General features: G+C 67.4%; 15 protein-coding genes across 24 annotated transcripts in view; 6 read left to right on the plus strand and 9 right to left on the minus strand.

The window, feature by feature from the left end:
* Window positions 1-496, minus strand: part of KIF5A (kinesin family member 5A) — a 24,980-nt gene extending 24,484 nt beyond the window's left edge. The window contains 1 exon segment of the mRNA XM_058861085.1: window positions 362-496. Coding sequence (XP_058717068.1) covers window positions 362-490 — 129 coding nt within the window. The 5' untranslated portion in view covers window positions 491-496.
* Window positions 497-1,986: 1,490 nt separating this feature from the next.
* Window positions 1,987-9,852, plus strand: DCTN2 (dynactin subunit 2). Of its 3 annotated transcripts, XM_058861247.1 has the most exons (15): window positions 1,987-2,004; window positions 2,061-2,104; window positions 3,343-3,411; window positions 6,320-6,416; window positions 6,524-6,585; window positions 7,714-7,812; window positions 7,955-8,115; window positions 8,229-8,376; window positions 8,479-8,556; window positions 8,638-8,676; window positions 8,755-8,832; window positions 8,930-9,001; window positions 9,135-9,237; window positions 9,314-9,405; window positions 9,494-9,852. In XM_058861247.1, the coding sequence occupies exons 2-15, from the start codon at window positions 2,069-2,071 to the stop codon at window positions 9,578-9,580; spliced, it is 1,221 nt and encodes a 406-aa protein (XP_058717230.1). In that variant the 5' UTR covers window positions 1,987-2,004; window positions 2,061-2,068; the 3' UTR covers window positions 9,581-9,852. The 3 variants fall into 3 exon arrangements, with proteins under 3 accessions (XP_058717230.1, XP_058717229.1, XP_058717231.1); XM_058861246.1 differs by lacking the exon at window positions 1,987-2,004 and having other exon boundaries at window positions 2,021-2,104; XM_058861248.1 differs by lacking the exon at window positions 1,987-2,004 and having other exon boundaries at window positions 2,021-2,104; window positions 8,479-8,544.
* Window positions 9,853-10,577: 725 nt separating this feature from the next.
* On the plus strand, window positions 10,578-11,720 carry LOC131590785 (DNA damage-inducible transcript 3 protein-like). The gene is made up of 4 exons (XM_058861087.1): window positions 10,578-10,761; window positions 10,958-11,005; window positions 11,126-11,277; window positions 11,368-11,720. The coding sequence occupies exons 1-4, from the start codon at window positions 10,578-10,580 to the stop codon at window positions 11,713-11,715; spliced, it is 732 nt and encodes a 243-aa protein (XP_058717070.1). The 3' UTR covers window positions 11,716-11,720.
* A 264-nt stretch (window positions 11,721-11,984) lies between these two features.
* On the minus strand, window positions 11,985-20,974 carry LOC131590879 (methionine--tRNA ligase, cytoplasmic-like). The gene is made up of 21 exons (XM_058861252.1): window positions 20,783-20,974; window positions 20,628-20,677; window positions 19,884-19,962; window positions 19,357-19,491; window positions 18,958-19,033; window positions 18,730-18,884; window positions 18,547-18,659; window positions 18,360-18,476; window positions 16,910-17,113; window positions 15,478-15,679; window positions 15,229-15,303; window positions 14,976-15,146; window positions 14,792-14,887; window positions 14,591-14,708; window positions 14,045-14,258; window positions 13,519-13,650; window positions 13,323-13,427; window positions 12,717-12,900; window positions 12,533-12,604; window positions 12,252-12,359; window positions 11,985-12,153 (listed from the first exon to the last, which is right to left on the minus strand). Exons 1-21 carry the CDS (start codon window positions 20,942-20,944, stop codon window positions 12,007-12,009), a joined length of 2,715 nt encoding a protein of 904 aa, XP_058717235.1. The 5' UTR covers window positions 20,945-20,974; the 3' UTR covers window positions 11,985-12,006.
* A 4,773-nt stretch (window positions 20,975-25,747) lies between these two features.
* Window positions 25,748-33,940, minus strand: LOC131590921 (cysteine/serine-rich nuclear protein 2-like). Of its 2 annotated transcripts, XM_058861326.1 has the most exons (5): window positions 33,902-33,940; window positions 29,738-29,973; window positions 28,098-28,360; window positions 27,050-27,346; window positions 25,748-26,453 (listed from the first exon to the last, which is right to left on the minus strand). In XM_058861326.1, exons 2-5 carry the CDS (start codon window positions 29,922-29,924, stop codon window positions 25,752-25,754), a joined length of 1,449 nt encoding a protein of 482 aa, XP_058717309.1. In that variant the 5' UTR covers window positions 29,925-29,973; window positions 33,902-33,940; the 3' UTR covers window positions 25,748-25,751. The 2 variants fall into 2 exon arrangements, with proteins under 2 accessions (XP_058717309.1, XP_058717308.1); XM_058861325.1 differs by lacking the exon at window positions 33,902-33,940 and having other exon boundaries at window positions 28,098-28,268; window positions 29,738-30,024.
* Window positions 33,941-37,925: 3,985 nt separating this feature from the next.
* On the minus strand, window positions 37,926-50,525 carry B4GALNT1 (beta-1,4-N-acetyl-galactosaminyltransferase 1). 2 transcript variants are annotated; one of them, XM_058861103.1, is made up of 12 exons: window positions 50,214-50,525; window positions 47,981-48,052; window positions 46,146-46,353; window positions 45,420-45,602; window positions 45,132-45,238; window positions 44,773-44,810; window positions 44,144-44,324; window positions 43,753-43,881; window positions 41,650-41,837; window positions 41,030-41,170; window positions 39,537-39,774; window positions 37,926-38,364 (listed from the first exon to the last, which is right to left on the minus strand). In XM_058861103.1, exons 3-12 carry the CDS (start codon window positions 46,346-46,348, stop codon window positions 38,150-38,152), a joined length of 1,623 nt encoding a protein of 540 aa, XP_058717086.1. In that variant the 5' UTR covers window positions 46,349-46,353; window positions 47,981-48,052; window positions 50,214-50,525; the 3' UTR covers window positions 37,926-38,149. The 2 variants fall into 2 exon arrangements, with proteins under 2 accessions (XP_058717086.1, XP_058717087.1); XM_058861104.1 differs by lacking the exon at window positions 50,214-50,525 and adding an exon at window positions 48,561-48,610.
* On the plus strand, window positions 49,486-57,233 carry OS9 (OS9 endoplasmic reticulum lectin). The gene is given in 15 exon segments (XM_058861117.1): window positions 49,486-49,763; window positions 51,802-51,978; window positions 52,345-52,408; window positions 52,497-52,573; window positions 52,661-52,739; window positions 52,742-52,758; window positions 53,386-53,587; window positions 54,492-54,608; window positions 54,732-54,816; window positions 54,887-54,956; window positions 55,042-55,157; window positions 55,230-55,509; window positions 55,985-56,417; window positions 56,496-56,611; window positions 57,062-57,233. Coding segments are annotated over 11 exon segments (1,110 nt in total). The 5' UTR covers window positions 49,486-49,598; the 3' UTR covers window positions 55,099-55,157; window positions 55,230-55,509; window positions 55,985-56,417; window positions 56,496-56,611; window positions 57,062-57,233.
* A 507-nt stretch (window positions 57,234-57,740) lies between these two features.
* On the plus strand, window positions 57,741-60,652 carry LOC131590786 (glycoprotein-N-acetylgalactosamine 3-beta-galactosyltransferase 1-B-like). Its single transcript, XM_058861088.1, has 5 exons — window positions 57,741-58,185; window positions 58,510-58,571; window positions 58,603-58,722; window positions 58,922-59,586; window positions 60,395-60,652. Exons 1-5 carry the CDS (start codon window positions 57,797-57,799, stop codon window positions 60,650-60,652), a joined length of 1,494 nt encoding a protein of 497 aa, XP_058717071.1. The 5' UTR covers window positions 57,741-57,796.
* A 3,179-nt stretch (window positions 60,653-63,831) lies between these two features.
* AGAP2 (ArfGAP with GTPase domain, ankyrin repeat and PH domain 2) lies at window positions 63,832-81,056 on the minus strand. Of its 2 annotated transcripts, XM_058861099.1 has the most exons (18): window positions 80,842-81,056; window positions 73,688-73,746; window positions 72,554-72,641; window positions 71,713-71,798; window positions 71,497-71,638; window positions 71,284-71,418; window positions 70,367-70,488; window positions 70,150-70,302; window positions 69,640-69,726; window positions 69,458-69,562; window positions 69,242-69,386; window positions 69,053-69,163; window positions 68,235-68,381; window positions 67,527-67,678; window positions 67,364-67,454; window positions 66,065-66,287; window positions 65,222-65,477; window positions 63,832-64,541 (listed from the first exon to the last, which is right to left on the minus strand). In XM_058861099.1, exons 1-18 carry the CDS (start codon window positions 81,005-81,007, stop codon window positions 64,284-64,286), a joined length of 2,526 nt encoding a protein of 841 aa, XP_058717082.1. In that variant the 5' UTR covers window positions 81,008-81,056; the 3' UTR covers window positions 63,832-64,283. The 2 variants fall into 2 exon arrangements, with proteins under 2 accessions (XP_058717082.1, XP_058717083.1); XM_058861100.1 differs by lacking the exons at window positions 73,688-73,746; window positions 80,842-81,056 and having other exon boundaries at window positions 71,497-71,600; window positions 72,554-72,645.
* A 2,668-nt stretch (window positions 81,057-83,724) lies between these two features.
* LOC131590787 (uridylate-specific endoribonuclease C-like) lies at window positions 83,725-89,647 on the minus strand. Its single transcript, XM_058861089.1, has 5 exons — window positions 89,313-89,647; window positions 86,643-86,842; window positions 85,371-85,487; window positions 83,954-84,097; window positions 83,725-83,822 (listed from the first exon to the last, which is right to left on the minus strand). The coding sequence occupies exons 1-5, from the start codon at window positions 89,645-89,647 to the stop codon at window positions 83,725-83,727; spliced, it is 894 nt and encodes a 297-aa protein (XP_058717072.1).
* A 1,286-nt stretch (window positions 89,648-90,933) lies between these two features.
* TSPAN31 (tetraspanin 31) lies at window positions 90,934-94,917 on the plus strand. Its single transcript, XM_058861090.1, has 6 exons — window positions 90,934-91,074; window positions 91,551-91,718; window positions 92,571-92,655; window positions 93,423-93,601; window positions 93,931-94,053; window positions 94,142-94,917. Exons 1-6 carry the CDS (start codon window positions 91,012-91,014, stop codon window positions 94,214-94,216), a joined length of 693 nt encoding a protein of 230 aa, XP_058717073.1. The 5' UTR covers window positions 90,934-91,011; the 3' UTR covers window positions 94,217-94,917.
* Window positions 94,918-95,064: 147 nt separating this feature from the next.
* Window positions 95,065-100,955, minus strand: CDK4 (cyclin dependent kinase 4). Of its 5 annotated transcripts, none has more exons than XM_058861114.1 (8): window positions 100,869-100,955; window positions 99,413-99,625; window positions 98,016-98,151; window positions 97,776-97,943; window positions 97,425-97,534; window positions 96,610-96,669; window positions 95,537-95,672; window positions 95,065-95,247 (listed from the first exon to the last, which is right to left on the minus strand). In XM_058861114.1, the coding sequence occupies exons 2-8, from the start codon at window positions 99,622-99,624 to the stop codon at window positions 95,161-95,163; spliced, it is 909 nt and encodes a 302-aa protein (XP_058717097.1). In that variant the 5' UTR covers window position 99,625; window positions 100,869-100,955; the 3' UTR covers window positions 95,065-95,160. The 5 variants fall into 5 exon arrangements, with proteins under 5 accessions (XP_058717097.1, XP_058717095.1, XP_058717099.1 ...); XM_058861112.1 differs by lacking the exon at window positions 100,869-100,955 and adding an exon at window positions 100,661-100,710; XM_058861116.1 differs by lacking the exon at window positions 100,869-100,955 and adding an exon at window positions 100,362-100,406 and having other exon boundaries at window positions 98,016-98,130.
* Window positions 100,956-102,111: 1,156 nt separating this feature from the next.
* On the minus strand, window positions 102,112-107,496 carry LOC131590801 (25-hydroxyvitamin D-1 alpha hydroxylase, mitochondrial). Its single transcript, XM_058861109.1, has 9 exons — window positions 107,339-107,496; window positions 106,078-106,268; window positions 104,820-105,016; window positions 104,380-104,577; window positions 103,774-103,931; window positions 103,493-103,701; window positions 102,727-102,808; window positions 102,365-102,628; window positions 102,112-102,292 (listed from the first exon to the last, which is right to left on the minus strand). The coding sequence occupies exons 1-9, from the start codon at window positions 107,414-107,416 to the stop codon at window positions 102,179-102,181; spliced, it is 1,491 nt and encodes a 496-aa protein (XP_058717092.1). The 5' UTR covers window positions 107,417-107,496; the 3' UTR covers window positions 102,112-102,178.
* A 1,610-nt stretch (window positions 107,497-109,106) lies between these two features.
* METTL1 (methyltransferase 1, tRNA methylguanosine) lies at window positions 109,107-114,826 on the minus strand. Its single transcript, XM_058861118.1, has 6 exons — window positions 114,673-114,826; window positions 114,197-114,327; window positions 112,925-113,109; window positions 110,740-110,853; window positions 109,705-109,806; window positions 109,107-109,286 (listed from the first exon to the last, which is right to left on the minus strand). The coding sequence occupies exons 1-6, from the start codon at window positions 114,771-114,773 to the stop codon at window positions 109,158-109,160; spliced, it is 762 nt and encodes a 253-aa protein (XP_058717101.1). The 5' UTR covers window positions 114,774-114,826; the 3' UTR covers window positions 109,107-109,157.
* A 4,105-nt stretch (window positions 114,827-118,931) lies between these two features.
* Window positions 118,932-121,167, plus strand: EEF1AKMT3 (EEF1A lysine methyltransferase 3). Its single transcript, XM_058861091.1, has 3 exons — window positions 118,932-119,366; window positions 120,029-120,140; window positions 120,692-121,167. Exons 1-3 carry the CDS (start codon window positions 119,088-119,090, stop codon window positions 121,165-121,167), a joined length of 867 nt encoding a protein of 288 aa, XP_058717074.1. The 5' UTR covers window positions 118,932-119,087.
* Window positions 121,168-123,447: the final 2,280 nt, after the last annotated feature.

Raw genomic sequence — 123,447 nt, forward strand, 5'->3', positions numbered from 1 at the left:
GAGCCCCCTAACAAAGGGCAGGGCCGCAGCGCGAGGGGGAGGGGGGGGATCTGCGGCAACCCCCCCCCGATCGTGCCCCCCCGGGGGTCAGGGCGTTTCCGCTCACTGTAAACACCCCCCCCACCCCGGCACTGGGCAAACTGGGAGTGCCGGGAGCCTCGGAAATGGGGGGGGCGGAGGGGGAGGGGGGCATGGGCAGAGTCCCGGGGGGCAGTGGCCACACCCAGGACCGCTTCCCCCCCGAAACAGGTTCTGTCCCCAAGCGACAGTGACCCCACTCCGGACAGTCACCCCCCAAACTGGGGATACCGGACACCCCCCCCCCCCATCCCCCTCCCCCGCGCCCCCCGCGCTGACTCACCCCCACCACCACGCTGTCGTCCCCCTGGAACACGGGCAGGAACTTGTCCCCCCGCAGGATCTCGGCCTGGTTGAGGGGCCGGAACCGGCACAGAACCTTGATGCTGCACTCGGAGCTGGGCTCGGCCATGGCGGGGGTCGGGGGGCGTCGAGAAGGGGGGCCAAGGGGGCGGCTGGTGCTCGGGGGCGGGGGTGTCACCCGGGGTGCTGCTCACAGCCGGAGGGTCAGGTGGCACCGGGGTGCAGGACGGTACCCGGGGATGCCGAGCGGTGGCCGAGGATGCTGCTCAGAGATGCAGGATGATGCCCAAGGATGCAGGATGCTGCCCGGGTGGTACCCAGAGATGCGGGGTGTTGCTCAGAGATGCCGGGCGGTACCCAAGGGCTCAGGATGCTGCCGGGGATGCGGGATGCTGCTCAGCACTGCAGGGTGGTACCCAGGGATGCGGGGTGGTACCCAGGGATGCAGGATGCTGCCCGCGCTGCGGGATGCAGGATGCTGCTCAGGGATGCAGGTTGCGGGCTGCAGGATGCGGGAGGCGGCGCCGGGCGGGGCTGACGCTCCGCAGCTGCCGCTGTCGCCGCTCCTGTGACCGCTGCTGTCGCCACTGCAGCCCCGGGACCGGGGGGTGGGGGGCCGCCCCCCCGCGCCCCCTCCCCCGCCTTAAGGTGGAGCCGCCCGCGGCTCTTAAGGTGGACGGAATTGGAGGGGGGGGAATCAGCCCTGGGAATGGACCCCCCCAAAGTGCTGATTCACGGCGGGGGGAGCAGGACGGGGCGGGGGTGGGCAGGGGGTCGGCTCAGGGCCAGCCTCCCCCGGGCTCCCTGCTCAGTTTCTCCCCCCGCGGGAACGCAGTGGCCCTGACTCATCGCCCCCCGCACACTGGGGACTCTGCCCGGCCTGGTGACCCCCACCCCTCCATGTGACCCCCCAAACACACCGGGGGGGACCGTCCGGAGCTGAGCCCTGGGGTCTCCCGCTGGTAAAAAGCGCCGTCCCCCCATGGGTGCCCCTCAGTGCCACCCGGCCTGTGCGTGCTCCCTGTGCCCCCACCCGTGACTCTGCCCTGAGTGTCCCCCCGTGTCCCCACCGTGCCCCCCCATCCTTGTGCCCTCCTGTGTCCTCCCGTGTCCCCCGGGAGTACCCCCACTGTGTGCCCCCGTGCCCCCGTGTGTCTCCGTGTGTCTCGCCGTGTCCCCTCGAGTGTCCCCATATCTGAACCCCGTGCACCCCGTGCGTGTCCCCGTGTGCCCCAAGCCGTGTGTTCCCCTCTGTGTCACCCCTGTGTCGCCCCCCGTTCCCCCCCGCGTGTATCCCCGTGGTCACCCCCGGTGTGTCCCCCTTGTACCCCCCGTGACCCTCGCCGTGTCCGTGTGTCCCCTGTCCCACCCCATTGTCCCCTCAGTGCCGCCCCCGCTCCGTCTGCCCGCCAAGGCCCCGCCCCCAGACCCGCCCTGGCCCCGCCCCGGCCACGCCCTGTGAGGCCACGCCCACCCATGCCCCCGCCCCCCGGGTCCGCCCCTGCGCTCTCGCCTCTCGCACCGCCCCGCGTCGTTCTCGCGAGATCGGCCCCGCCCCGGCCCTGCGCTGCCGTTCCGGGACCCCCCGGCACCGACCCCCCGTTACCGACCCCCCGTTACCGACCCCCCATTACCGACCCCCCGTTACCAACCCCCCGTTACCGACCCCCCTGTACCGCCCCCCGCCATGGCCGACCCCAAGTACGCCGACCTGCCCGGCATCGTGAGTGAGGGCCCGGGCCGGGGAGGAGGCCGGGGTGTGAGGGGGTGTAGGAGGCCTCAGGGGGTCTGAGGAGATGAGGGCCCCGGGGGTACTGAGGGGTCTGAGAGGATCGGGAGGGCCGGGGGGATCAGGGAGGATCGGGGGTCTGAGGGGGTGCTGCGGGGATCTGAGGGGCTGAGGGGGCCAGGGGGTCTCGGAACAGTGAGGGGACCTGAGGGGATCTGGGGGGGCTGAGGGGGCCAGGGGGTCTCGGAACAGTGAGGGGACCTGCGGGGTATGGAGGGGCTGGGGAGGTCGGAGAAGGGCGGCTCTGAGAGGCTCCGAGGAGTCAGAGAGGGTCAAAGGGATCTGAGGGTGCTGCAGGGGTGTCTCAGGATGGTGAGAGGATCCGGGGGGAATCCGCAGGAACTGGCGGGGGCTGCGGGGGTCCGAGGGGATCGGGGGGTCCGAGGGGATCGGGGGAGTCCGAGGGGATCGGGGGGGTCCGAGGGGATCGGGGGGTCCGAGGGGATCGGGGGGATCAGGGCTCCTGAGGTGGTCTGAGGGGTCCGAGGGGATCGGGGGGTCCGAGGGGATCGGGGGGATCAGGGCTCCTGAGGTGGTCTGAGGGGTCCGAGGGGATCGGGGGGTCCGAGGGGATCGGGGGGATCAGGGGTCCTGAGGGGTCTGAGGGGGTCAGGCCGGCTGAGGGGCTGGGGGGATCAAGTCAATATGGGGGGTCTGAGATTGGGGTGACTGACAGAGTCTGGCACCAGGGGGATTTGGGGGATCTGAGGGGTTGTAAGTCTGAAAAGATCTGGGGGTGAGTGGAGAGGTCAAGGGGTTGTGGGGGTTGGCAACATTTGGGGTGTCTGTAGGAATGGGAGGGAGCTGGGGCTGGGGAGGGGGCTTGGGGTGCCGGGGAGCTCTGGGTGAGGGAGGTCTGTCTGTGGGTCTGTTGTGGGGGGAACACAGATCCCTGGGGCGCTGGGAGCACCCCGGGATGTTTGGGGTGACTGTGGGAATTGGGACACAGAACTGGGGGAGGTCAGGGGATGGGCAGAGTCGGGGATGTTGGGGGGACATTGGGGTGTTTGAAGGGGGAATGGGGGAGTCAGCGAGGGGTGTGGGGACATTGCGATGTCCAGAGAGAGAAGTGGGACATCGGAGACACCCATGGGGATGAGGTGTGGGGGGCAGGGAGCTGCTGGGGGGGTCAGGGCCGGGTGGGGGTCCCAGCACAGCCCATGGTGCCACAGGCCCGGAACGAGCCCGATGTGTACGAGACCAGTGACCTGCCCGAGGATGACCAGGCCGAGTTCGAGGCGGTAAGGCCTGGCCAGTGGGGGGAGCAACAGCTGGACCGGACCCCTGGGACCCCCTGGGACCTGCCCAGGACCGGCAGCATGGCAGGGAACCGGCTCCCACCCCTCACGCACCAGCAGCACAACATCCCACACAGTGACACATCACCCCCACGGTGACAATGTCCCCCCACAGGGACAGTGTTCCCCCACAGTCCCAAAGAGCCCCACGGTGACATGTACTGCCCACGGTGACAATGTCCCCTACAGTGGCACGTAGCCCCCCCATCCCCCTCCCTGGCTGTGCTTTGGGGGGCAGGAAGGGAAGAGCAGGACACAGCCTCCCCCACACAGGCTGGGTGTCCCTGTCCTTGCTGTCCTTGCCCCCTAGAGGAAGGGGGCTGCCAGTTCCCCAACCCCACCCCAAGAGGATCAAGGGGAACCCCCTAAACCTGCTCTGAATACTGGGGGGTCCCTGACCTGGGCTAAGGCCATTCTTGGGAGCGGCTGTGCAGGGACTTCAGTGGGGAGTGACAGAGGGCTCCATCCTCAGGGGACCCCCGGAGTGTGGAGTGACACAGAGCTCCATCATCGAGGGGCCTGAAGGACCCCCAGGGCCCAGGGGGTGACACTGGATTCTGTCCTCAAGGGGTACAAAGGACCCACAGGGATGGGGGCACACAGGGGTCTGTCCTTGGCGCCACGTGGCAGAGAGGACCCCCAGGGCCATGGGGTGACCCCCAGATGTGCTGGGGAGGACAATGGGGGTTCAGGGGTCACAGCCCAAGGGGTGACTCAGTGCTCCCCAAGACAGTGAGGGGGTGCCAGGCCTTGGGGGTGCAACCACCCTGTACCATTGGTCCCATTGGTGCTTTTGGGGTCTGGGAGATTGGCACAGGTCCCTGGCACAGAGCAGGGGCCCACCAGGTACCCCCAAATCCTGAGGGGCTCAAAGAGACCCACCCCTGTGAGAGCCAAAGCAACAAGATGGGCTGAAACAGGCAAAAAAAAAAAAAAGTGGAGACAAAATCGTGAGGTGACGTGTGGCCCCTGCTGTGGCAGGGGGAGAGGGCTGGAGGGTCCTGAGCCCCCCCTGCCTTGGGGAACCTTTCACCAGCTCTGGGGTTTTGAGGGGTCCTTCCTCCCACTCAGGGAGCCCCCCAAACTGACCAGGGCTCCCCCCGCTTCCCCCCCGCTCCCGCCTGGCCTGGACTCAGTTTGCACAAGTAAGCGTGGCCCTGCTTTGGGGTGCATGGGGGGCACTGCTGCATGTGCATGGGGGTCCCAGCGCTGTTCCCTCAGGGCTCCCCCTGCTGCACTGGGGGTTTTGGGGTGCCCTGTGCTGCCCCTCCCCAGCTCTGCCTTGCCCTCTGCATCCTCTGTCTGCTGCCTGCACTGCCCTCCTGGCCTTGGGACCCCCGGGACCCCCAAGGACCCCCGGGCTGGGTCTCACTGCCCTGGGGACGCTGCCTGGGCATTGGGGGGCCCGTGCTGAGCCCCCTCGCTGCTGCCAGCATTGCATGGGGCGGCTGCTGGGCTGGGGCAGCTCATGGCCCTTCAGAGGCTCCCTGGGGGCCCTGGGGTCCCACTGAGTCACAGTTGGGGTCCTGGGGGGGAGCCCCTGGCTCCACTCACGTTCCCCCCCCCGGGGAAGAGCCAGAGCTCCTGGGGGGAGTTATGGGGCGCTCCCCAAAACTCTGGCCACATCCTGCTGCCCTCCAGGGCTGCTGCCCCCGTCCCCAGCTGCCCCGGGTCTGTCCCACTGCCCCTCACCCTGCAGGGGTGCCCAGCCCCCGGGGGTCCCCATCCCATGGGGTTCCCTGTCCCGCGGGGGTGCCCATCCCGCAGGGGTCCCCAGCCCTCGGGGGGCGGCGGGCCCGGGCCGGACCTTCTAACGCGGATTTTGTCTCTCTCTCCCCTCTCTAACCTTGCTCTGACTTTCTCACCTCTGGGAAACGCCAGGAGCTGGTAAGCGCCCGTCTCCCGGCCGCTGTCACTGTCCCTCAGCCACTGTCACCCGCTGCCACCCACCGCAGCCCCCTAACGCTGCCAGCGCTGCTCCCGCCGCTCTCACTCCCCACAGCAAACCGGGGCTCCCTGAAACCAGCCGGGCCAGAGCCGGGAGGGGCTGGAGAGGGGCCACATGGGGGTCCTTTGGGTCCCCCCCAGAGCCCTGCTGAGCTGGGGACCCCCTTGATGGCAGCAGGGAGTGAGGGGAGCCCAGACACAAGAGCTGTGCCCACCCTGCCTGGCACAGGGCACGGCACCTTGGTGTGGGGGTCTGGGGCCCTACAACCCCCCGGCTCCCTGGGGGAGATCAGCCTGAAAGGAGGGCAGTGACAGCCCCAGGGGGCCGGGGGACTCCCTGGGAGGAGGTTGTCCTGCCAAAACACACCTGGGGGACAGTGACAGTCCCACGGGGACAGGGGTCACCCTGGAGAGACCAGCGGTGGGTCCTGGTTCTTCCCAGGGGCTGCTGGAATGTTCCACAGTTTGGGGTAGGTTGAACTTCGGGAGTCCCTGAGCTGGGCTGGGCCAGGCCAGGGGTCCAGAGTCCCGACATGGCCCCTGGGGGTCCCCTGCCTGCTGGGCCGGGCTGGACCACGGTTCAGTGTCACCATGCTGGGCCAAGCTGGGGTCTGATGTCCCCACTCTGGACTCTTGAGGGTACCTCCCCATGGGACCAGGCCAGTGTGGGGATGTGATGTCCCCACCCTGGACCCTTGGGGACGTGCCACATCACTGCCAGCAGAGCTCTCGCTGGGTGCTGTACTGGGGGCCAGCGCCCCCCCATCCCTGCCCACGCCGTGTGCTGGGGGTGGTGGCAGCCCTGGGGCCCCTCATCCCCATCCCTGTGTGTGCTGGGGGTGGTGGTGGCAGTCTGGGGAGCGCCGTGTGCCTGTCCCTGTCCCTGACGTGGCTCCGTGTGCAGGAGGAGCTGAGCAGCACCAGCGTGGAGCACCTGATCATCAACCCCAACGCTGCCTACGAGAAGTTCCGGGACAAGCGCCTGGGCACCGAGGGTGTGGGTGAGCTGGGGGGCTCAGAGGGGGTGGGCAGGCTGAGGATGGGCCAGGGGACCCACAAAGGGCTGAGCCCCCCGTGATTTGCTGGGTCTTGGCTCTCCCTCATGCAGATTTCTCTGACCGCATCGGCCGGACACGGACGACAGGTTACGAGGCTGGAGAGTATGAGATGGTGAGTGGGCAAGGGACACCCCCTCCTCCCTGGGACTGCCTGGGACACCCCTGTGTGCCTCAGGTCCCATGAGATCCCCGGGGTCACCTGCTGCAGCCCCTGGCCATGCCTCACAGGAGCCATGTGCCAGCTCCACCAGCACCATGGCAGCACCGTGCTGGTCTCTGCCCAGTCCATCCCAGTCTGCCGTGCTGGGAGTCCCTGTCCCAACCACGGGTCTCTGAGGATGCTCAAGGCAGCGCTGGTCACCAAGTCCTGGATGGAGCTGAGGTCCCAGGATGGATCTGGGGGTGGGCCTGGGGTTTCCAGGATGGTTCTGGCTGGCTCAAGTTCAGCTGGATGTCCCCCAGGATCCCCAGGACTTTCCTGGGTACCCCCCACATGTCCTGGTGCTGGCGTCTGTTGTCACCCAGCAGGGTCCTGCCTGTCCCCTCACTGAGCCTGTGAAGTTCAGTCACCACAATTCCCCAGGCTGTCCTGGTTCTTCTGGTTCCTCAGGACCCTCACAGGGGGCTCAGGGTGGGCTGCAGTCCCTGTCACCCAGGGTCAAAGGGGAGAAGGTGACTGAGGGTCACCTGGCTCCTTCTAGGACTGCTTGGAGGGGGGTGACACCTGTGTCCCCAGGTCTGCTCACTGTGGCTCATCAGGCCAGGCCCAAGAGCTCCATGGGGGTGAAGATGAGCTTCATGAGGATGGAGATGGGGAGCTCCATTAGGATGAAGATGAGCTCCAGTGCAGCCCCTCTCCCTGTGGGTTCAGGACTCTCCTGGGTTGCTCCTGCCCTGCCCCATTGACCCCATCAGGTTCTCTTTAGGTGTCACCTGAGGTTCTGTCACCTGAGGCTGCTCTGACCTGTCCCTGCAGGGCTCACCTGCTCCTTCTGCTTGGTGCCAGGTGCTGCCAGCACCTGTGAACCCCCTGAGCCCCCATGAGACCCCTGAGCCATCTCAGACCCCTGAACTCTGTGAGATCCCTGACCCCCTGTGAGATCTCTGAGCACCCCATGAGACACCTGATCCCCTTTGAGACCCCTGAAGCACCATGACCCCTTCAACATCCCATGAGCTGCCCTGACCCAGTGTGAGCCCCCTGGCCCCCCGTGAGCCACCTGACACATCCCTCCCACAGCTGGGTGAGGGTCTTGGTGCCAAGGAGACGCCACAGCAGCGATTCCAGCGGTTGCAGCACGAGGTGCAGGAGCTGCTCCGGGACGTGGAGCAGATCCAGGTGAGCTCCCACTTGTCCTGGGGCAGGGCTTGGGGTTGACAGAGCACCTGGGTGTGCAGGTGAGCAGCCACCTGCTCCAGGTGAGCTCCCACCTGTCCCAGAGTGTGTCCTGGGGTGACACGGGCCCTGTGTGTCCCCCCAGAGCTCGGTGAAGGAGTCGGGGGCTGAGGAGGAGCTCACGCCCATGGCCCTGGCCAGGCAGGTGGAGGTGCTGAAGCAGCAGCTGCTCAGCTCCCACCTGGAGAAGGTGCTGGGCCCTGGTGCTGCCGTCGACTTCGCTGACCCCGAGGGTGCCCTGGCCAAGTGAGTGGGGGACAGGACCCTAAGGGGGCGTGGCAGTGTCCCTGTGGGGCTGGGACAGGGACCCTGCCCACCTTGTCCCCGTGCCCACCTTGTCCCCGCCTGCCTGTCCCCAGGCGGCTGCTGCAGCAGCTGGAGGTGGCCAAATGCAGCAAAACCACTCCGGGGAAGGGCCCTGCGCGGGGCCCCGTCCCTGCCGGCGATGCCGTCACCTTCGAGCTCTACTGGAGGCCGGAGCAGGACCAGTTTGCCCAGTCTGCCAAGGTGAGTGGGGGGCTGCTGCCCCCCGGGGCATCCTGTGAGGGAGCACCACACCTGGGACCAGCCCCACACTGCAGTCCCAGCACCTCACCCCAAACCCCACAGGTGTCAGAGCTGGAGAAACGTCTGGCACAGCTGGAGGCGGCCATGAGGTGTGAGCCTGACAGCCAGGTGAGCGCCCAGGTGAGGGGGCTGCCCTGCCTCCCTCCTGCCCCATCCTTTATCTGCCTTCCCCTGCCCCACTGACACTGTTTCCCCCCACAGAACCCACTGCTGGTGGGGCTGAAGGGCTCCAGCCTCATGGTGAGTTGGGCAAGGGGGGTTTGGGAGCACCCCTGCCCTGCCCCCAGCACTGTTCCTCACCTGTCCCCCCCTCCCCAGGACACAGTGCAGGTGCTGCAGGCCAAGGTGAACGTTCTGGATGTGGCTGTGCTGGACCAGGTGGAGGCTCGGCTGCAGGTGAGGGGCACTGGGAGGGCACTGCTGAAATTGGGGGACACTCCTGGATTTGGGGGCCCACTGCTGGATTTGGGGTCTCTTTCTTCCCCCACACCAGAGCGTCCTGGGGAAGGTGAACGAGATCGCCAAGCACAAGGCCACAGTGCAGGACGCTGACACCCAGAGCAAGGTATGGGCTGTGGGGCCCAGAGGCTGCGGGGGGATCCAAATGAATCCCCCCAGGCTGCACTGACCCCCCAGGCTGCGCTGACCCCCCAGGCTGCACTGACCCCCCCATCTGCTGCCCCCCTGCTGCCCCCCAGATCCACCAGCTGTACGAGACGCTGCAGAGCTGGGACGCTGTGGCCAGTGCCCTGCCCGACGTGGTGCAGCGCCTGGTGACCCTGCGGGACCTGCACGAGCAAGGTGAGGGCGGGGGGAGCTCAGGGACACCCGCTGGGAGTCACTGCCCTCCCCAGCACTCAGGTGTGTGCCCCTCCAGCCACCCAGTTCGGGCAGGTGCTGGTGCACCTGGACACGACACAGCAGGAGATCACGGGGGCTCTCAAGGACAACGCGGTGCTGTTGGCTGAGGTGGGTCCCCCCAGCCCCCCACTCACCCCTGGCCCCAGGGTCCTCACCTGCCCCCCGTCACCCCAACCCCACTGGCTCCCTCCCCCAGGTGCAGAAGACGATGAAGGACAACCTGGCCATCGTCGAGGACAACTTTGCCGACATCGATGCCCGCATCAAGCGGCTGCAGAAGTGACGAGACCCCAGGACACCCCCTGGGGGTCCCCTGAGGACTTCCTCGGGCCCCCCCCGCGACCCCCTGGGCCCTGTGACCCCCCCCCCCACAGGTCCCAGCTGCTGCTTGTAAATACCCTGGCTTGACCCCCCCAGCACATCCTCTGTCCCTGTCCCCACTGGGGTCTCTGCACCCCTCAGTCCCCACGGGGGGTCATCCCTGCCCCCCTGCTCCGTGTCCATGTGTGGGTCTTGGGGTCTCTGGTCCCCCCATACCCCAATAAACAGCTCAGCTCCAAATGTGTGTCAGCATCTCTGATGGGGGGGCAGGAGCAGGGCCCCCCCGAACCGGGGTGGGGTGCTGGGATTGGCGTGGACATGGGGCGAACCTGTTGGGGCCAGGACCCCCACAGGGATGAGGGGCTGGGGGCCAGCTGGACCCCAAAGATGGGGGGGGGGGGGGGGTCTCAGGTGTGTCTCCAGCCCTGCTCCCCCAGGCCCCTCACACCGGTTCTGCAGCCCCCCACTCATACAGCCACAGCACCCCCATGTCACCAGCTCCCCCCACAAGTGTCACCAGCTCCTCCCAGTTCCCCCAGTCCCACCATCCCTCCCAGCTCCAGTGCCCCCAGTTGTCCCAGCACCCCCAGTTCCACCCCCTCACCCCAGCGCCCCCCACTTGCCATGGGAGGGGCCCTTGAGGTGGGGGTGAGGGGATGGGGGGGCTGAGCGTGCCCGGGGAGGCTGAGACCCCCCTCCCGCCCCTCCTCCCGTTAATCCCGGCTAATTTCCGTAGGGAAACGAGATCCTGGAGCATGGAAGCCCCGCCCACCCCCACATCCCCGCCCATCCCCACAATTCCCGCCCATTCCCTGGACAGCCCCGCCCCCTCCCCGTGCCCCTGGGGGGCGTGGCCCATTTCCCGCCATTGCATCATCCCCGCGTGACCCCCCCCGCGCGCCCCTCCCGCGCGCTGGGCGGTGCCGCTCGTCCCGCCCCCGGAGCACTCCCATTGGTTGATGCTTCCCTGCCAATCACGGGTCTCGCGCTCCCATTGGCTGCTGCCAGCGCGAGCGTTGCGTCAGGCTGCTCTTAAAGCGGCGCGGCGGGGGGGGCAGGGCGCAGCGCGGGACGATGCGGACGAGGATGAACCGGGGACAGCGAGGGGAGCGGGGCCGGGGGGAGCCGGGACCACCCAGAAAGGTGCGGGGAGGGCGTGCGGCAACCCGAGGACCGGCCCCGGGCGGCCCTGGCTGAGGGGTTTCCGCTCGGTTCCGGGAGGGGAACCGGAGCGCCCGCAGCCGCCTTCCGGGGGGGGCCGAACCCCGGCGAACCCCCCCACTCGGGGGTGACCGATCCGAACAGCACCCCCTCCCTCCCTCCCTCCCTCCCTCCCCAGGCATCCAGGAGAAAGTGTGGCCTCGCCGACCACCACACCTGAGAGCAGGTAAGGGGACATCCCCCCCTCATACACGCGCGCCTTTGGGTTCCGGGGCCGGCCCGAGCACCGGGGGTCCCGGCCCGGGTCACCCCTCACTCCCTTCCCGTTCTCCGCTCCCTCCCGCAGCCTGTGCTGGGCCCGACGTGACAATGGCGGCCGAGGGGCTGTGGGGGCCGGGCGGCCCCCCCGGCTGGGAGCTGGAGGGGTGGTACCAGGACCTGCAGGAGGTGCTGGCGGCGGAGCCCCCCGGAACCGCCCCCACCTGGGGGCCCGAGCAGGTGAGCGCGGGGCCGGCAGCGCCCCCGGGGCGGGGGGCGCGGGGAGGGGTCCCCCCTCCATCACCGTTCCTGGTCCCGCTCTCTCCGCAGGTGGAACCGGGCCCGGGGGGCTGCGGGCTGGACCTGGCTCTGGCCGAGGAGCTGCTGGCGCTGCTGGGGCCGGAGGGAGCGGCTCCAGCGGAACCCCCGGGCGCGGCCCCCGGCGGGAGCGGCCCGGCCCGGCCGGGCCCCGCCGAGGAGGAGGAGGAAGAGCGGGGGGCGCGGAGGAAGCGGCGCGGCGGCCCCGGGGCTCCGCGGGAGCGGGACGGGGAGCGGCGGGTGCGGGAGCTGACGGCGCACAACGAGCGGCTCCGTGCGGAGATCCAGCGGCTCAGCGCCGAGGTGCAGCGCACCCGGGCCGCGCTCATCGACCGCATCGTCAACCTGCGCCAGGTGTAGCGGCTGCCCCGGGCCGGGATGGAGCGAGCACATCGTCAGGCTGTGCCGGGTGTAGCGGCTGCCCCGGGCCGGGATGGAGCGAGCACATCGTCAGGCTGTGCCGGGGAAAGGTGTCCCCGCAGCTGGGGACAAGGACTCTGCTGCCCCACGGACTGGGGTGGGGCAGCCCTGTGGCTGACGGACACTGCGGACAGACGAGCGGATGCAGCTTCTCCGTGCCATTGTACAGCTCTTGTTCATTTATTGCACGCATCTAACCACAACCACTATGGCCCAGTTTGGTTACTGGGGCTACTTCTTCCGCTTGCCCTTGGGGACCTCAGGGCTCCGGCCTTCAGCCAGTGCTAGCTGCTGCTTCAGCTCCAGCAGTTTGGCCACCTGGGCGTCCACCTGGGCCTTCTCTGCCTGGGCAGCCTTCAGCTGCCTCACCAGGTTGCCCTGAACAGGTGGGAAGAAGGATTTGAGGATGTGATGAGGATTTGGGAGGGGGTTTAGAGGCATGACAGCCATGCCCCACGCCCCGTCTCCCCCCTCACCTGCTTGGCCACTTGCTCAGTCAGCTCCTGGATCAGTTTGGGGTCACCTGGAGCTGCAGAAGTGTTGGGGGCTGGAGTGGGGACTGAGGCTGGGGGGGGCTCTTTGGCCTGTAAGAGGAAGAGATGGGGGATGAGCTCCTCTCACTCCTGTTCTGGGCAGGTGCAGCTCACCTGGGGCTCTACAGCAACAGCTCTGGGCTGGGAATGGGAGGGACAGAGAGGGTGGAGCTGCAGGTGCCCAAGGTGGGGGAGCTGTGGGGGGTACCTGAGCCCCCTCTCACCTGCGTTCCCCCGAAGCGCTGGCGCAGGGCTTCCACCTGCTCGGGCTCCAGTTTCTGGAACAGGGGGCTCACCTGGTGCCAGCAGGGACAGAGGGGTCACACCTGGGGGGGGGGGGACACACCCCACTGCCCCCCACACAAGGCTGGAGGGGCCTGCCCTCCCCCTGGGCCCCCCCAGCCGTACCGTGCCGACGCGGTGCCCGGCGGGCAGGGTGCAGGTGAGGCCGGGCCCGAGGCCGCAGCGCTCCGGGGGGATGCGGAGCTGGCCCTGGATGGCGGCGCTGACCCCGGGCACGAAGGGCTGGAGCAGCGCGGCCAGAGCGGCCGCCACGTTCACCGCGACACCGGTCACTGTCCCTGCGCGCTGCCTGGGGGGGACACGCTCAGTGACACCTCTGTGACCCCCCAGGGACCCCGTGTCCCTCTGCCACCTTCACTGCCAGGCTGAGGACCCGTGTGCTGCCTGGGGAATAACACCGCTGTGCCCCTTGTGACCCCCCCCTGCCCCACCACCATCAGGGCCTGGGGACAGGGACCTCCCAGTGTCCCCCCTCCCCCCCAGCTCCTGGCTTTGCTCCATCCCTGCCCTGTGCCCCCCCAGCAGTGCCAGCCCCCACCCCTGACAAGACCCAGGAGTGGGGACCCCTCCATGGCACCCCCTGCGCTCCCCAGGCCACCCAATCGCCCTCTACCCCCTCAAATCATGGCTGTACCCCCTCTGGTGTCCCAATCCCCACCCATGACCCCTCCCCATCCCCCCAAACCCCCTCTGTGCCCCATCCATCCCTACCTGTCCCTCTCATCGCCCTTGATGCGCTTCCAGGGCTCGTTCACCTGGATGTACTGGTTGCCGTGGCGGGAGATGCTGAGCACGCACCTGAGCGCGTCGCGGATGCTGAGGGGGCAGGGGGGGCACAGGTGGGGCTGAGCACCTGCAGGGGAGGCTCTGTGGCCCCTCCCTGCGATTTCAGACCCTCAGGACCCACCGGACTTTCTCCATCAGCTGGTGGTACTGGCGGATCTCCAAGGTGAGCCGGGCCAGGAGCCGCTGGTCCTCAGCTGTGAGCACCATGTCAGGCACGGTACCCGCGAAGAACTTGCACACGAACATGCCAGCCCTGGGGACAAGGTGGGGACAGGTGTGAGCACAGCCTGGGGACAGGCTGGGGACAGGTGTGAGCACAGCCCTGGGGACAGCCTGGGGACAGGTGTGAGCACAGCCCTGGGGACAGGGTGGGGACAAGTGTGAGCACAGCCCTGGGGACAGCCTGGGGACAGGTGTGAGCACAGCCTGGGGACAGGTGTGAGCACAGCCCTGGGGACAGGGTGGGGACAGGTGTGAGCACAGCCCTGGGGACAGGTTGGGGACAGGTGTGAGCACAGCTCAGGGACAGGTTAGGGACAGGTGTGAGCACAGCCTGGGGACAGGTTAGGGACAGGTGTGAGCACAGCCCTGGGGACAGGGGTGAGCACAGCCATGGACCAGTCCCCTCCCCGCAGGTGTCCCCACACCTGTTGATGAAGTTGCCCAGGTTGTTGAGCAGCTCTGAGTTGTTCTTGAGCAGGAGGTCGGCCCAGGAGAAGGCGCTGTCCTGGCCCTCGGGCCGCAGGTACAGCAGGTAGAAGCGCCAGACATCAGCAGGGATCCCGGTGTCCTTGGCCATGTCCCCGAACACGCCCACGCCCCGGCTCTTGGAGAATTTCCCATCCTCGTAGTTCAGGTACTCTGGGGACAGGTGAGCACCTGCCATGGGGAGCTGGCTCCTCCCAGGCACAGAGCAGGGGGAGCAGGGACCCCCTGCACACCAGGAGACCCCCGCACCTGGGGACCCGCCCCCACACCTGGGGATCCCCCCTCCACACCTGGGGATCCCCCCTCCACACCTGGGGATCCCCCTCCACACCTGGGGATCCCCCCTCCACACCTGGGGATCCCCCTCCACACCTGGGGACCTCCCGCACACCTGGGGACCCCCACACCTGGGGACCCTTTGCAGCTGGGGACCCCCACACCTGGGGACTCCTCACACCTGTGGCCCCCCACACCTGTGGCCATACCTGTGGCGATGAGGTGCTTCACCAGGGTGTAGTTGTCATCGGCGCCCAGCAGCGAGCAGGGGAACACGACGCTGTGGAAGGGGACGTTGTCCTTGGCCATGAAGTTGTAGAGCTCCACCTGGCAGGTAAAGGGGACAGGTGGAGATGTCAGAGGAGGGTCTTGCCCTGTCCCCACCTGCACCATCACTCGCCTCCTCCTACCTGCTGGGGGTTCTTCCACCACCGCTCCCACTGCTCGGTGTAGTTGGCTGTGATGGACAGGTACCCGATGGGAGCGTCGAACCACACGTAGAACACCTGGGTGAGGCAACACCTGAGCAGGTGAGTCCAGCAGAGAGGGCCCAGCAGGGGCCCAGCAGCGCACCTGGGGCCGGGGGGGACCCACCTTGTCACGGAAGCCGTCGAGGGGCACCGGGGTGCCCCAGGTGAGGTCGCGGGTGATGCAGCGCGGTTTGAGCCCGTCCCGCAGCCAGGTGCGCGTGATGTGCCGCGCGTTGGCCGTCCAGTCACCTGAGGCCCAGGTGCGCTCCAGCCAGGCCTCCAGCTGCCCCTCGAGCTGTGGGGGACACGGGTGGGACACCTGGGGTACCTGGGGGGCCCCGTCCCCACTTCACTGCTCCCCCAGGGGTGCAGCTCACCTTGGGCAGGTCCAGGAACAGGTGCTGGGTGGGCGTCACCACCGGGGTACCACGGCAGAGCTTGCACTGGGGGTTCTGAGGGAAAATGGGGTCCCAACGTTGGGGGGGAGATCCCCAAAAGTGGAGTGGGGGGTCCCCAAAGGTGGGACAAGGGGTGTAACTGAATGTGGGAGGGGAAGGCTCAGGGTGAGTTATGGAGGCCCCCAAAGGGAAGGGGAAGTGGGGGGTCCGCAGGGGCCGCTGCCCCACCTTGAGCTCCACGGCGTTGATGAGCTTCCCACACTTGTCACACTGGTCCCCACGAGCCTCGGCGTAGCCACAGAAGGGGCAGGTGCCCTCCACGAAGCGATCGGCCAGGTACCGCCCACAGCTCTCACACCTGAGCTGCTCCAGCGTGTCCTGCAGCAGGAACCCCCGCGCCAGCAGCCGCTGGAAAATGTCCTGGGCAATCCTGGCCAGGGAAAGGCAGGCCACGCTAGCCACAGGTACCCCTGGCGCAGGTGGGGCTCACCTGGCCTGCAGGGGCTCACCTGGCCTGCAGGGGCTCACCTGGCCTGCAGGGGCTCACCTGGTCTGCTGGGGGCTCACCTGGTCTGCAGGGGCTCACCTGGTTTCTTGGGCCTCACCTGGTCTCTGGGGGCTCACCTGGCCTGCTGGGGGCTCACCTGGCCTGCTGGGGGCTCACCTGGCCTGGAGGGGCTCACCTGGCCTACAGGGGCTCACCTGGTCTGCTGGGGGCTCACCTGGTCTGCAGGAGCTCACCTGAGTTCCTGGGGCTCACCTGGTCTGCTGGGGCCTCACCTGGTCTGCTGGGGCTCACCTGAGTTCCTGGGGCTCACCTGGTCTCTGGGGGCTCACCTGGTCTCTGGGGGCTCACCTGGCCTGCTGGGGCTCACCTGGCCTGCTGGGGCTCACCTGGCCTGCTGGGGCTCACCTGGTCTGGAGGGGCTCACCTGGTTTCTTGGGCCTCACCTGGCCTGCTGGGGGCTCACCTGGCCTGCTGGGGGCTCACCTGGTCTGCAGGGGCTCACCTGGTCTGCAGGGGCTCACCTGGTCTGCAAGGGCTCACCTGAGTTCCTGGGGCTCACCTGGTCTGCTGGGGCTCACCTGAGCTCCTGGGGCTCACCTGGCCTCTTGGGGCTCACCTGGTCTGCTGGGGCTCACCTGAGTTCCTGGGGCTCACCTGGTCTGGAGGGGCTCACCTGGTCTGGAGGGGCTCACCTGGCCTGCTGGGGCTCACCTGGCCTGCTGGGGCTCACCTGGTCTGCTGGGGCTCACCTGAGCTCCTGGGGCTCACCTGGCCTCTTGGGGCTCACCTGGTCTGCTGGGGCTCACCTGAGTTCCTGGGGCTCACCTGGTCTGGAGGGGCTCACCTGGTCTGGAGGGGCTCACCTGGTCTGGAGGGGCTCACCTGGCCTGCTGGGGCTCACCTGGCCTGCTGGGGCTCACCTGGCCTGCAGGGGCTCACCTGGCCTGCTGGGGGCTCACCTGGTCTGGAGGGGCTCACCTGGTCTGCTGGAGCTCACCTGAGTTCCTGGGGCTCACCTGGTCTGCAGGGGCTCACCTGGTCTGCAGGGGCTCACCTGGCCTGCTGGGGGCTCACCTGGTCTGCTGGGGCTCACCTGGTCTGCTGGGGCTCACCTGGCCTGCTGGGGGCTCACCTGGTCTGCTGGGTACTCACCTGGTCTGCTGGGGCGTGGTGGTGCGGCCGAAGTGGTCGAAGGAGATGCGGAACCAGGTGTAGACGTCGGCGTGCACGGCGTGGTAGCGATCACAGAGCTCCTGCGGGCTCAGCCCCTCCTCCAGCGCCCGCGTCTCCGTGGCCGTGCCGTACTCATCCGTGCCACACACGAACAGCGTGTTCCAGTTCCGCAGCCGGCAGTACCTGCGGCACACAGCTGGAGTGGGCACCTGTCACACCTGTCACAGCTGGGAGTGGGCACCTGTCACACCTGGGAGTGGGCACCTGTCACACCTGTCACACCTGGGAGTGGGCACCTGTCACAGCTGTCACACCTGGGAGTGGGCACCTGTCACAGCTGGGAGTGGGCACCTGTCACACCTGTCACAGCTGGGAGTGGGCACCTGTCACACCTGTCACAGCTGGGAGTGGGCACCTGTCACAGCTGGGAGTGGGTACCTGTCACACCTGTCACAGCTGGGAGTGGGCACCTGTCACAGCTGGGAGTGGGCACCTGTCACACCTGTCACAGCTGGGAGTGGGCACCTGTCACACCTGTCACACCTGGGAGTGGGCAGCTGTCACAGCTGGGAGTGGGCACCTGTCACACCTGTCACACCTGGAGTGGGCCCCTGTCACACCTGGGAGTGGGCCCCTGTCACACCTGGGAGTGGGCACCTGTCACACCTGGCCATGGGCACCTGTCACAGCTGGGAGTGGGCACCTGTCACACCTGTCACACCTGGGAGTGGGCACCTGTCACACCTGGGAGTGGGCACCTGTCACACCTGGCCATGGGCACCTGTCACAGCTGGGAGTGGGCACCTGTCACACCTGGCCATGGGCACCTGTCACACTTGGGAGTGGGCACCTGTCACACCTGGGAGTGGGCACCTGTCACACCTGGGAGTGGGCACCTGTCACACCTGGCCATGGGCACCTGTCACAGCTGGGAGTGGGCACCTGTCACACCTGGCCATGGGCACCTGTCACACTTGGGAGTGGGCACCTGTCACACCTGGGAGTGGGCACCTGTCACACCTGGGACTGGGCACCTGTCACACCTGTCACACCTGGGAGTGGGCACCTGTCACACCTGGGAGTGGGCACCTGTCACACCTGGCCATGGACACCTGTCACAGCTGTCACACCTGGGAGTGGGCACCTGTCACAGCTGGGAGTGGGCACCTGTCACACCTGGCCATGGACACCTGTCACACCTGGGAGCGGGCACCTGTCACAGCTGGGAGCGAGCACCTGTCACACCTGGGACTGGGTACCTGTCACAGCTGGGAGTGGGCACCTGTCACAGCTGGGAGTGGGTACCTGTCACACCTTACCCCATGCCACCCCCACAGCTGGCAGCACGTGCAGGTGCACAGCTGTAACACCTGTGCAGGTGTGCAGCCAGCCCAGCCCCCCCAGCCCCAGGGAGGTACCGCAGCCTCACCTGGCGAAGGTGTCGGCGCTGAGGACGCAGCCGATGATGTTGCCCAGGTGAGGGACGTTGTTGACGTAGGGCAGCGCGCTGGTGATCAGGACGTTCCTCTCGCCCTCCACAGGTAACCTGGAGGGGAGGGGGGGTCAGAGCAGCGTCCCCTCCCCGCCCACCCCCCCGGTGTCACCTGGGCACTCACACAGGTGTCCGTGGCTGCCGGGGCGGGGGCAGCGCCGCGGGGCCCTGGGCCCAGATGTCCACGGCAGCCGCGATGTCGTCGTCGGTCAGCGTCCGCTCCGGCCCCTCCTCGTCCTGCGGGGACCAGGTGAGGGGGGCTGCGCCCTCCCCTTCCCCCGACCTCCCCCCCGGGGCGGGGCCGCACCTGGGGCTCGTGGCGGGGGTTCAGGAGGGGCGGGGGGTGCTGGGCCAGGTGCGTCCGGAGCTCCCGCAGCGCCTCCGGCAGCAGCGCGGCCGCGTCCCGGCACGGCTCCCACAGGGACATGGAGCGGAACCAGGAGCGCAGCACCTGCAGCTCACCTGTGTGGGAACGGAGCGGGGTCAGCCCCAGCCCCCCGGGGACCCCCCCTGACCCCCCCTGACCGGCTCTTACTGGGCAGACTGGTCTCGTCCTGGAGCACTGGGAATAGGCTGCCCCACACCACCACATCAGCCACCGAGGCGGCATCCTGGGGAGAGACAGGTGTGTACTGGGGGAACTGGGGACACTGGGAGGGACTGGGAGCCTCTTCTGGGGTCACTGGGAGTACCACATAAGAGGAACAGAAACAAACTGGGACAAACTGGGGACACTGGGGTGGGCACTGGGTGGTGGCACCAGGTGAAGCCAGGGCTGGGAGCTGCAGGGCGGCACTGGGTGGACTGGGAGGCACTGGGGGCTGTTTTCCATACGGGGGGCAGCAGTGTCCCACCCTCCCTCGGGGCACACCTGGGGACAGGACTGGGGACACACCTGCGAGCCCATCCCCCCTGCCCAGAGCCCCCCACTCACCCCGGCCAGGTGGGTGCTGCCGCTCCGGGCCAGGTGCTGCTCCAGGTGAGCCAAGAGGTGCTGCAGGACCCCGAGGGTGTCGGGCCCCGCCCGGCCCTGCACCAGCCTCAGGTACAGGGCAGCGGCCACCGCGGGCTGGGGACAGAGCAGGGTGACATCGGGGGGGCAGGGGAGCACAGAGAGCCCTGGGGGGCACAGGGGGGTCAGGGGAGCACAGAGAGCCCCGGGGGGCACAGGGGGGATCAGGGGAGCACAGAGAGCCCCAGGGTGACATCGGGGGGTCAGGGGAGCACAGAGAGCCCCGGGGTGACATCGGGGGGTCAGGGGAGCACAGAGAGCCCCGGGGGGCACAGGGGGGGTCAGGGGAGCACAGAGAGCCCCAGGGTGACATTGTGGGGGGGTCAGGGGAGCACAGAGAGCCCTGGGGGGCACAGGGGGGGTCAGGGGAGCACAGAGAGCCCCAGGGTGACATCGGGGGGGTCAGGGGAGCACAGAGAGCCCCGGGGGGCACAGGGGGGGTCGCTCACCTGCAGCTCCGTGGCCTCCCATTCCAGCCACTGCGTGGTGAGGTCGGTGGGCTCCTCCCCTCGGCACAGGTAAAAATACCTGGGGGGGTTAATGGGAGTCGGGGGGTTCCGGGGTGTGAGAGCAGGCTCGGGGGATGAAGGGGGTGCTGGAGGCAGCTCTGGGGTTTGAGGGGAGGATTTGGGGGATGAAGGGGGTGCTGGAGGCGGCTCTGGGGTTTGAGGGGAGGATTTGGGGGATGCTGGGGGTGCTGGAGGCGGCTCTGGGGTTTGAGGGGAGCTTTTGGGAGATGCTGGGGGTGCTGGAGGAGGTTTTGGGGGTTTGAGGGGAGGATTTGGGGGATGCTGGGGGTGCTGGAGGCGGCTCTGGGGTTTGAGGGGAGGATTTGGGGGATGCTGGGGGTGCTGGAGGAGGTTTTGGGGGTTTGAGGGGAGGATTTGGGGGATGCTGGGGGTGCTGGAGGCGGCTCTGGGGTTTGAGGGAGCTTTTGGGAGATGCTGGGGGTGCTGGAGGAGGTTTTGGGGGTTTGAGGGGAGGATTTGGGGGATGCTGGGGGTGCTGGAGGCGGCTCTGGGGTTTGAGGGGAGGATTTGGGGGATGCTGGGGGTGCTGGAGGAGGTTTTGGGGGTTTGAGGGGAGGATTTGGGGGATGAAGGGGGTGCTGGAGGAGGTTTTGGGGGTTTGAAGGGAGGATTTGGGGGATGCTGGGGCTGCTGTGGGGGAGCCCCCCCGCCGCCCGTACTCACTGGCAGATGGCGTTGGCAGAGAACAGGACGGTGCCGTTGTCCAGCTCCAGCTCCAGCCCGGGATCGCGGGAGGGCTCGGAGGGAGCGCGGCCGCTCTGTGGGGAGGGAGCGGCTCAGCCCGCGCGGGGGTCCCGGGGCCGGAACGGGGAAGGCGCCCGGGAGCCGCGGGGCTGGCTGTGCGCTCCGGGGGGGGGTGTGAATGTCCCGCTCTCACCTGCGGGGCCGCCCAGGTGCGGCCGGACGGGGGCGGGAGCGGCACCGGCGGCCGCGAGCACCTTGAGGGCGGCGGGAGCGCCCGGCGGGACCCGGAGCCGCATGGCGGGAAAGGGGCGGGGCCGCGCGGGGCACGGCGGGAGTGGCCGGGGGCGGGGCCAACGCTGATCGCCCCGCCCCCAGCCGAGTCTCGCGAGAGCGGAGGTGGGAGGGTTGCCATGGCAACAGGGACGCTGCTGCCGGGGCCGCCATGGCCGGGATGGGATCCATGGGATGGGATCCATGGGATAGAATGGGATGGGATGGGATGGGATCCATGAGATTGGAACTGGGATGGGAATTATGGGATGGAATGGGATGGGAATTATGGGATAGAATGGGATCCATGGGATGGGATGGGATCCATGTGATGGGAATTATGGGATGGGATCCATGGGATGGGATGGGAATTATGGGATGGAATGGGATTGGATCCATGGGATTGGAACTGGGATGGGATAATGGGATTGGATCCATAGGATTGGATCCATGGAATGGGATGGGATCCACGGGATGGGATTCATAGGATGGGATCCATGGGATGGGATGGGATCCATGGAATAGGAATTATGGATGGGATTAGATCCATGGGATGGAATGGGATCCATGGGATTGGAACTGGGATGGATAATGGGATTGGATCCATAGGATGGGATCCATGGGATGGGATCCATGGGATGGGATGGGAATTATGGGATGGGATAATGGGATGGGATCCATGGATGGAATTATGGGATGGGATCCATAGGATGGAATGGGATCCGTGGGATTGGAACTGGGATGGGATCCATGGGATGGGATCCATGGGATGGGATGGGAATTATGGGATGGGATAATGGGATGGGATCCATGGGATGGGATCCATAGGATGGAATGGGATCCATGGGATTGGAACTGGGATGGGATAATGGGATTGGATCCATAGGATTGGATCCATGGGATGGGATCCATGGGATGGGATGGGGTCCATGGGATTGGAACTGGGATGGGATAATGGGATTGGATCCATGGATGGGATCCATGGGATGGGATGGGAATTTTGGGATGGAGCCCAGCCGGGTCCAGGGGCGCTCCCGGGTGATCCCAAGCCCGTTCTGGATCCAGTCCGATCCCGGGCTCTGAAGGGATCCAAGGGGAAGGTTGGGATTTTATCCCAAATTCTGTGAATTTAACCCAAACACAATGAACTTCACCCAAATTTCATTAATTTAACCCAAATTTCATTATTTTAACCCAGATTTCAGTGGTTTAACCCATTTTTTTTTAAATTTACTCCTGTTTAAACCACAACTCCCCATCAAGTTTAACCACTTTTTATTTTTCCACTTAAATATTCTCTTTAAATACAGCATCATCCCGGGAAACTGCGGAAAAGCGGGAAAAATGAATAATAGTGGGGAGAAGCTTTGGATTCACTTGGGAGCATTAAATGTGGAATTAAAACGGAAATTAAAAACTGAAAAATGAAATTTAAAATGCAACAGGAAAAAGAAAAAAATAAAGGATATTTAAAAGGAAATAAAAAGGGAAATAAATGGAATTGAAAAAGAAAGAAGTGCAAGTAAAAATTAAAGAAATAGGAAGGCAATAAAAGCAGAGAAAGAAATAAAAATGTAGTTTAAAAAGAAATAAAAATTAAATTTAAAAGGAAAGAAAAATGAAATTAAAAATTAAAGGAATAAAAAACAAATAGAAAAAAGAGAATAAAAAAATAAAGAAGGAAATGAAAATGACATTAGAAGTTCCGAAGCCACTTTGGGGGCCCTGGTGGGGGGAGTTTGGGGATCCCCCAGGGTTTGGGGGGCCTGGGGGAGAAGGGGCAGTAGCACCAGCGAGGGGCAGATCCGTGAAATCCAGTGGATGGAATCCAATCAAGATGAGAAGGACAAATCCCACCTGGATCACACCCAGCCCAGTGGGATCAATCCAGGAATTCCGTGGCTCGGGAGATCCGGGGGATCCAGCCCGGGGGGGCAGGGCAGGGTTTGGGGTCACCTCCCCTCCTCCCCCAGACCACAGAGGGCAAAAATGCGGATTTGGAGCCGTTCCTGGGGGATTTGGGCACCTCCAGGAGGAGAAGCCCCGACCCAGGGGGGGTTTGGGGGTCACTGAGGCCCTGGATTGGGAACTGGCCCCTCCCCACCCCAAACCCCTTTTAGACCCCTGGAAAAATCCCCTTCTGACCCCTTAAAGCCAATCTGGACCCCCTTAAACCCCCATGGAACCCTCTTTTAAACCCCCCAAACCCTCTTTTAAACCCCCCAAAACCCCCTGGAACCCTCTTTTAAACCCCCCCAAAACCCCTCAGAACCCTCTTTTAAACCCCTTTAATTATCCATTAAATGCCCTTTAGATATTTTTAAACCCCTTTTGAACCCTCTTAAAAAATAACCCTTTGAATCCCCTTAAACCCCTCTGACTCTGCCAAACACCTTGGTGTCTCCTTTGAAGCCCTGAAAAACCTCTGAACACCATTAAATCCCTCCCTGAACCCCTAAAAAACATCCTCTGAACCCTCAAATCCCTGTTTGAATTCCCTTTTTAACCCCTTTTGGAACCCCTTCAAACCCATTTAAGGCCCCTAAACCCCCTTTTAAACTCTCTTAAATCTTCTGAACTCACTTAAATTCCCTTTTGAGCTAAAAAAGCTCTTTAAACCACCTTAAACCCCACCTGAGCCCCTTTAAACTCTTCCAAACCCCCAAAGCCCTTCTTAAACCTCCCTTAAACTTCTCTTCAAATGCCTAAAAAAATCCCATTCACACCCTTGGACCCCCCTGAACCCCCTTGATTTCCTAAAAGACCCTGTAACTCTTTATCAACCCCTTCAGATCCAACTGAACCCCTCTTAACCCCCCATAAACCCCTCTGAACCCCTTTCAACCCAAAAAAACCCTCAATGTCATCATAACCCCCAAAAACCCCACTCTGAGCCCCCTTAAACCCCTTTTAAACCCTCACCCCCTCCTGAACCCCCTTTTTAACCCCCCACGGGGGGCAGGTGAGCCCCCAGGAGCACCAGGGGACCCCCAACCCCCAAAACTGGGTGGGGGTCAGACCCCAGTGTGGGGAAACTGCTGGAAAAGCCAACGGTGAAATCAAAAAGTCAGGAAAATAAAGGGGTGGCAGCAGCTGGATTGGGGGATTTGGGTCCCTGCGATCCCAAGGTCTGGGAGCATCCAGGTGAGCAGGTCCTGAAGGCACAGACCAGACCAGGTGAGCAGATCCAGGGTCTGGGAGTGCCCAGGTGAGCAGATCCAGGGTCTGGGAGTGCCCAGGTGAGCAGATCCAGGATCTGGGAGTGCCCAGGTGAGCAGATCCAGGGTCTGGGAGTGCCCAGGTGAGCAGATCCAGGGTCTGGGAGTGTCCAGGGGAGCAGATCCAGGGTCTGGGAGTGCCCAGGGGAGCAGATCCAGGGTCTGGGAGTGCCCAGGTGAGCAGATCCAGAGCAGATCCCACAATCTGTAGGGTCCAGGTGAGCAGAACACAGGATTTGGGGCACAGGCCCAAGCAGGTGAGCAGATCCCAAAATCCAAGAGCATCCAGGTGAGCAAATCCCAAGGGCACAGACCCAACCTGGGCTGGGCTGGAGAGCAGCAGCCCCACCCCACATCCTGATTTTCCACCACTCCTGCCTCCTCCCAGGCTGGAACTGCTCCTGGCCCAGGTTGATCTCACCTGGCTGGAGCCAAAAAAGAGGGAAAAGCCCCAGAAATGAGAAGTTTCACCCCAAGACAGATCCCAGAGCCTCAGGAAGGTCCAGAGCACAGGCAGGTTTTCCATGAATCCCAGTCCAAGGAAAGGCTGGACAGACCAGGTGAATTCTCCAGGAGACTCCAGACCTGGAGAACCTGAATCCATCCCAGTCTGACCAGTTTGATGCCAGTGGAGATGCCCGGAGCCAGGAGGAGCGCAGGTGAGCAGGAAGCACCTGAGGAGCAGCACAGGGAGTTCCAGGTGTTCCTTCTCACTGGAAGTCAGGCTCACCAGGAACGGTACATCCATGGGATAGCAGGAGCTGGACACCTGTGCACACCTGCAGGGCTCTGATCCTGCTGCCATCGGGTTGGATCCTGAGTGCTGCAGTGGCAGGACAGGTTCTTTGGGAAACACAGCCAGGTGGGGCTCACCTGGATGGATGGAGCTCACCTGGGATGGGCAAGGAGCCAACTGAGAGCTCAGGGATCAGGTAGGGCAGGGCCAGGTGACATTGCATCCATGGGACACCTGTGCACACCTGCAGGGATCGGTCCAGGGCCCCATGGATGCACAGAGCCCACCAGGAATGGGCTGGGATCACAGGCAGGGGCAGGGACATTCCGGCAGCCTCGCATTCCCAAATCCTGGTCCTTGCAAGGGCAGCTCCTCAACAGCTGCTGGAAGGATCTCCCAGCAAGTGAATGAACATTCCAGAAGGTTCTGACAGGTACAGGTGATCAATTCCAGGCCAACGAGGAGGTGAAGTTGGTTCAACTCCCCAGAATTTTCCAGGTGAGTTTGGGGATTCCAGTCCTGGGTCTCCTGTGGCAGTTCCAGGTGCTTCCCAATCCATCCCAGCTGCAGGTGAGGGAGCATCACCTGGATGAGGTGGGATGGGATGTGGCCCAGGTGAAACATTCATTAAACAGACAGGAGTTAGGGAAAAAAGGCTTTTTCCCTTAAAAACAAGGAAAGTGGAGGCAGCCAGGGGGACAGAGCTGCCATGGGATTCAGGAGGCTCCAGCTCAGGTGAGTCCTGGCACAGGTGACCTCTGTCAGGTGAGTGAAGGACTCCTGGCCCTGGGCCAGGCAAATCCTCTGTCCAGAGCAGCCCCCACCAACTAAATAATCAATCCATGGAATAAATAATGGAGCCAGAGGGCCTGAGGCCGCTCATATGGGCAGGTGGGGGTGCTCCAGGTGCTCTGGGAGATTTTGGGGTGCTCCTCCCTTGCTCACAGCAGCAGGGACAGGTGCGACCCCCAGCTCCTTCCCAGGGGGGCTGGAGGCTGGAGCTGGATGCTCCACGTGGCCACTCCCACCCTTGGCACCGGCCCGTGGCTCCACCTGGCAGTAGAGCCCAGGTGCATCGGGCAGGTAAGGCTGGGAGCCCCCCGGGGCCGGCTGCCCGGCAGGGTAGCACAGCACAGAAGATTCCAGCGGGAACTGGGCTGGGATGAGGATGGTGGAGGTGAGCCCGGGGCACGGGGGTGGTTTCACCTGCCAGGTGTCATCCAGGTGCTCCCCCAGGACACAGACCCCACCCCCCTCTCCCCCAGAGCCGCTTCCAGAGTCTTCCTCAGCCTTCAGCCTCTCCAGCTCCTCGGCCGTCTGCAGGTGCAGCACCGCCCGCTCGTTCTCCGCCAGGTATTCCTGGAAGTCCTGAGTCTCGGGGGGCTGTGGGGGCGGCCAGGTGGGGCCGGGGAGGGCGGCTGCTCCCTCCTCTTCCTCCTCCTCCCGCCGGTTCTCCAGCTCCAGCTTCATCAGGGTGTGCAGGAAGTGGGTGCGGACGCGCAGGGGGTTGAACTCGATCCGCCCGGCCACGTTCCCGCAGCCGTCCCGGGAGCAGCCGCACGGGAACGACGTGCGATCCACCTGGGATGAGGGCACAGCTGTGGGAGCCCCCCCAGCACCTGAACCCCACACCCAGCATCGTGGAGGGGGCTTATCCCAGCCAGGTGCCTCCACTGGGAAGAGACGTGGACGACCCCACAGGATCCCCCCCAGAGCCTGAATCCTACCCCAGAGTGATCCCAGATCCCACCTGGACAGCAGGAATTTGGAGTGGGGAGAGGAGTTTACACATTCCAGATATGCCCAAAACACACCTGGAGCTGTTCCTGCTCCTTGAAGGAACAAGAGCATTCCAGCACCTGTTGGACCACAAATCCCAGCTGCCTCACCTGGCACTCTCCACCCGCCAAGGAGCGAGGACACGGGCAACACCTGGCTGACCTCGAGTGCCACCTGTCCCCCATTTTCCCAGGTCACCTGGCACACCTGGCTCTCCCCACTCCTCAAGGAGCGAGAGCACAGGCACGAGGAGCAGGCTGTGGCTCACCTGGCACTGGATACCCTCACCTGGCACTGGATACCCTCACCTGGCACTGGATACCCTCACCTGGCACACCTGGCTCTCCCCACTCCTCAAGGAGCGAGAGCACAGGCACGAGGAGCAGGCTGTGGCTCACCTGGCACTGGATGCCGGCCTGGCTGCAGGCGCAGGTGCGCGGCTCGCAGGTGAGGCGGCAGAGGCAGCCGCACTGCTCGCGGGACAGGCGCAGCGCCCGCAGCTCCTGCCGCTCCTCGGCATCGATCCTGCGCACGCCCGAGGCGCGGAGCAGCGCCCGGCGCCGCTTGGTGGGCAGCGGCTGCAGGTAGAAATAATCGCCCACCTCCACCTGCCCCACGTCCAGGTCATCGTCGGACACGTCAGCCAAGGTCAGCCCCGCGGCCTCGGCCGACGGCACCGTCCCGTTCTGGGTCAGCTGGGGATGGAGGGACACACGTGGGGATGTGGGACTGTGGGGGGTCACCTGGCCAGGTGTCCTTCCTTCCCTCTGCCCAAACTGAGCCTCTCCTTGTCCCTCCCAAGACCTGTCACCCCCAGGTGCCACCCAGGTGTTTCCCACACAGATTTTTCCCTGTTCCTCCTAAGATTCCCCCAAAGTGTTTCCCGCTTGGATTCCCCTCAGTTTGCCTCTTCCAACCTCACCCAGGTATTTTTCACTTCCCTCCCACAAACCCCCCCACCCCAAGGGCTTTCCCACCAAACCTATCCAGGTATTTCCCACCAAACCCATCCAGGTATTTCCCACCTGACTCCCTCAAATCCACCCCCAGGTATTCCCCACCACCTGGGTCCTCCACTGCTGCCCCTCCAGGTATTCCCCACCTGGATTCCACCCTCCCTCCCCAGGTATTTCCCACCTGGGGGATTCTGCCCTCCCTCCCCAGGTATTCCCCACCTGGATTCCACACTCCCTCCATGGGTATTCCCCACCTGGATACCCTCTGTTACCCAAAATCCACCCCCACCTGGATTTCACACTCCCTCCACGGGTATTCCCCATCTGGGTCCTCCACTGCTGCCCCTCCAGGTATTTCCCACCTGGATCCTCCCTCTCCAGGTATTTCCCACCTGGATTCTGCCCTCCCTCTCCAGGTATTCCCCACCTGGGGAATTCCACCCTCCCTCCCCAGGTACTCCCCACCTTTCCCCCCCAGATCCCCGCTCACCTCTCTCCTCCTGGCGCGCAGTTTCTCCCTGCGGAGGTGCTGCCGCAGGTGCTGCCGGTGGCTCACCTGGCGCAGGTGAGCGAACTGGCTGAGGCTGTACCTGCGGGCGCGGTGGTGCCGCGGGGCCATGCCCAGGGAGCTGCCGCCGGCGCTGGGCACGCAGGTGAAGCCCTGGCGCCGGGCGAAGTAGTAAACGGTGACCTGAGCGAAGCGCACGCGCTTCCCGCCCCGGCGCGCCCGCGAGCGCCGCAGGATGGACGGGGCTGTGGGCACAGAGCGGCTCAGGGAAGCCATCCCAAAAGTCACCCCCATTTCACACCCCAAAATTTCAAAATACCCATTAATTCCTCGTAATTCCACCCTCAAATTCCCCTCCGGGATTCCTCCAAACTCCCCCTCTCAGACCTCTCCCAAAATGCCTGAAATTCTCCCCTAACTTCTCCAAAGTTTCCCAAAATTCAAAGGGAAGTTAAGCCCCATGAACTCCTCAAATAACTCCCCCCTTAATTTCCCATTAATGCACCAATCCCCTAACCTTTCAAAAAAATTCCAGAATTTTCCCCAATCTCATTAAAAAAAAAAGTAAAAAATTCCTCCAAATTCTCCCAAAACTTTAAAAAAATCTCAATTGTCCCTCAAATTTTAAAAACTCATCAAAAATCAAAAAACTCCCAAAATTCACCAAAATGAAAAAAAAATTCCCCCAAATCCCCAAACCCAATTAAAAATCCGCAAACCCAAAATTTAATTACAAAAATTACTATTTTGTAAAATTCCCCCTGAAAACCCAGTAATTCCCCCCTGAAATATTGCTACAAAATTCCCCCACAATTCCAAAAAAATTCCACAGCATTCCCCCCAAATTCCCTAAAGCTCCCCCCAAAAAAACCCCACCATGATGGGGAGGGAAGGGGAAAAGGGAAGGGGAAAAGGGAAGGGGAAAAGGGAAGGGGAAAAGGGAAGGGGAAAAGGGAAGGGGAAAAGGGAAGGGGAAAAGGGAAGGGGAAAAGGGAAGGGGAAAAGGGAAGGGGAAAAGGGAAGGGGAAAAGGGAAGGGGAAAAGGGAAGGGGAAAAGGGAAGGGGAAAAGGGAAGGGGAAAAGGGAAGGGGAAAAGGGAAGGGGAAAAGGGAAGGGGAAAAGGGAAGGGGAAAAGGGGAAGGGGAAAAGGGAAGGGGAAAAGGGAAGGGGAAAAGGGAAGGGGAAAAGGGAAGGGGAAAAGGGAAGGGGAAAAGGGAAGGGGAAAAGGGAAGGGGAAAAGGGAAGGGGAAAAGGGAAGGGGAAAAGGGAAGGGGAAAAGGGAAGGGGAAAAGGGAAGGGGAAAAGGGAAGGGGAAAAGGGAAGGGGAAAAGGGAAGGGGAAAAGGGAAGGGGAAAAGGGAAGGGGAAAAGGGAAGGGGAAAAGGGAAGGGGAAAAGGGAAGGGGAAAAGGAAGGGGAAAAGGGAAGGGGAAAAGGGAAGGGGAAAAGGGAAGGGGAAAAGGGAAGGGGAAAAGGGAAGGGGAAAAGGGAAGGGGAAAAGGGAAGGGGAAAAGGGAAGGGGAAAAGGGAAGGGGAAAAGGGAAGGGGAAAAGGGAAGGGGAAAAGGGAAGGGGGAAAAGGGAAGGGGATCCCGAATCCCGCCCCGGTCCCGGTCCCAGCTCACGCCCGGTGCTGCCGGAGCTGCCGCTGTCGCAGCTGTCGCCGCTGTCGCTCGTGGCGATCTCATCGTCCGAGGTGGCGCCGCTGGATGCGGCCGATCCCAATCCCGATCCTGATCCCAATCCCGATCCTGATCCCAATCCCGAATCCTCTGGCTTGCGCTTGATCCCGGCGCTCGGGAGCGCGGCCATCGGGGCTCGGCTCGCATGGAGAGCCCGGCGGGGACGGGACGGGACCACCCTGCGGAGAGCACCGAGACATTCGGGATCCCTGCGGAGCACCAGCACGGCATTCCCGGGCTTTTCTCCCGGATAAATCCCCAATCCAACAGAACTCATTGGTGCCAGCCCATCCCGGCGCTGGGTGCTCGTATTTCATGAGTCATGGGATCACCAGGAGAAGATTCTCTGGATTTTCCAAGAATCCTGCCCTCCCCATCCCTGATAAATCCTGATCCCAATGGGAGATCCCCGTGCCAGCCCATCACCCCGGGACAGCCACACAAACATTTACACTTCGCTCCAGCTTCCTCTATCCCAGCTTTTCCATTCGGGATTGATTTGGGATGGAATTCACCCAAAACCAAAGGAAAAGTGCTTTTTTGTTGTTGTTGTTGGGTTTTGGGTTTGGTTTTATTTTAAAAGGCAGTGCCAGATTCACCCTGGAATATCCTAATCCTCCCCAAAATTCCCTAAATTCAGAAAAACCACCAGATGCTCCAAGAATTCCCAATCCATCAAAGATCTGGAATGAGCCTCCCTGGGATTTTCCTCCTCACACCCCTTAATCCCAAAAAACTCAAAAAAACCCAAAAAACCCATGGTGATATTTGGGAAAGTTCCCAGCTCCAGGTTGGGCAAAGGGAATTTTTGGACCTGATTCCTGCTGGGAATCTTCCAGGATGAATTTGGGAGCACCCCCAGGATGTTCTGCAGCCCTTTGGGGAGTTGGGTTTTGGGTGGGATTTGCCAGAGCAGGAGGAACTGACAGATCTGGATCCAGCCCAGGGATCCTTCCCCCGTCCCCTCCAGAAGGGAATGTTGGGGTCCCAAAAAGCAGGATGGGAATTCCCAACCCATGCACCAGTTCGAGGTGAAATCCTGGTTTTTGGGGTGGTTTCTTTGCGAGGGAAAAGTGGGAAATCCTGGTGGTAGAGGGGGAAAAAGCAGGAAGGAAGGAACTGATCAATCCCAATCCCAGGAGGAGTGGAGGTGGAAAACACCTCCCAACTTTCCAGCTCCCTGAAACTGCCAAAAATCCTCAAATTATTCCCTAAAACCGCATTTCCATGGAAAATTAGAGATGGATCCCATCATCTGCAAAAAGATTCTTCCCTGATGGATCTGTCAGGATGATTCCTATTCCTCACATCAAAGCCTTAATTATTCCAAACTATCCTTTCTGTGGCATAAAGAAACTCCTGGAAGAGTCAGAATGAAGGAAAAAAAGAACCCCACAAATCAATGAAAATATCAGGTTTCCATTTTTCCCCATTTTTAAATTGGAAGGAATCTGAGATGAGGAAGAAAAAATGGGTTCAAATGCTGAGGGAGAAGCCACAGGAATTGGGGAATTCCCATTGTTTCAAGGATTAAACCTCACCGAAAGGAATAACTATAAATTTTATTCCAATGCTCCAGAATCACTTTAGGAGTAAGGGAAGGGATCAGGAGAGTCTGGGATTCCTGGAAGCACAGGAGCTGATCTGGAAAAGCTCCTGGCTGAAAGGTGATCCGAGCAGGGGGGGAAAGCTGGGATCATGTGGAATCACCAGGAATCGTCCATCCCACACCTGCTCAAGGTGAGCACCAAACCCTGGAATGATGAACCCTTCTATTTCCAGCTATTCCAAGAAATTAGGAATGATTTCCCAATTTTCCAATCCTCTGAGCATGCTGTGGATTCTGGGATGGCTCCCAAAATCCCAACCTAGATCAAGGGCTCAAGGAATTAGAAGATTCCCAAGAATTCCTGCTTGCACTCCCTAGATTCCAGCAGCATTTTTGTATTGTTGAAGATAATGAGATTCCCATGAAAATTGAGAGTCAAAAATGGATTCTCTTGATGGTTTTGAGGGATCAGAAGTGACAAAAGCAGGGATCCAGGATACTTCAGGATAAGAGGGGAATGATCCATGAGCAGCTCTGGTGGAACCCACCCAGAAAGGGTCTGAGAACCTCAATGATTCCAGGTGTTATGCCAGGGCAGGAATTAGCAAAATAAAAATGGGATTTGGGGATGTTCACCAGGAATATTTTAGGAGTCTGGATCCTTAAGGAATTGGGTAAGTTTTCCAATGTTTTCCCCAAGGATTCAGTTCAGCAGCTGAAAGGTCCATGGATTTCCCAGGGATTTGAGTCCATCCCAGGTCATTGCTGACATTCCCAACACTCAGCTCTGGGTTTTTAGGATGAAAGGTGGAAAATTTGGGTTCCTCAGGGCAATCTAAGATACAGCTCCCATAGAGCTCCCAGCATTTCTGCAACCAGCATCCCAAGGAGCATCTGTCCATTTGAGATGAGGAAGGAAAAATAGTTCCAAGTGCTGAGGGAGGAGCCATGGGAATTTAAAGGATTAAATCTCACCAAAAGGTGTTCAACTAATAATATAATTTTTTTCCCCATATTCTGGAATCACTTTTGGAGTAGGGGAGGGATCAGGAGAGTTTGGGATTCCTGGAAGCACAGGAGCTGATCTGGAAAAGCTCCTGGCTGGAAGAGGCTGGGAAGGAGGGACAGGTGCCCCTCCCAGGGTGGGCAGGTGCTGGGGGACAGAGAGGTGACAAAAAAATCTCCTTGGGCTCTGTGTCCATCATTGGAATTGGGAGATAAAGGTGGATCCACGGAACACCTGGATCCAGAGACCCAGGAGGTGAAGGGGCCCTGGGAAGGGGGGACAGGCTCCCCCCCAAAGGAGCTTCCCAAGTACCTGGAGAGGGTCAGGTGGGGGCAGGGGGGATGGAAAAGGTGATCCCACAAAACTCCCTGGGGCTGGAATCAGGGGATGAAGGTGGAACAGAACACAGAACACCTGGATGCAGAGAGGAGCCCAGGGCAGGTGAGGGTGGGGCTGCAGGAGCCCTTCCTGGGGCCCAGGTGCTCCCCTCCCCCCAGAGAGGTGCCCCCACACCTCACCTGAGCTCAGGTGGGACCCCTGGAATCACCTTGGGGCTGAGGCCTGGAGAGGGATCAGCCCAACCCCCCTCACAGCCCCAGTACAGCCTCTCCCCCACCTTTGGGGACACCTGACACCCCAGGTGTGACCACCCCATCAACATCATCACCAGCAGCTTCCCGGGGACCCCCCCAACACAACCCCTGTGTCCCCCATCAGGTCCCCAAGGCCACCCACAGGTGCCAAGGCCCCTCTAAGGACCTCCAGTGCCCCCCCCAAGGTACAGCAAAGGGGAGACCCCACCTGCCAGGACCCCCCATCGCTCCTCCCCAGATGTGTCAGGGGAGCCCTACACAGCCCTACAGGCCCCCGATGCAAGGGGAGCTGTAAGGGCCCCTCACATCCTGTACAGGACCCCACGGGGACAGTGAACTGAACCCCATCCCTGGAGCCATCCTCACCCCTGTGTCCTCCCATCCGCTTCCAGCAGCAGCAGGCCCGTATTTCACACAGCCCCCCACCCGATCCCCTATAGATTCACTGTTATAAGGACCCCCCCCATCCCCCGTCCCCCCCAGACTCTATATCCTCCCATCTCCTACAGACTCTTGGCTATAAGGTCCACCCGTGCCCCCTATAGCCCTCCCACCATCCCCTACAGGCGCTCCAGCTTTAGGGCACCCCCTGCCCCTCAAGCCCCTCCTTCGCACATCCCCCATGGCCCCCGGCCCGCTGTGAGGCCGCTCAGCTGTAAGGGACCCCCTCAGCTGTAAGGGACCCCCTCCCCTATAGCCCCCCCAGCTATAGGGTCTCCCCATCCACAATGCCCTTTTCCTCCCAGCCCCCCCCATCCCCTGCAGCTCCCCCGGCTGTGTAGCCCCCAGACCCTTTCACCCCCCATCTCCCATAGGGGCCCTCCGCTGCAGGGCCCCCATCCCTCACAGCCCCCCCACCGCAGCCCCCAGACCCCGCCGGAGGAGGCCGCCCCCCCCCCCGCCCTCCTTCCAGCCCCCGAGCGCACCGAGCCCCGAGCCACCCTTCCCCCGCCACTCACCGGTGCCCGGGGGGGTTCGGAGGGGCCGGTCCGGCCGGGTGGGGGCGGGGGGCGTTGGGGGGGCCCCGGGGCCGGTCCCGGGGGGGGTCCGGGGCCGGTCCCGCCCCGCCGCGCGCGCCGACAACAATGGGGCCGCGGCCGCTGCGCCGCCGCTTTTATACCGCCCTGCGTCACGTGATTCCCCGCGCCGCCACAGCTCCGCCGCGGGGCACCATGGGAAACCGAGTTCCCTGGGGAGAAAATGCTGCGCTGGCGCGGGGTGTGATGGGAAGTATAGTCCGGAAATGCGGGATATGGGGGGCTGTGGGCGATCACGGACTCGTGGCAGGGTCTGGGTTGGAAATGATCTTAAAACTCATCCACTTCCACCCCTGCCATGAATAGGGACACCTCCCATTATCCCAGGCTGCTCCAAACCATGCCCAGCCTGGCCTTGGACACTTCCAGGGATGGGGCAGCCACAGCTCCTCTGGGAAATCCATTCCAGGGCCTCCCCACCCTCCCAGCCAGGAATTCCTTCCCAATATCGCATCCATCCCTGCCCTCTGGCACCGAGAAGCCATTCCCTGTGTCCTGTCCTTCCATCCCTTGTCCCAAGTCCCTCTCCAGCTCTCCTGGAGCCCCTTCAGGCCCTGGAAGGGGCTCTGAGCTCTCCCTGGAGTGAGGTGAGCACCCCCAGCTCTCCCAGCCTGGCTCCAGAGGGGCTCCAGCCCTTGGAGCAGCTCCGTGGCCTCCTCTGGACTGGCTCCAGCAGCTCCAGGTCCTCCCTGTGTTGGGTCCCCAGGGCTGGAGAAGCTCTGCAGGTGGGGTCTCACCTGAGCAGGGCAGAGGGGCAGAACCCCCCTCCCCTCTGCCCAGGCTGGGGGCTCAGCCCAGGCTCGGGGGTCTCTGGGTGCCCGTGGGGGTGGCCAGGATGTGTCCAACACCCTCAAATCCTCCTCCATGGGGTCACCCATCCCCCTGGATCCTTCTCCCAGGGTGCTCCCAGTCCCTTCCCTGCCCAGCTGGAGTTTTTTCCCAACCTGCACTCGCTTGTGTTGAATTTCCCGAGGTTCCCACGGCCCCGGCTCTCCAGCCTGTCCAGGGCTCTCGGGAGGGTAAAAACGTGATGGAGCCCTGGCCTGGGACACCTGGACCCCTGTCCAGGGGGGGACATCGGGATGGAACCCAGGGACATCGGAATGAGCCTGGGGACACCAAAATGGGGACACTGGGATGGGGACACTGCCCTGGGAAACCGGGATGAGGACACCCAGGTGGGACACAGGGATGGGGACATTGGGATGGGACACCAGGACAGACACTGGGATGGGCAGCACCAGGATGGGTCACTGGGATTGGGATGCTGGGCTTGGACAGTGAACTGAGGCACTGGGGGCCACATTCCAATGGGACACTGGGCTGGGACACTGAAATGGGACACGATGGAGCACTGGGATGGGACAAATGTGGGATGGGACATAAAATGGGGACATTACAATGGATGGGACATAGGGAGGGGGACATGGGGTGATGTCCCAGGAGCCCCCAGCTGTGGCTGCCAGGGGCAGGTTTGGGAGGGGACAGTGACATGGCCTTGGCAGTCCCATGGGGACACTGAGGAGGGGCTGCAGGGTGGCCCCAGGTGTCACCTGAGGGTGTCACAGGACCCTCGGGGCGGTTGCTGTGTTGGGTCTTGTCCTCCCAAGCTGGGGGACCCCAACAGCAGCCCTGCCGTGTGGCCCCTCAGGGTCTGTGTCCTGTGTGTCCTTGTCCACCACATGTCCCTGTCCCCGTCCCTGTCCCCATCCCTGTCCCCGTCCCTGTCTCCGTCCCTGCCCCTGTCCCCATCCCTGTCCCTGTCCCCATCCCTGTCCCCATCCCTGTCCCTGTCCCCATCCCTGTCCCTGTCCCCGTCCCTGTCCCCATCCCTGTCCCTGTCCCCATCCCTGTCCCTGTCCCCATCCCTGTCCCCATCCCTGTCCCTGTCCCCATCCCTGTCCCTGTCCCCGTCCCTGTCCCCATCCCTGTCCCTGTCCCCATCCCTGTCCCTGTCCCCATCCCTGTCCCCATCCCTGTCCCTGTCCCCATCCCTGTCCCCATCCCTGTCCCTGTCCCCATCCCTGTCCCTGTCCCCGTCCCTGTCCCCATCCCTGTCCCTGTCCCCATCCCTGTCCCTGTCCCCGTCCCCATCCCTGTCCCCATCCCTGTCCCTGTCCCCGTCCCTGTCCCCATCCCTGTCCCCATCCCTGTCCCCATCCCCATCCCTGTCCCCATCCCTGTCCCTGTCCCCATCCCCATCCCTGTCCCCATCCCTGTCCCTGCCGTGTGCCACCAGGGCAGGAGGGACCCAGGAGGGTCCGGGCTGGGGAGGGGTCCAGGGGCATTCCTGGGGAAAATCCTTCACCAAAGGATGCCCAGGAGGAGCCACACCCACCGACCACACCCTGACCACATCCTGAGAACACCCACCGACCACACCCACCGACCACACCCACTGACCACACCCACTGACCACACCCTGACCACACCCACCAACCACACCCACTGACCACACCCTGACCACACCCTGACCACACCCACCGACCACACCCAATCACACCCACCTACCACACCCTGACCACACCCACCTACCACACCCTGACCACACCCTGACCACACCCACTGACCACACCCACCGACCACACCCTGACCACACCCACCGACCACACCCAATCAAACCCGCTGACCACACCCTGACCACACCCACTGACCACACCCACTGACCACACCCAACCACACCCACCGACCACACCCACCGACCACACCCACTGACCACCCACTGACCACACCCACTGACCACACCCACCGACCACACCCTGACCACACCCACCGACCACACCCTGACCACACCCAATCACACCCACTGACCACACCCTGACCACATCCTGAGAACACCCACTGACCACACCCACCAACCACACCCTGACCACACCCACTGACCACACCCAGACCACACCCACTGACCACACCCACTGACCACACCCTGACCACACCCACTGACCACACCCCACAGACCCTTCAGCCCCTCCCATCCTCAAAGCCCCTCCCATCCCCTGTAGCCCCCCCAGTGGGCGGGGCCTGGGCCTTCCCCTCCCCCTCCCCCCCCGTGTTTTTGGAAGAAAGAGGCCGATTTCGGGCTGGTTAAAATCTCACCATCCATTGGGTAGAAAAGGGCGGGGCCGCCCCTCCCCCAGCCCCTCCCCCAGCCACCCCGGGGGTCCTGGGGGGAGGGGCCGAGACTTGGCACAAAAATCCTGGCGGCAGCGCGGGGGAGGGGCTGGACAATAGAAAACCGAGTCAGGGGACAAGAGGAGGGGGGAGCCGCTGCCCGGGGGGACCCCGCCACCGCCCCACCCCCAAAGTACAAAAGAGCTAAAAACACCGCGGGGGGGCGGGGGGGCTCCGGGGACCCCGCGGGCCCGTGGTGGCCCTGGGTGGTGGCACTGGGTGGTGGCCCATGGCAGTGGCCCTGGGGGTGGCCCTGGGGGTGATCCTGGGGGTGCCCCGCAGGTGGCCAATGGTGGTGGCCCACAGGGCACCGCTGGGAGCAGCCGGTGGTGGTGGCACATGGCATGGGGTGGCCCGTGGGAGGGGTGGCCACCGTACTGCTGACCCTTGAGCTGGACCACAGTGGCAGTGGCCCTGGAGCTGGTCACCCTGGGGGTGGCCCTGTGTCACACCAGTGGCAGTGGCCCTGTGGGCACCCGGGGGAGCCGGTGGTGGTGGCCCATGGGGTGGCCCACAAGGGGCAGCCACCCCAGGGGTGCCCCAGGGTTGGCGGCCCTGGGGGTGCCCTGAGGTGGCCGGCAATGGTGGCCCTGGGGGTGGCCCACAGGAGATGTCCCGTTGGGGTCAGCGGCCCTGGGGGTGTCCTGGGGGTGCCCCAGATGTGGCCGGTGGTCCATGGAGTAGCCCACGGTCGTGGTGGCTGTGGGGACACCGCAGGGGTGGCTGGCAGCAGTGACCCTCGAGGTGGCCCGAGCCGATGGCCTGGGCCAGGGGCCCTGGGAGTGATGTCCATGGGGTGTCCCGTGGTTGGTGACCCTGGCGTGGTGGCCCCGTGTCACCTCCGTGTCAGTGGCCCCGTGAGCACCCTGGGGGTGGCCAGCGCTGGCTGCCCATGGGGTGCCCCGGGGTGGGGGGGGTGTCACTCCCGTGGCACCCCAGTGTCAGCAGCCCTGTGGCACCCCAGGGCTGGCCCGCGGTGGCCGGGGCCGGTGGCCACTCCTAATCGCCGGCCATGCACTTGAAGCGGTTCTTGAAGAAGAAGAGGCGCTGCTTGAGGCGCAGGCTGTCGTCCCGCGCCGCCGGGTACCGGTACCGGTTGTACTGGCGCTCGCCCTCCGAGCGCCGCCACGGCAGCGCCAGCTTGGACGCGTGGTCCACAACCACATCCTCACACGAGCCCACGTGCAGCACCCCCAGCCCATCGATGAAGAACTCTGGGGGGGAGAGGGGCGCCCCAAAATGGGCTCAGAGCAGCCCTGGGGGGCCTCACCCCAACTCTGACCCTGTGGGCCCATGGTGGGGGTCCCCAGCATCCCCCCTTATCTCTGACCCCTGATTTGTGGGGGTCCCTGGAACCCCCCCTTATCTCTGACCCCTGACCTGTGGGGGTCCCTGGACCCCCCCCCCATCTCTGACCCCTGACTTGTGGGGGTCCCCAGCATCCCCCCTTATCTCTGACCCCTGACCTGTGGGGGTCCCTGGAACCCCCCCTTATCTCTGACCCCTGACTTGTGGGGGTCCCCAGCATTCCCCCTTATCTCTGATCCCTGACTTGTGGGGGTCCCTGGAACCCCCCCCCCCATCTCTGACCCCTGACTTGTGGGGGTCCCCAGCATCCCCTCCACCCCCGCTGCTGCCCCAGGGGTCTCCCTAAGTTCTCTACCAGAGAAATTCCAGTCCCCTCCAGGACTTCCCCCGTGATGATCCCCAGGCCCCCCACAGGACCCCAAGATCCTCCAAGAACCTCCCAGCCCCTCCTGAGCCCTCCAGACCCCCCGGGCCCCCAGCACTGCCCCCTCCCCCACCTTTAGCCGCCCCTCCTCCCCCTGGAGACCCCTGGACACCCCCAGGACTCCTTGATGCCTCCCAGACCCCCGGGGCCCCCCGAGCCCCCCTTTGATCTCAGGACCCCCCAACCTCCCCTTCCTGGAAACCCCCGGACACCCCCAGGTGCTCCCACTCCTCCTCTGTGTCCTCCTGGGGTGCCCTGCAGCTCCTCCCAGCCCCCCACGAATGCCTGTTTGGGTCCCCCGCCCCTTTTTGGGACCCCAGAACACCCCGGACACCCCCAGGCACTCCCTGCTCCCCTTCCTTTGGACCCTCACATGGACACCCCCCCATTCCAGTCCTTCCCTCCCTTCCCCTGGAATCCCCAGGACTCCACATCCCACTCCCCTCCTCCCGGGACCCCCCCTCCTCTTCCATCAGACCCCTCAGGACCCCCCCTCTCATCCCCCAGACCCCTCAGGACCCCCTCTCATCCCCCAGACCTCTCAGGACCCCCTTAGACTCATCCCCCTGACCCCTCAGGATCCCGGGGACCCCCAGGACCCTCCCACCTCTTCCAGCCCCCCTGTCCCTCCCCCCGGCGCCCCCCGCCCCTCACCGAGATGAGCCACGCGGCGCAGGCGGGGGTCGAAGCCCACCTGCCGCACCTTGTCGGTGCGGGCCAGGAAGAAGTTGACGACGCCGTCGGTGACGACGCAGGCGGGGAATCCGGCGAGGCGGTGGTGGAAGCCGGGCCGGGTCCGCAGGCAGTCGCCCCCCGCGCCGCCCCCCCGCACGCTCAGCCGCTGCCGGTACGTGGTGGTGTAACCGGTGATCTCCCGCACCGCGCCGCCCACCTGCGGGGAACAGCGGGGCGCTGGGGGGGCGGCACCGCGACCCCCGGGACCCCCCCGGGACCCCCCGGGACCCCCCGGGACCGCCCACCACTGGGAAGGGACGGGACGGGGCCGCTGCGCTGGGGCTGCGCCAGCACCTGGGCACCGGGACCCCCTGAACCCCCACCTGGGCACACCCTGAACCCCCACCTGGGCACCGGGACCCCCTGAACCCCCACCTGGGCACCGGGACCCTCTGAACCCCCACCTGGGCACCGGGACCCTCTGAACCCCCACCTGGGCACACCCTGAACCCCCTCCGGGCACCCCCTGAACCCCCACCTGGGCACCGGGACCCCCTGAACCCACCCCGGGCACCGGGACCCCCTGAACCCCCACCTGGGCACCGGGACCCCCTGAACCCTCACCTGGGCACTGGGACCCCCTGACATCCCCCCCGGGCACCGGGACCCCCCGACACCCCCCTCATCTCCCGTTCTGCGGCACCGGGAGCCTCAGGACCCGTTCAGCTCCCCCCGGGGCTCAGGAGCGGCCGCACTGGGGCTGCACCGAGCCCGGGAACGTCCCCAGGGAACCCCGGTGTCACCACCCCGGGACAGCCGGGACCGCCAGCATCGCCCACCGGGGGACACGGGGACACCGGGACAGGAGGCACCAGGAGCACCATCCCAAACCTCGGGGACCCTCTGGCCACCCACTGCCCGCCCGTGCCCGGTGCCCGGTCCGGCCCGGTTCTCTCCAGCGCTGGAACCGGGCGTGGGAGCGAGGCCGCCCCCCCCCCAGGGCAGGGGGATGCACTGAGCCCCCAGCCCCACAACGAGCCCCGCTGGTGCCCCCAGCCCCCCCCGACCCCCTCGAGCCCCCCACAGCCGGTCCAGGATTGTTCTGACCAGCACTGGGAGCCAGGAGCACCCCCAGAGCACAGGGACCTGCTGGCCGTGCCCCCCGTGCCCCCTGTGCCTCCCATGCCCCCCGCAGCCCCCTGTGCCCCCCGCGCCCCCCGCAGCCCCCCTGTGCCTCCCGTGCCTCCCGTGTCCCCTGCAGCCCCCCGTGCCCCCCGTGCCTCCCGTGTCCCCCATGTCCCCTGTGCCCACCGCGCCCCCTTTTCCTCCCGTGCCCCCCGTGCCCCCCGTGCCTCCCCGTGTCCCCCGTGCCCCCCCGTGTCCCCCGTGCCCCCCCGTGCCCCCCGTGCCCCCCGTGCCCCCCCGTGTCCCCCGCAGCCCCTCGTGTCCCCCGTGCCCCCCGCGCCCCTCACCAGGTCCAGGCTGGTTCTCTCCAGCACATCCACCAGCTTCTCCAGCCGCGTGCGGGGTGTGAAGATGAAGTCATCGTCCACCCACAGCACGTACTTGGTTGTCACCTGCGACACCGCCAGGTTCCTCCCGGCGAACCAGCCCTGCGGGGGCAGTGTGGACCCTCAGCCACCGCACCGACACCCCACGGGTGCCTCCCCTGAGCCCCGTGGCCCTGACAGACCCCCGAGTCCCCCCTTCCCTGGGATCCCACAGCCCTGACAGACCCCCCTGTCCCCCATCCTCCGGATACCTCGAGCCCTGCAAACCCCCATGAGCCCCCCTGGTTCCTGCCACCCCTCTCTGGGGTCCCACTGCTCTGACAGGGTTTGCACATCCCCCTTCCCCCAGGGACCCCCGCCCTGCCAGCCCCCCTCCCACGCCATGTCCCCCCCCCAGGGAACCACAGCCTCATCAGAACCCCAGTGCCCTCCCTCTCTGGGGTCCCACCGCGCTGCCAGACCCTTTTTGGGGACCTCAGCTCCTGTCAGCCCCTCCCAGGTCCCACATATCCCACAGCCCCGTGGCTCTGCCAGGCCCCCCGGAGCCCTGACACCCCCCGTGTCCCCCTCAGCAGCCCCACCTTGCCGAAGGGCATGAGGTAGTGCTCCAGGTGGGGCCCGGACAGGGGCTCGGGGCGCTGGCTGTCATCGGCCACCACGATGGTGACAGAGGGGTAGAAGCGGCGGATGCTGGCGATGAGCCCCCGCAGTTTGTCATAGCGCAGGAACGTCTTGGTGGCCACCGTCACCAGCGCCGAGATGTTGTACCCTGGGGGGTGGGGGGAGGCACTGGGAACCTGCACTCAGAGCACTGGGAACCTGCACTCGGAGCACTGGGAACCTGCACTCGGAGCACTGGGAACCTGCACTCAGAGCACTGGGAACCTGCACTCGGAGCACTGGGAACCTGCACTCGGAGCACTGGGAGCACTGGAAACCTGCACTCGGAGCACTGGGAGCTCTGGGATCCCGCACTGGGAGTGATGGGAGCACTGGGAGCACTGGAAACCTGCACTGGGAGCACTGGGAACCTGCACCGGGAGCACTGGGAACCTGCACCGGGAGCACTGGGAGCTCTGGGATCCTGCACTGGGAGTGATGGGAGCACTGGGAGCCCGCACTGGGAGCACTGGGAGCCTGCACTGGGAGATCTGGGAGCCCGCATTGGGAGCACTGGAAGCTCTGGGATCCCACACTGGGAGTGCTGGGAGCACTGGGAGCTCACACTGGGAGCACTGGAAGCTCTGGGAGCCTGCACTGGGAGATCTGTGAGTCTGCACTGGGAGCACTGGGAGCTCTGGGATCCCGCACTGGGAGATCTGGGAGTCTGCACTGGGAGCTCTGGGATCCCGCACTGGGAGATCTGGGAGTCTGCACTGGGAGCACTGGGAGCTCTGGGATCCCACACTGGGAGTGCTGGGAGCAGCGGGGGCACACTGGGGGCGCTGGGTACCCATCCATACTGGGAGCACTGGGAATTCATTCTGGGAACCCACACTAGGAGTACTGGACACTTCAGTTCCGGTCACCTGAGCACTGGGAACCCACACTGGGAGCACCAGTCACCCCAGTACTGGGAGGACTGGGCAGTACTGGGAGCACTGGGACACTGGGAGCACTGAGCACCCACATCGGGAGGACTGGGCTCCCACACTGGAAGCACTGGGACAGTCACAGGGAGCACTGGGAGGGCTGGGTCACTGGTACTGGCAGAGCCAGCTGGCTGCAGCACTGGGAGCACTGGGATTCTGGCACTGGGGGCACTGGGAGCACTGGGAGACTGATGCTGGGAGCACTGAACACCCACACTGGGGGCACTGGGAGCAGGGATGGGAGCACTGGGGGCACTGAACACCCACACTGGGAGCACTGGGAGCAGGGATGGGAACACTGGGAGCAGGGATGGGAACACTGGGGGCACTGAACACCCACACTGGGAGCACTGGGAGCAGGGATGGGAACACTGGGAGCAGGGATGGGAACACTGGGGCACTGAACACCCACACTGGGGGCACTGGGAGCACTGGGAGCAGGGATGGGAGCACTGGGAGCAGGGATGGGAACACTGGGAGCAGGGATGGGAGCACTGGGAGCAGGGATGGGAGCACTGGGAGCAGGGATGGGAGCACTGGGAGCACTGGGAGCAGGGATGGGAACACTGGGAGCACTGGGAGCACTGGGAGCAGGGATGGGAGCACTGGAGGCACTGGGAGCACTGGGAGCAGGGATGGGAGCACTGGGAGCACTGAACACCCACACTGGGGGCACTGGGAGCACTGGGAGCAGGGATGGGAGCACTGGGGGCACTGGGAGCAGGGATGGGAGCACTGGGAGCACTGGGGGCACTGGGAGCAGGGATGGGAGCACTGGGAGCACTGGGAGCAGGGATGGGAGCACTGGGAGCACTGGGAGCAGGGATAGGAGCACTGGGAGCACTGGGAGCAGGGATGGGAGCACTGGGAGCACTGGGAGCAGGGATAGGAGCACTGGGAGCACTGGGAGCAGGGATAGGAGCACTGGGAGCACTGGGAGCAGGGATGGGAGCACTGGGAGCACTGGGAGCAGGGATGGGAGCACTGGGAGCAGGGATGGGAACACTGGGGGCACTGGGGGCACTGGGAGCAGGGATGGGAGCACTGGGGGCACGGGCAGGGCTGGTTCGGGGTGCAGGGCCCCGTGCTCACCCCCGTCCCCGCTGCTGTCGCTGTCGCCGTCGCTGTCGCCGGGGCTCCCCGGGCCGTACAGGCGGGGGGTGGGCGGGTGCCGGATGCGGATGGCGAAGGCGGCGGAGTGGCCGTCGGTGGAGAACTGCACTGCAGGGCGAGGGGGGGCTGGGGGCGCGGGGAGGAACAACGGGGGGCCGGGGGAGGCTGGAATCCCCCGGGGACCACCGGAGGACACCGGGAACAACGGGGACATCGGGGACAATGCGGGCATTGGGGATCCGGGGGGGAGCTGGGGACCCAGGGCAGCCAGGGAGGTTTGGGGGTGCGGGGGGTCCCAGGGGTGCTGGAGCTCCCAGGGGTAACCCGGGGGGGCAGCGGGGGTCCCGGAATCAGCTCCCGCCGTACCCACCGATGTCGGCGGTGTCGGGGTGGAACTGGGTGTTGGTGTAGGTGACGAACTGCAGCTGCCGGTTCAGGTGGTCCAGGTGGGCGGCGGCCAAGGACAGGTGAGGCTGCCCCTCCCCCCGCAGCGCCACGCCCTCCACCTCGGCCGCCACCGCCAGCGTTCCCAGCGAGGCCGTCAGGTTCACCTGGGGGCGGCACGTCACGGGGGGCCGGGGGGGCGCGGGGGGGACCCCCCAAACCGGAGAGGCTGCGCACGGGGGGGGGGGGAGGGAGCGCGCCGAGCTCTCCACGGCCCGGTCATCCCCAATGCCCCGCCCACCCTGCAAACCCCGCCCACAAACCGGGAAACCCCGCCCACAAACCGGACAGACCCCGCCCACAAACCGGACAGACCTCACCCACAAACCGGACAGACCCCGCCCATAAACCGGACAGACCCTGCCCACAAACCGGACAGACCCCGCCCATAAACCGGACAGACCCCGCCCATAAACCGGACAGACCTCATCCATAAACCGGACAGACCCCGCCCACAAACCGGACAGACCCCGCCCGTGACCGACAAGCCCCGCCCACTCCGCTCGGGCCACGCCCCCTTCCCCAGCCCCTCCCTCGCCCCGCCCCCGCCCTCACCTGGTACCTGTTCCTGGCCGGCGCCTGCAGGCTGAGCCCTGGGGGCCGCGACACGGGGGTGAGACCCAGAGACCCCCGGAGGGACCCCCGGAGGGACCCCCGGAGGGACCCCCGGAGGGACCCCCTGCCCCCCCTCCCCCTCAGAGACACCCGGGGTACCCCCTGCCCCCCATCCCCGTGTCCCCCGCAGGTGCTGCCCCTTGATCCTGCGCCTCCCCCCGGTGCCCCGCACCCCCGCTCCCCCCATTCTGTGCCCTCCCCTATTCCCCCCAATTTCTGTTCCCCTCCTTGGGCCGGTGCCCCCCACCCCCGTGCCCCCCCCGCGCCCCTGCCCCGCGCTCCCCCCCGCGCCCCCTCACCGGGCACCAGCACCGTCTGCAGCGGCCGCACCTCCACCCCCTGCGCCGGGTACTCCAGAGGGGAGTTGGCCGGGACGATGAGCAGGCGGTCGGCGGGGGTCTGCACCCTGCGGGGGGGGCACCGGGGGTTCATCCGGGGGTCCCTGGGGAGTCCCACCCTGCTCCGGGCTGCTCGGTCCGGGGCGCACACCCCGCACCCCACGAGGGTCCCAACCCCCCTCCAGCGCGGAGCCCGGGGTCCCATCCTGCCCCGAGCCCCGGGGGTCCCTCCCGCCCCGCTGCACCCACCGGTTCCGGTAATTGCGGTACTCGCGCTCCCGCAGCCGCAGCTGCCGCGGCCGCTCCCCGGGGGCGAAGGCGCTGGCGAAGTCGAGCCCGCCCGGGCCGGGCCCGAAGAGCCGCCGCCGCAGCGGCAGCGCCAGCCCCGCCTCCGCCTCCGCCTCGCACGAGCAGCCGTTCCTGGGCAGCAGCCTGTCGCGACAGGGCCGCTGTCACCGACAGCAGCGGCACCGGGACCTGGGCACGGGGAGCCGCGAGACCGCCCCGACACCTCCCGGCGCTGCCTGTCCCCCCCCGGCCCCGCCGCGGGCACCTGGAGACAGCCCCTGCTGCCACCCAGCACAGCCCCCACCCCACCTGGCAGCACCTTTGTCACCCGTCTGCCACCGCCCCTCCCCGGCTGTCCCCAACACCCCACCCTGGGGTGCCCCCACGCCTCAGGAGCCGCAGCCCCGTCCTGGGGTGCCCTCAGCCCCGAGGAACCCCATTCCTGGGCACCCCCACCCTGTCCTGCCCCAGACCCCCACCCATGGGTGCCCCCCTGAAGACATCCCCACCCTTGGATACCCCCATCCCTCCGGTGCCACCCCCACGGTGCCAGCCACCCACCCCCATCCCGCGGGTACCCCCATTCCCCGGGTATCCCGTGCCCCATCCCCCGGGTACCCCCATCCCGCGGGTACCCCCATCCCCCGGGTACCCCCATCCCGCGGGTCCCCCCTGCCCTGTCCTTACTCCATGACTTCCTCCTTGAGGCGGAAGGGCACGTGAGGGTAGGCGCGGGCGGGGGGGGGCAGGGGGGGTGGGAGCCTCTCGGGGGGGGGGCGGCGCAGGTCCACACTGGGGGGGCCCTTGGGTGCCCAGAGGTGCAGGTAGAGCGCGGCCAGCGACGCCGAGGCCACCAGCAGCAGGCACAGAGCCCGCTGCGCCCCCCGCATCCTGCCTGGGGGGGGACATCGTCACCCCAGAGCCCCCCAGAACAGCACAACCCCTCCCAGTGCCCCCCAGAACAACACAACCCCTCCCAGTGCCCCCCAGAACAACACAACCCCTCCCAGTGCCCCCCAGAACAGCACAACCCCTCCCAGTGACCCCCAGAACAGCACAACACCTCCCAGAGCCCCCCAGAACAACACAACCCCTCCCAGTGCCCCCCAGAACAGCACAACCCCTCCCAGTGCCCCCCAGAACAACACAACCCCTCCCAGTGCCCCCCAGAACAGCACAACCCCTCCCAGTGCCCCCCAGACCTCCCAGTGCCCCCCAGAACAGCACAACCTCTCCCAGTGCCCCCCAGAACAGCACAACACCTCCCAGTGCCCCCCAGAACAGCACAACCCCTCCCAGTGCCACCAGTGCCCAGCGAGGCCAAGGCCAACGGCAGCAGTGCCCAGTGCTCCCAGTAAAACCCAGTGCTCCCAGTAAAACCCAGTGCTCCCAGTATAACCCAGCGCTCCCAGTAAAACCCAGTGCTCCCAGTATAACCCAGCGCTCCCAGTATAACCCAGCGCTCCCAGTATAACCCAGCACTCCCAGTATAACCCAGTGCTCCCAGTAAAACCCAGTGCTCACAGTATAACCCAGCGCTCCCAGTATAACCCAGTGCTCCCAGTAAAACCCAGTGCTCACAGTATAACCCAGTGCTCCCAGTAAAACCCAGTGCTCACAGTATAACCCAGTGCTCCCAGTGTTCCTTTCCAGTGTAGCCCTATGCTCCCAGTATAACCCAGTGTTCCCAGTGTCCCCAGTGTTCCTTCCCAGTGTAACCCAGTGTTCCCAGTATAACCTAGTGCTCCGAATATTACCTAGTGTTACGAGTATAACCAAGTGTCCCCAGTGTTCCCAGTGTTCCTTCCCAGTATAACCCAATGTTCCCAGTGTAACCCACTGTTCCCAGTGTTCCTTCCCAGTATAACCCAATGTTCCCAGTATAACCCACTGTTCCCAGTGTTCCTTCCCAGTATAACCCAATGTTCCCAGTATAACCCAATGTTCCCAGTATAACCCAATGTTCCCAGTGTAACCCACTGTTCCCAGTGTTCCTTCCCAGTGTAACCCAACGTTCCCAGTGTAACCCACTGTTCCCAGTGTTCCTTCCCAGTATAACCCAGTGGCTCCCAGTGTCCCTCCCGTGCCTCCGGCTGGCACCCAGTGACACCCAGTGCAAACCAGTGCCCACAGCACCTCCCAGTGACACCCAGTGCAAACCAGTGCCCACAGCACCTCCCAGTGACACCCAGTGCAAACCAGTGCCGCCAGTACAGAGCGCTATCCCTTGATCGCTGCGCTGCCTTCCGGCGATTCCCAGCACTCCCGGCTCCCAGTTTCACCAGTGCAACCCAGAGTCCTGTCCAGTGCCCACCCCCGATCCTCGGTTCTGCTGTGCTCGCGTGGCACCTCCTCCATCCCGCCCCCAGTGCTTCCAGCGCTCCCAGTGCTCCCAGTGCTCCCAGAGCTTCCAGCGCTCCCAGTGCTTCCAGCGCTCCCAGTGCTCCCAGAGCTTCCAGCGCTCCCAGTGTCCCCAGTGCTCCCAGTTCCCCCAGTGCTCCCAGCGCTCCCGCTGCCCTCACCTCGGGGTGGGCGCAGGTCCCAGCGAGGGGGGCTCAGCCCACACTCATGGCTCTGCCCCCCACAGCACCGGCCTGGGGACACGGGGACAGTGTCAGGAGGGTCCCGCACCCACCCCCGGTACCCCCCGCCGTCCTGCGGCCCCCCCGGCTCCCCCAGACCCCCGGGACGCCCCAGAGCTCCCCAGGGCTCTCCCCAAGGGTGAGGGGCTCAGGCAAAGCAGGGCTCGGGGGAGACGCCACATCGGGAGGGGCTGGGGGTGCTTGGGGGGCACGAGGGGGGGCAGGGAGGGGCCTGGGAGCTGCGGGGGGGAGGCTCGGGGGGCTGGGAGGGGCGGGAGCCCCGGGGATGCGGAGGGAGGAGGCCTGGGAGTGTCCGGGCGGCCGGGGGGGGTGTAGGGATGGAAGATGCGGGGGATGCTGGGGGGGCCGGAGGGTTTCGGGGGGGCCCGGCGGCCCTGGGGGTGCGGCGGGACGGGGGGAGTTGGGGATGTCTGGGGGGAAAGGCGGCGATGTCGCAGCCGGCAGTGGCAGGTGCCATCCCTCGTCGCGACAGCCGCGACAAGAGCGGCCCCGGCCCTACCTGGCTCCGCTGGCGGCTCCCGGCGCTCCGCGGCCGCAAGCGGCACCGGCACCGGCACCGGAGCGGGCGGCGAGGGCGCCCCCGGCGGCCCCGGTGTGGAACGGCACCGCCGCAGCCCCGGGAGGGGCGGGGCGAGGCTGCGGGGGGAAAGGCGGACGGGGGGGGGGTGCAAAAAGCGGGGAGGGGCCGGCGGGGCCGCCACCGAGGCCTCGAGCCTGCCGGGGGTCGGGGCTGTGAGGGGGGAACAGGATCAGCCCCCCCGGAGCGGCTGCCACAGGCCGCGCTTTGTGCCCACGCGTGGGGCGCACAACGGCCCCATTGAGCGGGGGGAGCGGGGGGAGCGGGCTGAGCCCTGCCGGGACCGGGAGGGGGCGGGGAGCGGAGCCGGGGGGGCTGGGGAGGCCCGGGGGGGCTGGGGAGGCCCGGGGTGATGCCAGGCGGTTCAGGGAATGCTGAGAGGTCCCTGGGGGGTCTGAAGGGTCCCGAGGGGCGCTGCGGGGAGGTTTGGGCGGGGTCGGGAGGACCCCGGGGGAGCAGAGGGGCGCCAGGTGCCGCGGGGATGGGGCAGGGAGGAGGCTGCAGGCGGCCCCGCTCGCTCGGGGTCCCACGCGCGCCCCTCACCGTGGGCCGGGGCCTCCCCCGGGAGCGGCGCCGGGTCCCCCCTCCCGGCTCCGGTAATCACGTGACGCCCCCGGGATGCTCCGTGCTCTCCACCAATCAGCGCGCGGGGATCGCCTGCATCCCGCTCGGCCAATGGGGAACCGCCAGGCGTTACGTCATCGCGGTCGGCCGCGCCCCGCCTCGCCATTGGCTGCTGCCCGCGCGGGCTCCGGCCAATCGCCGCCGTCCCCGGCCTCGCAACCACCGCGCCCCCGCGGCCTCACAACCGGTGGCGTCATCGCCACCCGCCGACCAATCACAGGCGAGTTTGCCATTGACAGGCAGGTGAAGGAACCAATCGGGATCCAAAACGGCGGGGCCGGGGCGGGCGCGGGGAGGTGCGGGCGGAAGCGGAAGCGGCGGCGGCGGCGGGGGAAGATGGCGGCGCGGCGGGGCCCGGGGCCGGTGGCGGTGCTGGCGCTGCTGGCGCTGCTTGGCCCGGGGTGGCCCCTCCGTGGGGCCCGAGCCGCGCTCAACCTGCAGGAGCTCAGCGAGCTCAAGTACGGCCTCGAGATCCTGGCCGAGCCCGTGCTGGCCGGGCAGGTGCGCCGCGGCACCGGGGCCAACGGCAGGGCGGCGGGAGGCGGGCGGCGTCACGGGGGCCCTGCCGGGACCGGCGCACCGGCCATGGGGCTGCCGAGCAGGGGGGCACCGGCGGCGGGTCAGGGATGCGGCCCGGGGGTCCCTCGGGCACCGGGAGCTCCTGTCCGGGGACGTTCCGGGGCGGGCAGCGGGCAGGGGCGGTACCGGGCCCGGGGCACCGGCCTGTGCTCCCGCCTGGGGCTCGTCCCGGGCCCGGGGCACCGAGCGGGGGCTGCTGGGGAGCGGAACGTGGCCGGGGGTTCCCTACAGGGCCCGGGGACACCGAGCCCGGGGCAGGGACGCTGATCCGGGGCACCGGCCCGGGCGGGTCCCGGGGGGTCCCGGGGGTCCCGGCCGGGACCGGCGGATCGGGGGGACCCGGGGGGGGGGGGGGAGACGGGGGGTCCGTACCTGCCTCGCTGAGCAGCTCCGCGGGGCCGGCCGGGCCGGGGCTCCCCGGGGGGACCGTGACCCCCGGGGGGACCGTGACCCCCGGTACCCCGGGGCTCGTGGGGCCCGGGCGCTGCCGGTGCCGGTGCCGCTGCCGGTGCCCGTGGGCGGCCGGGCCGGATGTGGCTCGGGCAGTGCCCGGGGAGGGGACTCGCTGCGAGTTTCGGGTTCCCCAATTCGGACGGGCAGGGAGGGCTCGCCCCGCCCGCAGCCGCTGCCGGGTTCTGTCCCCGGGGCTCCCCGGGGCTCCCGGGCTGAGCGGCTCAAACTGCGGAGCGACCCCCGAGGGGCGGAACCGAGCCCGCTGCGGCTGCTGGGGACAGTGACAGGCCCGTCCCCAGAGCCGTGTCCCCCGGGCTGTGACAGTCCCGTGTCCCGTGTCCCCCGGGCAGTGACAGTGACAGTCCTGTCCCCTCCTGTCCCCCGGGCAGTGACAGTGACAGTCCCGTGTCCCCCAGGCTGTGACAGTCCCGTGTCCCCCGGGCAGTGACAGTGACAGTCCCGTGTCCCCCAGGCTGTGACAGTCCCGTGTCCCCCGGGCAGTGACAGTCCTGTCCCCTCCTGTCCCCCGGGCAGTGACAGTGACAGTCCCGTGTCCCCCGGGCAGTGACAGTCCTGTCCCTTCCTGTCCCCCGGGCAGTGACAGTGACAGTCCCGTGTCCCCCGGGCTGTGACAGTCCTGTCCCCTCCTGTCCCCCGGGCAGTGACAGTCCCGTGTCCCCCGGGCAGTGACAGTCCCGTGTCCCCCGGGCTGTGACAGTCCCGCGTCCCCCGGGCAGTGACAGTCCCGTGTCCCCCTGGGCAGTGACAGTCCCGTGTCCCCCAGGCAGTGACAGTCCCGTGTCCCCTCCTGTCCCCCGGGCTGTGACAGTGACAGTCCCGTGTCCCCCTGGGCAGTGACAGTCCCGTGTCCCCCAGGCTGTGACAGTGACAGTCCCGTGTCCCCCAGGCTGTGACAGTCCCGGGGGTGCGGTTTGCCCGGGCCCCGTGGGGGGATGGGCTGGGGGGTCTGTCCCGTCCCACCGGGGCTGGAGGGACACGGGGGGGGTCTGTAGGGTCTCTGGGGGTCTGTAGGGTCTCTGGGGGTCTGTAGGGTCTCTGGGGGGTCTGTAGGGTGTCTGGGGGGTCTCTGGGGGGTCTGTAGGGTCTCTGGGGGGTCTCTGGGGGTCTGTAGGGTGTCTGGGGGGGTCTCTGGGGGTCTCTGGGGGTCTGTAGGGTCTCTGGAGGGGCTGTGGGGTCTTTGGGGGGTCTGTGGGGGGGCTTTGAGGTCTATGGGGACTGTAGGGTCTCTGGGGGTCTCTGAGGGGTCTCTGGGGGAGCTGTGAGGTCTCTGAGGGGGCTCTGGGGTCTGTGGGGTCTCTGTGGGGTCCCGGGGGGGCTCTGGGGTCCCGGGGGGGCTGTAGGGTCTCTGGGGGGGGTCTGTGGGGTCCCGGGGGGGGCTCTGGGGTCCCGGGGGGGGCTCTGGGGTCCCGAGGGGTTCTGTGAGGTCCCGAGGGGTTCTGTGGGGTCCCGGGGGCTGCGGGGCGCTCTGACAGCCCCTGTCCCCCAGCACCAGGCCGGGGATGTGGTGACAGTGGCCTCGAGGTTCAAGCAGCGCTACGAGTGCCGCCTGCCCCCCGCGGCCGTGGGACCCCCCCCCGGCCCCCCCCGGGACCCCCGGCTCTACAACGGCTCCGGCGTGGCCGAGCTGCTGCGACCCATGGGGACAGCGCCCTGTCTGCTCAAGGTGGCACCGGGGGACACGGGGGGTGGCAGGGGGACACGGGGGGTGGCAGGGGGACACGGGGGGTGGCAGGGGGGCACGGGGGGTGGCAGGGGGGACACGGGGGGTGGCGGGGGGACACGGGGGGTGGCAGGGGGGACACGGGGGGTGGCAGGGGGGACACGGGGGGTGGCAGGGGGGACACGGGGGGTGGCGGGGGGACACGGGGGGGACACGGGGGGAGGCGGGGGGGACACGGGGGGTGGCAGGGGGTGGCGAGAGGACACAGGGGGACACGGGGGGTGGCGGGGGGACAAGGGGGTGGCAGGAGGACACGAGGGGTGTCAGGGGGACACCCCCAGGCTCACCCAGGGACTCTGCTCTTCCCAGACCAAGGACTGGTGGACGTACGAGTTCTGCTACGGGAGACACATCCAGCAGTACCACCTGGAAGGTGACCATGGGGACAGGGGAGGGGACAGGGGGGCCCTGGTGAGCCCCACCCCACCAATACCTGCCCTGTGTGTCCCCGCTCCCCACAGAGTCTGAGATCAAGGGTGACATCCTCGTCCTCGGCTATTACCAGTCCGCCTTTGACTGGGACGACGAGACAGCCAAGGTCCGTGTGCCCCCCACCCTGGGGACAGGGACAGGGACAGGGACAGGGCTGTCCCCGTGCCCACCCCGTGCCCTCCCGTCCCTCCAGGCCTCCAAGCAGCACCAGCTGAGGCGGTACCACAGCCAGAGCTACGTGAACGGCTCCCGCTGCGACCTCACCGGCGCGCCCGCGAGGCCGAGGTTCGGGTAAGGACGGGGGACACTGCAGGGCACAGGGGACACTGCAGGGCACAGGGGACACTGCAGGGGGACACTGCAGGGGACGGGGACACCGCAGGTTACAGGGGACACCGCAGGTTACAGGGGACACTGCAGGGCACAGGGGACACTGCAGGGGACACTGCAGGGCACAGGGGACACTGCAGGGCACAGGGGACACTGCAGGGGACAGGGACACTGGAGAGCACAGAGACACTGCAGGGCACAGGGAGGGAACACCGCAGGGCACAGGGAGGGGACACTGCGGGGCACAGGGGACACCACAGGCACAGGGACACTGCAGGGCACAGGGGACACTGCAGGGGACAGGGGACACCGCAGGGCACGGGGAGGGGACACTGCAGGGCACAGGGGAGGGAATACCGCAGGGCACAGGGGACACCGCAGGGCACAGAGAGGGGACACCTCAGGGCACAGGGACACTGCAGGGCACAGGGAGGGGACACCACAGGGCACAGGGGACACTGCAGGTTACAGGGACATTGGAGGGCACAGGGACACCACGGGGCACAGGGAGGGGACACCACAGGGCACAGGGGACACCAGGAGACACCCGAGGGAAGGCCAGGCTGTCACTCAGGCCCATGCCCGCAGTTCCTGTGCGAGGAGGGTGCCGGGGATTACATCGCCCGCGTGGACGAGCCACAGTCGTGCTCGTACGTGCTGACGGTGCACACCACGCGCATCTGCCACCACCCGTTCCTGCGGCCGGCCCCGGGGCTGGCCCCGCAGCCCATCCGCTGCCAGCCCGCCCTGTCCCCTGCCCAGTACGTGCAGTACGTGCGTGCCCAAGTCTGTGAGTATCGGGGAGCCCTGGGGGGGCGTGGGGCTGGGGTGTGGGGCTGGCACTGAGCCTGCTGCAGGGCTGGCACTGTCCCCTTCACCCTGGGGCTGGCACTGACCCCTTCAGCCTGGGGCTGGCACTGTCCCCTTCAGCCAGGGACTGGCACTGTCCCCTTCAGCCAGGGCTGGCACTGTCCCCTCCATCCAGGGACTGGCACTGTCCCCTTCACCCTGGGGCTGGCACTGTCCCCTTCAGCCAGGGACTGGCACTGTCCCCTTCAGCCAGGGCTGGCACTGTCCCCTTCATCCAGGGGCTGGCACTGTCCCCTTCAGCCAGGGGCTGGCACTGTCCCCTTCAGCCAGGGGCTGGCACTGTCCCCTTCAGCCAGGGACTGGCACTGTCCCCTTCACCCTGGGGCTGGCACTGTCCCCTTCACCCTGGGGCTGGCACTGTCCCCTTCAGCCAGGGCTGGCACTGTCCCCTTCAGCCAGGGTCTGGCACTGTCCCCTTCAGCCTGGGGCTGGCACTGTCCCCTTCAGCCAGGGGCTGGCACTGTCCCCTTCACCCTGGGGCTGGCACTGTCCCCTTCAGCCAGGGCTGGCACTGTCCCCTTCAGCCAGGGTCTGGCACTGTCCCCTTCATCCAGGGGCTGGCACTGTCCCCTTCAGCTTGGCCCATCCCTTCTTTCTCAGGCCACCACTGTCCCCTCTTATCTCAAGACTGGCACTGTCTTCTCCCACCTGGCCTTGTCCCCTCCATCCAGGGCTGGCACTGTCACCTTCCTGGTGCTGTCCCCTCTGTGCCAGGGCTGGCCGTGTCCCCTCTGACACAGGACTGCTGTGGGCCCCTGCATTGTGGAGCTGGGCCTGTCCCCCCACGGCTGTGCTGTCACTGTCCCTGTCCCCTGTGTCCCCAGCTGACACCAAGCGGAAGGTGGAGGAGATCTCGGAGGAGCTGCGGACGCTGGACACGCGGCTGTGGAGTGACAGGGACAGCGAGCCCCCCTCCCAGACCCCTGAGGGCAGCCAGGCTGGTATGGCCCCTGTCCCCACCTCTGTGTCCCCTGTCCCTCTGGGACCTCTGGCCAGGCTGTGGGCTTGAAGCTCCCAGGGCCAGGCAGGTCCCCCCTGTGGCAGCTGTGTCCCCCCTGTGCCAGGGAACCAGCCAGACCCAGCCAAGGATGTGACAGTGGGGACCAGGAGGCCACAGCCACAGCCGGTGACCAGCGGGACAGCACCAGGGTGGGTCCCATGGCCTGGGGACATTCTGGGGGTCTTGGGGTGGGTTGGGGTCACTTTCTGGGGGATTTAGAGTCCTGCTCCATCCTCTGTCTCCTCCCTGCAGGAGCCATCCCCGAGGGCAGCTGGTGGCCGGGCAGCTGGTGAGTCCTGGGGTGCCCACCCCATGTCACCTCCATGCCCACCCTGTGTCCCCCATGTCCCCCCTGCACCCCCCTGCCACTCCAGCCCCCTGTTCTGGGTTCCCTCGTAGATCCACGGAAAGAAGAATCCACTTCAAGGTGATCCGGAGCCCTGGGGACTTGCTGCAGTTCATCGAGGAGCTGAAGGAGACCACCAGGAAGGTGGGGCCCTCCCCCTTGCCCCTCGGCCTCTCCGTGCCTCAGTTTCCCCTGAGCCCCTAACCACTGCCTCAGGCCAAGAAGAAGGCGAGTGAGGAGGAGGAGGCAGCAGCAAAATCTCCCCCAGCCCCACCTGGCCCCGCAGAGCCCCCCAGCCCCGAGGCACCGCCTGACCCCGAGGCCTCCCCCACGGGGAGGAGGAGGAAGACAGGAGGAGGAGGAGGATGAGGATGAGGAGGAGGAGGCAGGGCCACTGCTGGCGGGGCTGGAGCTGCTGCCACGGGAGCAGGTGGCGAGGCTGAAGGAGGAGGTGAAGAGTCAGATGGAGCAGGAGTTCGACAGCATCATCAGCGAGGTGGGGACCCTTGGCTGGGCTGGGACCCCCTGACTGGGCTGGGATCCCCAGAGGGGCACTGGGACCCCTCTGTAGCCACACTTGGGGGTCCCTGGGGGGATGAGACCCTCTGGCCAGGCTGGGGCCGCCCAGGCAGCGATGGGGGAGCCCCCAGCTGGATCACACCGGGGTTGGCTGCCCCTAGCAGCACTGGGGTCCCCTGGTTGCTGTGGGGACACCCTGTCCGCACCAGGGAGCCCCTGACCATGCTGGGACCCCCTCCCCACTATGCTGGGGACCCCCTCACTGCACTGGACTCGCCTGGCTGGGCTGGGGAGCCCCTGGGACGGTTGGGACAGCTCGGCTGTGCTGGGGACCCTGTGGCTGGGCAAAGATGGGGACAGGCTGAGGACACCCTTTGTGGGCCAGGGAGCCCCCAGCTGCTCTGGGCACCTGCTGGCCACGCTGGGGAAGCCACCTTTGACCCCCCTTACAGGTAGAGGATGAGTTGGAGACCGAGGGCTGAAGGGGGAGTTTGACCGGAGCCGCGCAACGCGAACCCTCGCGTCCACCCTGACGCGGCTGATGGACCGGCTGGACAGGGCTGACCCCCAGCACGAGCTCCCGAGCCCGCCGCGACCCTCCCGGGGCCCCCCCCGCTCCCGGGGGGCACAGGGAGGAGGAGGAGGAGGAGGAGGAGGAGGAGGAGGAGGGGGAGCCGCGAGGAAGGGCAGCCCCAGGCTCCCCAAGGACGGGCGGGTGCGGGTGCGGATGAGCAGGGTCGGGAACCACGAGGAGCCTTCCCAGGGCAAGCAGGAGCCTCTCCAGGAGGGTCAGGAGCCCCCCGGGAACAGCAGAGCCCCCGCAGCTGCCGCAGGTGGAGAACGAGGTGCGGGAGCTGCTGGCCAAGGAAGGGCTGCGGGCTGAAGGTAGGGAGGGGTCGGGGCGGGGAGGCAGCCGGGGGGAGCCCCCCCTCCCCCACATCACCCCCCGGGCCCCCTCCCCAGGGAAGATCGAGATCAAGATCGTGACGGCGTCGTCGGGGGGCGAGGAGGAGGAGGCGGCGCAGTGGCTGTCGGAGGAAGATTCCCGGAGCCTGAAGGAGATTTCTCCTCAGCATCTGGTGCGGGGGCCATGGGGAGGGCACAGCTGGGGCTCGCAGGAGGGGAGCTGCTGATGGGGGGGGAAGCAGCCGGACAGCTGCGGTGGGCAGGAAACTGAGGCAGGGCTGGACTGGGCAGGGCTGGGGAAAGGGGGGGGCTGAGGATGGGGGGCATCACTGAGGAGGGGGGACACATTGAGGTGGAGAGGCTGGGCAGGACAGGCACGGGGAACTGGGGAGGAAAGTGGGGTACGGGGAAGTAGTGAGGGGAGGGGGCAGTGAGGGAGGGGGCAGTGAGGGAAGGGTCACTCAGGGAAGGGGGGCACTCAGGGAAGGGGCACTGAGGGGAGGGGGACACTGAGGGGAGGGGGCAGCACTGAGGGAAGGGTCACTCAGGGAAGGGGCACTCAGGGAAGGGGCACTCAGGAAGGGGGGCACTGAGGGGAGGGGGCTCTGCTCTGTTCCCCCCAGGTGCAGGGCACAGAGGAGGCGCAGAAGGAGCGGCGGCGGCAGCAGGCACTGGAGGACAATTATCGCTTCGTGTGGGGGGCAGCGAGGAGCCCCCTCCCCCCGCTGACTCTGAGGACCAAGACTTCTGATCCCCCAAATTCTGATCCCTTAAATCTTGAATGTCCCCCCCGAATTGTGGCTCTCTCCCTGCTGTGGGACTGGGCACGGGACACCACGAGAACTTTGGTGTCCCCCACCCAGGAGGGACCCGCCCTCTTTGGGGGGGGTTTCTGTGGCCCCCGGGGGTCCTGCCCTGCTGGGGGGGGCTTTCTGTGACCCCCGGGGGTCCTGCCCTGCTGGGGGGGGTTTCTGTGACCCCCGAGGGTCCTGCCCTGCTGGGGGGGTTCTGTGACCCCCGGGGGTCCTGCCCTGCTGGGGAGGTCGCTGTGACCCCCGGGGGTCCTGCCCTGCTGGGGGGGGGGTTTCTGTAACCCCCGGGGTCCTGCCCTGCTGGGGGGGGGTTTCTGTGACCCCCGGGGGTCCTGCCCTGCTGGGGGAGGTCGCTGTTACCCCCGGGGGTCCTGCCCTGCCCTCGGGTGCGTTGTGACACGGATGAAGTGGGAGGGGGAGGAATGGGCGTGATTTGGGGGGTGGGAGGGTTGTGGGGAGGGGGGGTTTGATTGGGTGGGGGGGTCCTGTTGCCACTGGAGCCATTCGTGCTCCCCCCGGGCCGGGGGTTCACTCTCTCATAATGAGATGGAACGAAGTCGTTCGGCCTCTTCGCCCCCCCTTTTTATCAATAAAGCGAGGTCACCCCGGGCGTGTCTGTGTCCCCCCGTCCGGGTCCCGGGGTCGCCCCCCCAGAATTTCGGTGGGGCGGGGCCGTGGCCACGGCAGCCAATCAGAATCAGGGCGGGGCCAGGGGCTCGCCCGGCCCCGGCCAATGGGAGCGCGGGGGCGGGGAACGCGGAGCCCCCGGGACCCCCGAGCGAGCGGGACCACCGGGACAGCCCCCGGGCCAGCACCGGCGGGACCCGCGGAACCCAGCAGGGCCCCCAGGGCGAGCGGAGCCACCAGGACCCCCAAACCAGCCAGGATCCCACCGAGACCGTGGGACCCCCACGAGCCGGGACCCCCGGCACCAGGTGAGGCACCCCCGGTCACCTGCCCCCCCCGTCCCGACCGCCCACCACAAGGGGTGAGGATGATCCAGGGTGGGGGGAGCTGACGTTCTGTGTCACCCACCCTGAGCCCCCAGACACCCCTCGGATCTGGGGTGCCCGGTGTGGGGTGCCATTACTGTCCCGTGGGTGTCACCCTCGGTGTGTGTCACTCCCCCTTCCGTGGGTCCTGTCCCCCACGGGTTTTACCCCGCGGTTCCCCCCCGCTGGCGGCAGTGGCGGCTCAGGCTGCAGCGGCTGAGGGGTGACAGGGGGGTGTCCCCACTGACCCCCCCATACACAAGCCAGGTGTCCCCATGCTGCTCGTGAGCCTGCAGAGCACGTGGCTGCCTTTCCACGGGGGCGTCTTGGTGGGCTTCATCACCACCTTCCTCCTCCTGCACGGCCTCCTGCTGCCCCAGCCGGTGCCTGCCCCCAGCCGGGACCCCCGGGCGGCCAATGACCCCCCCGGGGCGCCCTCAGCCCCGGTGCTCTACGGCGTGGCCCCATCGGACGCTGCAGGTGGGCGCTGCTGCCATGGCAGGTGGCACTGGCAGGGGACATGGGGGACTCTGGTGGGATGGGGCTGGCAGGAGAACGCGGGGGGACCTCACTCCCTCTGTCTGCTCCATTTGTTGGGGGACGGTGACCGCACCCCGACTGCGGCAGCGCGGGGACCTCGGGGGTCTCTGCTCCGCTCAGCGCCCCCCTTCTCCCGCAGGCGAGGACGCGGGGGTGGCGCGGGGGCTGTTCCAGCGGGTCCGGGTGCTGTGCTGGGTGCTGACGGCACCCCAGAACCTGGAGAGCAGAGCCCGGTACGTGCGGGACACTTGGGCGCGGCGCTGTAACGTGGCCGTGTTCGTGAGCTCCGAGCCCGCCCCGCATTTCCCGGCCGTGGGGCTGGGGGTGGCCGAGGGCCGGGGGCAGCTCTACTGGAAAACCATCCGGGCTCTGCAGTACGTGCACCGGCAGCACCGCGCCAGCGCCGACTGGTTCCTCAAGGCGGACGACGACACCTTCGTGGTGCTGGACAACCTGCGCTGGCTGCTGGCCGCGCACCCGCCCCAGCGGCCCCTCTACTTCGGGAAGCGTTTCCGACCCTTCACCCGCCAGGGCTACATGAGCGGGGGCGCCGGCTACGTGCTCAGCCGAGGGGCGCTGGCCCGAGTGGCCACCGCTTTCAGCCGCGGCACCTGCGGCCACACCGGCCCCGAGGAGGACGTGGCGCTGGGGCAGTGTCTGGAGCGGCTGGGGGTGGCCGTGGGGGATTCACGGGACACGTGGGGCCGGGAGACGTTCCACCCTTTCCCCCCCGAGATCCACCTCACCCACCGCTTCGCCCGGGACTTCTGGTACCAGCGCTACTGCTGGTACCCCGTCGTGGAGGTGGGTCACAGCCCGGGACCACCAGCCAAGGGGTCACCCTGCCACTGTCCGCTCTGGGGTGGTTGTGCCCTCCCCATGCATGGCCAGAACTCCCCAGGTGTATCCTCAGGAGCCCCACACGTGGCCACTGTCACCCTGTGAGTGGCCACAGCTCTCTTTGGGTGTCGCCTTCCCCCACGGTCTGCGGCTGGAAGCGCTCCACACACAACCACGGAGCGCTTGTGCGGCTCCTGTGTCCCCACCGCGTGTGGCCGTGACCCCCCTTGCGTGTCCCTGGCCACCTCCCATGGCCGTGACACCCTCGAGGTGCAGCCACGTGTCACCCCCATGCCTGGCTGTCACGTTTCGCCATCACGGCCGTGGCATCGCCCCCCAGTCCCGATGAGGTCCCGAGCCATGGCCAGGATGCTCCTACACTGTGTGTACTGTGCACTGTGGAGCTACACAGCCGCTGCGTGTGGCCACCGTGTCCCCCACGTGTGACCACCGTGTCCTCTCTCACGTGTGGCCGCAGGTCCCCCATGTGTGACCACAGTGGCCTCGATCTTCCCAGCGCAGCCGTGATCCGCCTGCCGTGGCCATGGCCCCCAGCACGTTCCCCCCATGTGTGACTGTGGTCCCTCTGCCCAAAATGCAGCCGTGGTGTCCCCCTGTCACCCCGGTCCCCTCCGTGTCCCCTCCCCCCGCTCAGAGGCTGTGGTGATCAGGGGCAGCCTCCAGCGCCCTTCCCCACCCTGCCCTGCAGCACCGATGGGGTGGGGGGCACTGGGTGCTCTGTGCCACCCCCAGCCCCCCTCTGTCCCCCCAGGGTCCCCGGTGCTGCTCAGACCTGGCCGTGTCCTTCCACTACGTGCCGGGGGAGGAGATGTACACGCTGGAGTACCTGAGCCAGCGCCTGCGCCCCTACGGCTACAGACCCCGCTACCGGCCCCCCCTGAGCCTCCCCCCGACCCCAAACGCCACCGGGACCCCCGCGGGCCCCAACGCCCCCCGGAGCCACCCAGGTCCCCGAGCACCCAAAGCCCCCAAGCCCTGCCCCTCCCCTTCCTGGACCCCGCTGCGGTGAAGCTTTGGGGGGTTCCTAAAGTGGGGTGCACCCAGGGGAGGGGAGGCCCCCATCGCTCCTTTCCTGCCCTGGGACCCCAAATACCCTGAGCCCTCCCCGTGTCCTGCCCCCACCCCAACCCCCCTTCCCCGGCGGACTCGTGTGGCCCTAATTAGTGGCTGTTAATGAGCTTTGCGGGGATTGGATGGCCCTGATCCGGGGGTGCTGGGGCGGGGCACCGCGGGACGGGGGCCTGGGGGCTTTGGGGGGCCCCGGGGAGGGATCGAAGGTGTTTAAACGAGACACGGGGCGGGGGGAGGATGGAAAGGGCCCATCGAGGGGGGCTGTGGGTGATGGCACCCAGCCGGGACCCCAAGGTGGGGGACAGTGCAAGGCCTCTCTGTGGGGATCGTCCCCTCCTGTCCCCTCCTGTCCCCACCTCTGTGTCCGAGGTGGCCGTGACCTCACTCTCCGTGTGACCCTGCCGGCCCCCCATTTGTGGCCGTGTCCCCCCTCAGGGTGCCCCCCATGGTGACAGTGGTCCCCCCATGACCCCCCCTGTTTCCCCCCGCCCCCCACTGACCCTGTGGCACCCCCCCCCCTCCACGGGCTCTGCCCCCCCAGTCACATCCCCCCGGCTTCCCTGGGACCCCCCAGGTGATCGCCCCAATTCCTGGGGCGGTCAGTGGCCACAGAGGGGAATTTTGGGGGTCGGGAACAGCGGAGGGGGGACGGTGCCCCCCGAGGTGGGGGGTGAAGGAGACTCCGTATTTGGGGCTCCCTACAGTGGGGTGCACACGGGGGAAGGGGGCTGGGGGCAGGGCAGCCGCGCCTCATTCCTGCCCTGGGACCCCAAATGCCCTGAGATTCCCCCCATCTCCCACGCCCCCCAGGCGGACCCTCGTGGCCTAATTAGCGGCTATTAATGAGCTTTGCGGGGACATGACGGCCTTGATCCGGGGGGCGCGGGGGGGCAAAGCGGGGCTGAGGGCTTTGGGGGGCCCGGGGGTCTCAGCAGGACACAGAAGTGGGGGGGGGGCATTGGCACGCTGGGGAAGCCCTGGGGGTCTGTGGGTGGTGGGACCCCACGGTGGGGGGAGAGCCAGGGACAGGGGGCAGGGAGACAGTGGGGACAGGGGACAGGGGACGGGGGGACAGGGGGACAGGGGCAGGGGGACAGGGGGCAGGGAGCAGGGGGGACAGAGGGACAGGGGGACAGGGGGCAGGGGACGGGGGACGGGGGGACAGGGAGCAGGGGGACAGGGGGCAGGGGACAGGGGACAGGGGACGGGGGGACAGGGGGACAGGGGCAGGGGACAGGGGGCAGGGGACAGGGGACGGGGGACGGGGGGACAGGGGGACAGGGGCAGGGGGACAGCCTCTGAGCTGGAGACCAGGAGGGACCCTGCAGCTGTGGGAGCCTCTGAGCTGGTGGCAGTGGAGGGACAGGGAGGCTGGGGACACCTCTGGGACCGTCCGGGTGGTGATGGGAGCACGGAGCTGGAGACGTGGAGGGGACAATGAGGGTGGGGGTTGCTCAAGGCTGAGGACAGATACAGGACGGGATGTCCGATTTTGGCACCCCTGTGTCCCTGCCCCGCTCCTTGTCCCCGCACAAAGCCCCCCCTCCCCATCGGCCGCTGTCCCGGGGCTGCAGCCGGGCGGCCTTGGCTCAGCCCAGTCCCGCAGGCCACGCCCACCCAGCGCCACACCCCGCTAAGCCACGCCCACACATCGGGCACCGCCACCGCCCTCACTGCCAAAGCCACACCCACCTCATTTGCATACAGATAGCGTCTGCCTATCAAACCCGGGTTAGCCACGCCCCCTTATTTACATACGAGCGTTCGCACACGAGGTCACCGCCCCCAGTGGCCCCGCCCATCTAATTACAATTATTGCCCCGCCCCTTCTGTGGTGCCCCGCGCCCAGGCCCCGCCCCCGCCGGTGGGTTCCGGTCAGTGCAGGGAGCCGGTGACCGGCCGGAGCCTGAGCCCCTCCCCGGTGTCCCCCCGGTGTCCCCTCGTATCCCCCGTGTCCCCCCCAGTGTCCCCCTGGCGTCCCTCCGTGTCCCCCAGTGTCCCCCGGTGTCCCCCGGTGTCCCCCCAGTGTCCCCCTGGCGTCCTTCCGTGTCCCCCGTGTCCCCCCGTGTCCCCGGTGTCCCCCGGTGTCCCCCCAGCCGTGCGCGAAGCCGGACCCCGCCCTTCTCCAGCGCCCTGGGTCCCCCCGCCTGTCACTCCTTGTCACCCATCCCTTCGTCCCCCGGCCCTGTGAGCCCCATCCCCCCGTGATGCCCCTACCCCGTGTCCCCCCGGTGTCCCCCCGTGTCACCCTCTTCTCCGTGCCCCCTGCCCGCTGCGTCCCCCGTGTCGTCCCAGTGTCCCCCGTGTCCCCTGTGTCCCCGTGTCCCCCGTACCCCCCGTGTCCCCGTGTCCCCCGTGTCCTCCCGGTGTCCCCCGTGTCCCCCGTACCCCCCGTGTCCCCCGTGCCCCCCGTGTCCCCCGTGTCCCCCGTGTCCCCGTGTTCCCCGTGTCCCCCGTGTCCCCCGTACCCCCCGTGTCCCCCGTGTCCCCGTGTTCCCCGTGTCCCCCGTGTCCCCCGTACCCCCCGTGTCCCCCGTGTCCCCCGTGTCCCCCGCGGGAAGGACGAGCCGGGTCACAGCACCAGTGTCCGACATTGTCACATACTTACAGTCACACCCGAGGGATGAAAACACTGTACACGGCCCGGACCCCCGGGCGACCCCCGGGCCCGGGCCGCCCCCCGACCCCTCCCGCCCCCCGCCCCGCCCGGGGTCCCCGGCTCGGCCCCGCCGGCAGCGCCGGGGCGCGTCGGGGGCGTCACAGCTGGGGCGCCCCTACATTCATGGGGGGTCCCGGGAGGGGGACGCGGCGGCCCCCCCAGGCCGGCGGGAGGGGTCGGGGGTCCCGCCGGCGGTGCCCCCCCGCGGGGGGAGGGGCTGGCTCTATCCTATCGCTAAACAAAGCAATAAATTAACGGGGATCCCGAGGGGACGCCGAGAAACGGGGGGCGAGGGGAGGTCGGGCCACGGGGGGGGTGTCAGGGCACGGAAAGGGGGGAGGGGGCGTACAAAAGGTTGTTGTAGAAAAGGAGGGGCGTCGGGGTCTGCTCTGCTCCTGCCACGGAGCCGGGGCTGTGCCAGGGCGCGGGGGGCACGGCCGGGGGACACACGGGGACAGGGACACGGGGGAGGGACAGAGGGGGTGGCAGGAGGAGGGGGGCTTGGGGAGGTGACATGGGGAGGGGGACACAGCACGGGGGAACGGGGACAGGGTGATGTGAGCAGGGGACAATGGAGAGGGTGACATGGGCAGGGGTGACAGGGACAGGGGCACGGGCAGGGGTTGCCCCCTGTTCAGTACCCCGAGCCCAGCCGTGCCCACCCCACGCGGGGGCACAATCCCCCGGGCAGGGGACGGGAAGGGGACCTGGCAGTGGCATCACTGTGACCCCTGGCACGGGGGTCCCTGGCACGGAGAGGGGCACAGGACCAGCGGAGACCCCGACATGGAAAGGATAATAAATAGAGCATCAAAAGTACAAACCGTGGGCAGGGGGTGACCCCGGGGGTGGCACCGGGATGACCCCGGGCCGCGGGCACGGCACTGGGGGGGCTCCGGGCCCCTCAGGGCTATACGAGGGCGGAGCGGGGCTCGCAGGGGCCCATGCTGGCGCAGCTGCTGCGGCGGCGGGGCCCGGGGGTCGGGGGGCCGCCGGGGGTCGGAGGGCCGGGGGTCGGGGGGCTGCCCGGGGTCGAGGGGCTGCCGGGCCCCTCGCCGGGGCAGCCGTGCTGCAGAAGGATGTCGGCGCACTCGCGGCTGCCGGCGCGGCGGGCGTAGAACAGCGCGGTGCGACCGTGACCGTCCCGTGCCCGCACATCGGCCCCGTACTGCGGGCACAGCCACGCGTCACCCGCTGGCCGTGGCGTGGCCCCAAAGGCCACCGTGTGTCCCCCAGGGATGGGTCATACCCCCCGTGGGCCTGGCGTGTCCCCCCGGGGTGTCTTGGCACCGCCTTCCTCCACGGCCACCCCAGGATTCCCACTTTACATCCCTCATGGTCATGCCATTGTCCCCAGGACTGCTCCATATCCCCCGTGACCACACCGTGTCCCCCATGACCGTGTCCTCTGTCCTTTGGCCACCCCACAGTCCCCAAGACCACCCTGCATCCCCCACGGCAGCACCACATGGCCCTCAGCCACGTCATGGTCCCCACAACCCCAGGATCTTCCCCCTGGCTGTGCCATGATCCCTAAGCTCACTCCATGTGTCCCATGAATACCCCACACCCCCCCAGACCACCCCATACCGCCCCCATAACCACACCATGTCCCCAGAAGCCACCCCACGGTCCCCATGGCCACGTCACTTGCCTCCTGGCCATGCCGTGGTCCCCGAGCCCACACCACATCCCCCACACCCATGTCATGGTCCCCACAACCGTGTCACCTCCCTCGAGGCCATGCCACAGTTCCCATGCCCACACCGCATCCCCCACAGGCAGCCCAAGACCCCGCTACCTCCCCCGGCAGACAATGCCCCGCACACGCCCCCCTGCCCCACGTACCCACACCAGCAGTTGGGTGACGACCACCTGGGCGGTGTCGCAGGCCAGGTGCAGCGCCGTGCGCCGGTCCGTGTCCGCCATGGCCACGTTGAGCTGCTCCTTGTGGCTGTGGGCCAGGAGCAGCAGCACCGTGGGCAGGTCCTGGTCGCGCACGGCCCCCAGCAGCCGCTCGGCCAGCGGCGCCTCGGCCGCGGGCAGCGGAGCCAGGAACAGCCGCTGCTCGTACTTGGCACGAATCCACGATTCCCTCTCCTCCCTGGGCACAGAGGCACGGGGACACAGGGGACACGGGGTGTCAGGGACAGCAGGGTGGCACCACGGGGACACAGATCCACCATTCCTGCTCCTCCCTGGGCGTGGGGCACTGCCACGGTGGGAGGACACAGGGGTGGCAGGGACAAGGGGCAGCAGCTGGCGGTGTGGCAGAGGGGACACAAAGGTGTCTGGGGTACATAGAGGCATCTCAGGGACAAAGAGAGTGAAAACAGGGCGGACACGTGAGGGTCAGGGACACCAAGTGGCAGCAGGGTGGCACGGGAGGTGGGGACACAGGACTGTCAGGAAGGACAGTGTGGCATTGCTGGATGGTGGGGTCACAAGGCACCCGGGACAGGGACTGGGGACACGGGGACATTGGGGACAGGGGGTGCCACTGCAGTGACGGGGGGATAAAAGGCACCAGAGTCCGTGGGATGGCACAGCGGTGACGTGCGGGGTGGGGACACAGGGCATCAGGGATGGCAGGGTGGCATCAGGGTGGCACAGAGGACAGGGACGTGTGGTGGTATCAGGGACACGGGGTGACACCGGGGGGACACAGGGGCGGGGCGGGGGCGCACCCACCGGGAGGACTCGTGGGTGGGCTTGCAGCGGCCGCGTGGGTTCTGCTCCCAGATGCTGTTGGCGGTGGCGTTGCCGATGGCCGTGAGCACCAGGGTCAGCTCCCGTGGCCAATCGTCCAGGTCCAGCGAGCGCACGCGCGACACGTGCGTGCCCAGGTTGCGGTGGATGCCCGAGCACTCGATGCAGATCAGGGCGCCCAGGTTCAGGCTGGCCCACGTGGGGTCTGCGGGGTGACGGGGATTGGGGTGCGTGAGCTGGGGCACCCCTGGGCTCGGGACACCCCACGCTGCGGAACACAGTGGGACCCACGGTGTGGCACGGTGTGGCTCATGGCACCATGTGGCATTGTGTCACCCATGGAATTGTCACCCGTGACATTGTGTCACTCACAGCATTGTGTCACCTGTGTCATTGTGTCACCCACGGCATTGTGTCACCCACAGCATTGTGTCACCCATGGCATTGTGTCACCCATGGCATTGTGTCACCTGTGTCATTGTGTCACCCACAGCATCATGTCACCCATGGCATTGTGTCACCTGTGTCATTGTGTCACCCGTGATATCGTGTCACCCATGGCATCATGTCACCTGTGGCATTCTGTCACCCGTGACATCGTGTCACCCACGGCAAAGTGTCACCCACAGCATCGTGTCACCCACGGCAAAGTGTCACCCATGGCAAAGTGTCACCCATGGCATTGTGTCACCCGCAGCCTCATGTCACCTGTGGCATCGTGTCACTCATGGCATCGTGTCACCTGTGACATCCTGTCACCCATGACATTGTGTCACCCATGGCATCATGTCACCTGTGACATTGTGTCACCCGTGACATCCTGTCACCCACAGCCTCATGTCACCCATGGATTGTGTCACTCATGGCATTGTGTCATCCGTGACATCGTGTCACCCGTGACATCCTGTCACCCATGACGTTGTGTCACCCATGGCATCGTGTCACCCATGGAATTGTGTCACCTGTGACATCCTGTCACCTGTGGCATGGTGTAGCTCTGGCACAGTATGACCCATGGCACCATGTGGCCTGTGCCATCCATTGTGTGGCACCATGTGGCATATGGCAGCACATGGCCCAGGACATTGTGTCACCTGTCACACGTGGCATCACATGGCCCGCAGTCCTCCCTCGCCCTGGTTGCCAGGTGGCCCATGGCCTGTGGCACAGTCTCACCCTGTGGCACCATCCCCTGGGTTCTGGGCTCTGCTGGCACCACTGCCCAATGAACCGATGTCCCCCCGTGTCCCCCCGCTGTCCCTGGTGCCCCTGAGGACTCACTGGGTGCCCCGCAGTCCACGCAGAGCGAGTTCCCGCGGGCGTTGCGGATGGCCTGGATGGCCACGGCCTCGCTCTGGCTGTCCATGCGCGCCTGGAGGGACACGGGGGTGAGCGGGGCAGGGGGTGACACGGGGACCCTGCCAGCCCCCCACCAAGCTCCCACCTTGTTCTTGCTGCTCTCGCAGCACTGCAGGCTGGCCAGGATCTGGCTCTCGATGGCCTGAACCCACGCGTCGCGCTCCTCGAAGCTGCCGGCCTCGAAGTGCCACGTCTGCCCCGTGCTTGACACGATCAGGAACTCAAAGTTCTCCTCCTCTGTGGGACCAGAGACCCCCGGGGGGGCGGTGGGATGGGAGATCCTACAACCACGGGGGGCTGGACTGGCCCAGTGCCCACTCCAGCCCCCCACATCCACCCCTGGCACCCAAATTCTGCCAAGCCCCCTCCCCGGTGGTGCCCACCCCTCCTGGGGTGTGTGCTAGCAGCAGGCAAGGGGGGCACAGCCACATGCACGGGAGGCACCGCTCACGCCACGTTACCTGTTTTATAAATATTTCTTAAACTACCAAAACTTTTTAATTTCCACATTTTGCGCTTGGCTGCGGAGGGTCCGGGCAGCAGGAGTAGAGAGAGGAAACGGGGACAGAGTCAGGGGGGCCCGCGAAGCCCTGGGGATGGTGCAGAAGGTGGCAGGCAGTGGCAGAGCGAGGGGGATGCGTGGACAGCATGGCTGAGCGTGGACAGGGGGTGAGGTGCAACATCACCCCAAATCCCCCCGAATTCTGGGGCGTCGTTGCTGTGGAGGATGGTGGCCTTGTCCCCACAGCGCCGTGGGTGACTGGGGCTGGGGACACATCGCCGTGGCACCCACCTTCTGCCTGCCCACCCGAGCTCTCGGTCTTGGACGGCGTCATCAGCTTCTTCCGCCGGTGCTTCTTCCTGTCCACCAGCGGCGACGGCGGAGGGTCCCTGCCCGCGCTGCCGGGGCTGGACACGGCCTCGAAGGACAACGGGGACTCTGCCAAGAGACCACACATGGGGCACTGGGGGCACCACGGGCAGCAGGGTCTCTGGGGTCACCAGGCTCGTGAGGACCAGGGAGCTCACCAGGACCATTGAGGCCACCAAGTCAGAACCACTCAGGTCAGCAAGGGCTACCAGGGTCACCGAGTCCACTGGGCTCAGCAGTACCACTTGGGCCACCAGGGCCACTGGACTCACTGGGGTCACCAGGGTCACAAGTCCACCAGGGGCCCTGGGCACACTGGGGTCATCAGAGCTCACCAGGGTCACTGATCTCACCGGGATCACCAGGACCCACCCCCAAGACCACCAAGTTCATTGATGTTACCAAAATCCCTGGGGCCACCAGAGTCACAAGAGCCTCTTGGCTCACCAGGGTCATGAGGGTCACCAGGGCCACTGGGCTCACCGGGCTCACCAGGTTCATTGTGGGACTCCCAGGTCCACATGCTCGCCAGGGCCAGCAGTTTCACTGTGGCCACCAGCACCACCAAAGGACCACCTGGTTCCTGGGCTCACCAAAGCCACCAGGGTTATTGTCACCAGGGCCACCAAGGGCCACCAGGTCCCTGAGCTGCTCAGAAGTCACTGTGCTCAGTGGGGCCACATGTCCCTGTCGGTGCCCCGGGAGGTGGCCACGTCCCTGCTTGTGCTGGTGCCACTCACCTGAGGCGAGCTTGGCGCCGGAGGCGGAGGCGCAGCGCTGCAGTGACCCCTTGCCCACCACCTTCAGCCCTGGCTCGGGGGGCAGGCTCAGCCCCACGGAGGGGACACCGGCTGCGAGGAGGGGGAGGGACGGTGTCACACCGGTCCCCGTGGTGTCCCCGCCACGCCCGGTGTCCCCTGGGCACTCACCGCCCGGCTCAGGCTCCCGCAGCAGCCCGTTGATGCTGGCTGAGGGGCCGCAGGCAGAGATGGCGCGTGGCGGGCGCTTCCCGGGCACCTTGACCGTGGTGCGCAGCAGGTCCATCTCCTTCCCGTGGGTGCTGTGGATGTAGTCCTGGGGGGACAGCGGGGGTGACGCTGGGCCCTGCCACAATTTGGGGACGGCGGGGGCACGGGGACACTCACGTTGATGCTGGGGTGGTAGAAGAGGAGGCCGTTGCTGGACAGGGTCACGTATTTCTTCTTCCACTCCTTGTTCAGGGAGTTGCCGCTGCGCTTCAGCAGGAAGCTCTGGGGACAGGGAGCAGTGAGGGGACAGAGGGGACACTGGGACCCACCCGTGTCCTCCTGCCACCGCCACCACCCACCTGCTTGATGGGGATGGCACGGCCACTGCCGGCCACCTCGCCTCGGCTGTCCAGGCTGCGCTTCTCAGAGTCGCTGCCGCGGCGCGTCTGCGGGAACGCGGACAGGGACAGGGACAGGGGTGGGACCCGTGCCACAGCTGGGGGCACCGGGGGCCCACATGTCCCCCACTGTTGGAGCCTGGTGGTGGGGACACTGGGGGGCTACAGACCCCACCAGACCAGGGTGTGGGAACACCCTGGGTGCCCACATGTCCCTCCATGCCACCACCACAGCAAGGGGACAGCTGAGATGCCGCGTGCCCCTCAACGTCACCACCCTGCCAGGGGACACCTTGGGTGCCGTATGTCCCTTGCTGCCACCACCCTATCAGGGTGACATTCTGGGTAACAACGTCAAAGGGACGCCCTGGATGTCACAACCCCTGTGTCACCACCACCATGCCAGGGGAAGAGCCGGGGTGCCACGTGTCCCCCCAGTGCCACCCCCTGGCAGGGGCCGCGGGCACTCACGGCGAAGAGGCTGGTGCGGCGCTTGGCCCCGCGGTGCAGAGAGCTGGGGGTCCCCAGCGGGGCCGGGGTCTCGCTGCGCAGCTCCCGGTGGCTCACGTTGGGCGTGGATGGCAGTGAGGACGAGTAGTCGCTGGTGTGGCCACCGTTGCTGGTCTGGGGGGACACGGGGTCAGCCTGGGCTGTGGCCGGGGGGCCGGAGCGGGGGGCCGGGGGTTACCTGGCCGGGGTGGACGCCCCCCACGGGGGTGGAGGCGGCAGAATGGCTCGGGGAGCTGGGCAGGGACTTGCAGGACGCCATCAGCTGCTGCTGCTTCTTCAGTGCCACGGCCTTCTGGGCCACTGCAGGGACCCTGAGTCAGGAGGGCCAGACCCCCAAACTGCCCAGCCACCGGCCTGGACAACCCTAACCCACACCTGGACATGGCCCCCATCCTCACCCCACCTGGACACTGTCCCCATCCCACCCAGACACTGTCCCCATCCCACCTGGACACTGTCCCCATCCTCATCCCACCTGGACACTGTCCCCATCCCACCTGGACACTGTCCCCATCCTCATCCCACCTGGACACTGTCCCCATCCCACCCAGACACTGTCCCCATCCTCATCCCACCTGGACACTGTCCCCATCCCACCCGGACACTGTCCCCATCCCACCTGGACATGGTCCCCATCCCCATCCCACCCAGACACTGTCCCCACCCCACCCAGACACTGTCCCCACCCCACCCAGACACTGTCCCCACCCCACCCAGACACTGTCCCCATCCCACCTGGACATGGTCCCCATCCTCATCCCACCTGGACACTGTCCCCATCCCACCTGGATGTGGCCCCCATCCCACACGGGGTGGACGTGGTCCTTGATCAACCCAGCCATGGCCCTGGCACACCTGGACATGGTTCCCTGTGCTGCCCTGTCCACTGTCCCCTCGACCCAGACGTGATCCCACGCTGGCCACCATCCCTGTCTGACCAGGTCACAGCCCCCTCCCACCACGCTCATTCCACCTGGCCACTGACCCTATCCCACCTGGCCACCGTCCCCATCACACACTGCTCACCATCCCCACAGCACCATGTCACCATCCCCCTGCCACCCTCTCCCCACCCCCCAGGGCACGGTCACCCACCCTCAGTGAAGACCCGGTCCACGTTGAGGCCGTACGTGGCACAGGTCTCGTAGTAGAGGCAGCGCCGCATGTCCCCGCAGAGCGCCCGGGCGCGCGCGTCCTCCACGGCTCGCGGGCTGGACGAGCTGATCTTGTCTGGGGAGCCAGGGGGTGAGCTGGGGGTTCCCCGTGCTGCTCCCAGCCCCTCAGGATCCCCCCGTGTCCCTGGCTCACCCTGGGTGCCCACCAGCGCCAGGGCCACGTCGCTGGTGCCGCGGAGGTCGCTGAGCAGCGCGTGCAGCTGCGTCACCTCCTCGAAGCTGCTCTCGTTCTCCAGGCTAAAGACGAAGATGACGGCGTCCGCCCAGCTGGCAAACTGGGGGGCCACGGGCGGGGGTCAGGGCTCGGCTCTGGCCAACGTGGCCCCCCCGGCCCCCGGTCCCCTCGTACCTGCGCGTCCGGGGCGCCGGCCTCCTCCCGGATGAGCAGGAGGTGGCTCTGGCCATCAACCGTCACCTCACGCTTGAACTGTCCACCTGGGGAGGGGAGGGGAGGGCAGGGCAGGGGACACCTGCAGGAATGCTCCACCCACATGGATGCCCAGCCATGACCAGCACCATGTGTGACCAGAACCTTGACCCCAAATGTCCCACAGCCATGACCCACACTGTGACCTTGCTCATTCTGTGGCCACGTCCATCCCCTTCACCATCTCCACCCATGTCCATGCCCAGCATCGTGACCTTGTCCATTCCATGACCGTGTCCATCCCGTGGTCATGCCCAGCCCCGTGACACGTCCATCCCTGTCCTCTCCTCCATCTCCATCCCCATGGCCGCTCCACCACTGAACCCGTCCCCGTGCCATGCCCATGGTCACGTCCATCCCATGGTCACATCCATCCCATGGTCACGTCCATCCCATGGTCACATCCATCCCATGGTCACATCCATCCCATGGTCACGTCCATCCCATGGTCATGTCCATCCCATGGTCACATCCATCCCATGGTCACATCCATCCCATGGTCACGTCCATCCCATGGTGACATCCATCCCATGGTCACGTCCATCCCATGGTCACGTCCATCCCATGGTCACATCCATCCCACGGTCACATCCATCCCATGGTCACATCCATCCCATGGTCACATCCATCCCATGGTCACATCCATCCTATGGTCACATCCATCCCATGGTCACATCCATCCCACGGTCACATCCATCCCATGGTCACATCCATCCTATGGTCACATCCATCCCACGGTCACATCCATCCCATGGCCACTCACTCTCGGTGGGCTCCAGGCCCACATAGGAACCGGTGAGGAACCGGTGGACGAGCGCCGACTTCCCACTCTTGCTGCTGCCCAGGACCCCCTGGGTGGGCAAAGGAGATGTCAGGATGGCTGAGGACATGGGGACACGGGGACACGGGGACACAGGGATACAGGGACATGGGGACACGGGGACACGGGGACATGGGGACACGGGGACACGGGGACACAGGGATACAGGGACATGGGGACACGGGGACTCGGGGACACGGGGACACGGGGACACGGGGACACGGGGACATGGGGATATGGGGACACGGGGATACGGGGATATGGGGACATGGGGACACGGGGACACGGGGACACAGGGACATGGGGACACGGGGACATGGGGACGCGGGGACATGGGGACATGGGGACACAGGGACACAGGGACATGGGGACACGGGGACACGGGGACACGGGGATATGGGGACACAGGGACAGGGGGACACAGGGACACGGGGATATGGGGACATGGGGACACGGGGACACAGGGACATGGGGACACGGGGACATGGGGACGCGGGGACATGGGGACATGGGGACACAGGGACACGGGGACATGGGGACACAGGGACACAGGGACATGGGGACAGGGGGACACGGGGACACAGGGACATGGGGACACAGGGACACGGGGACACAGGGACACAGGGACATGGGGACACAAGGACATGGGGATATGGGTATAAGGGGACACAGGGACACAGGGACATGGGGATAAGGGGACACAGGGATACAGGGACACAGGGACATGGGGACACAGGGACACAGGGACATGGGGATATGGGGACACGGGGACACAGGGACACAGGGATACAGGGACATGGGGATACAGGGATACGGGGACATGGGGATATGGGGACATGGGGACACGGGGACACGGGGACACAGGGACATGGGGACACGGGGACACAGGGACATGGGGACACGGGGACATGGGGATAAGGGGACACAGGGACACAGGGACACAGGGACATGGGGATATGGGGATATGGGAACACGGGGACACAGGGACACAGGGACATGGGGATACAGGGACACAGGGACACAGGGACATGGGGATACAGGGATACGGGGACACGGGGTCACAGACACGGCACCCACCAGGCGGATCTCGGGGATGGAGCGGCCCAGGGTCCACTCCTGGCTGTTCACCAAGGCCTCTGTGGAGGGAGATGGGTGAGACAGAGCCTGGGACCCCCAGGACCCCCAGGAACCCCGGGAAACCCCCAGCAGCCCCGGCACCCCCAGCAGCCCCTGACACCCCAATTCCCAGGGGGCCCCCACCCCGCAGCGCAGCAGCAGCTTCCTGCGTGGGCGGCCACCAGCTGTCACCCAGCAACGGCACCGGGCCCGCGGGGGCGGCGGGAGGACGTGGAGATGCCACGTGGCAGGGACGGGGACGTGGCAGCACGAGGCGTCGTGTGCCAAGGCACGAGGACAGGGAGGGCACGGGGACACGGTGGACACGGGGACGCAGCTGTGGGAGAACCCGGCGTGGCACAGGGACGCGATGGGAACCATGACGGGCACCAGGACACCGTGTGGCATGAGGACACAGTGACACGAGGACACCATGGCACAAGGACACCATGGCACAAGGGCACCGTGGCACAAGGACACCATGGCACGAGGACACCGTGGCACAAGGACACCGTGGCACGAGGACACCGTGGCACAAGGACACCGTGGCACGAGGACACCATGGCACAAGGACACCATGGCACGAGGACACCATGGCACAAGGGCACCGTGGCACAAGGACACCGTGGCACAAGGACACCGTGGCACGAGGACACAGTGGATTCCAGGACACGACAGCCATGAGGCCACAGCGTGGCACCAGGACATGGTGTGGCATGGGGACACAGTGGGAACCATCGGGCCATGACAGGCACTGGGACACAGTGACACAAGGACGTGGCACAGGACACAGCATGGCAGGAGGGTGTGGGGTGGCAGGAGGACACCGTGGATTCCAGCACACGATGGGCATGAGGACACAGTGCCAGCGGTGCATGACAACCTCAGGCCTGGGGATGTAGCACGGCGTGAGCACGAGGTGTGGAGAGGGACACGACGGACACCAGGACACGGTGTGGCAGTGTGGCACATGGACACGGCGTGGCACGAGGACGAGGCATGGCACGAGGATATGGTGTGGCACAAGGACAGGACATGGCACGAGGACAGGACATGGCACGAGGACATGGTGTGGCACAAGGACAAGGCATGGCACGAGGATGAGGCATGGCACGAGGACAGGACATGGCACGAGGACATGGTGTGGCACAAGGACACGGTGTGGCACAAGGACAGGACATGACACGAGGACAGGACATGGCACGAGGACAGGACATGGCACAAGGACAGGACATGGCACGAGGACAGGACATGACACGAGGACAGGACATGGCACGAGGACACGGCACAGCACATGACAGGCTCAAGGCTGCGATGGCACCAGAGCGCAGCGAGCAGCGGCGTGTGGCACACGGACACGATGTGGCACAAGCACCTGGCGTGGCACAGGGACGTGCCCTGTGCCCCCCACATCTCCCACTTGGTGTCCCCAGCCCCTGTGGGCGGTGGTGGCACCACGAAGGGGGCACCTGAGGCAGGACACAGAGGGTTCCCCCCTTTCTGTGCCTGTTCTGCCACCAACACGGAGCCGGGTCGGTGCCAGCCGGGGAGAGGGTTAACTGCTGCCTGTCACCCCTCGCACTGTCACCGAGCTGCCACCCCCGGAACCTGCAGGTGCTGCCCACGCTCCCCATGGTGCCACGGAGCGTGCAGGCAGACAGAGGGACGCCAGGGGGGACAGAAGGACATGGGGAAATGGTGGGGTGGCCGGACAGATGGGGGACAGGATGCTCGGGTGTGACGCACAGATGGAGGCGACGATAGACGGGCGGATGGCGGGACAGAACAACGGAGGTGGGGGTCGCACCTGACCCCCACGGAGTTCCCGCAATGGGGAAACCGAGGCACAGAATCCCCACCACGGCCAGCACCGACCCTGCCAAACCGGACACCCCACATCGCCCCAAGGCACAAAAACATGGGACAGCCCAGCCCGGGGGGCACAGCCCCCCTGTTCCCCAGCCCCCGACAGCCACGGGGAGCAGATGGCTCCTCCTGCCCCACACAGGACCCGGGGGTCTGGGCGCCTCCTCCCCCCACCAGGGAAACTGAGGCACAGCACCATGGCCACAGTGGGCACCGGAACACCTGCCCCAGGTCACCGGGAGGAGTGGGGACACCGAGGCACGGCCGGGGCGACTCCCGGGTTCCCCCGGGCCGGTACTCACTGTGGGGGGTGGCCCTGGCCGGGTCGGCGCCGGGGGGAGACCAGGGGGGCGCGGGGTGGGTGGGGGTCGCCGCAGGGCTCTTGGTGAAGATGCCGCTGATGAACTTGAGCATCTTTCGGTCGCGGGTGGAGGCGCGACCCCCCTCGCGTCCCCGCTTCAGCCCCGTCTCGGGGGCAGGGGCGGGGACCAGAGCCCCCGGCCCCGGCTGCAGGTCGCTGTAGTCCAGGGTCTTGCTCTTGCCCTTGCTTGGGGACAGCCGGGCCCGGGGGGGCCCCTCGGTCTTGCCCCCCGCCTTGGGGCGCCCCTTCCCCTCTCCCTCGGGCCACGAGAGGCGGCTGCCGGCAGGTTTGGTGGGGGTCTTGGCCGCTCGGGGGTCGGGGGTCCCGCGGGTCCCAGCGCCGCTCCCCGCTTTGGGGGGCTTGGGACCGGCCAGGCGGAGGCGGCGGGCGCCGGCGGAGGGGTGCGGGGAGGCTGTGGGGGGGTCCAGGGGCGGCGGGGGGGCTCTGCCTCCCTCTGGGGGGCCCTCGGGGCCCCCCCAGGTGGCCTGGCTGAGCAGCGGGCGGCGGGGGGTCGCGGCGGGCTGGGGGATGTCCAGGGCGGCCAGACCCCGCTCCCCCGGCCCCTCCAAGGTGCCCTTGGCCCCTCGGGGGTCGGGTTTGGTGGGCAAGACCGGGAGAGGGGGGGGCAGCAGCGCCGGGTCGGGTTTGGGGGGCACGGCGGGGGGCGGGGGGGGCAGCAGCGCCGGGTCGGGTTTGGGGGGCACCGCCGGGGGCGGGGGGGGCAACAGCGCCGGGTCGGGTTTGGGGGGCACCGCCGGGGGCTGGGGGGGCAGCAGAGCCGGGTCGGGTTTGGGGGGCACGGCGGGGGGCGAGGCGGGCGAGCGGGGGCGGGGGGCGTCGGGGCCGGGGGGGCCGGGACCGGCCGTACTTATCCGGAGCGCGTCCTGCCGCTGGAAGAGCCGCTCGGGCCGCCGGGCTCGGCCGGGCTCGGGGGTGCGGGGGGCAGCCGCAGCCCCCCCGGGGCCAGGGGCTCCATCGCCACCCCCCCCCGCCTCCTCCGCCTCCCCCGCGGCGCCCACCGACTCGAGCTTGACCAGCGTGAGCGAGATGAGGTAGGTGGTCCTGCGCTGGAGGCCGGTGGTCCTGCTCATGGGTGCGGGCAGGGCCCCCCCGGGGCGCCCCCCCGGCCCCCTCGTTCCCCGCGCGGCGCCGCGGCCGCCGGTGCCGGTGATGCTCCGGTCCCACCCCCGGCCCTGCCTCCCCGAAGCCTTCGCCGCTCGCCCGCCCCCGGAGGGGTTGGAACCGCCGCCGCCCCCCCCACGAAATACAACCACCCCCCCCGCCAGCCGCCGGGATCGGGGCCGCCCCCCCGCCTCACCCCCCACCCCGGGTTAGCGGCCGGGGGGCATCGCGGGGGGATCCCCCCAACGCCTGTGCTGGGGGGCGGAGGGGAGGGGTGGAGGGGCTGGGAGCTTTTGGGGGTGGGGGAGGATCGGAGGGGTGTCAGGGCGGGGGGAGGGGGTGATGGGGGTCTGGGGGTTCGGGGGATCGGAGGGACTGGGGGGTTCCAGGTGCGGGGGGGGAGGACGGGAGGGGAGATGGGGCGTGAGGGAGCGGGGAGTGGGGGGAGAGGGGTGGGGACCGGGGCGGTGATGGGCAGGGGGTGCGGGGGTTACGGGGAAGGGGGAAGTGGAGGGATGGGGGGGTTATGGGGAGAAGGGGGGTTATGGGGCGGGGGGGGTCATGCCCGGGACCCCCCGGGAGCGGGGCTCACGGCAGCGCCCCGACGGGCTCGTCCTTGGCGGCTGCGGCGGCGGCGGCGCGGGTGGCGGCCGGGGCCCGCCGGGGGGGGCCCTGAGCGGCCGGGGGGGGCCGGGGCCCGGCGGGGGGGGCCCTGAGCGGCCGGGGGCGGCCGGGGCCGCCGCTCTCCGCCATGCGCCGCTCCCAGGGCCGGGCAGGGGCGGGGGCGGGCGGCGGCCCCGCCGCTACCGGGCAGGCGCGAGCGCTCCCGGGCGCCCCCCCGACCCCCCGGCTCCGGCTCCGGCCCCGGCACCTGCTGGGCTGCCGGTAACCCCCCACCTCGATAGCCCCCTCCACCTCCCATCCATCCATCCATCCATCCATCCATCCATCCATCCATCCATCCATCCATCCATCCTCCATCCCTCCCGCTGCTCCCCGCACTCCTAAATCCCCTCCCTCCCCTTTCTGGGGCAGCAACGCTGGGTCGGGAGGGGACCCGCGGGGGGAAGGGTAGGGGGGGCTTTGGAGGTTTTCGGGAGGCCTTTGGGGCTCGGGGCAGGCTCATCCACCCCTTTTCTGGCATTTTTTGCAGCGGCGCAGCATCCCTGCGCATCCCGTTACCATGGCAACGGCGGGGATGGCGCTGGGACCAGCCGTGGACCCCCCCGCGTCACCCCCCGTCACTCCCCGTGTCACCCTCGTGGAACCCGCCTGGACCCGGGCCAGGTATCGCGGCCACTGGTGTCCCCACGCCAGCGTGACCCCCGCGGGTCCGCGTGTCACAGCCTGGGGAGGGACACGGGGCTCGGGGACACGGCGGGACCCCGCGGCCCCCTGCGCCCCCCCGAGGTCGGCGCTGCCGCCCCGGCTGGAACGGGCGGGGGTCCCTCGGGAGCTGTCACCCCTCACGTGCTCCGTCCCAGCAGCGCGCTAAAGGCCCCCCCTGGGGACAGGGGCCACCCCCAGAGGTGTCCCTGCTGTCACCCCAGGGCTGTGACCATGGAGTTGACTCTGTCCCCGGGCCTGGTGGGGGGATCTGGTGTCACCACCCAGTGCTGCCCCCTCCAGTGCCCCCGACACTTCCAGCGCCCCCCGGCTGCCCCAGGCAGGGGGTCACGCCTCCCCCCTCGCTCAGATGTCCCACGCTGCTGGGGGGGGGACACGGGGACACGGCGGCTCCGACCCCGCTGCCAGAACATCCCTGTCCCCATCCCTGTCCCCATCCCTGTCCTCATCCCTGTCCCCATCCGTGTCCCCATGCCCGTCCCCATCCCTGTCCCCATCCCTGTCCTCATCCCTGTCACCATCCCTGTCCCCATCCCTGTCCTCATCCCTGTCCCCATCCCTGTCCTCATCCTTGTCCCCATCCCTGTCCCCATCTCCGTCCCCATCCCTGTCCCCATCCCTGTCCCCATCTCTGTCCCCATCCCTGTCCCCATCCCTGTCCCCATCCCTGTCCCCATCCCTGTCCCCATCTCTGTCCCCGGTGCTGCTGAGCCCCCAGCGGGGCACTTGGGGGGGGTTTAAATGGGGTGGGGGGAGGCAGAGCCCTCGGCACCCCCGGGGGTGGGGGCGGGCCCTGGGGGAGCGCCGGGGCACGATCTGGGGGGGTCTGTGCCCCCTCCAGCGCTCCGTGGGTACCACAGCGGGCGCTTGGCAACGCGGCATCCCCCGGCTTCCCATTGCCATGGCAACCGCGCGGGAGACGGCAGAGGGGGGGGCACAGGGATGTGGGGGCTCGGACGGGCAGGGGGCGGCAATGGAACCCCTCCCCAAGTGACGTCACCGGACACCCCCGAGTGGGTTGGAGGGGTGGAGACCCAAACTCTGCACGGCCCCCCCAGCAGGGCCCCCCTCAGGGGACCCCCTCCAGCAACGAGTTCCCCCCGTTCGGCCCCCCCAGCATCAGAGCCCCCCACGCACGGGTTCCCCTCCCCCAGCAGCCCCTCCTGTCCCTCCAGCAGGGCCCCCCATCCCAGCAGGGCCCCCCCTCCCAGCAGGGCCCCCCATCCCCCCGCAGACACAGGGAGGAAGTGGCCCCATTTCCCACAGCGCAGGAGCCGGAAACCGCCCCAGGGCGGAAATGGGGGGGCCCCATCCCCATTCCGCAGCGGGTCCTGCACCCCCTGTGCCCCTCAGATGGGTCCCCATGGGGGGCTGGCACTGCCAAGCCCCCACTGCAGCACCTGGGGGGATCAGGCCTCAGCTCCTGAGGGGCCACAGACTGGGGACCCTGCTGGAAGGAGGGGACAGGGACCCCCTGAGCTGGGACAGGGCCCCCACTGTGGCTGTGGGCACCAGCAGAGGCCAGTGCTGCTGTGGGGCTGGAGGGGACACCAGTGTCACATCCACCTGTCCATCCATCCACCTGTCCATCCATCATCCATCATCCATCATCCATCCATCCATCCATCATCCATCCATCATCCATCCATCATCCATCATCCATCCATCCATCATCCATCCATCCATCCATCCATCCATCATCCATCCATCATCCATCCATCATCCATCATCCATCCATCCATCCATCCATCCATCCATCCATCATCCATCCATCCATCCATCCCTCCATACATCCTCCTGCCCATTCAGAGGATGCTCCCCCCATCTGTCCATCCTTCCAGCCATCCCCTGTCCACTTGTCCATCCCTGCATCCACCTGTCCATCTGTCCATCCCTCCAGCTGTGTATCTGCATCCACCTGTTTCTCCATCCACCAGTCCACTCATTCATCCTCCAGCCATCCCTCAATCCTTTCCACCTGTCCATCCATCCATCCATCATCCATCCATCCAATGCCCCTCCAACCCTCTGTCCTCTGTCTGTCATCCATTCGTCTGCCCGTGTGTCTGTCCCTCACCACACCCTCCTGTCTGTCCATCCCTTTAGCCATCACCTGTCCATCCATCCACCTGTCCCCTGTCCCTGCATCCATCCAGCCAGCAGCTCTTCATCTGCATGTCTGTCCATCCCTCCAGCCAGCCACTGTCCATCTGTCCATCTGTCCATCTGTCCATCCATCCATCCATCCATCCATCCATCCATCCCTTGTCCACCCCCTCACTCCACCTGGAGGATGTCCATCCACCTGTCCATCTGTCCATCCACTGTCCATCCTCTGTCTGTCTGTGCCCGCTGTGTCCCCTCAGTGTCCCCCCCGTGCCACCCGCTGTCCCCCAGCCCCGGTGCCCCCCCCCGGTACCTCGGAGGGCCCTGAGGGCGCTGCTCAGGCTCCCGCGCAGCCGGGGCTCGGGCACGGTCTCCACGAGCCGCACCAGCCGGTTCAGGTGGCTCTTGGCCCCCTCGTGCCGGGCCACCTCGGCCCGGATGGCGGCCAGAACCTCGCGGCGCTCCCGGGGGGCCCCCATGGCCTCCCCCGGCCCCGGGACCCCGCTCGGCCCCCGCTGCCCCGCTCGCTTCCTGCCGGAGCTGCAGCGTCACCCGCGGGGACACGTCACGGGAACGGCGGGGCCCGGCCCCAGCGCGCGTGGGGACACGCCGGGGACACGCCGGGACACGCCGGGACACGCCGGGACACGCGGGGACACGCGGGGACACGGGGCACAGCCCGGCACACCCAACGCGCCACGGCAGGGATGGGTGGGGGACGGTGACACAAGGGACACGCGGGGACAGGGACACGGGGGGGGGGGGACACAGGTGGGAGCTGTGGGGGGCACAGAGGGGACACGGCTGGGGACACACCGGGGTGCTCAGGTGGGCCATCATGGGGGTCTTGGGCAGACACGCTGGGGACATGGGTGTGGTGACACGGACACACCAATGACATGAGAGGGACGTGCACGGACACATGGACACGCTACGGACACGTGCACGGACACACGGACATACTATGGACACATGCAGGGACACACAGACACGCTAAGGACACACAGACACCTTACGGACACAAGCACGGACACACGGACATGCTACGGACAGGTACAGGGACACACGGACACGCTAAGGACACACAGACACCTTACGGACACGAGCACGGACACACGGACATGCTACGGACAGGTACAGGGACACACGGACACGCTAAGGACACACAGACACACTACAGACACGTGCAGGGACACACAGACACGCTAAGGACACACAGACACCTTACGGACACGAGCACGGACACACGGACATGCTACGGACAGGTACAGGGACACACGGACACGCTAAGGACACACAGACACATACAAACACGTGCACAGACACACGGACACACTAAGGACACATGCAGAGACACACGAACACACTAAGGACACGTACATGGACACACTAAGGACACATGCAGGGACACACGGACATGCTCAGGACACACAGACACCTTACGGACACGAGCACGGACACACGGACATGCTACGGACAGGTACAGGGACACACGGACACGCTAAGGACACACAGACACACTACAAACACGTGCACGGACACACGGACACACTATGGACACATGCAGGGACACACGGACATGCTCAGGACACACAGACACATACAAACACGTGCACGGACACACGGACACACTAAGGACACATGCAGGGACACACGGACATGCTCAGGACACACAGACACCTTATGGACATGTGCACGGACACGCTAAGGACACGTGCATGGACACATGGACACGCTCAGGACGTGCACGGACACACAGACACGCTAAGGACACACAGACACCTTACGGACACGTGCACGGACATGCTAAGGACATGTGCACGGACGCATGGACACACTAAGGACACATGCACAAACACACGGACTTCCCATGCACACACCGCCCCACCCCCCACACACACGTGTCCCCCCAGGTGTCCCCCCAGGTGTCCCCCCAGGTGTCCCTGTGTCCCCCCCCCAGCCATGGACTCCTGCCCCCCCCCCCCTCGAGTGCCCACAGGGTGGTCCCAGAACCTGGGGGGGGGTCCCAGTGCCCGGGACGGTGCCAACACCTGCAGAGGGTCCCAGCACTCATCGGGGGGTCCCAGCACCCCCAGGGGGTCCCAACATCCACTGGGGGGTGTCCCAACACCCCCAGGGGGGCCCCAACATCCACTGGGGGGGTCCCAACATCCACTGGGGGGTGGTCCCAACATCCACTGGGGGGCCCCAGCACTCACTCTGGGGGTCCCAACACCCCCAGGGAGTCCCAACATCCACTGGGGGGGCCCCCAACATCCACTGGGGGGTTCCAACATCCACTGGGGGGGCCCCAGCACCCCCAGGGGGTCCCAACATCCACTGGGGGGGTCCCAACATCGACTGGGGGGGTCCCAACATCCACTGGGGGGGCCCCAGCACTCACTCTGGGGGTCCCAGCACCCCCAGGGGGTCCCAACGTCCACTGGGGGGGTCCCAACATCCACTGGAGGGTCCCAGCACTCATCGGGGGTCCCAGCACCCCCAGGGGGTCCCAACATCCACTGGGGGGGTCCCAGCACCCCCAGGGGGTCCCAACATCCACTGGGGGGGGTCCCAACATCCACTGGGGGGTCCCAACATCGACTGGGGGGTCCCAACATCCACTGGGGGGCCCCAGCACTCACTCTGGGGGTCCCAGCACCCCCAGGGGGGTCCCAACATCCACTGGGGGGGGTCCCAGCACTCATCGGGGGTCCCAGCACCCCCAGGGGGCCCCAACATCGGCTGGGGGGGGTCCCAACATCCACTGGGGGGTCCCAACATCCACTGGGGGGGGTCCACAGCACTCATCGGGGGGTCCCGGCACCCCCAGGGGGCCCCAACATCCACTGGGGTGTCCCCAGCACCCCCAGGGGGTCCCAGCACCTGTGTCCCCCCTCCCCTGAGCCCTCCCAGGCAGAGGCGGGAATGGGGGTCCCGTGGGGGGTTTATTGAGGGGTGAGGGGGGGGAATCACGGGGGGGATCACGGGGGGGGTCACGGGGGAATCACGGGGGGATCACGGGGAGTCACGGGGGGGATCACGGGGGGGTCACGGGGGGATCACGGAGGGGTCACGGGGGGGTCACGGGGTACCATGGGGGGGGGGATCACGGGGGGGGTCACGGGGGGATCACGGAGGGGTCACGGGGGTCACGGGGGGGGTCACGGGGGGTCACGGGGGTGCTTTGGAAGGCTCAGGGGGTGAGGGGGTACGCAGAGGCCACGAGGCGCTGCTTTTCCCAGGTGTAGGTCTGGATGGTGGGCGGCTTCACCCCCCAGGCTGATGTGGCACCTGCAAGGACAGGTGAGGGTGACCCCGGCTCTGGGACCCCCAGCTGGGCACCCTAAGCCCTGGGTGGCCGCCAGGTCGCCCCCCCTCGGGCAGGTGCCAGCCCCCCCTCCCCCTCGGTGCCCCGCACTCACTGGCGGTCGGGGCGTGCCAGGAAGCAGAGGGTGAACAGAGCCAGGGTCGAACTCGGGGCTGGAGCCCACCAGGAGCGACCCCCGGGGTTTGGAGTACCCGTCCCAGCGGAACTGCAGCGACAGCACGTCCGGGAAGTCCGTCCACTGCGGAGGGGACACGGCGGGGGTCACCACGGACGGGACAGACAGGGGGACACCCCGTCCCAGCAGAAGCGCAGTGACAGCACAGCCAGGAGCGCTGTGCACTGCGGGGAACTCGAGGGGCGCACACGGGGAAGGGAATGGGGGGACCCCAGGTAAGGTCCCACAGGAGCCTGGGAACAGCCATGGGGACACAGAAGAGCCCTGGATGTGGACACGGGGGGCGCGACACGCGGGGGGCCGTGGGTACAGCCCTGGGGGGGCCGGGTGTGGCCTCGGGGGGGGACAGGGACACCGGGGGTGCTGCAGGCGGAGGATGGGGAAGGGTGACAGGGTGGGGACAGCCAGTGGGACACAGGGGGACACAAAGATCCTGGGAAACGCGGGAATGGGATCTCGGGGGCAATGATGGGACCCTGAGGGTCATCCCTAGGGGACAGAGACCTTGGCTGGGGACATTGTGGGGGTTGGGGACAGGAGGGGAACCCGAGGGCTGCTGCAGTGGGTCCCCCGCTCTGTGTCCCCACCCCCCACTCAGGGGATCCCTCCCCGTGTCCCCGCGTCCCCCAGTGTCCCCCAGTGTCCCCCCCCATCCCTCACTCAGGGAGTCCCCCCGTGCTCCCATCCTCATCACATCCCCATCCTCTCCTCTTCCTTTAGCGCCCCTGGTGTCCCTGTGTCCCCCTCATGTCCCTCCGTGTCCCCCTGTCCCCCCGTGTCCCCCTGTCCCCCCATGTCCCCCTGTCCCCCCGTGTCCCCCTGTCCCCCCATGTCCCCCCTGTCCCCCCGTGTCCCCCTGTCCCCCCATGTCCCCCTGTCCCCCCGTGTCCCCCTGTCCCCCCCGTGTCCCCCTGTCCCCACTCACGGGCCCGTCCCCAGGTGTAGCCCAGGTACTGCAGTCTCCCCGCTCGCTCCAGCGCCTGCAGCTGCACCCAGTTGTGACACCCCGACACCTCCCCCTTTCTTCACCTCCCCTGGGGACAGAGAGAGCAGGTGACCACAGCTCCCCCACCATGGACCCCCCACCATGGACCCCCCACCACGGACCCCCACCACTGACACCCCACCATGGACCCCCCACCATGAACATCCCACCATGGACCCCCACCACTGACCCCTGAGCCCCGGCATTGCGCCCCCCCAGGCCTCCCCAGCTTCATCCCCAGTGTCCCCCCCATCCCCCTCGGTGTCCCCCTACGTTCAATCCCTCTCCCTGTTCCCCTCCCACCTCCAGTGTCCCCCCCCATGTCCCCACATGTCCCTCGTGTCCCCTCACCATGGAACACGTGCTCGAAGCCAGAGGAATCCAGCGCTTTCCCACTGGAGCGCGAGTAGAGCCCAAACCACATGGAGTGGAGATCGGCCCGGAACGCCTCAGCCGAGGGGTACAGCCCTGGGGACACCGTGGGGACATCGTGGGGACATGGGGTACAGCCCTGGGGACACCGTGGGGACATCGTGGGGACATGGGGTACAGCCCTGGGGACATGGGGTACAGCCCTGGGGACACCGTGGGGACATCGTGGGGACATGGGGTACGGCCCTGGGGACATGGGGTACAGCCCTGGGGACACTGTGGGGACATCGTGGGGTACAGCCCTGGGGACACCGTGGGGACATCGTGGGGACATCGTAGGGACACCGTGGGGACATCGTGGGGGACATCGTAGGGACACCGTGGGGACATGAGGTACAGCCTTGGGGACATGGGGTACAGCCCTGGGGACAGGGTGGAGCATGTGGACAGGGGAAAACGAGGGACACTGGGGTGTGAACAGGGTGGGAACCCTGGGGTGACACTGGGGGACACTGGGGGGGACACTGGGAACATTGGGGGACACTGGGAGGACACTGGGGGGACACTGAGGGACACTGGGGGGACACTGGAGGGACACTGTGGGGACACTAGGGGGACACTGGGGGGACTGAGAAGTCAACATGGGGACACTGTGGGAAGACGGTGAGGACAGGGGGAACACCGTGGGGACACCATAAGGGACACTGTGGGGACACTGGGGACACCATGGGGACACCATAAGGACACCATGGGGACACCATAAGGACACTGTGGGGACACCATAAGGACACCGTGGGGACACCATGAGGACACCATGGGGACACCATAAGGACACCGTGGGGACACTGGGGACACCATGGGGGACACCATAAGGACACCGTGGGGACACTGGGGACACCGTGGGGACACCATAAGGACACCATGGGGACACCATAAGGACACTGTGGGGACACCATAAGGACACCGTGGGGACACCATAAGGACACTGTGGGGACACTGGGGACACCATGGGGACACCATAAGGACACCGTGGGGACACCATAGGGACACTGTGGGGACACTGGGGACACCGTGGGGGACACCATAAGGACACCGTGGGGACACTGGGGACACCATGGGGACACCATAAGGACACCATGGGAACACTGGGGACACCGTGGGGACACCATAAGGACACCATGGGGACACTGGGGACACCGTGGGGACACTGGGGGACACCATGGGGACACCATAAGGACAGCGCAGCCCCACCCTTGCTAAGGACGAAGCGCTCCAGCAGTGCCAGGACCGGAGTGTCCAGGGCGGCTTCCAGGAATTCCTGCTGCTCCCGCTGCTCCTCCGCCGTCTCCACCTCGTCCCGGCCCGTGCGCGGCTCGTAATTATCCAGGAGCGCCAGGAGCCGGGAGAAGGTGGGACGGGCCAGCAGCTCCGGGGACACGTAGGAAAACAGCCTGGAATGGGCAGGGATTGGCGGGGAATGTGGGATGGAAACACACGGGGGGGAGGGACGGGATGAGGGAATGCGGGATTGGGATGGGGGATGGATGAGGGATGGATGGATGATGGATGGATGATGGATGGATGATGGATGATGGATGGATGGATGGATGGATGATGGATGGATGGATGGATGGATGGATGGATGGATGGATGATGGATGATGGATGATGGATGGATGGATGGATGGATGGATGGATGATGGATGGATGGATGACGGATGGATGGATGATGGATGATGGATGGATGGATGATGGATGGATGATGGATGGATGATGGATGGATGGATGATGGATGGATGGATGGATGGATGGATGGATGGATGGATGGATGATGGATGATGGATGGATGGATGATGGATGGATGATAGATGGATGATGGATGGATGGATGATGGATGGATGGATGGATGGATGGATGATGGATGGATGGATGGATGGATGGATGGATGGATGGATGGATGATGGATGGATGGATGATGGATGGATGGATGATGGATGATGGATGGATGGATGATGGATGGATGATGGATGGATGATGGATGGATGGATGATGGATGGATGGATGGATGGATGGATGGATGGATGGATGGATGATGGATGATGGATGGATGGATGATGGATGGATGATAGGATGGATGATGGATGGATGGATGATGGATGGATGGATGGATGGATGGATGGATGGATGGATGGATGGATGATGGATGGATGGATGGATGGATGGATGGATGGAGGGAGGGATGGATGATGGATGATGGATGAGGGATGATGGATGGATGGATGATGGATGGATGATGGATGGATGGATGATGGATGGATGATGGATGGATGGATGGATGGATGGATGATGGATGGATGATGGATGGATGGATGGATGATGGATGGATGGATGATGGATGGATGATGGATGGATGGATGGATGGATGGATGGATGTGGATGGATGATGGATGGATGGATGGATGATGGATGGATGATGGATGGATGGATGATGGATGATGGATGGATGATGGATGAGGGATGGATGGATGATGGATGATGGATGGATGATGGATGATGGATGGATGATGGATGATGGATGGGTGATGGATGGATGGATGGATGATGGATGGATGATGGATGATGGATGGGTGATGGATGATGGATGGATGGATGGATGATGGATGATGATGGATGATGGATGGATGATGGATGGATGGATGGATGGATGGATGGATGATGGATGGATGATGGATGGATGGATGGATGGTTGGATGGATGGATGGATGGATGGATGGATGGATGGATGGATGGATGGATGGATGATGGATGATGGATGGATGAGATGGATGGATGGATGGATGGATGGATGATGGATGATGGATGATGGATGGATGATGGATGGATGGGATGGATGGATGGGATGGATGGATGATGATGGATGATGATGGATGGATGGATGGATGGATGGATGGATGGATGATGGATGGATGGATGATGGATGGATGATGGATGTGATGGATGGATGATGGATGGATGATGGATGATGGATGGATGATGGATGGATGATGGATGGATGTGATGGATGATGGATGGATGATGGATGGATGATGGTGATGGATGGATGGATGGATGATGATGGATGGATGGATGGATGGATGGATGATGGATGATGGATGGATGGATGGATGGATGGATGGATGGATGGATGGATGGATGGATGGATGATGGATGATGGATGGATGATGGATGGATGGATGATGGATGGATGATGGATGGTGGATGTGATGGATGATGGATGATGGATGGATGGATGGATGATGGATGGATGGATGGATGGATGGATGGATGGATGGATGGATGGATGGATGAGGATGGATGGATGGATGGATGGATGGATGGATGGATGGATGATGGATGGGCAGGGATGGGATGGATGGATGGATGGATGGATGGATGGATGATGATGGATGATGGATGGACAGGGATGGATGGATGGATGATGGAGGGATGGATGAGGAGGATGATGGATGGACGGACACACGTGGGGTGGAGATGAGGGGTGGAAGGACATGGATTTGGGGTGTAAGGATGAGGGAAGAGAAACTCGGGGTTGGGAGGGGAGTGTGGGGTGGAGCCAGGGATGTCCCCAGGATGGAGGATGAGGATGGGGACAGCTGGGATGGAGCAGGGGGATGGGACAGAGGGAAATGGGTTTGGTGTGAGACAAGGATGGAAACATGGGATGGGAAGGAAACGTGGGATTGGGATGGGATGGAGGGACAGGGATGGGACAGGTGGGATCAAGGGATGAGGATGGAGCTGGGTGGGTTTGGGACAGAGGGATGGGACAGAACAGGATGGAGCCCGGTGGGATGGAGAGGGAGAGGGCAGAGGTTTGGGGGCACGGGGGGATGAGAGGGAGAACACGGAGGGTGCTGAGTACCCCTCACCCCCCAGCCCTCTCCCTCCACCTCGAGGCCCGCGGGTGTCGCTCCCCGACCCCTTCAGGTTCAGCTCGAGCTGTCCCGGCCCGGCCCGGTTGGAATCTGCGGCGAGCAGCTGCTCCGAGAGCTGCCGGAGCTCCGCGTCCGACACGGCCCGGGGGGATCCCGGTACCAGCCCGGGGGGATCCCGGTACCGCCCGGGGGGATCCCGGTACCCGCCCGGGGGGATCCCGGTACCAGCCCGGGGCTCCGGTACCGCCCGGGGAACCGGGGGCACATCCCCGCTGCCCCCCGCGCCGGTCACCAGCAGCAGCCACAGCAGCCACGGAGCCATCGCGATCTCCCCCCCCCCGGGCCCTGCTGTCGCTTATAGCCGCCGCTATCGTCGCGATAGTGCCCCAAGGTCGCGACCTGACCTCGGCAGAGGGGAGGACCCCGGCCCGGGGACAGCCCGGAGCCCCCCGGGCTGGCTGGGGGGGGCTGCACCCGCAGTTCCTCCTGTTTCTGTGCCCGAGGGTGGATTTGAGGACTCGCCCCCCCAAAAGTTGACCCCTCCCGGGGTGTTGGCACCTCCAAATCTGTCCCCACCGCCCCCCCCGGAGCTGTTTAATGTTTAAGAGACCAAATGTGGTCCCTCAAGGACTTCCCAGGGGGGGGTCACGGCCCCTCCGCTCACAGCAGCCTCAGCTCGGGGGGGACAGGGGGGGACACGGGGGATTTGGGGTGTGGGGGGCGGCAGAAGCGGGGGGGGGCCTGGGGGGGGTCCCGCGTGGGGCTCTGTGGACCCCTTGAGGGGTTTGGGGAGCACAGAAGCACCTGCGGGTCACGGAGGGGATCGGGGGGGGCCGTGGGGCAGCGGGGGGAGATCACCGGGGGCTGCTGCGGGAGCGCTCAGGCACAAAGGGTCTCTTGGGGGGATACAGGGACTGGGGGGCTCTGGGGGGATCCTGGGGGGCTCTGGGGGGATCCTGGGGGCTCTGGGGAGATCCTGGGGGGCGTGGGAGGATCCTGGGGGGCGGTGGGGGGGGATCCTGGGGGGCGATGGGGGAGATCCTGGGGGGGATCCTGGGGGATCCTGGGGGGATCCTGGGGGGATCCTGGGGGGCGGTGGGGGGATCCTGGGGGGCGATGGGGAGATCCTGGGGGGCGGTGGGGGGATTCTGGGGGGCTATGGTGGGGGTCCCTTAGGGTCAGTAGGGCTGGGGGGGCCTCCGGGGGGTCCTGGAGGGCTCTGGGGTTTGGCGGAGTCGGGATTTGTGCGGCCGGGGCGGTTCAGGGGGGGGTCGGGGGGGGGTTGGGGGGATGGGCTGGAACGGGGGGGGGCGGGGCAGGAGCCCAAACAGGCCCCGCCCCCCTCCTTGGGCCCCGCCCCTCCCGCAGAGACCCCGCCTCAGCGGCGCCCGCGCATGCGCAGTACGGAGAGCGCGGGTGTTGCTCCATGGGCGGGGCTATGCCCATATATGGAGCAGGGGCGGGGCCGAGACACGGGAAATGGGCGGGGCCTTTAGGCGGGAACCCGAGTACACACGGCGGGGTGGGCGGGGCTTGAGTCCTGCGCACGCGCAGTGCGGGCGGGCGCGCGCGGGGCGCGGGGCCGCGGTTTAAAGGGGCCCGCGGCGCGGGGGACCCCGGAGCCCCCCGAGCCCCCCCGGGACCCCCCGGGACCCCCGGGACCCCCCCGGGACCCCCGCCCCCGCCATGGTCTGCGGAGGCTTCGCCTGCTCGCGCAACGCGCTCTGCGCTCTCAACGTGGTCTATGTGGTGAGCGGGGAGGGGATTGGGGACCCCTCAGCTCTGAGGGGGCGGGGGGGGCTGAGGGGTCCCGCGGCACCCCCAGGGAAGAGTCCGGGGAGGTTCGGGGGGACACCCGCCCAATTTGGGGTTGTGGGGTGCAGGGGGGTCTCCCTGTGGGGGAATTGGGGGTCCCCACACTGGGGGGGCTCCAGGGACCCCCGGTCTGGGGGTGGCGAGGGGTTCTGGGGCTCCCCTGAAAGGGGGGGGCCTGGGGAGGGGTCGGGGGTCCCGGGGAGGGTCAGGGGCCAGGGTCCAAAGGCCACAACCCCCCCAAATCCAGCGGGAGGGGGCTGGGGGTCGCGGGGGGCTGGGGGCAGAGCACACCCCCCTCACCACCCCGGGGACCCCCCAAAACCCCCCTGGGGCCCTCGGGCTGTGTCCCCCCCTCACCCCGCGGCCATCAGGGGTGCTCGGGGGGACCCCTGACCCGGAGCCCCCCCCAGCTGGTGGGGGTGCTGCTGGTGGGGGTCGCGGGCTGGGCGCGGGGCCTGGGCATGGGCTCCAGCCCCCCCCTGCTCGGAGGAGCCTTCGCCGTCGGCGTCTTCCTCCTGCTGATCGCGGGGCTGGGGCTGCTCGGGGCCCTGCGGCACCACCAGGTCCTGCTCTTCTTCGTATCCTCCTCTTCGGGACACCCCGGGGAGCCCCCAGCCCCTCTGGGACCCCCCACCCCGCCTGGCCACCGCGTCCTGCTCGCCTTGTCCCCTTGTCCCAAAGCCCCTCTGGATCCCCAGCACCCCCTGGATGTCCCCAACACCCCCTGGATGTCCCTGGTACCTCTGGCAGTGTCCCCAGCACCCCCTGGATGTCCCCAACACCCCCTGGATGTCCCTGGTACCCCTGGCAGTGTCCCCAACACCCCTGGCAGTGTCCCCAGCACCCCCTGGATGTCCCTGGTACTCCTGGCAGTGTCCCCAACACCCCCTGGATGTCCCTGGTGCCCCATGGCAGTGTCCCCAACACCCCCTGGATGTCCCTGATGCCCCATGGCAGTGTCCCCAACACCCCCTGGATGTCCCCAGCACCCCCTGGATGTCCCCAGCACCCCTGGCAGTGTCCCCAGCACCCCCTGGATGTCCCCAACACCCCTGGCAGTGTCCCCAGCACCCCCTGGATGTCCCTGGCAGTGTCCCCAAGCCCCTCTGGGCCCCCCCACCCACCAGCTCCTGTTCTCTTTGTCCCCTTGGGGAGGGGGTGTCCCAAGCTCCAGGTCCCAAACACCCCCCCTGGCTGTCCCTCCACCCCTCCCAGGCTGCCACCCCCTCCCCTGTGTCCCCAAACGCCCCCCCAATGTCCCCAACCCCCCTTTCCCCCATGGCACCCCCCAGCTCCTCCCCTTAGCGGGGCTCCAAACCCCACCTGGGGGCCCCAGTCTGGGTGTGGGGAGGTGCTGGGGGGGTTTGGGGAGGTCCCGGATTTTGGGGGGGGGGTCTCCATGTGTGTGTGGCCCCCCTTGACCCCCCAAGTACGTGCTGATCCTGGGCCTGGTGTTCCTGTGCCAGCTCGGCGTGTCCTGCGCCTGCCTCGCCCTGGGCCGGGAGGCTCAGGTGGGTACTGGGAACCCCCCCGGGCTCCCCAAAAACCCCCCGGGCTCCCCAAAACCCCCTGGGCTCCCCAAAACCCCCCCGGGACCCCCCATAACCCCCCGGGACCCCCCAAAACCCCCCGGGACCCCCAAAACCCCCTGGGACCCCCAAAACCCCCCGGGACCCCCATAACCCCCCGGGACCCCCAAAACCCCCTGGGACCCCCATAACCCCCAGGGACCCCCAAAACCCCCCGGGCTCTCCAAAACCCCCTGGGACCCCCATAACCCCCCCGGGCTCCCCAAAACCCCCCGGGACCCCCAAAACCCCCTGGGACCCCCAAAACCCCCCGGGCTCCCCATAACCCCCCGGGACCCCCAAAACCCCCTGGGACCACCCAAAAACACCCTGGGACCCCCAAAACCCCCCGGGCTCCCCAAAACCCCCTGGGACCCCACAACTCCCTGGGGGGCTCAGGGAGCCTCTTGGTCCCCTCCCCATCCAAACCCTGGGCATGTGAGGTGGGTCACACTTGGAGACCCCCCAGGACCCCTCTGGGACCCCCACCCCACCCGTGGGGCACCCACGGGAACCCCCCAACCCATCCCACAATCCCGGGGTGCACAGGGAGCCCCCCACACCCCCCAGCCCCACAGGGATCCCTCAGGGAGGGGCACAAAGGGGCCCTGGAGGGTTTTGGGGGGCCCTGGCGGGTTTGGGGGCCCTGTGGCGGTGGGGGGGGGTCCTGGGGGGGCACTGACCGATTTTTGGGGACCCCCTCTTGCCCCTCAGGAGCGGCTGCTGCGCTCGGCCTGGCCCCTGCTGAGTGGGGGGGGCGCGGGGGGAGCTGCAGCGCAGGCTGGGCTGCTGTGGTTTGGGGGAGCCCCCCGGGACCCCCCCTCCTGCCAGCCCTGCCCCCCGGGAGCCCCCCCGGGCTGAAGCCCCCCTGGGAGCCCCCGAACTGCCCCGCTGTGAGTCTGGGGAGGGGCAGCTGGGGGGGTTCAGGGGTCACTGGGGGGTTGGGGGAGCTTGGAGAGTCCTCCTGGGGGTCCTGGGGGGCACAGGGGGGATTTGGGGGACACCCCTGGGGGGGCTGGAGGGGGCCTGGGGGGTGGGGAGGGTTGGGGGTTTTGGGGGGGAAATGGAGGAAGTTTGGGGACCCCCTGGATGTGCTGAACGCCCCCAGGAGGGGCCTGCAGTGCCCCCCACGGTGTGTCCTGGGGCAATGGGGGGCTGAGGACCCCCGGGGGTGGCGTGGGGGGCTGCTGGGGACCCCCCTGACCCTCCTGTTTCTCCCCAGAGGTGCCAGTTCCCCCCGGGGGGAGTCCCCCCGTGCCCCCCCTGCGCCCCCCAACTGCTGCAGCACTCGGACCAGGCCCTCAAGATTTTGGGGGGGGTCGGGCTGTTCTTCAGCTTCACCGAGGTACGGGGGGGGTGGGGGGAGCCAGTGGGGGTCTCAAGGCGTTGGGGGGGGGTCCAGCAGCCCCCCCCAATTCTCTGTTTGTTTGCAGGTTTTGGGGGTCTGGCTCGCCCTCCGCTTCCGGAACCAGCGGGACCCCCGCGCCAACCCCGGCGCCTTCCTATAGTGGGGGGGTCCGGGGGGGGCCACAGCTCCTCTGGGGAGGGGTCACAGCCTGGGGGGGGGTCCAGAAACCCCCAAATGCTGATCAGCTGCCCCCTGCAGCCGCATGAAGCACTGGGGACACAAACACACCCCCAAAATCATGGGGTGACCCCCCCGGCAGGGCTGTGACCCTCCCCCAGCAAAAGGGGCCTGGGGCAGAGTCCCCCCCCCGCCCCATCTCAGTCTGAGCTCTCCCAAACTGGTTTGTACTGGTCATTTCGGACACCCCCAGCCCCCCCATGGTGTGTCCCCCCCCGGGGGGGTCATGGTCACCCCCACACTGGCGGAGGGACACATGGGGCAGGACCCCCACCACAGTGACCCCTCCCCCACACGCTCCCCCCTGTGGGCATTGGGGGCTGGGGGGGCTGAGGGGGGGTCGCCCTCTCCCCAAATCCAGCAGAGCCCCCCCCATCCCAACACCCCTAAACTGGTTTGTACTGGTTTACACCATGACTGGGAGCAGTGACCCCCCCCCCCAGTGTGTGTCCCCCCCACCCCACAGACCCGCTGGGGGAGGGGAGCAGGGGGACACCCCCTCCCCCCAATAAACACACAACAGTGACCACGGCTTGGGCTCGTTCTGGGGGGTCCCCAGAGCAGTGACCCCCCCCGGCCACCCCCAGTGCCACGGGACACACGAGCTGGGGGGGGCACTGCCCACACCCCTTTATTGGCACAGAATTGGGGGGTCCCAGAAACCGCCCCCCCCCCCTCCAATAAATGGGGTCCTCCCTCCCATCCAGTCCTGGGGGGGTTCTGGTGTTTGGGGGGTGACCCCCCACGCCCCCCACCAGTGGGAGAGGCTCAGGGGGTGTTTTTGGGGGGTGTCACCCCACAATTCCCCCCCCCCACAGGTATGAGAGTCCTGGGGGATGTTCGGGGTGGTTTTTGGGGGGGCAGGGGTCACCCCTCACGCCCCCCCTGCAGGTACCGATGCCCCAGGGCCTCGTGAGCCGAGATTCGCTTGTGGGGGCTGAAGGTCAGCAGTGCCTGGGGCAGGAACCGGACAGGACCGGGTCAGGACGGGGGGGCTCCGTTGTGACCCCTCCCCAAAGGGGCTGCCGAGCTCAGGGGGTGATGGGGAGGTCCCCCCTGTCCCCCCCCAGTGTCCCCAACTGTCACACTCTCACAACATCCCTGTGTCCCCACGGGTCCCTGGTCCCTCCCTGTGTGTCCCCACGGGTCCCCTGGTGTTCCCATTCCCCCCATTGTGTTTTCCCAGCCGTGTCCCCGTGCTGTCCCCCCCCCGTCCGTGTCCCCCCCCCGGGTCCCCCCTCACCAGCAGCAGCTGCTCCCCGCTGTCCCCCAGCTCCGGGACCTCCCCCCGGGGCTCGCGGGGGGCGCAGGGGGCGAAGGCTTCCCTGGGCAGGGCCACGTCCTGCGGCCACTCGTCCTCCTGGGGGAGCCCGATCAGGCTGGGGGGGCACAGGAGGTGAGGGGGGGCCTGAAACTCAACCCCCAAACCAGCCCCCCAAAAGGGTCCCCCTGCTGCCCCCCCCCATAGGACCCCCCAGGGAATCCCTGCTTGCACCCCCCAGCCCATCCCCCCCAAAAAACTCCCCCCCCCCCGGTACCCCCTCCCTGATTCCAGCCCCCAAAACCCCCCTTGGGCCTGAACCACCCCCCCGGGACACCCCCCCCCCAAACCGGGACAGCCCCCCCAAACCGGGACAGCCCCCCCAAACCTGGACAACCCCCCCTCAAACCGGGACAGACCCCCCCAAACCGGGACAGGCCCCCCAAACCGAGACAGCCCCCCCAAACCGAGACAGCCCCCCCCAAACCGGGACAGCCCCCCCCAAACCGGGACAACCCCCCCAAACTGGGACAACCCCCCCACCAAACCAGGAGAGTTCCCTCAAACCGGGACAGCCCCCCCCCAAACCGGGACAACCCCCCCAAACCTGGACAACCCCCCCCCCAAACCGGGACAGACCCCCCCCCCAAACCGGGACAGCCCCCCCAAAACCGGGACAGCCCCCCTCAAACCGGGACAGCCCCCCCCCAAACCGGGAGAGTTCCCCCAAACCGGGACAACCCTGCCAAACCGGGACAACCCCCTCCATACCGGGACAGCCCCCCTCAAACCGGGACAACCCCCTCCAAACCAGGACAACCCCCCCTCAAACCGGGACAGCCCCCCAAACCGGGACAGCCCCCCCCAAACCGGGACAGCCCCCCTCAAACCGGGACAGCCCCCCCCAAACCGGGACAACCCCCCCCAAACCGGGACAACCCCCCCAAACCGGGACAGCCCCCCCCAAACCGGGACAGCCCCCTCCAAACCGGGACAGCCCCCCCCAAACCGGGACAGCCCCCCCACCCTGTGTTCAGTGCCCCCCGAGCCCCCACCCCACACACTCGAAGATCTTGCCCAGCTGATCGGCCTCGGAGCTCCCGCAGAACAGCGGCCTGGGGGGGACAGGACACACGGGGGGCTGGGCACAGGGGACACCCCACAGGGCAGGGACCCCCAGCAGCACCCGGGTGACCCCAGGAGTGTCCCCATGTCCCCCCAGCAGCACCCGGGTGACCCCAGGAGTGTCCCCATGTCCCCCCAACCGTGTCCCCCCACTCCATGTCCCCGTGTCCTCGTGTCCCACGTCCCCTGTGAACCTGATTTCCTCACGTGTCCCCTCGTTTCCCCCACCCCTTGTCCCCCCCATCCCCCTGTCCCTGTGTCCCCCACCCCATGTCCTCCCCCGGTGTCCTCACTGTGCCCCCCACATCTAGGTGTGTGTGCTGGTGTCCCCGTGTCCCCCCACCCTGTGTCCCCTCCATGTCCCTGTGTCCCCATCTGTCCCTCCTGTGCCCCCCACCCTGTATCCCCATGTCCCCCCACCCCGTGTCCCCTCCATGTCCCTGTGTCCTCATCTGTCCCTCCTGTGCCCCCCACCACGTGTCCCCCCTGTCCCTCTGTTCCCCCATGTATCCCTGTCCCCGCACAGGTGTCCCCATATCCCCCCCGGTGTCCCCCCATGTGTCCCCCAGGTGTCCCCTGGTGTCCCCCAGGTGTCCCCAGGTGTCTGCAGGTGTCCCCCAGGTGTCCCCCCGGTGTCCCCTGGAGTCCCCTGGTGTCCCCCAGTGTCCCCTGGTGTCCCCCGGTGTCCCCAGGTGTCCCCCCAGTGTCCCCAGGTGTCCCCCGGTGTCCCCCGGTGTCCCCTCACTTCCTGCGGAACATCTCAGCGAAGATGCACCCCACGCTCCACATGTCCACGGGGGAGGCGTAGGCAGCCCGGAGCAGCACCTCGGGGGCTCTGTACCACAGTGTCACCACCTGTCCCCCCCCACAGCACCCACAGCGTCACCAGGGACCCCCAGCAGTGACCCCCAGTGCCCCAGAGCCGTGGCAGCGGTGTCCCCGCAGTGTCCCCAGTGTCACCCTGGGAGCCACAGCTCCTGGGAGTCACGGCCACCATCCCCTGACACCACCCGGCTCCAGGACCACCCAAGACCCCAACTGGGGGGGTCCCCGCCCCCTCAGCCCACCCCAGGCACTGTGACCCCCCCGGACTCACCACGGGGGTCAGGGCCATGTGGCAGCCGTAGATCCGGGCCAGCCCGAAATCGGCCACCTTGAGCTGGCCCGCGCTGGTCACCAGCACGTTCTGGGGTTTGAGGTCGCGGTGGACGATGCGCTGGGCGTGCAGGAAATCCAGGGCACGCAGGAACTGCCGCATCAGCTCCTGGGGGGGACACACGGTCAGGGACCCCCCCCCGTGCCACCCCGGGGCCTCGGGACCCCCCCCCGAGCCCACCTTGATGGTGTCGGGGGGCAGCCCTGGGGCCGGAGCCTTCTCCAGGAAGGTTTTCAGGTCCTGCTCCACGTGCTCGAACACCAGCGTGACCTTGGCCTCGTGTGGGGTGCGGGCACTGGCACAAACGTCCATCAGCCTGGGGACAGGGACACGGGGACAGGGACATGGGGACAGGGACACGGGGACAGGGACACGGGGACAGGGACAGGGGGACAGGGACAGGGGGACAGGGACAGGGGGACAGGGACACAGGGACACGGGGACAGGGACAGGGGGACATGGACATGGGGACACAGGGACAGGGGGACAGGGGGACAGGGACAGGGACAGGGGGACAGGGACACGGGGACAGGGACACAGGGACAGGGACACGGGGACAGGGACAGGGGGACAGGGACAGGGGGACAGGGACACGGGGACACGGGGACACGGGGACACAAGGACAGGGGGACAGGGACACAGGGACACGGGGACAGGGACAGGGGGACAGGGACACGGGGACACCGGGACAGGGGGACAGGGGGACAGGGACAGGGACAGGGGGACAGGGACACGGGGACAGGGACACAGGGACAGGGACACGGGGACAGGGACAGGGGGACAGGGACAGGGGGACAGGGACATGGGGACACAGGGACAGGGGGACAGGGACACGGGGACACGGGGACAGGGACACAGGGACATGGGGACATGGGGACATGGGGACATGGGGACCGGGGGACATGGGGACATGGACACAGGGACATGGGGACAGGGACACGGGGACAGGGGGACATGGGGACAGGGACACGGGCACGGGGACAGGGACACGGGGACAGGGACATGGGGACATGGGGACAGGGACAGGGGGACACAGGGACATGGGGACCGGGGGACATGGGGACATGGACACAGGGACATGGGGACACGGGGTGTGACAGGGCCCGTGGGACACCTGCTGTACCCTGGGACCCCATTCCTGCTCTGGGACCCCAAAACTGCTCTGTGACCCCCCGTCCCTGCCCTGGGACCCCCATCCCTGCCCTGGGACCCCAAAACTGCTCTGTGACCCCCCCGTCCCTGCCCTGGGACTCCCATCCCTGCCCTGGGACCCCAAAACTGCTCTGTGACCCCCATTCCTGCCCTGTGACCCCCGTCCCTGCCCTGGGTCCCCTCCCTGTCCGGGTCCCCTCCCTGCCCCGGGACCCCTCCCTGCCCGGGACCCCTCCCTGCCCTGGGTCCCCTCCCTGCCCTCGGTCCCCTCCCTGCCCCGGGACCCCTCCCTGCCCCGGGTCCCCTCCCTGTCCGGGACCCCTCCCTGCCCTGGGACCCCTCCCTGCCCGGGACCCCTCCCTGTCCGGGACCCCTCCCTGCCGCCCGGTGGGTGCCCCGCAGGGCGAGCGGCCCCCGGCTCTCACCGGACGATGTTGGGGTGCTCGAGGTGCTCGAGGCGGCGCAGCAGAGCCACCTCCCGCACGGTGCTGGGGGGCAGCCCGGCCCCCCCCGTGGGCACCCGCACGTTCTTGAGCGCCACGAAGCGTCCGCTGAGCCGGTCCCGAGCCTTGAACACGGAGCCGTGCGCGCCCACCCCCAGCTCGGCCACCGGCTCGTACTGAACCTCCTGCGCCATCCTGGGGGGGCAGAGCCTCAGCGACACCCCCAAACCCCCCCGCACCCCACTCCCACATCCTGGAGACCCCGCCTCCCCCCCAGCCCCCCCAATTCCCGCTCCCACCCCCGTGACCCCCAGCACCCCAAACCCCCCCGCGGCGCTCAGGTCAGACCCCACCGTGTCCCCCCTGCCCCCCCAAACCAGCGCTCCCAACCCCCCCCAGCCCCCCCGGGCGCTGGGACCCCCCAACATCCAGAGCTCCCCAACCGGGACCCCCCAACATCCAGAGCTCCCCAGCCGGGACCCCCTGCTCCAGCCCCCCCAGCCCTGGGACCCCCCAACATCCAGAGCTCCCCAGCCGGGACCCCCCAACATCCAGAGCTCCCCAGCCGGGACCCCCCAACATCCAGAGCTCCCCAGCCGGGACCCCCTGCTCCAGCCCCCCCAGCCCTGGGACCCCCCAACATCCAGAGCTCCCCAGCCGGGACCCCCCAACATCCAGAGCTCCCCAGCCGGGACCCCCTCCCCAGCCCCCCCAGCCCTGGGACCCCCCAGCATCCAGAGCTCCCCAGCCGGGACCCCCTGCTCCAGCCCCCCAGCCCTGGGACCCCCCAACATCCAGAGCTCCCCAGCCGGGACCCCCCGCTCCCCCCACCCCCGGGCGCTGCCCCTCCCCCCTCCCCCCCGGGGGTCTCTCCGGGATCGGAGGAGGGGGTGCCAAAGTTGGGGGGTCCCGGGGGGACCCCGGAACTCACCGGGCGGCGCGCGGGGCAGGGGGGGAGGGGCGGGGGTGCCGGAACAGGCGGGAGGGGCGGGCGGAAGGGCCGGGGGGGGAGGGGCGGGGCGGGGGGAGGGGCGAGGGGACCCCCGGGAACCCCCGGGAGGGGGGAGGGGCTCAGCCCCGCGGTGAGAGCGGCGGGGGCGGGGGGAGGGGAGGGGCAGGAGGGGGGACCCCCCCTCAGCTGATGGCCACGGCCCCCTCCCCTCTCCTCCCCCGGCTCGGGGGGCTCCAACACCCCCAGGACCCCCCGGCCCGGTCAGAGCCCGCGCTCACCTGTCCCGTTCCAGAAGGTTCCTCACCTGAGCTGATCCCTTCACACCGCTGCCCCCCCCCGGGGCTCCGGGACCGGCCCCACCCCCACCTGCGCCCCCCGCCCTGTTTGCAGCCCGGGGTGACCCCCCCGGGGGTTGGGGGTGTCCAGGTGAGCCCCCTCCCAATTCCCCTGCCCGAGGGACCCTCCCCTCGTCCTCCTCCCGCTCACCTGGTCCCTCTGGCACCTGGGGGAGGGGGGGTCACCACGCTCCGCTGCCTCAGGGTCCCCACGAGGGTCCAGAGTCCCCTGTGCTGACGTCAGCCCCTCCCCCCCCCGGGACATTGCCCCCCCCCCCACCGCGGGCGGCACCGACCGGGTTAAACCTCCCGGGGGTTCCCGACGCCCCCCACCCCTGCTGGGTTACCCCAACCCCTCCCCCCGGTGCCCCCCTGACCCCAAACACCCCCGGGGGGGGGGGGTCACTCACCACCCCTCCCCCCCCAATGGGCACCGTGAGGTGTCCGGGGGTCCCGGGGGTCCCTCTGAGCCCCGCTCTGGCCGCGGCCCCTCCCCCCGCGGGGCTCTCAGGGTCCCCACCCCCCCATGGGGAGGGGGCTGGGCTCCCCCCGCCCCCCGCGGGGCTCTCAGGGTCCCCACCCCCCCTTGAGGAGGGGGCTGGGCTCCCCCCGCCCCCCGCGGGCCGCGGCACCCCCGGCGCACCGGGACAGGTCGGGACCGGTCCCCCCATCCCCAGCCCGGGGGGGGCACGTGGGGGGGAGGGGTTGAGTCACAGGAGGGGGTGGGGAGGTGAGACCGGAGCTCCGGCAGCAGCAAAATCCCAAAATCACTTTATTGGCAAATAAATAATCCCAAATCCCCCGGCAGCGCTGCAGGGCTGGGGACACCCTGGGGTCACAGCCACCACCAAGGCTGGGGTCACCACGGGGCTGGGGACACCCTGGGGTCACAGCCACCACCAAGGCTGGGGTCACCACGGGGCTGGGGACACCTCGGGGTCACAGCCACCACCAAGGCTGGGGTCACCACGGGGCTGGGGACACCTCGGGGTCACAGCCACCACCAAGGCTGGGGTCACCACGGGGCTGGGGACACCCTGGGGTCACAGCCACCACCAAGGCTGGGGTCACCACGGGGCTGGGGACACCCTGGGGTCACAGCCAGCACAGGGCTTGTGACACTGCTGGGGTCAGGACCACCACGGTCGGTGTCACTGTGGGGCCACAGCAGTGTCAGGGCCAGTTCTGGAGTTGGGGTCACCAGGAGTCACCCACAGGGTCAGGGCCACCACAAGGTCCAGGGACCTGATGACCTTGGGGACGGACACTGTGGTGTCAAGGCCACCACTGGGGTCAGTGTCATTACTGGTGGTGAAGTCAGGACCAGGGTCAAGGTCCTGCTGCTGTCCCTGGTGTCCCCGGTGTCCCCAGGTCTCCAAAGCCTCTGATGTCTCCGCTGTCCCCGGGTCTCCAAAGCCTCTGCTGTCCCCGCTGTCCCCGCTGTCCCCGCTGTCCCCGCTGTCACTGCTCGAGGAAGCGCAGGCTGATGGGGGCGGCGGGGGCCAGCAGGGTGCGGGTCATGGGGCGCACGCGGCCCCCCCCAGGCTCCGGCCGCACCTCGAAGCGCAGCAGGATCTGGGGGAGTGGGGACAGGTGAGTGACACCGCGGGGACACCGCGGGGACATCGCGGGGACAGGGACACCCACCTGTGCCAGCGCCATGTGCAGCTGCAGCTCAGCCAAGCGGCGCCCGACGCAGCTGCGAGGGCCGAGGCCGAAGGGCAGAGAGGCGAAGGGGTGCCCGGGGCCGGGGGGGTGCCCGGGAGTGTCCCCAGGCGTGTCCCCAGGCGTGTCCCCAGGCGTGTCCCCGCTGTCCCCGTGGCGCAGCCACCGCTCCGGGCGGAAGGCGTCGGGCGCTGGGAAGAAGCGGCTGTCGCGGGACGTGGCGTAATGGCAGAGGGTGATGAGGGTCTGCAGGGACACGGGGGTCAGCGGGGACACCCTGGGGACACCCTGGGGACACCCTGGGGACACCGGGAGCCCTGGAGTGTGCGGTGTCCCCTGCTCACCTGGCGTGGCACCAGGTAGTCACCGACGCGGATGTCGCAGTTGGGGACAACGCGGGCATTGGCCGGGATGACAGGGTACAGCCTGCAGGGGAGCACACCTGGATGTCACCTCCCTGTCCATCCTCATCCTCATCCCCATCCTCATCCTCATCCCCATCCTCATCCCATCTTGTCTTCATCCCTTCCTTGTCCCACCCTCATCTCTGCCCTGTCCTGCTCTTCACTCTCATCCCCATCATCACCCTCATCCTCATCTTCCTCCTTGTCCCCATTCCTGTCCCCCCTTCATCCGCATCTTCATCCCCACCCCTGGCCCCACCTTCATCCATGTCCTCATCCCCATCCTTGTCTTCATCCCTTCCTTGTCCCCATCCTCATCCTCCTTCCCATCTTCCTCCTTGTCCCCACTCGTGTCCCCAAACTCATCTTCCTTCCCATCCCAATCCCGACCTGTCCCTGTCCCCATCCTTGTTCCCATCTTTATCCACATCCCTGTTCCCATTCCCATTCCCGTGTCCCTCACCTCTGTCCACGTGTCCCCAATCCCCCCGTCTGTGTCCCCAATCCCCTGTGTCCCCATCCCCATGTCCCCATCCCCCTGTCTGTCCCCATCCCCCGTCTGTGTCCCCATCCCCGTCTGTGTCCCCATTCCCCTCTCTGTCCCCATCCCTGTGTCCCTCTGTGTTCCTGTCCCCGTACCCCACTCCCCCTTCGCCATTCCCACGTCCTTTCCGTGTCCCATCACTGTCCCCCGTGTCCCTGTCACCTGAGGGTCTCCTTCACCACAGCCCGGAGCAGCGGCAGCCGTGCCAGCGCAGTGGCGGTGGCAGCAGCAGTGGCCCTGTCGGGGGTGGCACTGTCACCGCGGGTGTCCCTGTTGGTGGCAGTGGCAGCCAGCAGCTCGCGGTGCAGGGCCGCCTGCGCCCCCGGGTTCCGCGCCAGCTCGTACAGGCTCCAGGCCAGCGTGCTGGCCACCTGGGGACACGGGGGACATCAGCGGGACCCACAGTGACAACAGGGACACCGCAGTGTCACCCCCCTCCTCACCGTGTCCACCCCGGCCAGCAGCAGCTCGGTGACGTTCCCGTAGATGCTGCTGATGGGGACGTGCTCCCGGGCCAGCAGGTCGGTGACACACGTGTCCCCCTCGGCCGGCGACCCCCGCGCGGCCACCTCGGCCACGCGCCGGTCCACGTGTCCCTTGGCTGGGGACAGCAACAGCCATCAGTGCCACCGTGGCCACACGGTCACCGAGTCCCTTGACTGGGGACAGCACCCTGGCAGTGTCACCGCAGCCACGTGCCATCGATGCGTCCCTCAGCTGCGGGACGATGGCGTGGGACTGTCACCGTGGCCATGAGACATTTCTGTGACCCCACAGGATGTCTGTGTGTCCCCTGGATGTCCCCATATCCCTCCCCTGTGTCCCCTCACCATGGCCCTGGGATGTCCCCCTGTGTCCCCATGTCCCCTCAGCTGCAGGTGAGCAGGAGGGTCCCTATGGCCACGGGACATCCCCACACCCCCCTGGGATGTCCCTGTGTCCCCGTATGATGTCCTGGTGTCCCTGTGGGATGGCACCGTGTCCCCATGGGATGTCTTCACGGTGTCCCCCGTGTCCCCCCTGTCCTCCCTGTCCCCGTGTCCCCTCACCGAAGGCGAAGAGCTGGTCCCAGGCGTGGCAGAAGGCGTCCCAGGGCGCAGGAACGAGGCGCAGGAGGGGACGGGGCAGTGCCATTGTCACCAGCGTCAGTGCCAGCACCGCCCCCACGCAGCGGATGACATCCTCGGCGGCCTCGCCGGTGTCCCCCAGGCAGCCCAGGCGGGACGAGAACAGCACCCAGGAGATGGCTGCGGGACAGGGGGGACATTGGGGACATTGGGGACACGGGAAACACCGGGGATGGGGACACTGAGCGGGGATCCAAGGGTCCCTGGGGACGCTGGGGGACAGAAGGTGCCCTGGAGACTTGGGGGACGCGGGGGGTCCTGCTGGGGGCCCTGGGGATCCCTGGGGTGCCCTATGGGGGGGGTCCCTGTGGGGGGGTCCCAGCCTTTGGGGTGCCCCGTCCCCTTTTGGGGTCCCCTCTCACCCTCGAGGCCGAAGCGGTTGAACTCGGTGCCGATGTCGGGGACGATCCCCCGCGGGTGCTGCCGCCGCAGCCGCTGCAGCCGCGCCACCAGCTCGGCCACCACGGCGGCCACCGGCCCCGCGAAGGCCTCGGCAGCCCCCGGGCGGAGCAGCCCCCGCGCCAGCACCCGCCGAGACCCCCGCCACGCCTCGCCCTCCCTGGGGACCGGGACACGCGTCACGGGGGCTGCGGGGACACGGGGGACACGGGGACACGACGGACGCAGAGGACAGAGGGACAGATGTGGGTGGAGGACGCAGGACAGGGACGAGGAATGGGGACACGGGTGACACCGGGCATGGAGGGGACGTGGGGACACGCGGGAGGAGGGGGACAGGGACACAGAGGGGGATGGGGGGGACAGGGACATGGCAGGGACAAGGGACACAGGTAATGGCACGTGGGGACACGCAGAAACGGGGTGGACACAGGGAGGGACAAGGACATGGGGGGACATGGGGCTACAGGGGGGGGATGGGGACATGGGGGGTGCCCGGACACGAGGGGGGGTCAGAGACACACCCAGGGTAGGGGACAGGGACACGGGTGGGGGATGGGCACAGGGGAAGTGAGGGGCGGGGAATGGGGACACGGGGGACACGGGAGGGACACGGGGAACACGGGGGGGACACGGGGGAGACACGGGGGGGACACGGTCTCCCCACGAGGCAGTGCCAGGGCCCCCCCAGGTGTGCTCAGGGGCACCTGTGAGAGCCACCGGGTCCCCGTGCCCGTGGCGGGGGCTGGGGGACAGCGGGGGGTGGGGGCTGCGCGGGGGTTTGGGGTCCCTCCCCCTGCCCACGCGGGGGCCGGGCCCCCCCCGGGCAGTTACTCACATCCTGCGTGGGGGGCGGGGGGGCAGGAGGAGGGGAGGGGGGGCTGAATCACGCCTGAGTCACCCCGGGCCCCCCCGCACCCCACGGGCCCTTCCCGGAACGGGTGCGGGGGGAGCCCCTGGGGCTACCGACACCCCCAGCTCATGGGGAGCCCTGAGGGTCCCTGTGCGACCCCCCCTCCTCAGTGTGAACCCCCCAAATCCCCCGCGCATCCCCCAACCCCCCGCGCCGCCCCCGGCCCCCCAAATCAAGGCTCCAAACCCCAACCCCAGCCCGAAGACCCCCCTGGACAAACCCCGAGCCCCCCATGGGCAACTCCCGGACCCCCCGAGCAGCCCCCAGCCCCTGTCAGCCCCCCATAAACGCCCCCTCCGCGCACTCACAGGGTGAGGAGCCCCCCGGGCACCCCCCGGAGGCTCCGGTGCTCCTTCCAGGGGCAGCTCAGGGCTCGCCGGGGCTCGGGCCCCTCCTGCCGCAGCACCTGAGCCACGAGCGCGGGGTCGGCCACGTGCACCGTGAGCACCGGCCCGAACCGGGCCTTCCAGAGCGGCCCGAACCGGGACCGCCCGTGGACCTGGGGGGGACATGGGGGGTCACAGGGGCCCGAACCGGGACCGGGTTGTCATTCTGGGGGGGACATGGGGGGTCACAGGAGCCCGAACCGGGACCGGGCTGTCACTCTGGGGGGGACACGGGGGGTCACAGGGGCACGAACCGGGACCGGGCTGTCACTCTGGGGGGGACATGGGGGGTCACAGCGGCCTCCCCCACTGTCCTGAGCTGGAACCAGCGCCCAGGCTGGGGGTAAGGGGAGCTCGGGGTCACGGGGGGTCACACCGGGGGTCACCGGGGATCACACCGGGGGTCACACCGGGGGTCACACCGGGGGGTCACACCGGGGGGTCACACCGGGGGTCACTGGGGGTCACACCGGGGATCACACCGGGGATCACACCGGGGGTCACCGGGGGTCACACCGGGGATCACACCGGGGATCACACCGGGGGTCACACCGGGGGTCACTGGGGGTCACACCGGGGGTCACACCGGGGGTCACCGGGGGTCACACCGGGGGACGGGCGGGTGCCCGGGGCTGCTGCAGGAGCTGCAGCACAAGGGGAGGTCCTGGCGTTCCCGCGCTCCCGAACCTGCAGCGATTCTCCAGCGGTGACCTGGTCTAGGACTCCACCGCCCACCTGGGGGTGGCCCTGGCCCTGTCCCTGTCCCTCTGTGCCCCTCCGGGGGTGACCCGGTCCCCGGTGCCGCTGCTGCCCCCCAGCACCCCCCGAGCCCGGGCTGCTCTTACCCTTGGTCCCAGCACCACCCCAACAAGTCCTGGGGAGCAGCTTGGGATGTCCCAACCCCACCCGGCCCCGGGGACAGAGATCAGCGTCCCTGTCCCCTCCCCACCTCCAGCTGGGCCGACCAAGGTCCCTCCTGTCCCCTCCGAGACCCGGGGTGGTGGCACTGAGGTACCTCCTGTCCCCTGCAAGCCGGGACTGTGACACCAGGGTCCCCCCATCTCCTCCACAGCCCAGGGCAGTGGGAGCAGGGTCCCCCCACGCTCCAGAGCAATGGGAACGGGGTCCCCCTGCCTCTGCCAAGCCCCGGGTCAGAGGCCCCGGTGCCCCCAGCCCCATTTACCTGCATCTCGTGCAGCCTCCGCACCCCTCCTCGGCACAGCAGCTCGAAGATGAAGGCGGTGGAGCTCGGTCCCGGCATCTCGGCCAGGCCCCGGGGGCGCGGGGGCTCCGGGGGACCCTGGGGGCGGGGGGTGCGGGGCGGAGGAGAGGCGGCAGCGGGGGCGGGGGGACCCCGGGGGACCCCCGGCTCGGGCAGGGAGTGGGACAGCAGGGCGGCCCGGGCGGGCAGGCGCAGGCTGGGGGACATCGCTGTCACCGGGGGCTCGAGTGGCACCGGGGGACACCGGGGGATGCGGGAGGGTGGGGGGGAAGGCTCGGGGCGGTGCTGGAGCCGGCGGGGGACGCGGGGGGAACCGGTGGGACTCGGGGGGACCCGGCGGGACTCGGGGGGACCCGGTGGGACCCGGCGAGACTCGGGGGAAGAGCGGGACCGAGCCTCGACTGCGGGGGGGGCCCCGGGCCGGGGCTTTATAGCGCCCACGTGCAGCCGGGCTGGCCCCGCCCCCCTGGGCATTAACCCCGCCCACAACATTAACCTGCGAGCTAAGCCCCGCCCACAACACGAAACTACGAACTAAGCCCCGCCCCCTTGAGCCTTAGCCCCGCCCACAAGATCAATATACGATCTAAGACCCGCCCCTCTGAGCAGTAACCCCGCCCACCATGCGAAACAGCGCGCTAAGCCCCGCCCCCTTGAGCATTAGCCCCGCCTATAAGGTTAAATTACGAACTAAGCCCCGCCCCCTTGAGCCTTAGCCCCGCCCACAACACTGAACTGCGAGCTAAGCCCCGCCCCCCGCGTGCTCATTTGCATAAAGGGCCCCTCGGGCCAATCAGGGCGCGGTCCCGCGGCCCCGCCCCCAGGGCGCGCACGCGCCAGGGCAGAACCGGGAGCGCGCACGGCCCCGAGCCCCCGAAACCCCCGGGACACCCCCAAACCTCAATCCCCCCCCGGGACACCCCCAAACCCCTCCAGTGACACCCCCAAACCTCAAACCCCCCCCGGGGACACCCTCAAACCCCCCGGGGACACCCCCAAACCCCCGGGACACCCCCCAAACCCCCCGGGACACCCCCAAACCCCCCCGGGACACCCCCAAACCTCAACCCCCCCCCCGGGACACCCCCAAACCCCCCCGAGACACCCCCAAATCCTCTGGTGACACCCTCAAACCGGGTGTGGCCCCCGGGGGAGCACTTTGGGAGGGGCTGGGGGTGCCGGTCCCCACGCCGGGAGGGGACACGCAGCACTCCCAGTTCCACCAGTGGCCCCAGTCCCGCGGGCAGCCCCGGGGAGGGCTCGGTCCCACCCCGGGTCCCGCTGGGGAGCTCGGGGGGGGACACACGGCCGCCCCCCCCGCCCCAGTAGCGGATTCCTGGGAATTTCCGCCTTGCAGCACCGGGCGGGGCCGCTGGAAAGCCCCCGGTGTGTTCGGGGATGTCACTGTCACCCCCCGGGGGGGGTTTCTGCGATGGGGAAACTGAGGCAGGAACCGGCTCCAAGCTCGCCGCTTTGGACGCGGGGGGGGGGGAAACTGAGGCAGGAACCGGCTCCAAGCTCGCCGCTTTGGACGCGGGGGGGGGTAAACTGAGGCAGGAACCGGCTCCAAGCTCGCCGCTTTGGACGCGGGGGGGGGGGAAACTGAGGCAGGAACCGGCTCCAAGCTCGCCGCTTTGGACGCGGGGGGGGGGGGCGATTCCCGGCAGGCTCCGTGGGGTGGGGGAGGGTCTGGGGGACACCGGCCACACCAGGCTTGGGGACATTTTGTGGCTTTATTACAAAACGGGGCTGCGGGAGGGGTCCGGCCCCTCCCCGCGGGTCAGGGTCCCCCCGGGGGGGGGTCGGGGCGGCGGCGGAACACGGCGGTGCAGGGGGGGCGTCCCGCCCGCCGGGCCCTCTGTCCCTCCTCCGTCACCGACGGCAGCAGCGGCAGCAGCGGCTCCGCGGCCTGCGGGAGCCACCGGGGGCGGCACCGGAGCGTCAGGGACACCCCGGGAACAGCGGGGACACCCCGGGGACAGCGGGGACACCCCGGGGACAGCGGGGACCTCCTCGGTGACCCCCCCGCTGCCCCTCCAGGGAACCTCCCAGTGTGCCCCAGTGCCGCCCCATAAACCCCAGTCACTCACCCAGGACCCCCCGTTAACCCCGGTGTCCCCCCACACTCCCAGTGCCCCCCAGTTTAGCCACCACTCAATCCCAGTGTCCTGCTGTGCTCCTCAACACCCCCCAGTGCCCCCCAGTGCCCCCCAGTTTGGCTCCCAGTGTCCTGCTGTGCTCCTTGACACCCCCCAGTGCCCCCCCAGTGCCCCCCAGTCCCCCCCAGTGCCCCCCCAGTGCCCCCCAGTTCCCCCAGTTGCTCTCACCAGCTGGGCAGGGGGCAGGGGCTCAAACAGGGGGTGCTCCCCAAAATGCTGCAGCATCCACTGGTGCAGCTCAGGCACGTCTGTCACCGTGTACACCAGGCCCTGGGCACCCCAAAATCACCGTGACACCCCAACCCCCCTGTGGGCACCCCAAAAACACTGTGACACCCCAACCCCCTGGGGGCACCCCAAAAACACCGTGACACCCCAACACCCCCCATGGGCACCCCAAAAACACCGTGACACCCCAACCCCCCCCCACGGGCACCCCAAAAACACCGTGACACCCCAACCCCCCCCCGTGGGCACCCCAAAAACACCGTGACACCCTAACCCCCACCACGGGCACCCCAAAAACACCGTGACACCCCAACCCCCCCATGGGCACCCCAAAAACACCGTGACACCCCAACCCCTCCCGTGGGCACCCCAAAAACACGACACCCCAACCCCCACATGTACACCAGGCCCTGGGAGACGTCAAGATCAGGGACACCCCAAAACCTCCCGCTCCCAGAAAGGCTGGGACCCCCCCCCCCCCAACAATCCCAGAGGATCCCCAGGAGCTCAGGGACCCCTGGGGGCGTTGGGGAGGGTCAGGGGGATTTGGGGAGCCCTGGGGGCCTTGGGGAGGGTCAGGGGGGATTTGGGGACCCCTGGGGGCCTTGGGGAGGGTCAGGGGGATTTGGGGAGCCCTGGGGGCGTTGGGGAGGGTCAGAGGGGATTTGGGGAGCCCTGGGGGCGTTGGGGAGGGTCAGGGGGGATTTGGGGACCCCTGGGGGCGTTGGGGAGGGTCAGGGCGATTTGGGGAGCCCTGGGGGCATTGGGAAGGGTCAGGGGGATTTGGGGAGCCCTGGGGGCGTTGGGGAGGGTCAGGGGGATTTGGGGACCCCTGGGGGGAACGGGAGCCTCCCTCACAGGCACAACCCAGAGCTGTGCAAGGACGTGGGGGTGTGGGAGGGAGCCCCGGGGCTGTCAGGGGGTTCTGAGGGGGGTCAGGAGGTTTAGGGGTCCCCTGAGGGTTGGGGGACTCACCCCAGGGCGCAGCACGTAGCCGTACTCGGCCAGCATGGCGGGGCTGATGATTCTCCACTTGTGCTTCGTGCGCTTGAAATGGGGATCAGGGAACAGGAAAAAGAGCTTGGAGAGCTGGGGGGAAATGAGGGGTGTCCTGGGGTGACTTTATCATCCTGGTACCCCCAATCCTCTGCTTTATGTTATATATTAAGTTTTTATGTTCTATATTAAGTTTTTATGTTATATATTAAGTTTTTATGTTATATATTAAGTTTTTATGTTATATATTAAGTTTTTATGTTATATATTGAGTTCTGCACCTCTAAGACTGGCTCTGAGAGCAAGAGAGGAGGAAGAAGAAGCTGCAGTTTGTGTTAAGGACAAACATCACTCCCACACATCTGGCTCCTGGACTGTGGTGTCTGCAGCACGGACAGACAGCAGGACAGAGCTTCTCTCTGGTTTTTAGTTAGTTTTACCCAGCTGAGGCAGAGGAGTTCCCTGGAGCTTTGTTTTCTCCTTTTCTTGGATCTGTGCAAGCCTGCTCTGGACTGAACACCCCAGGAGCTCCCCAGTTCAGCCCCCACTCAATCCCAGTGTGCTCCTCAACACCCCCCAGTGCCCCCCAGTTCCCCCCAGTGCCCCTGGGGGCACTGACCTTTGTTTTCTCCTTTTCTTGGATCTGTTCAAGCCTGCTCTGGACTGAACACCCCAGGAGCCAAACCCCAGAGCTCACGCCTGTGACCCACCAGGGCCTGGGCCCCGGAACTTTCCAGCACCACAGGGACTGATCAGAACCTGAGCGAGCCGAGCTACACCACATGAAAAGGACTTTTCTTCCTAGACTTGCCATCCCATCCAACAGCAAGAGGTTTTATTATTTAATATTACTCAATTTCTGTTAAATAAACAGCTTTTTCCACTTCTCTCCAAGGAATGTTTTTTTTTTCCCTTTCCCGGAGCAGTTGGTGGGGAGGGGGCATTTCCCTGGGGAAATCCCCATTTGGAGTTTTCCTCCCTAATTTACCCTAAACTGGGACAGGGGGGGTCAGGGGGGTCAGAGCCCCCCTGGGCCCTCACAGACTCCCCAAACCCCTGCTGGGCTCAGCCTGGGCTGGGGTGAGGATGGGGAAGGAGCGGGGAAGGTTCCAGAGGCTCCCGAGGCTTTGGGGGGGTTCAGGGCGGGTTCAGAGAACACAAAAACTCCAGGGGGTGTCGGGGGGTTGCTGTGGGTTCTGGGGGGTTGCTGTGGGTTTTGGGGGTTGTTGTGAGTTCTGGGGGGTTGCTGTGGGTTCTGGGGGGTTGCTGTGGGGTTGCTGTGGGTTTTGAGGGTTGTTCTGGGTTCTGGGGGGTTGTTGTGGGTTCTGAGGGGTTGTTGTGTGTTTTGGGGGTTGCTGTGAGTTTTGGGGGTTGCTGTGGGTTCTGGGGGTTGCTGTGTGTTTTGGGGGGTTGCTGTGGGTTCTGGGGGGTTGTTGTGGGTTTTGGGGGTTGCTGTGGGTTCTGGGGGGTTGTTGTGAGTTTTGGGGGGTTGCTGTGGGTTTTGGGAGGTTGTTCTGGGCTCTGGGGGTTGCTGTGGGGTTGCTGTGGGGTTGCTGTGGGTTCTGGGGGTTGTTGTGGGTTTTGGGGGGTTGTTGTGGGGTTGCTGTAGGTTTTGGGGGTTGCTGTGGGTTCTGGGGGGTTGCTGTGGGTTCTGGGGGTTGCTGTGGGGTTGCTGTGGGTTCTGGGGTGTTGCTGTGGGCTCTGGGGGTTGCTGTGGGGTTGCTGTGGGGTTGCTGTGGTTTCTGGGGGTTGCTGTGGGTTTTGGGGGGTTGCTGTGGGTTTTGAGGGTTGTTCTGGGTTCTGGGGGGTTGCTGTGTGTTTTGGGTGTTGCTGTGGGCTCTGGGGGTTGCTGTGGGGTTTCTGTGGGGTTGCTGTGGGTTCTGGGGGTTGCTGTGGGTTCTGGGGGGTTGCTGTGAGTTTTGGGGGTTGCTGTGGGGTTGCTGTGGGCTCTGGGGGTTGCTGTGGGCTCTGGGTGTTGCTGTGGGGTTGCTGTGGGCTCTGGGGGTTGTTGTGGGTTCTGGGGGTTGCTGTGGGTTCTGGGGGTTGTTGTGGGTTCTGGGGGTTGTTGTGGGTTCTGGGGGTTGCTGTGGGCTCTGGGGGTTGCTGTGGGCTCTGGGGTGTTGTTGTATGTTTTGGGGTGTTGCTGTGGGTTCAGGGCTCTCACCTGGGCTCTCTGGAAGAAGTGAGGAAGGTGTTTCATGGCGTTGCCCCTCACGCAGGCCACGTTGCCGAAGCGGCCGGGCTGAGCCGCGCGCAGGGCGCGGATCCTGGCGCGGGTGAACGCGGCCACCTTCCCCCGCAGCTCCAGCCCCAGGGACAGCGTCTGCGGGAAACGCTCGGCCAGCAGCACTGGGGGGTGGGGACAGAGCCTGAGACCCTGAGAGACCCCGAGAGACCCCTGAGAGAACTGAGAGAGACCTGAGAGAGACCCTGAGAGAGACCCTGAGAGAGACCCTGAGAGACCTGAGAGACCCTGAGAGACCTGAGAGACCTGAGAGACCCCTGAGAGAGACCTGAGAGAGACCCCTGAGAGAGACCCTGAGAGACCCTGAGAGACCCTGAGAGAGACCTGAGAGAGACCTGAGAGAGACCCTGAGAGACCCTGAGAGACCCTGAGAGACCCTGAGAGACCCTGAGAGACCTGAGAGACCCTGAGAGACCCCTGAGAGACCTGAGAGACCTGAGAGACCCTGAGAGACCCTGAGAGAGACCTGAGAGACCCTGAGAGACCCTGAGAGAGACCCTGAGAGACCTGAGAGACCCCTGAGAGACCCTGAGAGAGACCCTGAGAGACCCTGAGAGAGACCCTGAGAGACCTGAGAGACCCTGAGAGACCTGAGAGACCCTGAGAGACCCCTGAGACCCTGAGAGACCTGAGAGACCCTGAGAGACCCTGAGAGACCCTGAGAGACCCTGAGAGACCCCCAAGACCCCCGAGACCCCCGAGACCCCGAAAGAGACCCCGAGAGACCCCGAGACCCTCGAGACCCCCCGAACCCCCAAGATCCCCGTGCCCCCCAAGACCCCCGAGACCCCGAGCCCCCCATGCCCTGCCAAGCCCCCTGTGCTCACCCAGCCCCCCCGAGCCCCCCTGAGAGCCCGAGCCCCCCTCACCCCAGCCCCTCCATGCTCCCGTACCCCCCGAGCCCCCCCGTTCCCCCCGGGATCCCGAGATCCCTGAGCACCCAGCCCCTCCATGCCCCCGTGCCCCCCGTTCCCACCCAGCAGCCCCCCCCGAGCCCCCCGTTCTCACCGAGCAGCCCCCCCGTGCACCCCGTTCCCCCCGTTCTCACCCAGCAGCCCCCTCGTGCCCCCCGAGCCCCCCCAGCCCCCCGTTCTCACCGAGCAGCCCCCCCCGTTCCCCCCGTTCTCACCGAGCAGCTCCCCCGTTTCCCCCGTTCTCACCGAGCAGCCCCCCCATTTCCCCCGTTCTCACCGAGCAGCCCCCCGTAGCCGCACCCCACATCTGCGAACTCCACGCGGGCCGGGGGGGTCCCGGGGGGGGCGTCGGGCGGAAAAAAGCTCGGGAACAGCGAGGCCCAGTCCATGTCCTGAGGGCGGGCGGGGCTGCGGGCACCGCGGGGCCGTCACTGCCGGGAACCGGAGCGGCGGCACCGGGGCTGGGCCCGCCTCACCGGGGAGGGAACACGGGGGGGACACGAGGGCGGGGGGGGGGGGCCGGTGTGACCGGGAGGGGATGGGGAGGGGGATCCATCCCGGCTGCTCCCGGCGGCTCCAGGCGCCACACGGGACCATGATGGGGGTCCCGGCCCGGGGGGTCCCGATGCGGGCGCTGAGGCGGTCCCGGGGCCCGGCCCGGGTGTTACCGGGGAGGGTCCGGACGGGTCCCGGGCGGTTCCCGGGCGGGTCCCGGGCGGTTCCCGGGCGGTTCCCGGGGGTCCCCGCACTCACTAGCGCAGGGTGTGGTCGGCCAGCGGGTTCGAGTGCGCGCGCTGTCGGTAGAAGCGCTTCTGGGGCGGCACCGCCGCCTCCTCCTCCTCCGCCGCCGCCATGACAGCACCGCGCGGCGCGGGAGTGTGACGCCACCGAGCGGCGCGGATTGTGACGTCACGAGCAAGCTGCCGGCGGGGCGAGCCTCGGCGGCCCCGAGTTCAGAGCGCCCCCTGGCGGACCGGGGCTCCCAGTGCTCCCAGTGCTCCCAGTGCCCCCCCAGTGCTCCCAGTGCTCCCAGTGACCTCCCAGTGCTCCCAGTGCCCCCCAGTGCTCCCAGTGACCTCCCAGTGCCCCCCAGTGCTCCCCCAGTGACCTCCCAGTGACCCTCCCAGTGCTCCCAGTGCCCCCACAGCACCCAGCCTGGCGCTCCCAGTGCTCCCCAGTACTCCCAGTGCCCCCCAGTGCTCCCAGTGACCTCCCAGTGCCCCCCAGTGCTCCCAGTGACCTCCCAGTGCTCCCAGTGACCCTCCCAGTGCTCCCAGTGCCCCCCCAGTGCCCCCCAGTGCCCCCCCAGTGCTCCCAGTAATCCCAGTGCTCCCAGTGCTCCCAGTGACCCTCCCAGTGCTCCCAGTGCCCCCCCAGTGCTCCCAGTGCCCCCCCAGTGCTCCCAGTGACCCCAGTGACCCCAGTTACCTCCCAGTGCTCCCAGTAATCCCAGTGCTCCCAGTGTCCCCAGGTGCCCCCCAGTACCCCTCCCCAGTGCTCCCAGTGCCCCCACAGCACCCAGCCTGGCACTCCCAGTGCTCCCCAGTACTCCCAGTGCCCCCCAGTGCTTCGAGTGCCCCCAGTGCTCCCCAGCGTGTCCCAGTCCTTCCAGTCACCCCCGTGCTCCCAGTTTGCTCGGTGCCCTCCCAGTGACTCCAGTGCCCCCCAGTCCCAGCCCCTCGGTGCTCCCCAGTGCCCCCAGTCCCAGCCCCTCGGTGCTCCCAGTGCTCCCAGTGCCCCCCAGTCCAGCCCCTCGGTGCTCCCAGTGCTCCCAGTGCCCCCCAGTCCCAGCCCCTCGGTGCTCCCAGTGCTCCCAGTGCCCCCCAGTCCCAGCCCCTCGGTGCCCCCAGTGCCCCCCAGTCCCAGCCCCTCGGTGCTCCCAGTGCTCCCAGTCTCCCCCATGCCCCGACTTCCCCTCTGCTGGAGCCCCCCGTGTCCCCAGCCCCGCCACAATCCCCGCCAGTGTCCCACCCCCCAGTGCCCCCAGTGCCCCCCAGTGACCCCCAGTGCCCCCCAGTGACCCCCAACCCCCCCAGTGACCCCCAGTGTCCTCCAGTGCCCCCCAGTGCCCCCAACCCCCCCAGTGTCCCCCAGTGTCCCACCCTCCGGTGCCCCCAGTGACCCCCAGTGACCCCCAGTCTCCCCAACTCCCCCAGTGACCCCCAGTGCCCCCAACTCCCCAGTGCCCCCCAGTGCCCCCCAGTGCCCCCCAGTGTCCCACCCCCCGGTGTCCCCCAGTGACCCCCAGTGACTCCCAACCCCCCCAGTGACCCCCAGTGTCCCCCAGTGCCCTCCAGTGACCCCCAACCCCCCCAGTGTCCCCCAGTGTCCTCCAGTGACCCCAACCCCCCAGTGACCCCAACCCCCCAGTGCCCCCCAGTGCCCCCAACTCCCCAGTGTCCCCCAGTGCCCCCCAGTGTCCCACCCCCCGGTGTCCCCCAGTGACCCCCAGTGACTCCCAACCCCCCCAGTGTCCCCCAGTGTCCCCCAGTGTCCCCCAGTGACCCCCAACCCCCCCAGTGTCCCCCAGCGTCCCACCTCCCAGTGCCCCCAGTGCTCCCAACCCCCCCAGTCTCTCCAGTCCCCCCCAGTCTCTCCAGTACCCCCAGTGTTCCCAGCACCCCCAGTGTTCCCAGCACCCCCAGTGTTCCCAGTACCCCCAGTATTCCCAGCACCCCCAGTGTTCCCAGTACCCCCAGTATTCCCAGTTCCCCCCCCCGCCCCGGGCTGTTCCCGCTCGGGTCCGTTTGGGGGATTTCGGCTGCGGCCAAACCGGGGGCGATTTCTGGAAAGCCCCGGGGGGACCGGGGGGGCCGGGGGGGGTTGAGCAATGCGGGGCCGGACCCGGCCCGGCCGCTCCCTCCGGCCCTGCCGGGAACGGCTCCGGCCGGGGAGTCCCGGGGTGGGCACCGGGACCGAGCCCGGCCCCCCCGGGGACAGCAGGGGACATCACCATTAACCCGGTGACGCAGGAGGTGACGCTGCTGCGCGGGGGGTCCCGCCGGGGCCCGGTTGTTCATTAGCGCCTTCATTAGCGGTTGTTCATTACCCCGCGGGACCCCCCGGGTCACCCCGGCTCAGCTGGCACCGGGGCCGTGACGCCCCGAACCGGGAACGCCGGGAGCGGCGGCACCGGGGGGCACCGGGAACGGGGGAAAGGCGGGGACCGTGTCCCCCTCCCGGGACAGGGACAGGAACAGGGACAGGGACAGGGACAGGGATGGGGACAGGGACAGGGATGAGGACAGGGATGGAGACAGGGACGGGGACAGGGACAAGAATGGGGACAAGGACAGGGACAGGGACAGACACAGGGACAGGGACAGACACAGGGACAGGGATGGAGACAGGGACGGGGACAGGGATGAGACTGAGACAGGGACAAGGACAGGGACAGGGACAGGACAGGGACAGGGGTGAGCCGGGGCAGGGGGACACAGGTGAGGGACACGGGGCTGGGGGCAGAAAGGACAGGGAATGCATAAGGGACAGCAAGGGGACAGCAAGGACAGGGATGTGGGATCAGGGACATCAGGATGAGGGACATGGGGCCGTTACAGCATGGCCAGGGCCACCAGGGCTGGGGGACACCGTGACTGGGTCAGGACCAGTAACACCGGGGGGTCAGAGACACTGGGACTGGGGACACGGGTGTGACAGGGACATGGACATCGGGACATGGACCACAGGAACCAAGGACAAGTGGGCTGGGGACACCCTGGCCAAGGACACTGGGATCAGGGACATCAGGGGCCCAGGGCTGTGGTGATACTGGTGGCACTGGTGTTGATGGGACAGTGACAGGAGCAGGAAGGGACAGGTGGTGGCACTGAGAGGAACCCCTGGAGGGACCGCGGGGGTGAGATGGGGACACGGCTGGGAGTGGGGTGGCACTGGGGACAGGGACAGGAGACAGGGGACACCAGGGATGGGGCAGGAAAGGGGCTGGGACCGGGGGTGACCAGGGATAGCCTGGGGACACTGGGGACAGGGCAGGTGACAGGGCATGGGGGCAGGGGACACCGGGATAGGGCAGGGGACACCAGGATAGGGCAGGGGACACCGGGATAGAGCAGGGGACACCGGGATGGGGCGGGGGACAGCGGGATGGGGCAGGGGACAGTGGGATAGGGCAGGGGACACCGTGATGGGGCAGGGGACAGTGGGATGGGGCGGGGGACACCGGAATGGGGCAGGGGACAGTGGGAGAGGGCAGGGGACAGCGAGATGGGGCAGGGGACACCGGGATGGGGCAGGGGACACTGAATGGGGCAGGGGACACCGGAATGGGGCAGGGGACACCGGAATGGGGCAGGGGACACCGGGATAGGGCAGGGGGACACTGGAATGGGGCAGGGGACACCGGAATGGGGCAGGGGACATGAGGACCCACCCGCTGACACCGGCATGGGGCAGGCGACACTGGGGACACCAGGGAACATCGGGATGGAGGAGGGAACGGGGCGACACGGCAGGGGACAGCAAGGGACATGAGGGGACACCGGGACGGGGAAGGGACAGGTCAAGGGACAGCGGGGGACCCTCCAGGGGACACTGGCTGTAGGATGGGACACGGGGGTGGGGCAGGGGACACCGGGGGACACCAGGGGATACCAGGGGACACCGGGGGACACCTGGGGGACACCGGGGGGACACCGGGGGGACACCGGGGGGACACGGGGGGACACCGGGAGACACCGGGTGGACACCGGGTGAACACCGGGGGGACACCAGGAGACACCGGGGGACACGGGGGGACACCGGGGGGACACCGGGGGATACCAGGGGACACGGGGGGACACCGGGGGGACACCGGGGGACACCAGGGGACACGGGGGGACACCGGGGGGAACACGGGGGGACACCGAGGGGACACGGGGGGACACCGGGGGGACACCAGGGGATACCAGGGGACACCGGGGGGACACCGGGGGGGACACCGGGGGGACACGGAGGGACACGGGGGGACACCGGCGGGACACGGAGGGACACCGGGGGACACGGAGGAACACCGGGGGACACGGGGGGACACCGGACCCTCCCCGGGACCGCGGGCTGGCACCGAGCGCGCGCCGTGGGCGGAGCCACAGCACCGGTGAAGGGGGCGTGGCTTAACCAACACCGACCAATCAGCTTCGGGGGCTCGGCCAGGCCACGCCCCTTTCGCGATGGCGGCGCCCGGGAGCCACGTGGGGACCGGGGGGGGGCGGGGGGCAGAGGAAGAGAACGGGGAAGGGGAAGGGGAAGGGGAAGAGGAAGAGGAAGAGGAGCAAGAAGAAGAAGAAGAAGAAGCAGAGGCGGCGCTGCGGGCCGTGTTCCCCCGCGACCCCGCGCTCTTCTCCGAGCTGTTCCCGGAGCGGCGCCGGTTCCGGCTGTGCGGGCGCGTCCTGCACATCGCGGAGCACCACGGGCCGCGGCTCGGGCCCGCCGGGGCCGTCTGGGAGGCGGTGAGCGGCACCGGGGGGACACACGGGGGGAGTTCCGGGGCCGCCGGGGCCGTAGGTGACATCCCGGGGGATGTCCTGGGAAGCAGCGGGTGATGGGGAAACCGGGGGATCCCGAGGGTCCGGGGATGTCGGGGACACGGGGAGGGGGGGAGGGGGTCATCCCGGGCGTACCGGGAGTGACGGCGAGGGGGGCACGGCGGGGACACACGCGACATCCCGGGGGTGGCAGGAGGGATTGGGCGGTGGGGGACCCCGAGAGAACGGCGGTACCGGGGGGGTCCGGGGGACAATGGGGGCGTTGTGACATCGCGGGGGGCACCTGGAGTGAGGCTGAGGGGGGGTCCCGAGCCATGGGGGGAACCTCGAGAGAACGGGGAACACCGGAGGGGGTGGGGACCCCGGGAATGGGCACCCTGAGATAGATGGGGCTGCGGCGGGCGGGGGTGTCCCGGGCATCCCGGGGCGGTGGTGGCCGCCGGTGGTGCTGGGGGTCACCGGGGATGGGGGTGGCCCTGGGAGGAGGCGCAGGAAGCGGTGGAGGAGCCCTGGCCTTGGGGTTTGTCCCTGTGGATCGGCAGGAGGGGATCCCCGGCTCGGGGGGGCTCCGTGGGCTGGGTTCCCCCGGCAGTGCCGCCCCCCAGCCCCGCTCTGTGCCCCCCCAGGCCCTGTCCCTGTGCCGGTTCCTGGGCGAGCAGAACCTGGAGCTGGCGGGGCGGCGGGGTCCTGGAGCTGGGGGCCGGTACCGCATCGTGGGGATCTTCGCTGCCATGCTGGGTGCGGGGGGCACTCGGGGGGCTCGGGGGGCACCCCTGTGCGCTCGGGGGGTACCTGTGGGCTGAGGCTGCACCTGTGGGAAGGGTGGGGACACCTGTGGGGCCGGGGAGGGGCACCCTTGGGCTGGGGGGGGCACCCATGGATCGGGGGGCTCCCATGGATCGGGGGGCACCCATGGATCGGGGGGCTCCCCGTGGATCGGGGGGCACCCATGGACTGGGGGGCTCCCCATTCCCCTGCCCAGTACAGAACTGGAAACCGGAGTGAACAACCCTGGAGTTTATTTGGATTCGGGGGTCCTCGGGTGTTTAAACCCCTTTTGACTCGAGGTTTCTTTGGGCCAGGGAGGGTTTGGGGGGGTCCCTCTGACCCGGGGTTTTTCGGGGTATCGGGAGATTTCACTGGGGTTTTGGGGCGGCGGGTGAGGTTTCACTGGGATTTTGGGGTGGTGGGTGAGGTTCCACTGGGATTTTGGGGGTGGCGGCTCTGACCCTCGGTTAATTTGGGTCTGGGGGGTTACTGTGCCCCCTGACGGTCGCGCTGCCGTGCAGGGGCGGAGGTGACGCTCACGGACCGGCCGCCGGTGCTGCCGCAGCTCCGGGAGAACGCGCGGCGGAATTTCCCGGGGGGCGCGGGGGCACCGCGGGTGCGGGCGCTGCGCTGGGGGCGCGACCAGCGCCGCTTCCCCCCCAAATTCCACCTGATCCTGGGCTCCGACATCGTGTACGACCCCCGCGCCTTCGCCCCGCTCCTGGGCACCCTCCGGCACCTGCTGGTGCCCCCGGCCCGGGCGCTGCTCAGCGCCCGCCTGCGGGGCGGCGATGCCGGAGCCTCCCGCTTCTTCCGCCAGATGCTGCCCCCGTTTTTTGGGGTGCGGCTGCTGCGGCGGGAGCCCGAGGGGGACATCGAGATCTACGCGGTGACCCCCCGGGAGGGAGGGGGAGCCCCCCCGGGGCAGGGCAGGGGGGGCGCAGCCCGGCCTGGGGTCTCTTTCGGGGGGCCCGGGGGGGGCACGGAGGAGGATTAAAAGCTCCCGAGGGGGGCTCGGTTCGGCCGGGGTGTGTGTGATTGATTTGGGGTGGGGGTCTCGGTTCGGCCGGGTGTGTGTGATTGATTTGGGGTGGGGGGCTCCAGCCGGGTGTGTGTGATTGATTCGGGGTGGGGGTCTCGGTTCGGCCGGGTGTGTGTGATTGATTTGGGGTGGGGGGCTCCAGCCGGGGGGGGCTGACCCGGGACTGGCCGGGGGAGGCAGCTGGACAAGGGGGGGGGGCTGGAAGGGTCGGGGAGTCTGGGAGGGTCTGGGGGGGTCAGTGAAGATCGGGGGGGGGTTTGGAAGGTTTGGGGGGGTCAGTGAAGATCGGGGGGGGTTTGGAAGGTTTGGGGGGGTCAGTGAAGATCGGGGGGGGTTTGGAAGGTTTGGGGGGGTCTGTGGGGATCGGGGGATTTTGGAAGGCTCGGGGGGCTCTGGGAGGCTCGGGGGGTGGGGTTGGAAGGGTCGGGGGGGGTTTGGAAGGTTTGGGGGGGGCTCTGTGAGGGTCGGGGGGGCTGTGGAAGGTTCGGGGGGGGGCTCTGTGAGGGTCGGGGGGGATTTTGGAAGGTTCTGGGGGCTCTGTGAGGTTCGGGGGGCTTTGGAAGGTTCTGGGGGCTCTGTGAGGGTCGGGGGAGGGCTCTGTGAGGGTCGGGGGGGTTTGGAAGGTTCTGGGGGCTCTGTGAGGGCCGGGGGGGCTGTGGAAGGTTCGGGGGGGGGCTCTGTGAGGGTCGGGGGGTTTGGAAGGTTCGGGGGGGGGGCTCTGTGAGGGTCGGGGGGGGGGCTCTGTGAGGGTGTGCAGGGGACGGGTCAGGGCCGGGGGTGCTCTGAGGGCCGGGGGGAGGGGCTGTGTAGGGCTGGGGGGTCTCTCTGGTGCGGGGGGGGGGGGGTTCGGGCCGGGCACCTCCAGCCCCCCCCCCTCCCCAAATCCCCCCCAGCCAATCCCGCGCCTCCGTCGCACCCGCGCTGACGTCACACAGGCGGAGCCAATCCCGCGCTCTGACCCTTCCCGGCGCCCGTAGTGCCGGCTCGTGACGTCACAGCGGGCCGTGACGTCACGCGGCGCGCCGCGGGGCAGGCCGGGATGCAGCGCGCGGCGCTGGGAGCGCTCGGGGGGGCGGCGCGGGTGAGCGGGACCCCCGGGACCCCCCCAGCCCGAGACACCCCGACCATCCCCGGGACAATCCCGACCATCCCCAGGACACCCCGCCCCGGGACCCCCCGACCATCCCCGGGACCCCCCCCGACCATCCCCGGAACCTCCCGACCATCCCCGGGACCCCCACCCCGGAACCTCCCGACCATCCCCGGGACCCCCCGACCATCCCCGGGACCCCCCCACGCCGGGATCCCCCCCCGCCTGTCCCCGAGCACGCCCCCGGCCCCGGGACCGTCCCCATCCCCGGGACAACCCCGACCATCCCCGGGGACAACCCCCCGACCATCCCCGGGACCCCCCCCGCCCCCGGGACCCCCCGACCATCCCCGGGACCCCCCGCCTGTCCCCGAGCACCCCCCACCCCGGGACCCCCGGGACCCCCCCCCGACCATCCCCGGGACCCCCCGCCTGTCCCCGAGCTCCCCCCGCCACCGCTCTGCGCTCTCCCATCCCCCCCTCCGGTACCACCCCGTTCCCCCCCCGTGCCGGGACCCTCCCCGTGCCCCCAGCCCAGCCCCCCCCGGCGATCGGGTCCCCTCTCCCGGGCCGCGGTTCCGGGGCTGCCGCTGACGCCGCCGTTCCCCGCAGGCCGCCCCGGGCCGCTGGTTGAGCGCGGCGCCCCCGGCGCTGCGGGAGCTGCGGGAGCTGCGGGCCCGCACCGGGCAGCCGGTGATGCGCTGCCGGGAGGCGCTGCAGCGGGCGGGGGGCGACCTGCGGCAGGTGAGGAGACCGGGGGGAACGGGGGGGCTCGGGCGAGAAACAGGGGGTCGGGAACGGGGGGGAACGGGGGGGACCCGGGCGGGGGAGGGGACCCGGGGGGGCTCCAAAGGGGGACACAAACCCCGGGAGGAGAAAGGAGCCCGGGGAGGGGGCAGGAGAGGGGATGTGGAGCTGGAGGGTGGGAGGGGGCGGGGGGCACTCCGGGGGTCGCAGGGGGGGCAGGGATGGGTCTGCTCTGTGTCCCCCCAGGCCGAGGGGCCGTGATGGGGGACGCTGGGATCAGCCCGTCCCCCCCCGTTTGTCCCCTCCCGTTTGTCCCCCTCCCGTTTGTCCCATCCCATCCTCTCCCGTTTGTCCCCCCCCGTTTGTCCCATTCCCCTCCCGTTTGTCCCGTCCCATTA

Source organism: Poecile atricapillus, chromosome 35, assembly GCF_030490865.1.
Source record: "Poecile atricapillus isolate bPoeAtr1 chromosome 35, bPoeAtr1.hap1, whole genome shotgun sequence".
Taxonomy (NCBI): domain Eukaryota; kingdom Metazoa; phylum Chordata; class Aves; order Passeriformes; family Paridae; genus Poecile; species Poecile atricapillus.

Coding starts and splice junctions, on each gene's coding strand:
- DCTN2 (XM_058861247.1), top strand. CDS start 2,069: ATGGCCGACCCCAAGTACGCCGACCTGCCCGGCATC. Junction 8,677..8,754: donor TGAAGGGCTCCAGCCTCATG/GTGAGTTGGGCA, acceptor CCCCCTCCCCAG/GACACAGTGCAGGTGCTGCA. Junction 8,833..8,929: donor AGGTGGAGGCTCGGCTGCAG/GTGAGGGGCACT, acceptor CCCCCACACCAG/AGCGTCCTGGGGAAGGTGAA.
- TSPAN31 (XM_058861090.1), top strand. CDS start 91,012: ATGGTCTGCGGAGGCTTCGCCTGCTCGCGCAACGCGCTCTGCGCTCTC. Junction 91,075..91,550: donor CTCTCAACGTGGTCTATGTG/GTGAGCGGGGAG, acceptor AGCCCCCCCCAG/CTGGTGGGGGTGCTGCTGGT. Junction 94,054..94,141: donor TGTTCTTCAGCTTCACCGAG/GTACGGGGGGGG, acceptor GTTTGTTTGCAG/GTTTTGGGGGTCTGGCTCGC.
- LOC131590879 (XM_058861252.1), bottom strand. CDS start 20,944: ATGCGGCTCCGGGTCCCGCCGGGCGCTCCCGCCGCCCTCAAGGTGCTC. Junction 18,885..18,957: donor GGACGAGACCAGTCTGCCCA/GTAAGAGCCGGT, acceptor GTTCCCACACAG/GTGAGCTGCAGGTGCTGCGC. Junction 18,477..18,546: donor CGGCAGCCACGGACACCTGT/GTGAGTGCCCAG, acceptor CCTCCCCTCCAG/GTTACCTGTGGAGGGCGAGA.
- LOC131590801 (XM_058861109.1), bottom strand. CDS start 107,416: ATGCCGGGACCGAGCTCCACCGCCTTCATCTTCGAGCTGCTGTGCCGA. Junction 102,809..103,492: donor GTGGTGAAGGAGACCCTCAG/GTGACAGGGACA, acceptor GCTCCCCTGCAG/GCTGTACCCTGTCATCCCGG. Junction 102,629..102,726: donor ACTACCTGGTGCCACGCCAG/GTGAGCAGGGGA, acceptor GTGTCCCTGCAG/ACCCTCATCACCCTCTGCCA.
- EEF1AKMT3 (XM_058861091.1), top strand. CDS start 119,088: ATGGCGGCGCCCGGGAGCCACGTGGGGACCGGGGGGGGGCGGGGGGCA. Junction 119,367..120,028: donor CCGGGGCCGTCTGGGAGGCG/GTGAGCGGCACC, acceptor GTGCCCCCCCAG/GCCCTGTCCCTGTGCCGGTT. Junction 120,141..120,691: donor GATCTTCGCTGCCATGCTGG/GTGCGGGGGGCA, acceptor GCTGCCGTGCAG/GGGCGGAGGTGACGCTCACG.
- AGAP2 (XM_058861099.1), bottom strand. CDS start 81,007: ATGGGGGCCCCCCGGGAGCGCCGCGAGGTTCTGGCCGCCATCCGGGCC. Junction 70,489..71,283: donor GGACCGGGTCTTCACTGAGG/GTGGGTGACCGT, acceptor GGGTCCCTGCAG/TGGCCCAGAAGGCCGTGGCA. Junction 64,542..65,221: donor TCACCCAACTGCTGGTGTGG/GTACGTGGGGCA, acceptor CTGTGCCCGCAG/TACGGGGCCGATGTGCGGGC.
- LOC131590921 (XM_058861326.1), bottom strand. CDS start 29,924: ATGGCCGCGCTCCCGAGCGCCGGGATCAAGCGCAAGCCAGAGGATTCG. Junction 27,347..28,097: donor TGCGCGCCAGGAGGAGAGAG/GTGAGCGGGGAT, acceptor CTCCATCCCCAG/CTGACCCAGAACGGGACGGT. Junction 26,454..27,049: donor AGGCCGGCATCCAGTGCCAG/GTGAGCCACAGC, acceptor CCCTCATCCCAG/GTGGATCGCACGTCGTTCCC.
- LOC131590787 (XM_058861089.1), bottom strand. CDS start 89,647: ATGGCTCCGTGGCTGCTGTGGCTGCTGCTGGTGACCGGCGCGGGGGGC. Junction 86,843..89,312: donor AGAGGGCTGGGGGGTGAGGG/GTACTCAGCACC, acceptor TGCCCATTCCAG/GCTGTTTTCCTACGTGTCCC. Junction 85,488..86,642: donor GCGCTTCGTCCTTAGCAAGG/GTGGGGCTGCGC, acceptor CGGTGTCCCCAG/GGCTGTACCCCTCGGCTGAG.
- LOC131590785 (XM_058861087.1), top strand. CDS start 10,578: ATGCTTCCCTGCCAATCACGGGTCTCGCGCTCCCATTGGCTGCTGCCA. Junction 11,006..11,125: donor ACCACCACACCTGAGAGCAG/GTAAGGGGACAT, acceptor TCCCTCCCGCAG/CCTGTGCTGGGCCCGACGTG. Junction 11,278..11,367: donor CCACCTGGGGGCCCGAGCAG/GTGAGCGCGGGG, acceptor CTCTCTCCGCAG/GTGGAACCGGGCCCGGGGGG.
- METTL1 (XM_058861118.1), bottom strand. CDS start 114,773: ATGGCGGCGGCGGAGGAGGAGGAGGCGGCGGTGCCGCCCCAGAAGCGC. Junction 114,328..114,672: donor GCCGACCACACCCTGCGCTA/GTGAGTGCGGGG, acceptor CGGTGCCCGCAG/CCCCGCCCGCCCTCAGGACA. Junction 110,854..112,924: donor ACTTCTTCCAGAGAGCCCAG/GTGAGAGCCCTG, acceptor ATTTCCCCCCAG/CTCTCCAAGCTCTTTTTCCT.
- CDK4 (XM_058861114.1), bottom strand. CDS start 99,624: ATGGCGCAGGAGGTTCAGTACGAGCCGGTGGCCGAGCTGGGGGTGGGC. Junction 97,944..98,015: donor TGCCCCCCGACACCATCAAG/GTGGGCTCGGGG, acceptor TGTCCCCCCCAG/GAGCTGATGCGGCAGTTCCT. Junction 97,535..97,775: donor ACATGGCCCTGACCCCCGTG/GTGAGTCCGGGG, acceptor GGGGGGGGACAG/GTGGTGACACTGTGGTACAG.
- LOC131590786 (XM_058861088.1), top strand. CDS start 57,797: ATGGAACGAAGTCGTTCGGCCTCTTCGCCCCCCCTTTTTATCAATAAA. Junction 58,572..58,602: donor CTTTCCACGGGGGCGTCTTG/GTGGGCTTCATC, acceptor TCCTCCTCCTGC/ACGGCCTCCTGCTGCCCCAG. Junction 58,723..58,921: donor GGCCCCATCGGACGCTGCAG/GTGGGCGCTGCT, acceptor CTTCTCCCGCAG/GCGAGGACGCGGGGGTGGCG.
- B4GALNT1 (XM_058861103.1), bottom strand. CDS start 46,348: ATGCGGGGGGCGCAGCGGGCTCTGTGCCTGCTGCTGGTGGCCTCGGCG. Junction 45,603..46,145: donor CTCAAGGAGGAAGTCATGGA/GTAAGGACAGGG, acceptor CTGTCGCGACAG/GCTGCTGCCCAGGAACGGCT. Junction 39,775..41,029: donor AGAGAACCAGCCTGGACCTG/GTGAGGGGCGCG, acceptor TGTTCCCCGCAG/GTGGGCGGCGCGGTGCGGGA.